A 130,182-nucleotide genomic window follows, 5' to 3' on the forward strand; every position below is an offset into this window, starting at 1 on the left:
ACTTTCTCCTCCAATTCTACCTTAGACGATTCCGGTGCTGTTCCTCCATCACTTCCCCCTCTGACTTCCTCATGGCTGACATTAAAATTTCTTCAGTTGATGTATTTTCTGCCATCACTGGCCTCAGTACTAACAAGGCATATGGGCCTGATGGGGTCCCTCCTGTTGTTCTCAAGAACTGTGCTTCTGTGCTTACACCCTGCCTAGGCAAACTCTTTCGTCTTTGTCTGTCAACTTGTACCTTTCCTTCTTGCTGAAGTTTGCTCTCATTCAGCCAGTCCCAAAGAAGGGTGACCACTCCCAACCCTCCAACTATCGTCCAATTGCTTTAACGTCCTGTATTTCAAAAGTTTTCGAGTCAATTCTTAATAGAAAATTTTAAGGCATCTTTCCTATCACAACCTTCTTTCCGATCGTCAGTACGGGTTCCGTCAGGGATGCTCCACTGGCGATCTTCTCACCTACCTTTCAGACTCCTGGTCATCCTCCTTTTCGGGACTTTGGCGAAAGCTTTGCCATTGCACTTGACATCTCAAAGGCTTTCGATCGAGTCTGGCATAAATCTTTAATTTCCAAACTGCCCTCCTACGGTTTCTATCCTTCTATCTGTGCCTTCATCGCTAGCTTCCTTTCTGGTCGTTCTATAGCCGCTGTTGTAGACGGCCATCGTTCTTCTCCTAGATCTATCAACAGTGGTGTTCCTCAGGGCTCTGTCCTATCACCAACTCTCTTCCTTTTATTCATCAATGATCTTCTAAGCTGTACATCTAACCATATCCACTCATACGCTGATGACTCCACCCTTCACCTTTCCATTCGGTTCCCGCAACGCCCATCTCAACAGTTACTTCAACAAACAAGGGATGAGGCTATGGCACACCTAATGTCTGACTTGGCTCGTATCTCTGACTGGGGTAAAAATAATATGGTTGTTTTTAATGCATCTAAGACTCAGTTCTTACACCTATCAACCCGACAAAATCTTCCACAGGTATACCCACTAATGTTTAATAATATTCAGCTTAATCCTGCATCATCCTTGAACATGCTTGGGGTTTCATTTACTCGGGACTTATCTTGGAAAGATCATATTACATCTCTTGTAAAATCTGCTTCCAAGAGATTGGGTGTGCTAAGCCGACTCCGCTCTTTCTTTACCTGCGCAATTGTTGACTCTATACGGGGGTTTTATCCGCCCCTGTGTGGAGTACAACTCTCATGTGTGGGGTGGCTCCCCACATACAGCTCTTCTCAATAGGGTGGAGTCAAAGGCTTTTCGTCTCATTAACTCTCCTCCTCTTACTGACTCCCTTCAACCTCTGTCTCTTCGCCGCACTGTTGCATCTTTATCTCTTTTCTATCGCTACTTTAATGGTCACTGCTCCTCTGAACTGTCTGCTTGCATTCCTCCACCTCTACGACGGGCGCGTAGCACCCGTCTGGCAGCAAACTCTCATCCTTTTTCTGTCCAACTCTCTAATGCAAGAGTTAACCGTTACTCCCAGTCTTTCATTTATGCAACAGGTCAGCTCTGGAACTGTCTCCCTCTGGCTGTATTTCCTGCTGCCTATGATCTCCAGTCTTTCAAACGCAGTGTGTCCAGGCATCTCAAAATGATCGGATCTTGAATTTGGCTCTATATTGTATTTTGTTTTTCTCATGAGGGAACTGTTACTGCGGGCTCATGGCCTTTGGTTCCTTCTTCCTCGCATAATAAAAAAAAAAAAAAAAAAGATAGATAGCTTCCTCATGACCAGTGTCATATCAAAGACAATACCTCCTTTCCATTGCACTTCTTCGTGACCAGCATCATATTAAAGACAATACTACTGCTCTACCTCCTTTCCATAGCACTTCTTCATGACCAGCATCATATTAAAGACAATAGGCCTACTACTACTCCTCCTCTATCTCATTTCTAAAGCACTTCTTCACATCCAGCATCAAATTTTAGTGTCAATCACTTGTTACAGCTTGCACACACACACACACACACACACACACACACACACATATATATATATATATATATATATATATATATATATATATATATATATATATATTTATATATATATATGTGTGTGTGTGTGTGTGTGTGTGTGTATGTATAAGAGTGAGAGAGAGAGAGAGAGAGAGAGAGAGAGAGAGAGAGAGAGAGAGCAATTTATGCATCATATTCTTCATTCGTTCTCACTCTGACTTGGCTAAAGTTACCATCTCTCCATCTTGAATCATACGTTGTAACAACAGAGGAACACAACAGTACTGAGCTAGTCACGAAGAAGTGCCATGGAAAGGGTGTTAAGACGTAACATTGTAACCTGCAAAAGGACGAAAATCTGTGCCAAGTTAACGTAAAAAGAGCAGTGTCAATCGCGGTACGGCTCATAGTTCGTTCACGTAACTCATTTATATATATATGTATATATATATATATATATATATATATATATATATATATGTATCCCATTGGAGCCCAGTGTCCTGAATATTGGACAGAACTGGGATTTTTCAAGTCTGTATAAAGTAGGGAACCCCCGGGTAGGGACCTATGAGCTTCGCGACTATGAGCCGATAGGCGGAGGGCGGTACGCTCGGTACCCACCCAGTGCCATGCCCTGGCCAGCGCCCCTGGGATCCAATGGATATATATATATATATATATATATATATATATATATATATATATATATATATATATATATATATATATATATATATATATATATATATATATATATATATATATATATATATATATATATATATATATATATAATTTCACGTGGCTCAGAGGCCGAACAAGAACATACTGCGGCACTACATCCCTCCATAGCACTTCTTCGTGATTAACATTATATTCCTTTGTTAACCTCGATACAACTCGTCTATGGGTCGTTCATCTAATTCATTTGTTTTTTTGTTTTTTTTCAGTTTATTTCAGTAGTTCAGTGGCAGAAACAATACTAAATCGATTCATCTTTTCCATAACACTTCTTCGTGACTAGCATTATATTCTCGTATTAATCTCTTAGTACAACTCAGTATTCAAGATGGAAATACGGAAATTTTAGGCCAAGTTAGAGTAAAAAGAGTATTGACCTTCTTCTAACTGGCCTTGAAGATTTCGTGACACCTTTTCCTCAGCAATTTATTCTCTACAGCAATATTAAAAAGATATTGATAATACACAAGCGAATGTTAGGATGTAATATAGGTAAAACAAATCGCCAAAGAAGAGGAGCTTCGAAGCCTCTTAAGCCACCTATACATTGTTCATTTTAACTAGGCGTAAAATTATCATCTCTCCATCTTGAAGGCCGAGATGTAGAAACAGACTGACACTAAAATGTGGTGCTACTCATCAAAATGTAATATTGTCTTTTTTCCCCAATGTCCTACGTGAAATAAGCTGCAAAATGACGAAAATGTGGGTCAAGTTGAGGTGAGAAAGGTCAGTGTTCGAAAAAGGCCAATATATTTAGGAGGGGGTCACCACTTTTCAACAGTACCGAGGCTTTCCATGCAGGGGAGGGGGGTGGTGGCGGGGGAGGCAAGCGATTCCTGGTGCTGTAAGCCCCCCTTCTATCCGGTAATTATTTTTGAAATCACGCTAACTTGTGGCATTTTCAAGTGGGTAGTATATCACAGCATTGTTCAAAGGTTCAGGATGCGTTATTTCCAAAATAATGCCCATGGTTTTTATACATCTCACTAGATATGTTTCGTGTGTGTCATCTTTGAGCTTTTCTAATTCCCCAGCTATAATAAAGTCGGCTGTATTTCTAAATTTTATTACAAATGATATACAAAAAATAATAACGTGCATCAAATCGGAACTTTTTAAGTGTTTCCATAACATAAAATCGCACCACAAAACGAAACTAGGGTATCTAAAAATAATCGTATTAAAAGTTTTGGGACAATATTATGAATTTAGTGACTTGAGTTTTTCACATTTTGATGAACAGTATTAATGGATTGCGAGTGAACTCTTGTCTCCTGACTTTGAAGATAATAAAGGTTACGTTTTTATTCACTTTCTGAATTATGATACATGTAAATAAGTATACCCCTTATAACAATAATGAACACATCTTATTTAAGGGGGTCTTTTATGACACACGGTGGGTCCATCTGCATTGTGTATACCGATGGGGCATCATTGTATTTGAGGCGGTCAACCATGAACACTGAGAAGGATATACCTAAACTGTAGTGCAATGGAAAGAATGCAGAACAGGAGTATTGTGTTCGCCTTTTCTGGCACTGAGCTACGGGTTGCAACAGGAAGAACTTATCCACCAGGACCTGGAGCGGTGGCGTCTTCGTCGTGGGTCTACCCCCCAGAGACTGTCGAAGAGAAGAGGAGGACAGCATGGGGGCCAAACCACCGCAAACCCCCCCGGCCCCTCACGGGGCCCGAGTACTTGGGAGTGGCTTCGATCGCCAGGGCAAGTACCACATCTCCCAACACAACACATACAACAACACCGTTTTATCTACACCGAGAAATGACTCCCCGGCTGTCATTTCTCGACGACTTCTTCTAGCTGGGGACGTTGAGAGCAATCCAGGACCCACCAACAAATGCATATGTCCAGCATGTTCAAAACCTATCACGTAGAGCCGACAGACAAAGGGTTCACTTTAGTGCAATTCCTGCAAGAACTGGACCCATTACACCTGCACAACACTTGCATCCAGAAAACATTACACAAACACCTGGACCTGCTCCTTATGCTCCTTCCCCCCACTCACTAACCCCCCCACCAATCCTACTCCTACTTCCTTCATACCTCCACAGCCAATACCACCGATCCTTCCCACACCATCCAGTCCCCCAGCTCCTCCCATTCCAACCCATCCTAATCCACCTCAACCCTTACCTCCATCACAACCTCCTCCTACCCCTTCCCCTCCACCCACACCACCTCCCCCCCCGTGCTGCAGCAACCAACACACATCGCTCACACAACATAAACATCCTTCAGTTAAGCATAGATGGCATAAACACAAAACAAGAACTCACACGAATCATCAAACAACAGAACATACACATTGCCATCTTACAAGAAACAAAACTACACAGAGCACAGAAAACACAGACACTTCATAACTTCACCACCATTCGACATGACCGGGCCGACGGCGGTGGCGGTGGACTCATCACCCTGGTACACAAATCCATCAACTTTGCAGATACCAGTGCACACACAAAGTCACTTCTTCCTCCACATGACACCACAACAGAAATACAATCAATCAATCAATCATTTCCTGTGGCACCCTCGGGGATGCATAGGGCCTCGATGAACTCACACCACCACATCCTATCTTGTGCTAACTCCTCAAGATCTCCCCAACACTCATCTCCAGCTTCCCGTCTCATTGTCCTCACCCACGTCTCTTTTGGCCTTCCTCTACCTCTCCTACCAAGTGCCACCCACCCTGGTGTACCTCGTACTATTCCCTGTCTCCTGTACACATGTCCTAGCCACTTCCATCGTGAGAATCTAACATATTCATCGATCGGCTGCACTCCCGTTATTTCTCTAATTCTACTATTTGTTATCCTTTCCCACCACTTAACTCCTAATATTCTTCTAACCGCTTTATTTTCAAACACCAAGAAATTATTTTCCATAGTCACTGTGCTGTACCAAGACTCGTGTCCATAAATTAAGATACTCCTAACCATTACCTTATAAAGTTTGATTTTTGTATGCACAGAGAAATTGTTATTATTCCAAATATTTTTAAGCATTCCCATTGCCTGATTAGCCTTCTTTAACCTTTCCTCGAATTCAAAGTTCAAAGAACCATCCTTGGCTAAATAAGTACCTAAATATTTAAACATATCAACTTGCTTTACAACCATACCTCCAATTACACATTCCTGTGCATTTTCCATATTCATATTGATTATTTCAGTTTTTCCACAATTAATAACCAAACCCACCTTGCGACCTTCACTCACCAAACAGTCCAACACTCTCTGCATCTCTTCTGGCCCATCACAAATCAAAACTATATCATCTGCATAATCTAAATCCAAAAGTTTCCTGTTCTCTCCCCAAAGTATACCTGCACCGGTTTCTGTTCCAACGCGTTTCATAATGTAATCAATGACCAATATAAATAGTAAAGGCGATAGAACACCACCTTGAATTACTCCGGACTTGACTTCAAACGAATCACTCAGACAACCATCAACCATCACTTTACAAAATGTATCCTCATGCATGTTCATAATGACCCTCACAAACTCCTCTGGTATTCCATAATGTCTCATGATCTTCCCCATAGTCTCTCTCGAAACACTATCAAAAGCCTTTTCAAAATCAACAAAACAAAGACTTAACGGTACTCTCATTTCATTAACTTGCTGCATCAAATGCCTAACTATAAAGATCTGATCATTGCAACCACGTCCCTTTCTAAAACCAGCCTGTTCATCCCTCAGAATACCCTCAACCACCGGCTCCAACCTATTTAACAACACTCTACTGAAAACTTTCAAAGCTATCGGTGACAAAGAGATTCCCCTCCAGTTACCACATTCACTCAGGTCTCCCTTTTTCGGAACTTTAACAATTACACCATTCTTCCAAACTGATGGTAGTAACCCCGTCACCCATATCTTATTGAATAGCTTGGTCAAGATCATTATTAATCTATCCCCCTCCACTTTAAACATTTCCGGAAATAAACCATCCTCCCCTGGTGCCTTATTATTCTTTAACTGTTTTACTGCTTTCTCCACTTCTGCAAGCCTCAACTCTCCTGTTTCTATATTTAAATCTTCCTGAGCAGACGGTATATCCTCTTCTGGTGGTATTGGTCTATTAAGAACTGTCTCAAAATGCTCTTTCCATCTATTTTTAATATCTCCATCTTTGGTCAATAAATTTCCTTCCCTGTCTCTAACTGGTATTTCCTTGCGTTTACCTGCATTACAACTCAGTTCTCTAATCGATTCATATGCTATTCTTTGACTCTGTCCATCATTTTTGTTTATTAAGATTTCAGTCTCTGCAACCTTTTCATCCACACATCTTCTTTTATCTCTCCTAGCTAACCTTCTTACTTCTGAATTCAAACTCCAGTACGCAGCTCTTGCTAATTCAATCTCTCGTTCATCAACGCATTGCATCTCACTCCTCAATTTAGCCTCACCTCTCTTTTTTATCATATCCCACGTTTCCTCTGATATCCATTTCTTTCTCCTGAATCTATGTCTCCTTCCAATCGTACATTCAGCAGTCTCATGCAAAACTTTGTTCACATCCTCCCACATCTCATCTACACTTCTCTCCCCCTCTTCCAACGTTTCCAACACCAAAAACCTATTTCTGCATTCTAATCTGAATTCCTCCTTTTCAAACACCAAGAAATTATTTTCCATAGTCACTGTGCTGTACAAATCACACATAACAATCGCTAACACATACATTCCCCCCCAATCGTCCCTCACAGTACCACACAATTACTCTCCACAGATACACCATATCACTAATATACCCAACATCATCCTGGGTGGTGATTTCAACGTCAAGTCGTCGGGCTGGCATGTCAACAACCCTGACAAAGACAGAGGGCTTGTACTACAATCCCAGACAGATCATCTTTTCATACTGAACAATCTAGATCAACTTATCCATATCCCATACCAAGCCCTCTTCCTCCCATCATCCCCAGAAATCACCTTCTGCTCCCCAAACCTCGCCCCCACTACATGTTGGAGAGTGGTCAAAGCCCTAGTTTCTGATCACCTTCCAACCATCATCACTACCAAAACCAGAATCACCCCAGCTGGCCACAAACACACATACACTACTGTAATTATAAGAGAGTCAACTGGGAGGCCTTTGTAACTGAAACAGAACAACATTTCGAAACACTAAACAGTACACCCATCACAAACATCAACACCTCTGTGCACACTTTCAATACAATTATACAAAACGCAGACAAAAGACACATCCCTAGAGGCAACAGAAAGAAACACAACCCCAGCTTCACAACAGAAATTCAAGGCCTCATCAGACAACGGGACACACTGCGACACTCTCCAACACCCCATACACAAGACACCGTACAACAAATACAAGAACTCAACACTCAAATAAACAATAAAATATCAGAACAGCAAACACTAAACTGGAAAAATTACCTCCAAACACTTGACCACAAAACAAACATCAGCAGACTCTACAAAACACTAAACAGCATCACACTTTCCGACAGCAACATCACACAATCACACGCTGCCATCACAACAACAGACACCCCTCAAACAACAACAAACAAACACTCTCGTCAATCACCTTTCACAAGTCAGCCACCTAAACCCCCATCCCGAAGACCGACGTATCATCCGACGTAAAAGACAGTTCCTCACAGACCCAGACTACGCACATTTCACTCACAACCAGACGAAGCACATCATTAACAACCTTAAGCACTCATCTGCCTGTGGACCAGACAACATAAGCAACATTCACCTTAAACACCTTGGACCACAAGGCATACAAGCACTCACCAACATATCAACCTACAGCTACTCACACAACATAATACCGAACATCTGGAAGCATGGCATTATCATCACTATCCCGAAACCCAACAAAGACCCCACGTTACACTCCTCACACCGCCCCATCACACTCCCCTGCACCCCCTCTAAAGTCACTGAACGACTGGTACTACAACTAGTCACACCTCACATTCCCCGAGCCCAATCACAACATGGCTTTAGGCCACTACACTCCACAAACACCCTTCTTACAGACCTTACACAGAGAGTTTTCTATGGCATGAATTCAGCTAGGCCACCACACTGAACACTCCTAATCGCACTAGACATCAGCAAAGCTTTTGATGCCATCCCCCGCCACAACCTCACAAACAAAATACTCAACACAAACATGCACAATAACACAAAAAGATGGCCGGCAAACTACTTAGCAGGCAGATGTGCACACGTAACATTTGCCGGTCAGTCTTCTAACATCAGAAACTTCACAAACGGCGTCCCCCAAGGATCTGCTTTGTCCCCTACGCTGTTACACTGTTTAACCTATACATGCACAACATACCTACACCCCACACACCACAGATACACATAGCGTCCTATGCAAATGATATAACGCTTACATGTACGCACCAAACTGCAAACACAGCTGCACACATCATCCAACCTTACCTCAACACACTACTCGAATGGTTCACGACAATCAGGCTCAAAATAGCCCCAGCCAAATCTACAGTGACCCTTCTCACAAACTGGACAGCAGAACACAGTCACATCCCACACCTCACCATAAACAACACTCCCCTACCACACACACACACACACACACACACACACACACACACACACACACACACACACACACACACACACACACACACACACACACACGCACGCACGCACACAAAATCCTTGGTGTAACATACAATACATCAATGTCATTTAAACAACACATCACAAACATTAAAAATAAAATAACACCAATATTCAATGCCTTTAGGTCACTTGCCCATACAACATTCGGACACAACAAAGAAACCACCACCACAGTATACAAACAATGCATACGTTCAGTGATGAATTATACAAGCCCTGCCTGGACTCCTAACCTCACCAAAACACACTACAACACTCTACAGACCATACAGAACATGGCCCTAAAAATAATCACAGGCTGCACAGCTACTACACCCACAGACCACCTACATCAAGAAACCAAAGTCCTCAAAGTCAAGGATCACCTAGACATGAGAGGCACCCAGTTTCTTGCTGCAGCCTCCACAAACCCACAACATCCACTATACTACATGGCAGCCCATCCACCCACACCAAGCAACGTCAAAACAACACGCAGCACACGATACCATACACAAATACTGTCATCTCTACCCCTTTCTTCCACCTCAGATCAGCTTCCAGAAGCATATCCACACTCAGATCACTCGCCGCTCCATTCAGTCACTTAGAGACAACACACAGCTGCATGCACGGCCTCCTGACATCCACCCTTCTGAATCCTATCTCCCTCGTGAGGACAGGGTCCACCTGGCCAGGCTGAGACGTGGGCACCATCCAGCCCTCTTAAGCTACCAGAAGAGGTTGGATGACTCCGTCGCTGATGCCTGTCCAGGATGCAACACAGCACCCCATACTATGCAGCACATTATGGAAAACTGCATTACACACAATCACCTACGCCAACAACACAACATACACTCTTTGAGAGCTCTGTGGGAAAGCCACAGGCCATGGCCTTCCTAAGGGACTCGGGGCTGCTCGGCCAGACTGCCTAGGGAACAACTACTACTACTACTACTTATCCGCCAAGTTAAAATGGACGAACTGTATTTTCGGCATTTATTTGCTTGCCCATGCTAGTCTAGGCTCTCTTCACTTCAACTTGGCTCAAATTTCGTTCTTTTGCTGCTTATTTCACGTAACTCAGTGCTGGAAAAAAGACTGTCATGGCTCTACATCTCTTCCGTACCCCTTTTTCGCTATTAGCCTTATATTCTGGTGTTAATCTATTGCTATTACTCAGCGTTTGAGGGAGACAGCAATTTTAGGCCAAGCTGGTGTAAAAAGGGTGTAGTGATTAGCATGAGACATCCGGAGCGACGGACGAGCGTAAGATCAATCCCCCAGAGTTTTTTCTTTCTTTCTTTCTTTTTCAGGGCATCGAGGTAAACAGCATGGTCACCTTTCCGTAAATGTTCTGGACTATGACAACCTAGACTCTCGCCCCTACACGTGAATGGGGTTGTATGGTACTGGCTATTATTCGACACATTTTTATCTCCCAAATTCCTCCATCTCCGTGGCCATGTCCTACGAGAGATAGCGCCCCGTGGCTACAAGAAGGCGGTATAAATGACGTAACTGTATTGAAAAGGTTATGACAGGACAAAGGCTATTGTTCTCACTCCCCCGTGTGTGTGTGTGTGTGTGTGTGTGTGTGTGTGTGTGTGTGTAACAGTGGGGAAATGAAAGGAATATTGAACTTGACGGTCGGTGCCTGAAAATGTCGTTGTCCTGAAAGTGATTCCCGGGTGTGACTGAAACTGACTGTTTGAGTGGCTAGGGGCAGTGACTGAATACTGACTGTGAGTGAATAAAAGTGGCTGGGGGACTATTAAAATAAATCTTGATATCTGAAAGTGATTTGCTTACAGGTGTGACGAGAGTGACTGTGGTATCGGTGAAAGTTTCGGGGTGTGACTGAATATGACTGAATGTGACAAAGTGACTGTTTGACCGTGACTGTGACTGTGAAAATGACTGCGACAATGAGTATGGGTTTATGACTATGAAGGTGACTGCGGCCATGACTGAAAGAGACCTCCCCTGTGAAAATAACCGTGAGTGTGACTGCGAAAGTGACAAGGTATGATGATGAAATGAACTGAGTGTGACCGAACGTAACTGTGAATTTAACTGGGTGTGACTGTAGATGTGATTGAAAGTGGCTGTGAATATAACTAAAAGTAGCTGTGGGTGTGGTTGTGAAAGTGAATGGGTGTGACTGAGAGACTATACTGCATAGGTGTTCTTACCAGACTGCATGACTATGCGTGCTTGCCATGTCAAAGTGTGTGTGTGTGTGTGTGTGTGTGTGTGTGTGTGTGTGTCTTTTTTTGGAAGCGTTTCTGTAGCGTTTGAAAATGACTGATTGTGGGTGCTGGAATATGTTTTTAGGCTGCATGGTTAGGGGGGGTCTGGGGGCCCCGACCTTCTCCTCCAGTTAGACTCGTACTTACCCTCATACTGGCCCCCCTTTTGAAGTTTCTGATTATTATATTTGGACAATGTGTAGAATTGTCCTCTCAATATATATATATATATATATATATATATATATATATATATATATATATATATATATATATATATATATATATATATATATATATATGGAGCCTCTGTTTTACAGTGGTAGAGTGTGCGTTTTCGTACATGGGAGAACAAGGGTTCGCGCCCCACCAGGGTAATAAACTATGGGAGTGTTCACCCAGCCACGTACTGCTTCGGCGGACATAAGGAGTGCTGTGGTGGAACCAGGATCGCATACTATAAAGTATGCTTGTATCCAATCGGCTTGTGCAGGCCGATTACACTTGGTTCACAGACTACACACACATCCAAAGCCACTCCAACATTACGGTCACACTTACAAGCACTTCTAGTTCTCACCCTACGAACAATCTCTACTAGACACCTAAGTCACATGGTAGGGATACATAGGCTGAATCGTCCCCACTTCGGTCGGGATAGTCTGGTCCTGCAGTGGATACTCAAATAGCTGATGATGATGATGATGATGATACAGTACTGTATATACATATTCCTATTGCCAGACGTCTTAATCCCATAAGGGGTGGCCACAAACAAATAGCCTCCATGTCGCCCTGTCCCCCTCCATATCACTGCCCTGTTCCAAGCTCACACCCCCCTCTCTCATATACCTCTCCACTCCATCCCTCCATCTCATCCTTGGCCTCCCCCTTCCTATTCCCCCTTCCACCTCACTCACATACACTTCCCTCGTCAGTCTTTCACTCTCCATCCGCTCCATATGGCCAAACCACCTTAATGTATTTCTCCTAACGCTTCTGATCACATCCTCATCCACACCACAACGCTCCTTTATATCTTCATTTGTCATCCTGTCTCTCCATGTAACTCCACAGGCTCCTCTTAAATAACTCATTTCCACTGCTCTCACTCTTGACTGCTGTCCCTCTAACAAGGTCCAAGCTTCACTTCCATACGTTAGAGATGGTATCACAATACTGTTATGTAGTAACTTTTTCACTTCCATGCTCACTTCCCTGTTTCTTATCACTGCTTTTAAAGAACCAGCAACCTTTCTTCCTTGTTGTACCCTTTCAAGCACTTCACCCTCTAAACTTCCATCTCTACTCATCACACTACCCGAGTACTTAAACGCACTCACATTTTCCATTTCCTCCTCATCCAGCCTCACTGTACATTCAGTCTCCATTTCTCTCGCAAATCATAAATTTACTCTTCCCTACATTCACCTTCAGATTCCATTTCTTACACACTCTCCCAAACTCATCCACCAAGCCTTGCAGCTCCCCTTCGTCTTCACTTAACAATACAGCATCTGCAAAACAACAGTACAGGGAGTTTCCAAACACTGCCCCCTTTCATTAGGGCCGCTCCAACATCCACTGCCCTACCATGTATCTCATTTATAACCCCATCCATACACAGACTGAACAACCATGGAGACATGACACATCCCTTTTTCAGTCCAACCTTCAAATAGAAAAAATCACTCATTTCACTATCCACACGCACTGCAGCCTTAACACCCTCATATATACTCTTCACGGCATTCAACATCTTCCCATCTACTCCATATATATACATATATACATACAAATGTACACATATACATGTTTGCATATACCTGTCTGGGCCTTCCCCCACGCCGCTGGGTGTACGTACATGATAAAGGCGTAAAGCAACTGGGTGTAAATGTGTTCTTTTGTACATGAGATATAGGCTACTTAGCACTCCGTTGGACAAGTAAGTTAATTCTGATTTTCGAAAACTAGGAATACGCAAGTCACGGCGTTTCAAATATCCCGCCAGAATCATGCCGTAGAGCCTTCATCAGCGGAACGCCGAGATTTCAAGAGGACCGAACTCGTCTCACTTTGTTTGTGACCGAGGGAGTGGAGTGGGGCGAATCATCCTGCCAGCTGCAGTTAAAGTGCCTAGTGCGTTCGCGTGACATACCACAAAGGAAATATTTACTCATGTTAAGGCAGATACTCAAACGCCAGTATGATCCAGTCAATAACAACGTCTTCTTCCCCTTGGCTAAAGGTGAGTGCTTGGCTTAGGGTATAGAAGCCATAAATAGATCAACTCCATCGACCTTCCAAGTTCCAGGCCAGTTTGGTTTTGTGCATATCCTTATTGGATGACAAGTTCTTCGTGCTACTGGTTACTTGTAGGTATTTTTATGAATCATATGTAATCATGAAAAATACTGAAAAAAAAGTAATGAAGCATCTCATCCAGTTTATTAAATACCGTACATCGCTTAGACATCATTAAAGAGTAGGTATGCTGTGGCTGACACAGATTGAAACGTGGACAAACCATTAAGTACTCCTCCTTGATGTGGTAGTATTGTCATTTATTGCGGTCAAGTCCGTCCGATATTCCAGCCTTTTCCAAGACAAGCCCCTCAAATTAGGGGGGAGGAGTGTCTTCCCTATGACGTTTCCTTTAAAAATGTGTCTTAGGTTAGGGATTAAGTTTGATTATGTTAGGTTAGGGTAATTTAATTTAAAAAACGGTTTTTAAAATGAAATTGGCCTCAAAATCATTCGAAATATGGGTAAATCCTCCCCATAGTAAAAAAAAATATTTAGGATGTATTTTGGTCAGTTTTGAGGATTTTATTTCATATTTCATTTCAGCCCCAAATATGGGTTAGGGATCATTTGCGGTGGAAATTAATCTCTAAATCATTTGAAATAAGGGTGAATCCTACCCCTAGTGAAAGAAGAAACTTAAAATACCCAGGCCATAACAAATAAAAAAAATTCCCTTTACTGTATATATTATTTTGGCCCATGCCAGGTGATTGGACTTGGCCTTGAGACTTTTGTTTAAAAGAATTTTATATGTAAAATATACCAGTATATATGTTGAATCAGCTTTCATTATGGGTAAAAATTGGTAAATTTTTGGAATTACACGCAACTAACTGACACTGAAATTAATATGCACATTGCTGAATTTAAACGATTCTAAGCACTTACTCTTTTATAAGCATTTGTTGCAAATGCTTTTCTTTGTACATAAGGAGATGAGGAGGGGGAGTCTGTAGCTACTATCTCCATCTTTTATTGCATCTGACCTGCCCTAACCTAACTATCTATCTGTCTATTGCCAGATACCTTAATCCCGTACGGGGTGGCCACAAACAAATCGCCTCCATGCTGCCCTGTTCCCCCACCATTTCACTGCCCTGCTCCCACCTCACACCCCCCTCTCTCATATACCTCTCCACTCCATCCCTCCATCTCATCCTCAGCCTCCCCCTCCCTCTCTCCCCCTCCACCTCACTCACATACACTCTCCTCATCAGTCTCTCAATCTACATCCTCTCCACATGGCCAAACCACCTCAGTGTGTTCCTCCTAATGCTTCCTATCACATCCACATCCACATCACAGTGCTCATTTATATCCTCATTTGTCAGCCTGTCTCTCCATGTGACTCCACAGGCTCCTCTTAAATAACTCATTTCCACTGCTCTCACTTTTGACTTGTATCCTTCCAACAATGTCCAAACTTCACTTCCATAAGTTAGAGTTGGTATCACAATACTGTCATGTAGTAACTTTTTCACTTCCATGCTCACTTCCCTGTTTCTTATCACTGCTTTCAAGGAACCAGCAACCTTACTTCCTTGCTGTACCCTTTCAAGCACCTCACCCTCCAAACTTCCATCCTTACTCATCACACTCTCCAAGTACTTAAATGTACTCACATTTTCCATTACCTCATCATCCATCCTCACTGTACATTCACTGACTTCACCTATCTCAAAGACCATCACTTTACTCTTCCCTACACTCACCCTTAGATTCCATTTCTTGCACACACTCCCAAACTCATCCACTAAGCCTTACAGCTCCCCTTCGTCTTCACTTAACAACACAGTATCATCTGCAAACAACAGTACAGGGGGTTTCCAAACACTACCCTCTCTCACTAGGGCCAGTCCAACATCCACTGCCCTACCTTGTATCTCTTTTATTATCCCATCCATGTACAGATTGAACAACCATGGAGAAATGACACATCCCTGTTTCAACCCAACCTTCAAAGAGAAAAATTCACTCAGTTCACCATCCACACACACTGCAGCCTTAGCACCCTCATACATACTCTTCACAGCATTCAACAACTTCCCATCTACTCCATATATTCTTAATACTTTCAACAATCCTTGTCTATTCACCCTGTCATATGCTTTCTCCAAATCCATGAAGGCCTCATACAACTTCTTTTCCTTCTCTAGAAACTTTTCCACTAAAGATCTAATAATGAATATCTGATCTTCACAACCTCTTCCCTTCCTAAAGCCTCCCTGTTCTTCTCCAACTAATTTATCTGTTATTTCCCTAACTCTGTCAATAAGTATCCTATCATACACTATTCCTATTATACTAAGAAGACAAATGCCCCTATGATTACCACACACTTCTTTTTCCCCTTTTCCTTTGTACAGGGGAATAATTATACCTGACTTCTAATCCTCCGGGACTCTACCTTCCTCCCAGGCCAATCTGCACATCTTCCACATCCATTCTACTACTATCTCTCCCCCATGCTTCAGCATTTCACCACACACTCCATCAATTCCTGGGGCTTTCCCCAATTTGACTTTCTTCATTTCTTCCACAACTTCTATCCTACTGATTTCTTCCTGTCTTCTCACATCCCTCCTTCTCCCAGCCACTTATACCCGCATTACTTTCATTCTCTATGTTCAACAATTTCTTAAAGTGTTCTCTGCATCTGCTCACTTTTTCTCCCTTCTCCACTAGTAATCTACCATTTTTATCTTTCACTCCCTTACTAACTTCACTATCACCCTGTCTTACTGTCTTCACCTCTTTCCAGAACATTTTCTTACAGTCCCTCCACTTTACACTCAAATTCCTCACCCACTGTCTTCTTACTCTCTCTTACTAATCTTTTCATATCTGTCTTCTTGTCTACATATATCATTCTCTTCCGCCTCTCAAGTTTCCAAGCTCCTATTTCTCATCCGTTCATTGTATGCTTTCTTCTTTTGTGCAACAGCCTGTCTCACCTCTTCATTCCACCATGCTGTTCCCTGCACCCCCTTCCGTCTTCTGTTCACCCCACACACCACATCACATGCTCCACATATTTCTTCTGTGAATATCTTGCACACACCTTCCACATCCCCCATCAGCTCCAATTCATATTTTCCCAATTGTTCCTCCACTTCTCACTTATATTCTGCCTTTTTCTCATCCTCTTGTAACCTTTCCACTCTCCTTGCAACTACTTCCTCCCATCCTTCCCCTCTTGTATTTCTCCATCTTACTTGGATCTTGATTCTGGCCATCACCAAGTAGTGGTCAGAAAGTCCACTCCCCCAACCTCTATAAGCTCTTGCATTCATTACACATCTTCGCATCCTTTCATCCACACACATAATCAGTCATTGCCTTCCTTTCATTCAGTTCACCACCCACCCTTCTCATCACTCGCCATGTATATCTGTGGATCATTTTGTGCCTGAAGAGGGTATTGGCTATCACCAACCCCCTCCCAGCACAAATGTCCACTAACGCACTGCCATTCTCATCTATCTCAGCAGGCACACCCCACTCACCAACTATTCCATCCACCTTCACATTGCTTACTTTACCATTCATATCACTGATCAAAAACACTCTCTCATTCCTTCCAAAGTTTTCCTTGCATACTTCCACATTTGTCCAGAACTCTTCTCTCACTCTGCTCGCACGATCTTGCATTGGCGCATACACTCACACAATCGCCCACATTTGTATTCCAACTTTCAGTTTTACCCACACAATCCTTGAACCAACTGATCCATACTCTCTTATGTTCTTCTTCCATCTTTTACTCACAACAATACACACTCCTCCTTTTGCCCACTCATTCTCACCTACTCCTGCACATATACCCCATCCATACTCCCATTCTCTCACACTCTCTCCTCTCCATTTAGTTTCAGTTACTCCACATACATCCACTTTCGCAACCACAAGCATCTGGACAATCTCTCTTTCTTTCATCTCATCATTCACACCCCTTACATTCCGTGTCGTGATCCGTACCATGTCCTTTGTGCGGTCCTTGGTTGTCATCTTTCGGTCAGTCCTTGTCCGAGGCTTCTTGTTCGACTTTTTAGTTAGCTGTTTTCCGGGGAGGGGCACTAACCCTCCGCCAACCATTTTAGCCGCCTCATACAACAAGCAGGGATACTGGGGGAGTATTCTTGAAAATCCCGCCATTCCTACTCCTTAGCCACTTAGTGCTAAAAAGTGCATTTGCGACAGATGTATTTAGGAGAAAAATTGATTAAAATTGCATGAAGAACCTTTGTTCACATGGATACTGTGGTATTCAAGCCCCTGTACACAGCCCTAGTGAGACCAATTTTAGAGTATGCCAATCAAATCTGTTGCCCACACTTGGTAAAGAACATTGAAGCAGTGGAGAACGTGCATTGTAGGGCCACCAAGCGTGTCCCCCAGATTAAAGACCTTTCATATGAGGAAAAGGCTCTGGAATTTCGATTACCAACCTTAGCATACAGAAGATCAAGGGGAGACCAGATAGAGACATACAAAATCATATCTGGCAAATATGACCAGGCTTGCACCGCAGCTCTGTACCAGATGAGAGAAGGCAACTCTGCCCAAGGAAGTAAGAAAAAAATATTCAAGACCAGAACAGATCTGAACCTCAGGAAATACTCATTGTCAAACAGAGTGATTGACAACTGGATCAGCATGCCAGAATGGGTACCATAATAGAGGCCAAGACATTAGAAATATTTGAGGCAATTCTAGACAGGTTTTGGAAAGACCAAAAGCAGAGATTTGCTTACAGGGCACAAATTTCCACCACATGAAGCCACTTAGTGATGGCCAAGGTAGAGCTGCAAAAGAAAGTGGTTGAGGAGACGAAGGGGAAGACAGGAAGAAGCAGCTCCTGTGAGAAGAGTGGAGAAATTGCAAGATAGTGAGAAAAGGACAGAGTATAAGAACATAGTGGAAGAAAGATTGGGAAGGTATGAGCTAGAGCAGATGGAAGGGGTGGAAGACATATGTAAGATATTCACGGAAGAGATAAGCGCAGCGTGTGAGGCGGTTTGTGGAGTGAGGAGGAGATGCAAGGGTGTGCAAGGGACAGCATGGTGGAATGATGAGGTGAAACGAGCTGTGGAACAAAAGAAGAAGGCATATGGTGAATGGTTGGCGAGTAGAGGTAGGGGAGAAGATGAGAGAGAGAAGAGAGAGGTATATGTGAGCAGGAGAAGGGAGGTTAAGAGACTGGTGAAGGAGAGTAAGAAGAAAGTGGATGAAGAGTTTGGGAGGAATCTGAGTGTGAAATGGAGGGAGAGTAAGAAATTGTTTTGGAAGGAGGTAAAGAAAGTAAGGCAGTGTGAAAGGGGAAATAGTAGGGGAGTGAAAGATAGGAATAATAGATTGTTGGTGCAGAAGAGAGAGAAATTGAGGAGTTGGAAGGAGCACTTTGAGGATTTGTTGAATGTAGAGAGTGAGAACAGTGTGAGTATAAGTGGTTGGGGAATGGCTGGGAGAAGAAGAGATGAGAGGAGGGAGGAAGAGATCAGTAGGGCGGAAGTAGTGGAAGCGATGAAGAAGATTAAGCTGGGAAAGGCCCCAGGAATTGATGGAGTGTGTGGTGAAATGCTTAGGTATGGGGGTGAGATTGTTGTGGAGTGGATATGGAAGTTGTGTAGATTGGCTTGGGAAGAGGGAAGGGTTCCAGAAGACTGGAAATCAGGTATAATTGTTCCTCTGTACAAAGGAAAAGGGGAGAGAGAAGTATGTGGTAACCATAGGGGTATTTGCCTTCTTAGTGTGACTGGTAAAATATATGGTAGAATACTCAATGATAGGGTTAGGCATATGACAGAGGAGCTAGTTGGAGAAGAACAAGGGGGATTTAGGAAGGGAAAAGGGTGTGTAGATCAGATATTTGTTCTAAGATGTTTAGTGGAGAAGTATCTAGAGAAGGGAAGGAAAGTGTATGCTGCCTTCATGGACTTGGAGAAAGCTTATGACAGAATAGATAGGCAAGGTATGTGGAAGGTATTGAGAATATATGGAGTGGAGGGGAAATTGTTGAGTGCTGTGAAGAGTATGTACGAGGGAGCTAGGGCTACGGTGCGAGTGGATGGTGAGCTGAGTGAGTTCTTTGATCTCAATGTGGGACTGAAACAGGGGTGTGTGATGTCTCCATGGCTGTTTAATATATATATGGATGGGGTTGTAAAGGAGGTGCAGGGTAGGGCAGTGGATGTGGGGGTGGCCCTAATGAATGAGGGTGAGATTTGGAAGCTTCCGGTGTTGCTGTTTGCTGATGATACAGTATTGTTGAGTGAAGATGAATGGGAGTTGCAAGGTTTGGCGAATGAATTTGGGACAGTGTGTAGGAGGAGGAGGCTGAAAGTTAATGTAAACAAAAGTAAAGTTATGGTGTTTGAGAGGAATGAAGTCACAGAGTGTGCAGTGAGATTGGATGGTGAGGATATGGAGAATGTGAGTGCATTCAAGTACTTGGGTAGTGTGATGAGTAAGGATGGAACTTTGGGGGATGAAGTACGTGAAAGGGTACAGCAGGGAAGAAAGGTTGTTGGTACACTGAAAGCAGTGATGAGAAATAGGGAGGTGAGTATGGAAGTTAAGAAGTCACTGCATGATGGTATTGTGATCCCTACCCTGATGTATGGAAGCGAGGCGTGGACCTTGCAAGAGGGGAACAAGTCAAGAATGAGAGCAGTGGAAATGAGTTACTTGAGAGGAGCATGTGGAGTGACGTGGAGGGACTGGTTGACGAATGAAGAAGTGAAGGAACGTTGTGGGGTAGATGTGGATGTGGTTGAAAAGATTAGGAGAAATACACTGAGGTGGTTTGGACATGTGGAGAGAATGGAGAATGAAAGACTGACTAAGAGGGTGTATGTAGGTGAGGTGGAGGGAGGGAGAGGGAGAGGTAGACCGAGGATGAGGTGGAGGGATGGAGTTGAGAGGTATATGAGGGAGGGGGGGGTGAGTTGGGGGGAGGGGAGTCAAATGGTGGGTGACAGAGTGACTTGGAGGCGTTTTGTCTGCGGCCACCCTTTGCGGGATTAGGGCGTCGGGCTATAGATAGATAGATAGATGAAGCCACTGTCCAAGTAGAAACGGGGCTAATGAGCTGGAGTCACAGGTGTAACGGCCTCTTGCAGAACATCATCAGTGTGCATAAACGAAATGACAAACACATTAATTTCATTCTCCTTTAGTTGGGTGTAATTCCAAAATAACACACACACACACAAATTTTATTAGAATATTTGTGTTACTGTATTTAGCTGGTGACTCAGTTTTCATTCCAAAGAATAAGACAGGTTATGGTACCATATATTGTATTAGAATGTAGGTGGTGGCAACCATCATCCGCTTCCGTGATGTAGTGCTGCCTACAACTTGCTTTACCCTTTATCATTCTTTTTCTTTGTCTGCCATTCTCTGCTCCAATTGCTCTCATCTTTCATGTCACTTTATTACTCTTCATTCCTCCTCAGGTGGCTTTACATTGAGTGACAAGGGAAATGGTTTCGTGTAAGTCAGGAAACCATTTATGACTCTGGATGGTAACCATAAAATCAACCCGCACATGTTCCTTACTTGTCAGGAAGTGGGTTGGCAGAGGGTTAGTGCCCCTCCCTGTAAAACAACTAACTCAAAGTCAAGCAGTCACCTGTTATGGTATTATGGCATCTGACTCTAGAGATAGATAGATAGAATTTTGATATTGTAGTTGATTCGGTTTCCATTCTGTAAAAGAATGAAAGGTAAGATTATACAGTATTGCCATTACATTTGACCTCGAGGAATAATTGGGGAATTTTTGCTGATTGGTTCAGTCCCTCAGTTCATTGATGTCCCTAGGTTTTTGTGGTGTTTTTTCATGTGTTAAGATAGATTTTGTTTTTCATTTGTGTCAGAAATCCCATGTTTTGCTGCCATTTTTGCCCACTCTTCCTACACCACGGGGGACCTGTGAGAATCCATTGTTTTGGGTGGGGGAACATGTTGAAGCAAGAAATTTGTGCCATTTATGAATGCCAAAATCAGTGGAAGCACATAAAACACCAGCAGAACCCCCCCCCCCACGGGTGCAAGTTAAGTGCTCAATTAATGCTGACCATGTGGTGAAAGTCAAGTACTGTGCTAAATATACTGACAATGTGGTGAAAGTCAGAGACTGTACTAAATAAATGCTGACCTTGTGGTGAGAGTCAGGTACTAAATGAAATCCTAAGGTGAAGATTTTCACCATTTGAGTGCCAAAATCAGTGGAAGCACAGAAAACTACATTAGAAAAACTCAGGGTTCCTAACTGGGGTGACCCTCGGCCCTTACCTAATCATGTGGGTAAAAGTCAAATACAGTATACTAAATAAAAGCCTAAAACGAAGAGCTTTTAGCATTTATGAATGCCAAAATCAGTGGAATGATTGAAATACTGTACCCAATTTAGCCTAATCCAGAAAAACTTGAAATACTGGCCGAGATTCTTAACTGGGGCGACTGCCCCTGCGAACTTCCCATTAACATTAACCATAATGACCGCACATGGGCTAACCCCGAACTGTCCATCGGTTAGTTTCAAGTTGGGTGGGTGGGTCAAAGGCCATCTTTGGTTAATTTAAAGTGTGCTCCACATGAGGGGATAACCCCAGGTTGGCTCAGCATCTGTCATATCAGGTCGGGTTGAGTATATTGAGGAAAGCCACCAGGTGGCAGCAGCATCGGAGCACATAATTTTCAAGCTGTCACAGGGTGAAGTTAGGGAAAATTACTTACGTAATGAAATTGAAACTACCATAAGAACACATTTGTTATGGAAATACCAAAGAGAAGATACCCCTCCCCCCCACCCTGCGAGTGGACAATAGAACGCAATGAAATATGCACCGGGGCTTCTGTACTGATAGGATAGTTTCTTTTTAGCCCAGACATGGCTCAGATTGCTATTACTGTACTAACAGATTAATTTATTTACCAGCATTTGTATGAAGAGTCCAGGCACAGTAATTGTTTTGTTGAATTAACTAGCTATATTGGTGGTAGATGGGGGCACTCACCATCCACTCACTTGATGTAGTGCTGCTTTTAGTGTCTGCCCTTTCTTTCTTCCTTCCTTTCTCTCCTGTCTTTTTTTCCATCATTCTTTCCTCTTCCTTCTGCCTACAGGTGACTGTACACTCCCTCATCTCTCTTTCTTTCCTTCATTCTTTCCTCTTCCTTCTGCCTATGGGTGATTGTACACTGAGTGACAAGCCAAATGGTTTCCTGTACACCAGGAAACCATTTACTACACTGGGTGGTAACCATATAACCAAATTTTGGTGCCTGGTAGTTTAGTGGTTAATTGAGGCACTTCAGTCAGATTGTGCCCATGCAGGGTTATATCCACGGGGTGGTTGGGGTTTACTGCTCATGTAATGCCACTCAGGGATGAGTGAGGCTGGTCACTCTCATCTTAAATGTCGGGACCAACTTGCTTAGCCCTGGGCTCCTCATGGGGTGACATAGGATTGGATGATGGGTGGATGGATGGATGTGCTGATAGTAAAATGTGAATGGCAGACCATAGCTGAGTTTGGATAGGATGTCATTAAGGTGAGCTATTCTGTTTTTGCCTTGGAAAAGAGGCATGCTTTGGCATCAGGCATCAGATAAACTAATGTCTCTTGTTTTCTTGTGCAGGAAGTGAGTGTTTGCTGCAGCGAATGGCCCTCCTTCAGGCCATGGAGGTTCATCGAGGCTGCGTCAACACTGTGGTCTGGGATGCTCCTGGCAATCTTCTCCTGTCGGGTTCTGATGACCAGCAGCTTGTTATATGGTAGGTGTAAATCATGTTACAGTAGGCTAAGTGGCTCTGGAAATTAAAGTTCAGTACAGTAAAATGGATCTTTAAATAAACTGTTTATACATTGACTGATCAATTTACATATTACAGTACAGGGTGGTTTCGTTCTCACGGTGAAATTACCGGTAATTTAGTGTGAGGAATCGTGGTTATTTTGTTTCTGCTAGTGTATGAATGAAAATTGTTGCTAAAGGCATTCAAGGAAGGAGTCAATGGTGTGATGTTGTTGATGATGACAAAGGTAAGATTGCACGAAGTGGATGAATGGGAATTTGTAGGATACTGGTATATAAAGTACCGTAAGATGTGAGTGCTGTACTTTTAAATGGAGAAAAAGGGAAGTTGTTAATCGATGAATGATGACTGATTGATAGGATTTAATGACTCTGAATGTTTCAGCTCAAGATGCATGTACAGTTTAGGCTGCAAAGTCAAATTAGCGTTGATCATTGTACAGTATATGCAGCTTGTGATAACTATCTACCCTATCTATAGCCAGATGCCACAATCCCTTAAGGGGTGGCCATTTGACCCTTGAGTTGGGTGTTTTACAGGGAGGGGCACTTACCCATAACCAACCCACTTGTTGACCCATAGGGAATACATATGGGTTGGCTATATGGTTACCAGCCAACATTGTAAATGGTTTCCTGGCTGACAGGAAACCGTTGGGCATGTCACTTAGTGTAAAGCTACCTGAAAAGGAAAGAAGAGTAATAAAAAGTGAGAGGTGAAAGAAGTAGGCAGCACTATACCAAGTGAGTGGATGATGGATACCTCCACCAATCAGTGATGCATGCAATAGAAAATTATTTTTGGAACCAGCTGGTTAGAATGGTAACACACCATTGAGGTACAAATTGTTTGTGATGGGTGATCAGAATTGAAGAGTTGAGTTGAACCCTATTTTATGATATCATTTTGGTGTGCTAAGGGAAAACAATCAATGGATGGCAGCTAAAGGACATGTCTGGAAATTTAAGAATAGGCCATGTTATTCTTATTTTAAATGCAGAGAAATACTGTACAAAAATATATATGGTACCGGTATGGTGAGACTAGCGAAAATGGTGAGAAAAGCCTGATTAACCACATGCTTGTAGAGAGAAGGATGCATGGGAGTGTTAATGGCATGAGAGTCATGAGATAAAGGTGTGAAGATTTGCCTGATCATACTCAGATAGAATTCAATCTGACATTGATGAGAGCATGCAAATTTAATACACAGAGTGAAAGAGTTAAATGGAAACATTTGAGAAACAAAGCATTAACTTATGATCATAGACAAAATGTAGTGAAGGGTATAAGAGCCAGTGAATTGGTTTGAAGGTAGAAAATATGCAGAGTCTATACAGAGAGACTTTGTTAGGAATACTAAAGCTGTGCATGGTGCCGTATTAGAAAGGAACAGTTTGTTGGGATATGGAGGTTGAAAGAGTGATGGAAGAAAAGACAAAGAAATGGTTGGTATGGATACAAGAAAGGAGTTTATGTGAAAGGGAAGAGGCATTTGCAATATGGAGAGTGAGACTTATATAAAATTTAGGAAAGAAAATGCCACTAAGGTATGAGTGAGGCTGGTCACTCTCATCTTAAATGTCAGGACCAACTTGCCTAGCCCCGAGCTCCTACTCTTCTCACGGGGCAACGTAGGATTGGATAATGGATGGATGGATGAAAAATTAAATTACCGTATATATTTTGGAAGAAATATGATTTATGTACAGTAATACCTTAATAGGCATTGATAAACATCTGTCTAGACAAGTTTTGAGCTTGCTGAAAGGAGGAGTGAGGATGGCTAGAGTGGGAGGGTCACAGGTGTGAATGTGGTGGGAAGAGTACCCAGAGTCAGACCCAGGGTAAGGGATTGAGCAGGGAAAAGGGCATACTGTAAAACATAACATGTTGCTAGATGCCATTGGGTGAAAGGACCTACACGTGATAGCATAGTCAGTGGTCTCTAACATCTAAGCATAAGCTTTTCTAAACCATCTGGATTTGGCATGACTGCATCTAAATTAGGAGTCAGAACATAAGGGTTCGGTGTGCATGTAACCCCATTTACTTCTACATCATAAGATATTTTTCTGTGTATTTTTAATATGTTTTTGTATGTCAGTTGGAATTAGATTTGTCATTACATGCCATTTTCTTTCAGTGATCCTTGGGAGCGAATGACAAAAACACGCATCCACACTGCACACCGGGCAAATATTTTCAGTGCAAAGTTTATGCCTCACACAGCTAATCGCAAGATCATCTCGTGTTCTGGGGATGGCATTGTTATTTATACAGGTCTGTATGATTTGATGATTTTATTTATGCGTCATGTTTACAAAACAAATGAATGATTTGTACGAGGATTTTATTTAGTAGTGTATTAAAGTTTGATTTAATACATATCATAGTCATAAATAAAAGTACATAAAGTTTTTATCTAGTTGTTCATCAAGAATACTGTTTATATAATGCTGTCAGGGATGCAGTTATTGCACTGATCTTTCAGTGCAACACTCATAATGATATTATATATATCATTTGTACATACATAAATTACTCTACATCTTTTGTATCCATCTCTGTGTCATGTTTTTGCCATCTTCAGATGTTGAGAGACAAGAAGAGACATATGACTGTAAATTCACATGCCATGCCAGCACATGCTATGATATTATTACTATGCCGGATGATGCCCACACCTTTCTAACATGCGGAGAGGATGACACTGTTCGCTGGTTTGATCTTCGCATCAAACAACAGTGTTCTGTGCGTGATTGCCAAGAGGTAAGTCTGGTTTACTTTTAATATCTTTTTCATGACTGAGTGCTGGCAGAATGCAGTATAGTTCTGTATGATCCAGTATATGATATGATTCAGGTATTTGTAACACTTTGCTGTATTTTTTGCAACTGTGTTTGCTAGGTATCGATATTATTTTGAAAAATGGGAAAATATGTAAGTAAATGAAGTGTAATACAGCATTTCCTTGTATTTTGACGCATTTTACTTCGACGCCTCGTTTTTCGCGCTAGAAATAGTTCATGAGTTGTTTCACACTTCGCTAGTTTCCCCGCACTTTGACGCTCCCAGCCGGCAGCCGACTTTCAGCAGACGACGCGTACCAATGCTCAGTTTAAGCACCATCCATTTTTCTATGCAACGGTATTCCATGATCTTTATACAGCAGCTCCAGCAGGGCAGTAGACACACGTGAGTTTGTTATTGTTTATGATCATAATGTACAATCTTCAGTCGTGTCGTGCTACTGTTTTTTAATGAAGCATTGTTACATGTTTCTTGTAACACGATTTACTTTTGTTTTGATGGAAAAATACATGAAATGGATGTAAAATAAAGCTTATCAATATTCAAGGAAGGAAAGAATAATAACCGTCCCAAAACCAAGATGGTAGACTCAGCCCCCAATTTTTTATTCTGTTTGACTTTATCACAGCCTCTCTTCCTTGTAGCAGTGAGTAAAATAGTGTTGTTATAATTTCTCCCTTCCTTTTAGTGACACAGAGGGCACATAAAATGAACGGGGTTTAGTTGACCGACTTTGATATCGAAAATTAAATGATCTAGTGAAAAGTGGCAGTTTTTCCTTGATTAGTGACATCGAGAACTAGCCCATCCACCCTCAACACACCTTCACCTGCCATTCAAGCCAGTCTTCACTTTATTTCTGGTAAGGATTTTTGGTGTTGCAGCTCATTATAACAGTTTTAATGTCTTTTCATGTACAGTACATGTTTATTGTATTATGCTGTTTTAGCACTAGTAAACACTCTTCATTTAATTTTGGGTAGGGCCTATTTGGTGTTATAGTACTTTATGATAGGGTAGGTACATGTCCCACCGGAACGATCCTTTATTTTTCCCGTTGATTCTTAACTTCACTCTACGACGTTTCACGGTTTGCGAGGTTTTGGCGGAACATCCAAACAGCGAAAAACGAGGAAATACTGTACTCATCAGATGCTACAAATGTTTGAATGGTATGCAGTATTGGATATTTATTATTCATATTAAGTTTAGTAATTATTCCAGGGGCTTCAATCTTGAATAAACTAGAAAGCACACAGAGAGCACATACCTCTGCCAATGCCATTGCCATTAGCAAGGGTCCGGATCTGGATCCATGGATATATGATCTGGATCTGCCCCCAAATTTAATCAGTTCTTTTTGACCCATGGCCCACCCCTCCACAAAATTTTCATTGAAATTCGTTGAGAACTTTTGGAGATTTAGTGCAAGATACTGTGGATCCGGATTGACCCCAAAATTTAATCACCACTTCCTTGTCCCATGGCCCACCCTTCCACAAAATTTTATTGAAATTCATTGAGAACTTTTGGAGATATCGTCTGGACAAACAGACAGACAGACAAACATGGATGTCTACATAATCTCCTCCAGCTTCATTGGCAGAGGTTATGCATGTGTGGCCCATTTCATTAGGCATAATGTTAGTTAGTTATCTCACTATCATGATTTTTCTTTTCCTTTCTGGAATCTGCCTTACCCCTCCTGTGAGTGGAAAATAGAAGCAGGATGATCATGGTAATGATAATTGCAGTACAGTAATTCTGTGTAACATGAGTTTAATATCAGCTGTGTGACATGTAGGTTGTGGAAAGGTTATACACAGTATAACCCAAAATTTCAAGTATCTGGCCAGGGAACTAAGAGATTTTGAAAGCATAAAATAATTTAAGGGATGCATGGGGTGAGCAGTATAGGCTCTGATTCCCTTTTATTTTTGAGTTGTGCATTTTAGGAAGCTGTGATATCCAAGGAGGAACAGGTTTATTCCAAGTGTGTAATGGTGTGGTAATCGTATTACATCTTTACTACCATGTATCATATTTATGTTGTATTATATACTGTAGTTCTGTACTTGATATATGCTATGCCGTCCTTTAGTATTAGTCTTATATTAAAGTTTCATACAAGTAATGGGCATTATTTTTGGACCTCAGGGATAAGGGACTGATCAGGGAGGCTGCCAGAGATCAAGCAGCATGGAGAGCTGCCATTAGGTGACCAAGACTGATGCAATCAAGCATGTTGGGAGCCTTTATGAACTGATACAGAAAAATACGATTTTCCATATTACATACTATGAGCCACTCTTCTGCAACTGTTATGATGACTGATATTGTTTCGTATTTGTTTTCATGAAGGATGTACTGTTGAACATGGGTCGTGCTGTGACAGCAGTGGCAGTGAACCCTGTTACGCCATACCACCTTGCTGTAGCCACTCAGGACTCCACCATCAGAATATATGACCGCCGAACTCTTGGCACTCGTGCTACAGGTACCTGTTTTTTTTTCAGACAGCATTTTTTTTTTTTTTTTCTCCAAGATTATGAAACAGTCCCCCTAACCTTTTTTGTTTTGTGTTTTTATTCCCCCCTCCCCCCAGGTGTGAAGACATCTGTAGTACTCTATACCAATATCTGATCTCTCACTTGCTGGTAGTGACACCTGTCAAGGGAAAGTATCCCTACACAAACAATACAATCATACCTAACATTCACATCTTTCCCTAGTGAGGCAGTTGCCCACATGCAGGTACTAGATCCCAACACACTGTGTACAGTATACAGTGGAATCTCCTAAATCATGGTCTTATGAGACTGGGCACTTGCTACGATTTGAGAATTCCGCAAGTTAGAAATAACCTATCTTATGGGGAAACTTACTTATGAGTTTGTCATCTTGGAAAAGTTGCCCCCCCTCACCCCCAGACCTACATCAAACTGGTCACCAGTTAACACTAACAACCTGGAGAAGAAATCAGTAAAGCATATTTAATGGAAATGAACAATATTGTAAGATTCTTACCTGACTCTGACTGATGACATTGCTTGACTGGAAGAGGGAGGGGTGGAGGTGTTCCAAGGTTTGAAGCAGACTATGGCGTCTGAGCACGAGGCAAGCTTCTGCCTCATGCTGCCACCTCTGTGCTGCTTCCTCTGGAAGTTCAGTGTGGAGGCAACAGAAGCAGTGTCGTCGTCGTAATTTGTTGATCTTTATGTGTTGAACTTAATTCTTTACCCAACTGGTGCAGCCTTTCCATATTTTCTGTTGAAATGAGTCTTTTATAGGTTACTTATTATTCCGGGAATGTCACAGCTACTGGGCATTAGATTAACTTAGCTCTGAAAGCCGTAAATGAGGATTTAGGATGCATGATACACTGATGCATCCAGTCTGAGCAGTGGTTGGTAAACAACGCAGCCAGTTGGAGAGATTGTTCGTAAACACTGCCAATGGTGCCCTTGCATCTTCCTTGAATACCCCAGTTTTGCTTTTTCCACACACTTCTTGCAGTCACATTTCAACAGTTATATATCTGTGTTACATATGTACCAGAATTACTTAACTTGAGATCGTGAGTTTGTTATTATATAGGTGGAATTGCCGTGCCAGTCTAGTGAAGAATTATTTAGTGTGACTCATTCTTTACCAGGTGAGCATGATCTTTCTCTCTTTTCTATTGAAATGAGTCTTTCACAGGTTACTTTTTATTATTGCTGGATTACCACAGCTACTTTGCATTTTTATAAATATACCTCTGAAAGCCATAAATGAGGATTTAGATTGCATGATACACTGATGCATTGAGTCGGCGCCGTGGTTGGTAAACAACTGATATTGCAAACTGTTGTGTGATGTTGCCGCGTATTATGAAACCACTGTTTAAAATGGACAATTTAGGAGATTCCACAGTGCTTTACTGTACTGTGCCAGTAGGGCAGTCCCACAGAAGCAGTTGCTTACCTGTAGTTTATGGGTCTGCTCAGTCAGACAGGCCAGGATTAAGCAACAACAAAGCAGCAACCTGACATTCATATAATTATTTCCTACCAAAGGGAAATGCTAGGCTGTGGCAAAACGTACAGATAAAACACTAAAAAGTAAATCTTGTGATACAGTGAAAGTCCTCTCATTCAGCATCTTTGGGACTAAGCAGGTACTGAAAGGGCAGAAACTGCTGAATGACCAGGAAAACCTGCCAAAAAGTTTCTAGCAATCATGGTTGGTCACTCCAGTACAATCATAGTGTCTAGCAAGTATTATTGGTCAACCCTAAGCGCTAAATACTGTACTTCATAAGCAACTTATATTTAATGTATGATATTTAATGATACAGTACACATGAACTTACCTTATCCTAGGTTTATTTACCTATGTACACTGTAAAATAGCACGACAAAGTTTCCAAACTTTCAAAAGGTCGCACTCACAAAGCCAAACACTCACGAGTCTTGATGGCCGAAGTTGCATGCAGTGTTGGGAAACAGAAATCTTCAAAAGCGCTGAGCTCAACTTTAAAACGCCTTAAGCTGTAGGTGAACTGTTCAAATTTTCACGCTGACATGGACTTCAGAACACGCTAGATATAGAAGAAAATCTAATATTTGTTGGCACTAAATTATTTTGAAGTGCCAGATTATTGTGAAAAGCACTAGATCTAGCACCAACAGCACCAAATTGGTAACTATGGGCGCACGGGTACTATTGGCGAGCTGGCGACCCTGTTGCGGGTTCTGATCGGCTCAACATATGTGCTGGAAGAACAAAGAACTTTCATAATGGGACTGTTTATGAAAACTGCTGAAAGACCGGAAATACCATAAGACCAGATGCTGAATGAGAGAACTTTTACTGTACTCAGAACAAAGTTAGTACTGTATTTCCTTTGAAAAAGCCATATAATACCTGTAATGATACTTTTCCATATGGCACAGAATTTATGTTCATGTATAGCTGAGGTGACAGCTTCATTCTGAAAAAATAAATCTATCTATCTATTGCCAGACGCCTCAATCCCATTTGGGGTGGCCACAAACAAATCGCCTCCAAGTCGCCCTGTCCCCCGCCATTTCACTGCCCTGCACCCAACTCACACACCCCTCTCTCATATACCTCTCCACCCCATCCCTCCATCTCATCCTCGGCCTCCCCCTCCCTCTTCCCCCCTCCACCTCACTCACATACACTCTCTTCGTCAGTCTTTCACCCTCCATCCTCTCCACATGGCCAAACCACCTCAGTGTGTTCCTCATAACGCTTCCTATCACATCCACATCAACACCACAACGCTCCTTTATATCCCCATTCGTCAGCCTGTCTCTCCACATGACTCCACAGGCTCCTCTTAAATAACTCATTTCCACTGCTTTCACTCTTGACTTGTGTCCTTTCAATAATGTCCAAGCTTCACTTCCGTACGTTAGAGTTGGTATCACAATACTGTCATGTAGTAACTTTTTCACTTCCATGCTCACTTCCCTGTTTCTTATCACTGCTTTCAAGGAACCAGCAACCTTTCTTCCCTGCTGTACTCTTTCAAGCACTTCACTCTCCAAACCTCCATCCTTACTCATCACACTACCCAAGTACTTAAACGTACTCACATTTTCCAATTCCTCACCATCCAACCTCGCTGTACATTCACTAACTTCACCTCTCTCAAAGACCATCACTTTACTCTTCCCTACATTCACCTTTAGATTCCGTTTCTTACACACATTCTCAAACTCATCCACCAAGCCTTGCAGCTCCCCTTCGTCTTCACTCAACAACACAGTATCATCTGCAAACAACAGTACAGGGAGTTTCCAAACACTATCCTCTCTCACCAGGGCCACTCCAACATCCACTACCCTACCTTGTACCTCTTTTATTACTCCATCCATGTACAGATTGAACAACCATGGAGACATGACACATCCCTGTTTCAACCCAACTTTCAAAGAGAAAAATTCACTTAGTTCACCATCCACACGCACTGCAGCCTTCGCACCATCGTACATACTCTTCACAGCATTCAACAACTTCCCATCTACTCCATATATTCTTAACACTTTCCACAATCCTTGTCTATCCACCCTGTCATATGCTTTCTCCAAATCCATGAAAGCTGCATACAACTTCTTTCCCTTCTCTAGAAACTTTTCCACTAAAGATCTAAGAATGAATATCTGATCTACACAACCTCTTCCCTTCCTAAAGCCTCCCTGTTCTTCTCCAACTAATTTCTCTGTTCTTTCTCTAACTCTGTCTATAAGTATCCTACCATACACTTTTCCTATTATACTAAGAAGACAAATGCCTCTATGATTACCACACACTTCTTTTTCCCCTTTTCCTTTGTACAAGGGGATAATTCGTCGGCGTTTTCACAAACTGGCGAATCTGTAGTTTTCCCTTTTCTAGAAAACTGCTTGTAAAAATTTCCATTTTTTTCAGATCAGCTCTCTGCTTTATTTTTTACAATACTCAGAAAATATTTTGTGTTTTGAAATTTCAGATAATGATATGTATTTGGGCTTTGCCATTCTTTAGTTTAGTCTTTCTAACATGGAGAAAATGCAACTGAAATATATTTGTCGGTTTGTGGAAACATGCAACATGAATAAGGTAAAGATTCGACGCTAATTTGTCAGTTTGTGGAAACATATTTATTCAACTCAGACAAAATTCGCCACTTCAGTGTACAAATTACATAGTAATAGGTCTAAATAAATGCATAAAATAAAACTATACAATTACTATATGCAGCAAATACTAGTATTTATAACAATCAAAATAAAATCACATGCTTTACATTAGTGTGATTTTTTTTTTTTTTTATTCACTATGGTAAAAACTAGGTACTTCATTTCATATGAAAATTGTCTGATGAAATAACATACAAAACATACAGCAGTTTATAATCTCTTATTTTCTCAGTTCAGCATGGCATTATTGCTACTAGTGTGGAAGATTCTGATAAAAAGAAACATGATTTTCATTGCAAATCACTGGAGCTGGGCCATTGCATAAGCTAATAAGATCTTTGTGTTTAGAATTTGACAACTTTGGAAGCGTGCCACAGGTCCTGGACTGGTTGGAAGGCTCACAGTAGAGTTGCATCTGGCGCCATGGAGAGACATAGTTAGAAAATTTTCTTCACAATGAGAGGTTTTGTAGAACAGTTTCTGGCCTTTGCTTTTGTCTGTATGAAGTTGCATGACCTTAGTCCAGTCTACTGATGCACTCTCATCGGATTCTCGGATACGAAGGATTCTAAGCTCTTGCGAATACTGCTTCCAGTCTTTTATCATTGATGATTGTACTTCAGTAACCTTATACGGAACTTTTCTAGCAAGTCGGATTATCATAGCCAACTGAGTTGGGACGAAAACGTCTCCTGCTCTTTTTACAGCCCTTTCAATGGTACTGTGTATCGAGTCCCCTTCACTCTGTCCATGATTTGTTTCATTAAAGCATAAGGTGATCCGCTGGATGGAAACTGAGCATTTTAGAAAATAAATAAACATGGCTGGAAGGATGGAATTTTTATTTTGACCTCCACAGCCGTCACAAAAAAATGTAACTTCAACTATACTTTTTTTTTTCAGCATCCACCAAAAAATCATACACACATGATGCTATCTCATTTGCCCCACGACTGGCAACTGCTTCATGCCAAAAGTAACAAGAACCGTCACCATTTCCTAGATTGTAGACAGTGAAATTATAGCATGACAGCTTTCGCCTATAAAACAGTTCACATCGTTTAGATATAGGCAAATAATGCACTTGTTGCAAATCAAATGTTGCTGCAAGAAATTTCTCATCCACTTTTGCTCTCTCTTTCATTTTACTTTAATTTCTCTGACCGTCTCCTTCTCAAGAACATGTTTTTCAAAACGTCCTTTTACTGCTTCTTGATCATCTTTATTCCCATTCCAAAAAGTGTCACAGATTCCACAAAGGTCCTTTTTGGGAATATGGAATTTTAGATTAAGTCCACTGAATATTTTCCTGTAAAAAGAGAAGCTAACTTGATCCTCAGAATGTTCATTATTATACAGTTTGTGCACTGTACTTATTGTTAGGCCAGGGAATAAGTACTCCTTAGAAGTGCTTTGCCGACAGTAATGAGACTCCATTCGAGGAAATCGATTAATATGGCCTGTCACTTTTTTCCTCAACCTTTCATCCCTCTCCTTTAGTTTTGGTCATCTTCCTCTTCGACCTTCTTTTTGTAATGATCCAGTTGATGATAATTTTTCCATTGTGGTCCTGATTTGCCTATCATTAATGTTAAGAGTGTTGACAAACATTATTCTGCACACTTTGACTTTTCTACAATCAGCAATTGGCAGGAAATATGCAAAGGTTCTACTTTTTCTGCTTTCTTTTCCCAGGCATGCGTATTTTGGGTCCTTCACTTCAATGGTCCTACTTATCCACTCCCTTTGACTCTCAACATTTCCCATGTCATAAAAGCTGTTCAGAATTATTTTTCTCTGTTCTTCAGTTACTTTATCACAAAACAGTCCTCTACTACTGCACTTGTTTTTAGGGCAACGATTTTTCAATATTCGCCTTGCAGGCATCTCCTTACCACTTTGTATACTGATGTACGCTTCCCCACTGTTGCGATTTCTCTTGCAAATTTTCCTGATTTTCTCTTTTTCTGACACCTTTCTAACTTTATCTGGAGATTGTTTAGGCAATCCTTCAACAACAAAGTGTTCTGGTTGTGTCACATATTTTGCGAATGGGTTACACATCTTTTCATTGTGAGTATCTGGTGCGATATTTTCTGCAGGATTACATGCTGTTAAACTGTGATTTTCACAAGAATCCTCTCAGAAGTGATTATAGCACAAAAGACGTTGACATTCTTGTTTGGTGCAAGCTGCAAATATCTCTGACTTACAGATTGTATGTCCACAAACAGTAGCTCTTACAAGTTCATCATCAATAATTAAGTCATCATCAGGCATATACAAACGGTCATTGACAGAATCGCACTCAGACATTGTTGAGTCATCGGAAGTGCTTAGGTGAGAAATGTCACTGCTTTGCTCTTTTCTTAGGGAAGATACTGATCCATGTCCATCCTCTCCACTTTTAATATTCTTTTCATTCATGTTACTCGGGTCGCTTTTTTTCAGGAATTCTGTTAATGGAATGTCATCATCACTTCCCTCATAGGTACGTTTTACTTCAAACTGTATGACGACTCCACTCCACCACTTGCCGTGGGGTTGCCACAACATTTTAACTTTTCTGCCATTTCTCAACTTTTTCCCAGGAGGTAGTCTCAAGTCACGCAATGGAACAACATTCTCGGTGTTGTCTTCATCCCATCGAACCAGGACATCGACGTTTTTAACCATCTGAAAGAGAAAATTAACTGGATATGTGACCTCTAATTGTTGTTGGACTTGTATAGGCTATTGTGAAAGACACCAGGTTCCAGGCCTGGCAACTCTCCAACGAGGACCTCAGGGCTGGAGACAGCGTGTCAGTGCAGCTATGCACCAAAGCGGCGTGAACCTCCATTGAATGAATGCTATAGTAACGATATGCAAAGCAATAATGATGCAGATTTGTAATGTTTAATACTACTTTATCAATCAGCTCACCTTCTGGAATGAGAGTTTGTGGTTGGAAAACACTGCAGTAGCCGTCCTAACAGCTGATGTGGTGGTGGTAAACACCAGTCTAGTGAAGGTTCTAAGTGTGACTCCTGACGACTCTCGCATTTATAAACATTTCAAAATCTTATAAAGCAATGGTTCATTGGCACGAAAGATGGTAGAAGGTTCGAAAGCTTTATTCTAATGGGTGAACAAGGAAGTGAACTTTCATGTCTTGCCTTCCGTGTGTAGACTTTGAATGTTAACATGATTATTCTACTGTTTGTGAAAACAGAAATCATGAGTGTAAACACAGCTTTGTTTTTGCAAACCGACAAATCCAATATTCGTCGATTTGTGAAAACAGCAATGTTACATAAGAGTAATATTCGACACTACCACATGTCTCAATCCCGGAAAGTGTTTCACTTACGTAGTTCAAACTTAAACTGGTAAAACACTTGGTTGTCGTTAATGTCCAGGTGGTATTATCTCAATCAGACCAAATTTTCATATTCGCCGGTTTGTGAAAACACCGACGAATTATACCTGACTTCCAATCCTCTGGGACTCTACCTTCCTCCCAGGCCAATCTGCACATCTTCCACATCCATTCTACTACTATCTCTTCCCCATGCTTCAGCATTTCACCACACACTCCATCAATTCCTGGGGCTTTCCCCGATTTAACTTTCTTCATAGCTTCCACAATTTATTTATAAATAAATAAATAAATAAACAAAAAATTAAAAAAGTTCATCAGAGAAAAATGAGGCGGACAAAAACCAAGTCATACTGTACTGATTTGGATATGGTAGCACAGTCGGTAGAGCGGTGGCCTGCAGTCCGGCTGGACCCAGGTTCAAATCCCCGCTGGGGCAGGGAACAGTTTAAGAATTTGAATTTAATAAAAACAGGCTTTACTGATCTACCAGAAGACCTGCCGACATGTCATAAAAATACCCCCGCTAATACCAATACACCAGTCCTGTATGAGACAGCCCTAGCATGTATTCAATATGAATGGTGGGTGTTAGTGTCAAAGTGGTGACATGTAGATGTGTATGGTATGTAGGAGGACTACTGGGCCTTGGGAGCAGGCTGTGATGCCTATGCCCAGAGTCGGACACATAAAAAAAAAAAAAAAAAAAAAAAAATGGCAGGGATACATGGCGTACTTCGTTAATCTGATGCTCTCCCTTTATATCATTGTCTGTTGCAGATCTGTATCCTCATTGGGTAGTAAAGCTACCCTTTATTTTGGTATTATGGTATTACACTTTTATAATTTCCTGCTGTGTACATGCTTGGGATGGTAAAGTTAAAACTAAGAAGTCAAGATTGAGTTTGAAAGCTGAATATGTAACTTTTCTTGTATATATCATTTTATCCATTATAACATTTTGCATCTTTTTACACTGAGTTCTTTCATTATCATTATTCAGTATATGAGGAATATTCTTTGTCACCATAAAGATTATTATTGCTGACACTTTAAAGAAATACTGTATTGTATTAAATTTGCATTCACACAAATAAGATAATTGCTGTAATTTGTCGTCCACTTGAGTATGGTTATCAGTCACTTGAAAATTGCTTACTTTAATGCATGTTACGGTATTTACTTTTACCAGACTGAATCTCACTGCAGTGCTCTACTTACTCCTGCCAATCCCCAACCACAGATTCTTACTTGGAGCATTCTGACCGTGCACTTTTGATGCGTCTCAAGCCAGACAAGATGGAGGGGAAGAACCACCGTGTCACCAGCTTGCGTTACAGCCACACCGGGCAAGAAGTATTGGCCAGCTACTCATCCGATTTTCTGTATCTCTTTGACACCCAGGTACACACACTGCAAAATGTAGCTGCAGCATGTGTTTCATAGAGACTACATTATTTTAGCAGTATTACTTAAATTCACCTTTATTTCATTCATATCTATGTTTGGTAAGCCATTTAACCCTTCCTTGGCCCTGAGTCCAGAATTTTATGTGCGCCCCTGGCTGATGTTGGGGCCATTTTCTGAAGTTTCGAAAATTGATTTTCTTTTCCCCCTTGCCATATCGAAGAGGAAGTTCCGTTGTACCTGGCAGTGCAAATTTCTGCTTCCTAAACCCATCCTGTGGTGTGCAATGAAACATGGAAGTTGCATAAATTTAGGCGGCTGATACGTTGGGTCTGGTTAGTACTTGGATGGGTGACCACCTGGGAACACCAGATGCTGTTGGCATCCCTACGTGTCAAGTGGGGTTGGTGGAGGATTAGTGCCCCTCCCTGTAAAACAATTAACTCTAAGCCATTGGCCACCCCGTCTGGGATACATGGCGTCTGGCAATGAATGAATGAATGAATGATACAAGTCATCCATAGGTATTGCAGTGATGCAACATCACATTTTTTTTTAAACCAGAAAACATTGTCAGTGGTGCTGAAAAGGTGTGAATTAACTATATATGTGTATTTTGAAGTTTTACAGTACATAATACGTGAGGTTTGAATGTAAAAAATTATAAATTTATTTTGCATTTTTTTGTGTTTACAGTCATCCATTAACATCAACATTTTTAACATACATGGTTTTAAATATCCGCGGGTGGATATAACAGACGGTTTTAAATATCCACAAGTGGATACAGTACTGGGGTCGGATTCACTGAAGCATTTTATCTCATTGCACTCTGCTGACACTGTTCACTGCATATGGCTGTTTTAGTGATGACATTATCCAGTGAATCAAATATAACACTCTTCCTGTTGGTCACTTCATTTATTAATGCCATTAATTCATCAGGGGAAAAGTTGAGACGGGCTAGGAGTATTTCTTTTCTTCCATGTTCTCCTTTGCAATCTTGGCGGCAAAGGGCTTTGTTGTGTTTACCAGCTGATACAAGGGTAAAGCTCCATGATTGGTTGGTCATACCAAAGCTTTGTGTGTAAGAGCCTCCATCATTGGCTAATCAGAAATCAGCTGGTAATGGCTGAAATACCTGATGATCCTCCTCCCATCGCTGAGAGTAGGTAAAGTGAAAATTTTAACTTTTTATTGCTTTTCTTGCCCTTATTACTGTATTGTTTGTAAAGACATTTTGGTCCCAATTAAAGCTCCTATATGTTGGATGTGCGAGTGAGCACTATTTGATATCGCACTAATTGATACGCATAACTTACTGTATGGTGAAAAATTCATTTGGTGGATGAGTGACTCCAACTTTAGGGGTTAAACTTTTAAACACTGACAATTACCCTAGTACTTTACTAAGTACTGTAATAGTATACATACACACGCGCACACATATACATACCCTTGATGAGCTGGTCTAAACTGGTTTGCTCCCCCCCCCACCTCTCCCTCTCTCTCTCTCTCTCTCTCATAAATAATACGAAGCAATACGCACCCAAATCGCACTGAAATCACACTGGAGTGGCTGAAGGTGTTATTTTATATTATAATGTGAAATAGTGGAAGCACTGAAGAAGATCAAGATGGGAAAGGCCCCAGGAATTGATGGAGTGTGTGGTGAAATTCTGAGGTATGGGGGTGAGATTGTAGTGGAGTGGATATGGAAGTTATGTAGATTGGCTTGGGAAGAGGGAAGGGTTCCGGAGGACTGGAAATCAGGTATAATTGTTCCATTATACAAAGGAAAAGGGTAGAGAGAAGTATGTGGTAACCCTAGGGGTATTTGCCTACTTAGTGTGACTGGAAAAATATATGGTAGAATACTCATTGATAGGGTTAGGCATATAACAGAGGAGCTAGTTGGAGAAGAAAATGGGGGATTTAGGAAGGGAAAAGGGTGTGTAGATCAGATATCTTTTCTAAGATGTTTAGTGGAGAAGTATCTAGAGAAGGGAAAGAAAGTGTATGGTGCCTTCATGGACGTGGAGAAAGCTTATGACAGAATAGATAGACAAGGTATGTGGAAGGTACTGAGAATATATGAAGTGGAGGGGAAATTGTTGAGTGCTGTGAAGAGTACGTACGAAGGAGCTAGGGCTATGGTGTGAGTGGATTGTGAGCTGAGTGAGTTCTTTGATCTCAGTGTGGGACTGAAACAGGGTTGTGTGATGTCTCCATGACTGTTTAATATATACATGGATGGGGTTGTAAAGGAGGTGCAAGGTAGGGCAGTGGATGTTGGGCTGGCTCTAATGAATAAGGGTGGGATTTGGAAGCTTCCGGTGTTGTTGTTTGCTGATGATACAGTAATGTTGAGTGAAGATGAATGGGAGTTGCAAGGTTTGGTGAATGAATTTGGGACAGTGTGTAGGAAGAGGAATCTGAAAGTTAATGTAAACAATAGTAGAGTTATGGTGTTTGAGAGGGATGAAGTCACAAAATCACGATGAGGTTGGATGGCAAGGATATGGAGAATGTGAGTGCATTCAAGTACTTGGGTAGTGTGATGAGTAAGGATGGAGCCATGGGGGATGAAGTGCGTGAAAGGGTACAGCAGTGAAGGAAGGTTGTTGGTTCACTGAAAGCAGTGATGAGACATAGGGAGGTGAGTATGGAAGTTAAGAAATCACTGCATGATAGTATTGTGATCCCTACCCTGACGTATGGAAGTGAGGCATGGACCTTGCAAGAGGGGAACAAGTCAAGAGTGAAAGCAGTGGAAATGAGCTACTTGACAGGAGCATGTGGAGTGGCATGGAGGGACAGGTTGACGAATGAAGAAGTGAAAGAACGTTGTGGGGTGTATGTGGATGTGGTTGAGAAGATTAGGAGAAATACACTGAGGTGGTTTAGACATGTGGAGAGAATGGAGAATGAAAGACTGACTAAGAGGGTGTATGTAGGTGAGGTGGAGGGAGGGAGAGGGAGAGGAAGACCGAGGATGAGGTGGAGGAATGGAGTTGAGAGGTATATGAGGGAGGGGGGAGTGAGCTGGGGGGAGGGTAGTCAAATGGTGGGTGACAGAGCAACTTGGAGGCATTTTGTCTGCAGCCACCCTTTGCGGGATTAGGGCGTTGGGCTATAGATAGATAGTGAATTACTATGATAAAATACAAGTGATTCAGTGATGTTTTTGTGATACTCAGAGAAGTCATGATGCTAAGCGCATTAGCTAGCGAACATTTTTGTGGTTGCAAACTGTGCAGCAATGCTATGAAATGACTCATGACGTTATATCAATAAGCTTTATAAAAGTAAGTGGTAATAAAAGTCATTCATGAAGTTTGATGAAGTTTGTAATGCTTTTCCTCACATCGTTACTGTTTTGCTAAAGTCTAACGTAAACACTGGAATATCGTAACAGAATCATAGGAGACTGGCTAGAAGTGTTTTATTTGTATTATTATTGCAGTTACCTGTACTGTGAGCAGCGTGGTGGTAACCCTACTTTGTATGGAAAAAATCTTGTTTGGTGGAAATTTCCACCTCCCTGGACTATTTCCTGCTTCAGAGAGTCAAAACACATCTTGTATTCTCTCAAATCGTTCTCCATGCTTGGAGTGCCTACGGACATGCAGTTTATTGCAAATGATAGTAGAAAGATTGACGTTTGTCTGACAAAAATTTTAGCTCTGAAGATTAACGATAAGTGGGTTAAAACACGAGTTGAAAACACAATTTTTTTTTCCTATTCCTCCACAATGAGCACAGTTGGTACATTGTCAGCTGCTGCAGCCAAGGGGTTAAGGAGGGTCCAGGGGTGTTTTTAAGGGGGGCAGCAGATATCCGTGGATTTTTAACACACGGGTGTCTCCGTTATCTAACCCCTGTGAATGTTAAGGGAGCACTGTATTGTGTTTATGGTAGTATTGACTTATTTTTTTAGTCTGGGTGGTGGAGTTTGTTGGAATAGGGAGGCGAGAGTGTCTGTTTTCAGACCTAAATGAGATAACATCATTCCTTGAGTGTAAGCCTGGACAGTGAGGGTTGAAATGCGAGATGACCTGCCATTTGCACCTCGCACGAGCTGATTAGCAGGAAGGAAAGGGAGGCCTTTCCATCCATGAAAGCATCACGTGAACACAGAAAACTTTCCTGTTATGCTTGTAAAAGGCAACGAATATGTAAAATGATTCAAAACAGTGCAACAAACCTGAGCAAATAGGTAATGATACCAAACATATATTAATTTTTCTTTTATGTTCATATCCTTTTTTGTTTATGCCTGTGTTTTTGTATAATTGTAAAAAGGGTGTTTGTGTGTGTTTCGCAAGGGAGGAGAAAGATGATATTTTCAGTGTGGGTTGAGATAATGGATGTAACTGTGTGTGTTTAGGCAAGGCCACGAGCGAAAAAATCGTACATCCACTTGTCAGAGGAGCAGGTGGTGAACTGACAAATGAGTTGTGAGAGCACGAAGAGAAAGTCAGTCACATGTCCCAGATGTTCACTTTCTGAAAGTTTTCACAGTTTTCTACAAGTTCCACTGCATTGAATGATCCAAACCAGTACAGCAAACCTGAGCAAATAGGTAAAGATACCAAGATAAAAATGTATTTTTCTGTTATTATCATGTCTTCTTTGTTTGTGCCTGTATTTATTCATAATCATAAACAGGGTGGTTGTGTGGTTGTGTATGTTTCGCAAAAGAGGGCAAAGATTATATTTTCTGTCTTGGTTGAGATAATGGGTGTAGCTGTTCTTGTTTAAGCATGGGCACAAGTGAAAAAATAAAAAATCTACTCATCACAGCAACAGGCTCTGAACTGCTTGATGGGGTGTATGGGAGTGTAGTGTAGGTCAGTCTGAAGACGTTCAGAATGTTCGTTCACTTCCCAAAAATTTTTGCCATTTTTATAGGCCACACTCAAACGACATCTGCAATTGTTTATCAGCTAAACGTCATTCGACGCCAGTGGCCACAGAGGGGTTAATAATGGAACATAAAAATACGTATTAGAATATTACTGTACACCCATACCCTGTTATCCGGTGCATCGATAACTGGCGCTTCGCTATACTGAACACAAGAAATAGGGGAATATTCCCACAATCCGAACAGTTTGAATGTCTGTCGTCTTGCTAGCCCAACACCCCACCTTCCCAGCCCAACACCCGCCTCTCCAGTATGACACCTTGCATCCCCCTAGGTTTGAAACAATGCTTTCCTGGTCCTCCCTCCATCGTCTCTCTTCTCCCCTTCCCCATCCCTTCTGTCCCCCTCCTGTCCCTCCTTCATCCCCCACCACACTCAGGGGCACGTGTCCCTCCGTCCCCCTGCCTTCCCTCATCCCCGGTTGTCTTCCTCTCCATCCCCCCCACCCTCCCCCATCCCCACTTGTCTTCCGTGTGTGTGTGTGTATGTGTGTGTGTGTGTGTGAGTTAGTGAATGAGTGAGTGAATGAGTGAGAAAGTGAGTAAGTGAATGAGAGTGAGTGGGTGATTGGGACTAGTGGGAGGGGATAGCAGTTTTTGGTTTTCTTGCCTCCTCTGTGCCTCCACTCTCCCCCACCCCCACTTGTCTCCCTCCCCCACCCTTACTTTTCTCCCTCCCCTTCCCCCTGCCCTCTTTCACTGTAAGATGGAGCTCTTGCTGGTTGTGTATCATTAACCCCTTTACTAATGTCAGAAATGCCATACAAACGGGTGACTTTAAAAAAGAATGGAAGGTGTGCTTCCCACAGGAGCATTAATACATGTTATATACCGGTCATGTTTGTAGTACATGTTTCAATCTATGTGGCATCTTTTGCCACCCACAATTGCTTGGGACTGGGAGAATGTACTGCATTTTCACTTGTGCATTAAGTCAACAGAGTGAGCTAGTTGAGGAAAATTTGATATTCTATTCAATCTGTGCAGGTGTCACTGCAATTAATCTAGGATTACTCTTTATTCCCCAGAACTACAAGGAGGTGTCTCTGAAGACCTCAGTAGACAGTGATGCGGAGACTAACTCAGGTCCAACTCTTAAACGCCTACGTCTACGTGGGGATTGGTCAGATACTGGGCCGCAAGCTTTGCCTGAGAGTGAGATGCGAAATCAGGCTGGGGGTAATACTCAAGGCAATTGTTTAGTTTTGATGTTCATATATGCAGTGCTTGATAGTTTAGTTTAAGGCGCCAGTCAGGGTGAAGAGAAGGTTGATTGTGCATCAGAGTGAGGCTCTTCAGTTGTATAGAGGCAACAGGAGTACAGACTGGTCACCTACTTTTAAATTATTTGGATTATGGTAGTGTAGTCTCAGGGTCCCAACACGTCCCAAGAGACAAAATGGGTCTGGCTCCTATTGTTTTATTCCTGTCTACTAGGTAGCTGGGAATAAAACAAATTACCCATCAGGGAATGTTTACCTTAGCCAGAATTTATTTGGATGAGGTGTTGTAAATCATTTGATGAAAGTATAGTTGTTCAGGATACAGGGTGAACAACAGTAGAAGACATAGTTTATTTGCGTTACAGGGGTTGGCACCAGCAAGGGCATGCGGCCAGAAAACTTTGCCCCCGCTACCTAGTGGCGGACTTCTGGGGGGAGGCATGACAGGGGTTCCGCCGGCATAGATCATGGGTCCAGGGCGAGATGGGGCTCGGGCCTGTGCTAGAGGGTACAGGACATTGCGGTTCCCAGGCTGCCGCTTCCGCCCAATAGAGAGGGGCCCGAACCTGGGAGTAGCACCCCAGGAGGCTGCCCTATCAGTGGGTGTATAATGGCGGGATAGTTGCAGTGCCAAGGCGTGCTTGGAGGGTGTCCCTGCAGCTGTCCTAGCAGGGTGCCCCAAGGCCACTACCACAGCCACTGGTAAGCTGGTGGGCTAGGGGTCCCAGATCCATTGCCTGGACCTGGGACTGTGCAGTGAGTGGGGCCTGTGGTATGTCTATCCCCCTTTATTAATCCTGACTCTGACAGAACACAAGAATAAGTTTCAAAGCAAGTCTGAGGACAGTAAATCACGCAGGGGGATGAGGGTGGGTTCATGGAATGTGGGAAGTTTGAGGGGAAGAGCGGGGTAAGTTGTTAAGGCATTCAGTAGGAGGTGGGTGGATGTGGTGTGTTTGCAGGAAGTCCGGTACAGGGGTGGATCAGCCAGAAAGATTGTTGGGAAGGACTGTTACTATAAGTTGTTTTGGCAGGGGGGGACAGACGGATATGGGGGTGTTGGTGTGATGGTTGCGGAGAAATGGGTGGAATATGTTGTGAATGTTATAAGAGTAAGCGATAGGATATTGGTAGTGAAAATTCTGTTCAGTAGAAAGATAGCTGCAGTTATATCAGCATATGCTTCACAGGCAGGATTGGATGAAGCAGAGAAATATAGATTTTGGGATGAATTCATACATGCAGTAGGTGGTATGCGGGATGATAAGATGGTGATTTTGGGAGAGGACTTAATGGTCATGTAGGTGAAGCAGCACAAGGTTATGAAGGAGTACATGGGGGAAGTGTGTATGGTATAAGGAATGCGGAAGGGGAAAGAATACTCGAGTTTGGGGAGGCAATGGACATGATTGTGTGCAACACATATTTTAGGAAAAGAGAGAGTGGTTAATTACGTATGAGTCGTGGAGAAATAGCAGTCAGATAGATTATTTTCTGGTTAGGAGGGCTGATGGGAGGTTAGTGAGGGATGTTAAAGTTATAGGAAGTGAGGAGTGTGTGTAGCAGCACAAACTATTGATTTGTGATAGGGTGCTTAAAGGACGAGTGATGAAAAAGAGGACTTATGTACCTAGGAGGAAAGTATGGAAGCTGAAAAACCAAGTAGTAGGGATGCCTTCTGTAGCGAGATGAGGCGAGTGGTGGCTGAACAGGGAGCTGTAGACAGAGGTGTTAATGAACAGTACAGAGCCCTCAAGAACAATCTCTTGAGACTTACTGATGTAACATACAGTTGGACAAGAGGACCACCAAGACATAAAGTAACTTGGTGGTGGGATGAGGGTGTAGAAGCTGCAGTTAAGGAGAAAAGAAGGCTCTTCCGGGAATGGAAGAAGGGTGGTAGCAAGGAGGAATACTTGGCTGCCAAGAGTAGGGCTAGAAGAGAGGTATGCAGGGCGAGGTCTGAGTCACAGAGACTTTTACTTGATAACCTAAATCATGGGGAGAGGAAAAATATGATATTTAAGGTGGCAAATCAGATGAAGAGGGATAATCGGGATATTATTGGTGAGCAGTGTGTGAAGAATGATGAAGGAAGGGTAGTGGTGAACAGTGAGGATATTAAAGATGCATGGAGAGAGCATTATAGCCGGTTGTTGAATGAGGAGTTTGACTTGGACAGGGAAGGTTTGGAGCCAGCAGGTCCAGTGTCTGGCCCTTGGCCTTTAATTGATGCTGCTACTGTGAGTGAGGCAATAGGCAGGAAGGTGGGGAAGGCAGCAGGTGTGTCTGGGTTGACTGCCGAAATGTTGAAGGCCTCAGGAGATATAGGGGTGAGGTTAGTCACTGACCTGATAAATATGATTATTTATGAGTGTGTTGTCCCAGATGATTGGCTGAAGAGTGTAATTGTAAATGTGTATAAAGGGAAGGATGATGCCCTGGAAAAAGGAAATTATAGAGGTATGAAGCTTTTAGATCAGATAATGAAGGTAATGGAGAGAGTTTTAGAAGGTATGATTAGAAAAAGAGTGAACATTGATGAGATGCAGTTTGGGTTTATGCCAGATAGGGGGACCACTGATGCCATATTCATTGTTTGACAGCTTCAGGAAAAATATATTGATAGAAGAAGGGATCTGTATTTTGTTTTTGTTGATTTGGAAAAGGCCTTTGACAGAGTCCCTAGAGAGGTGGTGAAGTGGGCAATGAGAAAGCTTGGCTTGGAGGAGTGGCTGGTTAGGGTGGTTATGGCTATGCATGTGGATGCTCACACCCAGGTAAGAGTGAATGGAGATTTGAGTGATGAGTTTTCCGTGAATGTTGGTGTGCATCAGGGGTCAGTTTTGAGCCCCATGTTGTTTATCATGGTACTTGAAGCCCTCTCACGTGACTTTAGAAACGGTGATTTGGTGTTGATTGCAGAGAACGAAAGGGAGGCGAAGGAAAGGTTTAGGAAGTGGTTAGATGGTATGGGGCACAAGGGCTTAAGGGTAAATGCAGATAAAACAAAAGTGATGATATCTAGGGTTGGTGGCGGTACTGTCAAAGACGAGGGAGAGTGGCCATGTGCAGTTTGCCACAAGGGCGTGGGAAGTAATTCTGTCTTGTGCGATGTTTGTGATAAATGGATGCACAAGAGATGTAGTGGTATCAGAGGTAGACTGTGAGATAATGCTGAATTTATGTGTGCAGTGTGTTGGGGAGAACAGGTGGAGATTGTCAGGCGTGAAAGGATTGAACTTGCTGGTGAATAGTTTTGTTATTTGGGAGACATGTGTGCTGGAGGTGGGGCTGGAGCTAGCTCTGTGGCTAGGGTGAGAAGTGGTTGGAAGAAGTTCAGGTAGCTCTTGCCTCTTCTGACATTGAGAGGACTCTCCCTACCTGCTAAGAGGTCTTTGTATGCAGCATGTGTTAGGAGTGTAATGCTGTATGGTAGTGAGACCTGGGCAGTAAAGGAGGAGGATATTCACCGGCTCAGACGTACAGAAATGACAATGATTAGGTGGATGTTTTGTGCGTCCCTGCGTGCAAGGTCCGGGGAGGCTGGATTTACGATGGAAGAGTTGAGAGGTAGGATGAGACTGGAGTGTATTGGTGTTGTGATGAGGAGAGGTAGATTGAGATGATCTGGACATGTGGAGAGGATGGGGGATGATAATTGGGTGAGGAAGGTGATAAGTGTTAATATTGGAGGTGGGGTTATGAGAGGTAGACCGAGAAAGACATGGGACGAGGTCATGAAGTGTGACCTCAAGGTTAAGGGACTGAACAGGGAGGCTGCAATGGATCGTGCAGTGTGGAAAGCCGCCATTAGGTGACCAAGGCCGACGCATGCAAGCATGTTGGAGCCTTTAAAAATGAAATGAAAAAAAAAAAAAAAAAAAAAATGACATTTGGTAGCAAGATATATATATAGGTGCAGCCAGTAGATACTGTGATTGTAAGAGAGGATAATATATGGTGTGGATCATTATGGAATTAAAGCTGTCAAAGCTGTCAGAGTATAAAGCAGCCTTATTATCATTTTGGTGAAAAATGTAAATACTGTAATACAAGTAAATGCCAAGAGAATAACAGCATCAGGCCTTATTGTTGTCGTTGCCATATGTGTGCCTGTAATATAAACACACGGAAACATTGTCTCATCATTTTTATCTTTCAGAGTTGCTGTTTATCATAGGTACTACATTTTCTTGTACAGATGTAGGTCAGGCAAGGCCAACCCTTCATGCCACACTGATGCAACGTATGACAGATGTATTGTCCCGGATGCTGAATGACCCCAGCACCAGAGCTTCCGTCCAGCGCTCTTCCTCAGAGTCACAGTCACCACAGCCACAGTCACGCCCCACTCCGGACCTAGCAGACAGAGACAGTGGTGCACAAGCCTCAGTTAGTGACACTCAACCAGACAGTAGTACCCAGCCAGACAGCAGCACCCAGCAGCCCATTTCTACTTCACTGGCACCAGAAGCACCTGACACATCAGCTGATGAGGGCCTGGAGATGGATTCTCAGCCACTTTCATCTGCAGATGAAGATCCTAGTACAAACAGAGAAGCAGAAGTGGATGTAGAACCAGTGATGTCTGATCAAGTGGAATCTCAGTTATCACAAGCAGATGCATGTAAAGACAGTGAAGAAAGTCATGAAAATGAACCATCTATAGGAGACTCAGAGATAGGGATGTCAGGAGGAGAGTGTGAGAGAGAAGAACCTAGAGAAAATGAAAGAGATTCATCTTTAGAACCTGAAGGTTATTTGTGTATAGAACCTGAGAGGGACATATCTGTAGAAGAAAGAGCTGAAAGTGATCCATGTATTGAAGAAGAAGCCGAGAGTTTAGCTGACCACCGTGACACTAGAGATCCTAGCATTGAAGGACTACAGAATAGAATAACTTCACTGCGTCAGGGTTTTGTTGAGAAGTAAGTCCTGGTTTTAATAGTACTGTGATTGCTTTACAGTATATGTTGGTCATAACATAATGGAATTTCATTTCAGGCTGTACACAAGTCAGTTTATCAAGTTTGCATCCAGGTAAGAGAATATAGGGTAATGTAAAAGGAATAGACATGTGTTAATGAAGCTTTGTTTCCTGAGCCAGACACCAGGTGGAGCCATCTGTCAACCTGTCTTACTCTGGACGTGGTGCAGCAAGTGGGGTGATCAGCCTTGGGGTAGGCGATGAGGTTGCCCGAGACTACAGCGACCCTACCCCTCAGCCAGCCCCAGACTCAGACCATACCCCAACCCAGCTTGGAGAACCTGATGGCATGTTACAGTCCCACCAGACCCCTGGTCCTTCTTTCTCAGAGGACCCTCAGAGTTCCCCAGCCCCGTTTAGCCGCTTTCCAGGCTCCAAACCCCCACCCCTCACCACTTCCACTTCCAGCCCTGCCATCTGCGACATGGAGGTGAGGCCGTCATCCTCCACTGAGACAGGGCGAAGTGGATCAGGGCAAGACAACATTGGACCAGGCACCCACGGTACCAGGGCCACTGAGCTCAATCTGGGACCTGCCTTGGGTAATGTATTGGACTAGTTAGTCCCTTCTTAGTGATGACATTATTTTCTTTATTGTAGTTCCCTGTGGACACTTTTCCTTAACTCAGGAAGGATCTCTAATAGTGAGAGGGTTAATGAAGGCTACATATAATTCCTCCAGTTAAAACATCTCTCCTAAGCTGAAAAAAATCATCTGGTAGTGGCAAAAAAGGAAAAGAAAATTATGTCATCATAGTGAAGAAATCAGTGATTATGCATTTGCTGTTTATCAGACATCATATAGACTCAGTAGTTTATTTCGTGATTATTTCTTCAGCTGACAGATTGTACTGTGTGTTTATATGTTTAAAACCTGAATTTGCAAGCATCTCACATTTGCAGATTTTGGAGATGATGACAGTGATGACGAATCAACAAGTGCCAGGTAAGGCTATAAAACTTTCATGAATCAGAAGGTTGTTAAATAGGACAGTGGTGTATAGTGTTTGTGTATCTATCTATCTATCTATTGCCAGACGCCTCAATCCCGTTTGGGGTGGCCACAAACAAATCGCCTCCAAGTCGCCCTGTCCCCCGCCATTTCACTCCCCTGCTCCCAACTCACACCCCCCTCTCTCATATACCTCTCCACCCCATCTCTCCATCTCATCCTCGGCCTCCCCCTCCCTCTTTCCCCCTCCACCTCACTCACATACACTCTCTTCGTCAGTCTTTCACCCTCCATCCTCTCCACATGGCCAAACCACCTGTGTGTTCCTCATAACGCTTCCTATCACATCCACATCAACACCACAACGCTCCTTTATATCCTCATTCGTCAGCCTGTCTCTCCATGTGACTCCACAGGCTCCTCTTAAATAACTCATTTCCACAGCTCTCACTCTTGACTTGTGTCCTTCCAACAACGTCAACGCTTCACTTCCGTACGTTAGAGTTGGTATCACAATACTGTCATGTAGTAACTTTTTCACTTCCATGCTCACTTCCCTGTTTCTTATCACTGCTTTCAAAGAACCAGCAACCTTTCTTCCCTGCTGTACCCTTTCAAGCACTTCACCCTCCAAACCTCCATCCTTACTCATCACACTACCCAAATACTTAAACGTACTCACATTTTCCAATTCCTCACCATCCAACCTCGCTGTACATTCACTGACTTCACCTCTCTCAAAGACCATCACTTTACTCTTCCCTACATTCACCTTTAGATTCCGTTTCCTACACACTCTCTCAAACTCATCCACCAAGCCTTGCAGCTCTCCTTCGTCTTCACTCAACAACATGGTATCATCTGCAAACAACAGTACAGGGAGTTTCCAAACACTATCCTCTCTCACCAGGGCCACTCCAACATCCGCTACCCTACCTTGTACCTCTTTTATTACCCCATCCATGTACAGATTGAACAACCATGGAGACATGACACATCCCTGTTTCAACCCAACTTTCAAAGAGAAAAATTCACTTAGTTCACCATCCACACGCACTGCAGCTTTCGCACCATCGTACATACTCTTCACAGCATTCAACAACTTCCCATCTATTCCATATATTCTTAACACTTTCCACAATCCTAGTCTATCCACCCTGTCATATGCTTTCTCCAAATCCATGAAAGCCGCATACAACTTCTTTCCCTTCTCTAGAAACTTTTCCACTAAAGATCTGAGAATGAATATCTGATCTACACAACCTCTTCCCTTCCTAAAGCCTCCCTGTTCTTCTCCAACTAATTTCTCTGTTCTTTCTCTAACTGTCAATAAGTATCCTACCATACACTTTTCCTATTATACTAAGAAGACAAATGCCCCTATGATTACCACACACTTCTTTTTCCCCTTTTCCTTTGTACAAGGGAATAATTATACCTGCCTTCCAATCCTCCGGGACTCTACCTTCCTCCCAGGCCAATCTGCACATCTTCCACATCCATTCTACTACTATCTCTCCCCCATGCTTCAACATTTCACCACACACTCCATCAATTCCTGGGGCTTTCCCTGATTTAACTTTCTTCATTGCTTCCACAACTTCTATCCTACTGATTTCTTCCTGTCTTCTCACCTCCCTCCTTCTCCCAGCCATTCCCCAGCCACTTATACTTGCATTACTTTCATCCTCCACGTTCAACAATTCCTTAAAGTGTTCTCTCCATCTGCTCACTTTTTCTCCCTTCTCCACTAGTAATCTACCATTTTTATCTTTCACTCCCCTGCTAACTTCACTTCCACCCTGTCTTACTCTTTTCACCTCTTTCCAGAACATTTTCTTACAGTCCCTCCACTTTACACTCAAATTCCTTCCAAATTCTTCATCCACTCTCTTCTTACTCTCTCTTACTAATCTTTTCACCTCTCTCTTCCTTTCTACATATAACTCTCTCTTCCGCCTCTCAACTTCTTCCACGTCCCTATTTCTCATCCATTCATTGTATGCTTTCTTCTTTTGTGCCATAGCCCGTTTCACCTCTTCAGTCCACCACGCTGTTCCTTGCACCCCCCTCCGTCTTCTCTTCCTTCCACACACCACATCACATGCTGCACATGTTTTTTCTGTAAATATTCTACACACACCTTCCACGTCCCCCATCTGCTCCAACTCATATTTGCCCAATCGTTCCTCCACTTCTCTCTTATACTCTGCCTTTTTCTCATCCTCTTGTAACCTTTCCACTCTCCTTGCAACTACTTCTTCCTCTCGTCTTTCCCTTCTTCTATTCCTCCATCTTACTTGAACTTTAACTCTGGCCACCACCAAGTAGTGGTCAGAAAGTCCACTCCCCCAACCTCTATAAACTCTTGCATCCAATATACATCTTCGCATCCTTTCATCCACACACACATAATCAATCATTGCCTTCCTTTCACTCAATTCACCACCCACCCTTCTCATCACTCGCCATGTATACCTGAGGATCATTTTATGCCTGAAGAGGGTATTGGCTATCACCAACCCCCTCCCAGCACAAATGTCCACTAACGCACTCCCATTCTCATCTATCTCAGCAGGCACACCCCACTCACCAACTATTCCATCCACCTTCACATTCCCAACTTTACCATTCATATCACCAATCAAAAACACTCTATCATTCCTTCCAAACTTTTCCATGCATACTTCTACATTTGTCCAGAACTCTTCTCTCACTCTTCTAGCACGATCTTGCGTTGGCGCATACACACACACAATCGCCCACATTTGTATTCCAACTTTCAACTTTACCCACACAATCCTTGATCCAACTGATCCATACTGTCTTATGCTCCTCTTCCATCTTTTACTCACAACTATACACACTCCTTCCTTTGCCCTCTCATTCCCACCTACTCCTGCACATATACCCCATCCGTACTCCCATTCTCTCACACTTTCTCCTCTCCATTTTGTTTCAGTTATTCCACATACATCCACTTTCGCATCCTCAAGCACCTGGACAATCTCTCTCTCTTTCACCTCATCATTTGCTCCTCTTACATTCCACGTTCCAATTGCAATGTCCTTTGTCCAGTCCTTGGTCGTCAACGTTTGGTCAGTCCTTGTCCGAGGCTTATTGTTTGTTTTTTTTTAGTTAGTTGTTTTCCGGGGAGGGGCACTAACCCTCCGCCAACCCTTTTAGTCGCCTTTTACGACAAGCAGGGATACTGGGGGAGTATTCTTGACAGAATAAAATACAAAATTTTACCTTAGTTTTAATTTTTTTTAATTAATTTCTGCTGCTTTAATGATGTAGCTTGAGTATTATGTATGTGTGGCCCATTTCACGGAGTATTATATTGATACTTCAATATTTATGCAATTTTGTGTTTTCTCTGCATCCTACCTCACCCCATTTTAGGTGGAAACAATGGCAGGAATGATGATGCTTGTGGTTTGGTAATGCATTACTGTTTTCATGTATCCAGCTGTCCTCCTGTTGTACTGACATTAATACCCATGGAATCTCAGTCCCACTAACAGCAACAGTTTTATGCTAATAACAAGTTTTCAGATATACTGTAAGTAGGGGGCAGATTAGATGGACGCTTCCATAAGTCAAAAACCCTGTCCTCCTGCTTCTTTCACTCTCTAGCCATTAATCATTTGGTTGCCAGTAGTTCTTCAGCTGAATAGTATTCTTTGATGTTAAACTGCTGTTGCATAAGCCATCCATTAACAGAACAAATGTCAGTGGCTGGACAAAACATTCTAGATAAAGAACACCCTCTTTTTCAGTCAATCCCAGTCATGTTTTCTCTAGCCTGACAGGCCAAATCCAGCAAACAGTACTCAGATGGACACAACTGGCTGAATTCTGTAGAGAAGAATAAGACCACAAAAAATTGTGCCTGATCATAGATAGAGAAGAGAGCGCTTTTGGTAATGGGCACTGTATTGTATTTATCATTCATCATGAAGAGGAAGAAACGGCAGCTAGAACACAAAAAAGGAGGGTATTACAGTCAAGAATAGCTGTGAAATATTGTAGTCTCCAGTGTACCTTTCCAAACCATTAGTACCTTCATTGTGGCTTTCATATAAACAAGCTCATCAGATCACATATTATGACCAATACTGCATCTTAGTATACTGTATTTGAGAGGTATTTTTCATGATGATTATTTTCAGTTTAAATCCTGCTTTATGACTCTTCGCCTTGCTCTATATGTCTGCACAACTCTCAGTAACACCTCTAGTAGTGGGGTCAGCATGCATCATCTCATTCCATGTCTTCCTCGGTTTACCTCATCATCTACAGTTCGGTACCTCAGTACTACCACACCTCACCCAACTCCCATGGTCCGTCCTCTGAGTATGTTTAAACCATCTCATTATCTTCCTTTCTGTTTCCTTCCTGGAGCTTTCCACTTGCAGCCATCATCTCAGTTCTTCTGAGGATATTCAGTTATCCAGCTTTGCTTCACATATGTCAGATCATTCTACTTCCATATCATTCTAGTTTAAATCCTCTATCCTCTCTTCTTTTACATCAGTTGTTTCACTGTTATTTTATGTGTCACTCTGACACAACTACCAGACACTTTCCCTTTTGTGGACAGTATGAACACCCATGGTGTCAGGATGGATAATAAGAATCATATGTTTTTGCTAGGACCACAAGCTTACCCAGTAGACTACATGCTAAAGCTGTCCTCCTGCATCTCACCATCTTCCTTTCGAGAACTAGGAGGGGACTTGAGGGGTGTTTGTATTTTATAACCAAGAAGCAGAACAACCCTCTTGCATCTGGCACCAGTGAAGGTGTCCCACTCTAGCACAAAGTGAACTCAAATAAGAAAATTACAGGAAGCTGACAATTATCCATTGTAATGCAACCAAGCCCTATGCCGAGTAACATGAAACGCCAAATATTGCATGTCAAGCTCAACACATGCAGCTTTGAGCTGGATGTTGTGATTCTGTCCATCTCAACCCTCTATCCTAAAAACTTTACCATGAGTAAAAGGTGAAAACTAAGCATATAAAAGCAATACAGTAATGATACAGTACAGTAATGCAGTACTGTGCAGAGTGTGCAGTACTATTGTACGTACTCACCAAGTGTTGGCCTCATTGGGGAAAAACAGCACTTGGGGCTTTACTCATAAACAGTACAGTACAGTGCAGTACACAATACAGCTCTGGGGCAGTTTAGCAATCACAGTAGAGCACTAGGACAGGAGCACTTACAGGCCATTATCTTTGCAATACAATACAGTACAGTAGCTCGAACATAGGATGCCACAGAATTGTCTGTGCACCAGGGTTTTGTGACTGCATGGTCAGAAGAGTGGAGCACACAGGCATGTCTTGACTCTGTGACATCCATGGGCAAGAATGAGGGCACAGCAGTATTCTTGGTGCACTGGATGAGCCACGCCCAAGATGAGTTCTGATTGTCTGTCATGTAGTGGGCATTTTCATGGGTTCCTGAGTTCTGGGATTTCCCCCTGGCACCAGTAGGTTACTGCTTATGAGCTGGTTGAGACACCTCAGCGCCAGGTATCGTACTGGACCACCAGTTACATCCTGTTTTGGCACTGGATGTTGCATAATTTAGCCAGATATTGCTTTAATCGAGCCATGACAGCTGCGTCGGATATTGCGATGATGGATAATTAAGAGCTTGCTGTATATCAGATATAGTAGATCCTCATTTTGCATGGGTTATGTTTACGCAGTACATATTTTACATGGCACAATCAGCCTCTACCCCAACTCATTTTACAAGGCAACAGCACATTTTGCACAGCAAAATAGCCGATCAGCACTCAGTTCTTCTGTACCAACATTAAAAATACCTCCTTTGACAAATCTTGGGAGTGACTTTTAGGGTTTTGAGACTAGCCTTAGCCCTTAAGGGGTTAGAGGTTAATTAAAATTCCACTTACTGGTTAATAATAATTCTACTCATTGGCCACTTATTACCATTATATTCCTGTTCATTCACTGTTTCTAATGGCAAATGACATGTGTTTGGGGGGGGGTAATTTTTCAAGAAGGCCAAAAAGGGGGACTTTGGGGATGTTTGTAAATTTTATTAGACACATTAACCAAAAAATATTGTTTTTTATGGAACAGTGTGTACAGTTTGCTTTGTGTGGTAATTTCTCATTATACTTTGCAAAATGAGGGTGTACTGTACTATATAGGAAACAGTAGTAAAAAAAAGTTATGGGAAAGGGTGGAGTTTTGTGTAGGCTGTCATCATCATCATCATCCGATCCTTTGTTGCCCCATGAGGAGCATAGGAGCCCGGGGCTGGGCAAGTTGGTCCTGACATTTAAGATGAGTGACCAGCCTCACACATCCCTGAGTAGCATTATGTGAGCAGTAAACCCCAACCACCCCTTGAAAATAAACCTACACAGGCTCAGTCCGGTTGGAGTGCCTTAATTACCCAGTAAATCACCGGGTGCTATAATTTGGTTATATGGTTACCACCCAGTGTAGTAAATGGTTTCCTGCTCAGTGCAAATTAAACTGGGAGTGATACAGTACTGTACAACTTTGGCAGTACAGGGCAGTGCATTTGCTTCACAAATGTGCTACCTTTGGTACTTGTTCTGTGTGCTAGGGGCCTTTATCCAGAATAAATGGATGAATGAATGATTTGTATTGTCATGATTGCATGAGCCTGATTTGTGTATTCAGTTTTCATATATAAAAAAATTTTGAGTGTTGTTTTAGAATACCAAGGTGTAGAGAAGGGCTTAATCAAGATAGCTGAAACTCTGACTGCTAGGAATTCTCTCAGGTGAACACAATTGTGCAATGTTTACATAGAAATGAAAGCATAGCTGCAAAAGAGTGAGTCATACCTTTTCAGCCATATTGTATATGATTCACCATTACTCCAGTGTTCATTGTAACTGAAAAGACATAAATAACTGCATACTAATCACACAAGTAAATATTTGCAGACTTTGGTGTCAGTTCTAGTCTATCTATCTATTGCCAGACACCTTAATCCCATACGGGGTGGCCACAAACAAATCACCTCCACGTCGTCCTGTCACCCGCCATTTCACTGCCCTGTTCCCAACTCACACCCTCCTCTCTCATATTCCTTTCCACTCCATCCCCCCATCTTATCCTTGGCCTCCTCTTCCCTCTCTTCCCCTCCACATCACTCACCTACACTCTTCTTGTCAGTCTCTCACTCTCCATCCTCTCCACATGGCCAAACCACCTCAGTGTGTTTCTCCTAATGCTTCCTGTCACATCCACATCCACCCCACAACGCTCCTTTACATCCTCATTTGTCAATCTGTATCTCCGTGTGACTGCTCAAGCTTCTCTCAAATAACTCATTTCATGCTTTCACTCTTGACGTGTGCCCCTCCAACAATGTCCAAGCTTCATTTTGTCCAGAATTCATCATATTGTTGTATGTGTTAAAGACTTAGTATGTAGATACTATATTTGTAGACCCAAAAGTAAATGGATAACAAGTTGCCATAATTAGTTTTATTTACACTGCTATTATACTGTGTTAGGATTGGTTAGCTTGAAGCAGTGAGTATACACTGTACAGATGTTCTGTAATGAAAAATATTTTTCCTTGTTGTATTGATCACATTGTCACTTTGTTTGTAGGACTGCAAGTGCTCGCATGGCAAGTGCCATTGAGCGTGCAGTGCAGCGAGCAAGAGGAGAGCGAGCCCCGGGAGTAGGAGGTCAAGCTGAGGCCATGGTTCCTCAGGCTTCTGTCAAACAGTGCTACAAGGGACACCGCAATGCAAGGTTACTACACCAGCTCCTTCTTCTACATATTGTTCTAGTACATTAATGTATTGTACATTAAAAAAAAATCATATAACCTGTAATTTGAATATCCATAAAACTTAACTGAGAGCAGTTGCATATCCTGCTTTATTTATTCACTGCATGGGTCAATTTTCTACATTCCTGGTAACATCACTGTGCATTATCTCCAACCCTATATTGGATGTTATAAATTCCAGGAATCTAAATTCATCAGAACAGTTTTATGTACAAAAATAGACATCTTTTATGCCTGTTGCAGCCATGTTCTTTAAAGTAACTTAGCACTAGTCATGTAAGCAGTAATATACAGGTTGTTTTTATCATCTGTAGATTGTAGAGTACAGTATTAGAATTTCAGTGCATTTTTTTTTTCTGCATATGTGATGATTAATTTACTGTACTGTATATGCCGGTAGATGTGAATAATAGTTTGCATAACGTTTCCTTGTATCTATGTGGTCTTTTAGACATCTAAAAGTTTTGCATAAAAAAAATAAGTTTCCTTGATGCATTAAAAATTCTTCATCCTCCATAGGACTATGATCAAAGAAGCATGCTTCTGGGGTGACTCTCATGTGATGTCCGGGTCAGACTGTGGCCGTGTGTTTGCGTGGGAGCGAACAACTGGACGGCTAGTGATGCTGTGGGAGGCTGACCGCCATGTGGTCAACTGCCTTCAACCACACCCTACCCTTCCTGTCCTCGCCACTTCGGGGATAGATTATGATGTGAAACTCTGGGCACCCACATGTGAAGAACCATATTTTGACCAGGAGAAAGCCAGGGAGGTGGGTGGCAGTAGTACAAGAATATGGATTGTATGAAAATACAGTAGTAACAACCAATCACCTATTACCACTTGAGAGGTATAGAGACTCAATGCTAGGCTACTGTAGTGCAGAATTTTTTAAGGGTGGAAGAGTGGTAGGTGGGAGTGCCCATCATTCATTCACTTGATGTAGTGCTAACCCCCCCCCTCCCTCTCTCTCATGGGTGGGTGGGTGTATATATATATATATATATATATATATATATATATATATATATATATATATACCGGCATATACAGTAGAACCCCGGAATTCGTACACAATTCGTTCCTGGAGGCTGTACAAGTTGCGAATTGTTCGAAAACCGCATCATTTTTTTCCATGAGAAACAATGTATTTTGCATTAATCCATACATAAAACATTTAAAATAAAGAACTATACCCTGTAGATGATATAAATGATAATTTTACTGCATCTTACATGTACTGAGGAGAGCTGATGGCTTAAGTGGATGGATGTGGAGAGGAGGAGGAGGAGGGGTGTTAGTTTTTGGAAGGGGAGTCACCTTCCATGAAAACTGTAGGTAACTGCCCTTCTGGTGTTTCTCTCTCTTCTCTGTCTTTTTGGATGAGGAGGTGCTTGGGGCTGGGGAGATGCTTGGGTTCCACTTTCAAACTTTGCAAAGAGTTCGTTTTTCAGCTCAATTGTTGTTCTTGCTTTTCTTTTAGCTCCAGCCGACTCACTAATCTTCTTAGGGCCCATGATTATGTACAATTTTCTAACAAAAATACATAATTTATCACAAAGTTTAATGGAGCCTGTATGACTGATGCATAGCTGGTGGAAGACAAAGCAGGACTGGGGACCACATGGCACCCACGATGCCACATCTCTTAGTGCGAATAGCAGGTTGCCATATGAAAACTGGAGCGATTTTTGGATGAAAAAGCTGTACAAAAACCGAGTTGTACAAGTAGAGAGGCATACAAATTCCGGGGTTCTACTATATTTATATAGTATATATATATATATATATATATATATATATATATATATGTATATATATATATATATATATATATATATGTATATATATATATATATATATATATATATATATATATATATATATGTATATATATATATATATATATATATATATGTATATATATATATATATATATATATATATATATATATATATATATATACACACACACACACAGTAATCCCTCCAATATCCGACGTAATAGAGCCATAGGCAGGTCCAGATAGTGGTCCTGTTCGGATATTGGGCCCCAGCTTCTGAACTTGTACTTATGGACCCTAACTCAGAAAAACACCCATACAACTCCCTCTGGACATACATAGCACCTATTTAAGACCCAAATCACACCAATAAGGGATATAAAAGACTGAAATAAATGCAAAAGAAGCATAAAATGAGGTTTTTGAGGTAGGTTCATACAATATTCAACATTCTGGGTACTTACAAGTCCCTGGCTCCTGGACTGGTAGTTATGGACCCTAACCTAGCCTGACTCAGAAAAACACCTCCCTACTGCACATGCATAGCACCTAAGACACAGCATATTCACACCAATAAGGGACATAAAAGAGTGAAATGAGGTGTTTGAGGTAAGTATAGTATGGAAAATACAGTAGAGTACAGTATGAAACATTCTGCCTACTTACAGCAAGTCCATGGCCATCTCGATGAATAACCGCCTCCTCTCAGACTGTGACAGTAAGAAGGATTTCCTGAAGCACTTGCAGTACACTGTTCTTGAAATCTTGCACTGAAGTTAGTCATTTGCACTCAGAAGTCCATTCTCTTCACAGTGTTCACTCTTGTCTAACTTATGGTCCATTGTAACTTAATAAGTGTTGCACTCTGCACTTTAAGTCTTTCCACTGTTATAACCATTTTCTAAAGCAAAAACACACAAGTCTATTTATGTTAAATTTAGTCCAAAAATTGTTTGTCTTTTCACTCACAACTGTAAATCCTTAACACAATGCACTGTTTTTTTCACTGCACAACACTGTAAATTCCTGTGTGGTCTAGTGGAGAAGTTCTTGGCGTCTATTCACTGTCAGAGTCCGAGAGTATCGCTGGCAGGTGACCTAGGGGTGCGTCGCTGGGTCGTGGTGATGGCGTACCCACTGCAGACAACTCTGAAGACAGATGCAAACTCACATCGAGCTGTGACTCCACCGTGGCTGATGTGCTGGGCTGTGGCTTGGAGCATGATGGCCTGTCTTGGGGAGGCAACGGAGTGGAGCCAGGGCTGGGCACAGCAGGGGTCACGGGCCTGAAAAAACTGTCAGTCGTCGATTGACGCAAGGAACGACGATTCTGACGATTAATGATGCGCTGCCTGAAAGCATGCACTTCCTCCACAAGTCTCAAGGGCCCCATCTCCCTGTCGTAGTCCGGGTGTTCCAGGTAGTCCAGAACGAACTCTAGGTGTTCCCGGAGTGCACTCAGCTTGGGGATGGCTGGAGTTGTGTCATGCTGAGAGGAGTCCGCATCATCGTCGCCGTCCTCGTCGGAATCTTCAAGTTGGGTACTGACACCTGCAACTGAAGATGCGATCTCAATATCGGACAGGGTCTGATACACAGGATCGCCCTCGTCGTCATCCAGCCACTCACGCACGTCGTCCACATCAACATCGTCGCCATGCGTACATAGATGTTCATGGAAGTCATCCACGTCAAAACCTAGGAAATCGTACTCCACATCCGTTCCGAGAAGCAGACGAGACCAACCATTTTCTAGAGTCTTGACAGGGATTTCCTTCCATGCACTGGCCCAGTTGTAGATTGCAGACTTGATGTTGTAGTGGCGAAGGTTTTCCAAAGTCCGCTGGCCTCGCGTGTCCCATCCCTCCCTGCGCTCGTCCTCGTCCTCGAGAACAACCATCACCTTGTCCAGGAACTTCCTTCGGTACAGCCTCTTCATTGCCACGATCACTCCTTGGTCCATTGGTTGGATGAGAGCAGTCGTATTAGGTGGCAGAAACATGCACCTAATGCACCCATTCTCAGCTACCAAGTCCTTGTCGCGCATGTGGGCAGGCGCATTGTCGAGGAGAAGGAGGGCCTTTACCTGGTCGCGTGGGATTCCCAGTTTCTCCGTCTGGTAATGTACGACCTCCTTGACGAAATGGCGGTGGAACCAGTCTTTGAAGAACTGGGCTGTAAACCATTCCTTCAAAGAATGGTACCAGACGACAGGAAGGACATCCATCACCCCACGAAGACACCGAGGCTGCTTTGCGCGGCCAACAATGACGGGCTTAAGCCGGTGCATGCCGTTAGCATTGGCACAACACAAAGCAGATATCCGTTGCTTGGAGAGCTTGCGGCCAGGTACACGCTTCTCCGTCTCCTCGGCTAGAGTGTTCATTGGCAAAGAGCGATAGAATAAACCAGTTTCTTCAGCATTGTATATTTGACCAAGAGTGAGGCCCTCCCTGTCGATCAAGCCCTTCACCTTGTGCCGAAACTCGTCAACTCCATCCTCGTTAGTGTCCAAAGCTTCGCCATGAGCTGTACAGTTGGTAATGCCATGCCGTAACTTGAACGTGAAGAGCCAACCCTCAGATGCCTTGAAGTCTAGGGCGTTGTGAAGCCTGGCAAACTTCTCAGCAGCAGCCTTCAGCTCTGTACCACGTACCATCACACCAGCAGCACGTTGCTGTCGATACCAAATCAACGTGGAGCGGTCGACTTCAGCAAACTTGGGAGTAAACATCACCTTCCTCTCCACGTTGCGTTTGCTTCTCGACGAGAAGTCAGCCGTGTACTGCATGAGTTTGTCTCAGGATCTCTTAATATCAAACAAAGTAGATCGGGCCAGGTTGAACTCGCGGAGGATGTGGGAAGAAGACCACCCTGCATCTACTTTCTCCAATATCTCCCGTTTCTTCTCCAGAGTCAACACCACTCTCTTCCTCTTCTCAGGTGGCGGGGCCATCATCACACACATGAAGGAGAGGCATGAGAGCAGCAGGAGTGCCTGCAGCAGGTAAGGCACCACCACAAAAGCGAGCACGTGGGCAGCCATGACGACGAGCATTCACTCGCGACGAGAGACAGGCGGAAAGTGGGGAGGATGCAGGGGCGCTCTAGCGGACGTCAGAGGAATGACGCGCCACAACAAAGCTGTCCCGCGCCCCGCGCACCAAGTTCAAATTACAGGCGGGAAATCCCCCCCCCCCGGACCATTTTGGGAATATTGGATCCCGGGACGATTATGTCCAGTTAGTGGGGATGTTCGGTTATTGGGCGTTCGGATATTAGAGGGATTACTGTATATATATATATATATAGGTAAGTGGGGGCGCTCACCATCCACTCACTCGATGTAGTGCTGCTTTGGGTGTCTGCCCTTTCCTTCTTTCCTTCCATCCTTCCTCTTGTCTTCCTTTCCTTCATTCATTCCTCTTCCCTTTGCCTGTGGGTGACTCTACACTGAGTAACAAGCCAAATGGTTTCCTGTATGCCAGGAAACCATTTATGGTACTATGCTGGGTGGTAACCATATAACCAAATTATGGCACCTGGTGGTTTAGTGGGTAATTAAGACACTCCAATCAGATTAAGTATGTGGAGGTTTATATCCCAAGGGTGGTTGGGGTTTATTGCTCACATAATGCCACTAGTGGTAGATGGTGGCGACCATCATCCACTCACTTGATGTAGTGCTGCCTACTTCTTCTTTAGCCTTTGTCATTCATTTTCTGTGCCTGCCCTCCTCTCTTCCTGTTTCTCCCATCTTTCCTGTCACTTCTTATTGTTTTTCTTTCCTTTATATGTGGCTTTACATTGAGTGACAAACCAAATGGTTTCCTGTAAGCCAAGAAACCATTTACAACGCTGGGTGGCAACCATATAACCAAACTATACGTGCTCCCTACGTATCAGCAAGTGGGTTGGTGGAGGGTTAGTGCCCCTCCCTGTAAAATAAATAACTCAAAGTCAAACGGCCACCCCTTACGGGATTATGGCGTCTGGCAGTAGATAGATAGATAGATAGATAGATACAGTAATGCCACTCAGAGATGAATGAGGCTGTTCACTCTCATCTTAAATGTCAGGACCAGCATACCTAGCTCTGGGCTTATACGCTTCTCATGGGGCAACATAGGATTAGATGAGGTATGTATGTATTAGTTACGTTGATGTTGTTGAAAGGAAAAGACCATATTTATATGGGAGATATGCTTGTCTTATATTGAATTGATCTGTGATAGTTTGTTTTTATTTAAGGTATTATCACTTGGTATCTTCATCCCATCCTGACAGATCACCCAGCGCAATGAAGCTCTGTTGGAAGAGACACGAGACACCATCACTGTTCCAGCCACCTTCATGATTCGCATGTTGGCATCACTTAATCAAATCAGGCGAGGAAGTGAGTTGTCCATTGTTGTTTGTGGTTAAGAAAAAGAGAAGAGAGAGAGAGAATTATTTATTGTTAGAGAGCTTTCAGTACTTTAATTGCTATGTTGTTCTTTGGCTCCATGCTCATTTGGACCTGGTGGACTGCAGGCTGAAATTCCCCTACTTCTGCAGTCCACCAGCCTCCTTTGTTGAGATAGGGAGAGTTAAATTTGCTTTAACTTTTCCAGAGAGAATGGGACTGATTGTTGATTCTTTTTTCTAATTCCAGTAAAAATGTTAAAGGACAATACAAATTTCATAATGTTTAGAAGGTATGAGGTGGTAGATGGGAGCACCCACCCTCCACTCACTCAGTTTAGTGTTGCCCTCAGATGATTCTATACTTACTGACAAGCCACAGTGTTTCCTGTGTCATCATGTTTATATCATGGCTCCATTACTGTTTTGTTATCTATAAGTGTCATCATCATGATCATCATCCAATCCTGTGTTGCCCTATGAAAAGTGTAGGAGCCTGGGGTTAGGCAAGGTGGTCCTGACATTTAAGATGAGAGTGACCAGCCTCACTCATCCCCGAACGGCATTACGTGAGCAGTAAACTGCAACTACTCTATGGATATAACCAGCCCAGGCTCAGTCCGATTGGAGCACTTTAATCAGCTAGTAAACCACGAGGTGCCATAATTTGGTTATATGGTTACCACCCAGCATAGTTAATGGTGTCCCGCTGTATAGGAAACAGAGGTGAAAATTTTCAGTTTTTTTTTATCTTCCTTTTTCAGTGCACTAGTGTTGTGGATAATCTGACTCTAATCTCTTGCCTGAATATGACTGTAATTTGTTTTCTTCATTTGAATGTAGTCTGTTGCCTGAACCCCTAAAGACCTACAGCAGTCAGATGACTTGTGAAAACACCGCATAAAGTCCTATGGCTGTCGATGGTACAGAGACTACCAAAAACTGGTGGTAGATGGCACCACGTCTTTTATGACATATATGGGACCTGGCCAATGGGAACTAAGAGACCAGGTAGTGGAAAGCATGATCTGGCCCCCTCCCCAGGCTATCTCTCCACCTCCGTTTACCCCATTGGATCCTACCCTCTGTGTCCCCTCCCACCTAAACTACCCTCCATACCCCCTCTAGACAGTGTTGGTTGTGTGTGGCTGACATATTCCCTCCCTTTCCCCTCCCTCCTGATGTCCCCCCACACTCCCTCCACCTCCCTGTTCCTAATTATTTCTCAAGGATGTCCTATTCTCACTTGTAGTGAGTGACTTTTTTTTTTTTTTTTTTTTTTTTTTTGTACAGTAACCATTAGACATATGAGGGTGAAATCTACATTTTCAGGTGTGTAAAAGCAAGCTCTTCAAGTCTATAAGATCAAAATTATTTTGGTGCAGTTTTTTTTCTCTCTCTCTATACATAAGGGGTAACAACTTTTATTTCTGACATTCTTTGACGATCAATATTGCAGTAACCGTAAGTCATGTGAGAGTGAATACATACATTTTCAGGTGTGTAAATTCAAGCTCTTGAAACCTGTAAGAAAAAGTTTTACCTAGGTGTTGGTTCAAAAATTGGACCCATTTTGTGGATCTGAGGATAGGGGGGCTGGGAGATTTGCAGTCTTTAAGGGTTAATCTGACTAATTTGTTGCCTTAATCTAATCTGTTGTAATCTGACTAATCTGGTGCCTTAGTCTGACTTTACTGTTACTTAATCTAGCCCATTGCTAATATGTTGCCTTATTCTGTCTGATCTTGTACTCTGATCTAAATTTAGTCTTTTGCCATAATCTGACTCTAACCTGTTGCTTTAATATGGCTTAATCTCATACCAAAATGTAACTTTTCTGAGTTGCCTCTTGTAGTGTAACCACATCTGTATGATGACATGTTGTATATTTTATTCTTGTGATGGCCAGAATATTTTATTCATGGTAGGTGAAGTGTTTTGTATTGAAAAGGTTAGAAGCAATAGCCATTAACTCTGTCTTAACAGTGACATCCTTTTAAATTTCTCGTTAATGCCTGACCACAGTATTCAGCGTAGGAGGACATGGGATATCTTTTACCATGTACTTAACTATAAACTTTTCCTTTTAGTACATAAATGTATATATTAAGCAGTCATATGGACACCATACACTCAAACATTAGTACAGAACCTCTCACTCACCATGAACTTTTAGGATATCTTGTTGGTGGACATCTGTCTATCAGTTGCAAGATGCCTTAATCTCGTAAGGGAGTGGCCTCAAACAGATCGCCTCCACATCACCCTGTCTTCTGCCATTTGGCTGCCCTTTCTCCAACTCATACCCCTTCTCTCATATATCTCTCCACCCCATTCCTCCATCCCATCTTTGGTTTTCCCCTCCTCTTCTGCCTCTCCCTCTTACTTATATATGTTCTTCAAGTCAGTCACTCATGACATGTTCATTTTTAATAGTGTTAGCCATAAATGAAGATCAGTGTTTTGAATGTCACTGATGAGTGGCAAACTATTTACAGCATCATTTGCCGAGCGCTGGAGGAACAGACGTCAGGCCCGAAGACAAGGGGAGGATGATGAGCCAGGGAGCAGTGCTGATTGAGTGCTGACTGGACCTTGAATAGTCACCTTCATAAAATGGTAACAGTGTTATGAGATAGGAAAGAGAGTGTTGGTGCAATATGAAATGTTAAAAGAGCATCGCAGTCATAATTTTAAATCCTAGTACTTGGTAAAAAATTTTCCATTTCATTACTCACTTAAATAATTATATATTATATTAATTGTGTGGAATCCTTTCCGACTGAAGTTATTCCTGAACTGAGTAATAAACTTTCATTCACATTTTACCACTGTCCCCAAATTTGGCTGTTATAACCTTCTGTAGGACTTGTTTATTGTAAATTAAGAGGACTACCTGTTGTAGACTGACTTATGTTTTCAGATTATTTGAATTGACTTAATGTTTGTTTGTTATGCAGTGATTATTATACAAGTATTATAATTTTGCCAATTAGCTTGTTATTGTTATTATTGTACTTTTGTATGATTCATGTTAGTGCTGCCTCACCATACCTAGTCAAGTCAAGATACTGTAGTTTCTTTACCATGGATTGTTGTATATAGTTGTTACGGTATATTTTTTAGGCAAAGTCATTGCTTTAGTGTGAAAGCTGAATATGTATATAAAAATGATTTTGTCTAGATTTGCAAATCATAAGCATGCAATATATTTATTCTTTGTTTTGTTTTAAGTATATCATCGGCATTTTTCATTACGTTGTTTATGATAATTTATGCATTTTACCATATGCATTGTTGGGATTAGCAAGGAAGAACAGTTGTTAATGACTTTTATATCATTGCAGTTTCGTGTAACTGCTTCCCTAAATTTGGATACAGTGTCAGGCAGTAGATAGTTGGATAGATATAGTATCCATGAGAATGTTATTTCCATCATAGTGTACAGTATTACAGACAAGCAAGAATTTCAGCTCTCATTAAATAAAGCATTGTCTCAGCAATCTAACTGATCTCTTTTGGTAAATAGCAAGCAAGATTAGGTCTGTGTTGTATCCTGAGTTACCTGACACATAATCTGATACTAAGAATCTCAATCTGTGTGTAATGAAAGAAAGTGTGTAAAAATGAATGTAATATAATACTGGTGAAAATCTTAGCAAATGCATCAGTACTGTATAAAGTAGTGCACTGAAGCATTCACATTGCCAGGTGTACTGCCTCCCCTTCACCATTTTGTTGCCTTACTGGGAAGTCTGAAGCTGTGGTTTGTTTTGGATTGTAGACATCATAATATGATATGTACAGTAGTTATTACTGATGGATTCCTCCTCGAGTACAATACATGGTGTCTCTTAACTCAGAGCACATATTTACACCTTGGGGAAAGAAATTCACAAATGGAAGGTCTCAGGTGATATTATGAACTGCAGTATACATTATTTGCAGTCATGTTGGTGTTGCTGTGTTGATTCTCAAGCTGCTTAGTCCAAAGAAGAAACTTGTATATTTCCTTGCTGTAGAATAACCTATTTCCTGATAAAAGTACAGTCCTGGCATTGTACTTCTAAACAGTGTATAAGAATAATGAAAGAATTATTATTTTTTTGTTATTATTGGCTTAATATGTTTTTGTTGGCTTTGTTGCTCTGCAGTACTGTGTGAATATGCTTTTTTCATGGGAGGATACTGCATTATAGTGTTGTATGCATCTGTGTCTAGTTACTGCTGTAAGTGTGAGGAAGAGTACAAGATAATGCCAAAGCTCCACTGATAGGTTCCTGAATGTATGATCTCTGTTATCTTCATTTGGACTTAAATTAATAGAAGTGAATTAAGCTAAAAAGCTGCTTTGCATCTCTCTTGCATTTATTACAGAAAAATGCCACTCCCTGGGAAATTAGTTGATTATGTCTGGCTTGGCTAATTGTTTCTGTGGTATGCAGTACCAACTGTATTGTGTCAGTGTAGTTAATTATGCATTTATTTGTGTTGAAGTTTATTTAAGAGAAAATTTTCCACCAGGTACAGCACTTTATGAACTTTTTATTTATTTATCTTATTTTTTCTTACAAATCATAAAATGTATCTTTTAACAATATTATTTTGTTATACTTTTTCTGATATGTGGTAGTTCTATTTTGATTGTAAATTGTATTCATAATCCTGTACCATGATTATCCACTGAGTTTTGTAGAGGCAATTGCCCATACCTTGTGGCAGCTATTGTATCAATACTGTGAACTTATAAAACTTGACTCTGTACCTAGTACTGTGTCTGTATAGTACAGTATTGTACTGCAGTTTAGTATCATACTAAAAAAAAATAAAACATTGCTGCTCAAACTGTATGCAATTGTGTGTGTAGAAATATGTAAATTTAATGGAAGCTTGTGAAGAGTGAAAGAAAAAGTTTCCTTTTACAGTCATTTCATTAACTTTTTTTTTTTCCCCTGGACTTCTGTTTGGGTACTAACAAGGCAAGAAATTTCAAAGTAACTCAACCTTGGATATACTGTACCAAAAGTGCTTTATCTTTCTATTCATATACGTATATAGATGGTTTCCTGTACGCCAGGAAACCATTTACAGTGCTATGCTGGGTGGTAACCACATAACCAAATTATGGCACCTGGTGGTTTAGTGGGTAATTAAGGTGCTCCAATCGGATTGAGTCTGTGGAGGGTTATATCCAAGGGGTGGATGCAGTTTGTTGCTCATGTAATGCCACTCAGGGATGAGTGAGGCAGGTCACTCTCATCTTAACTGTCAGGACCAGTTTGCCTGGCCCCGGGCTCCTATGCTCCTCATGGGGCGGCATAGGATTGGATGATGGATGGATGGATGGAGATTATATATACACTGTATACAGTAGAAGTCCTATTTTTTGGCATCTATGGGACCAGGCAAGTGCCGAAATATCAAAATTGCCGAATTATCAAAAACCCTACCCACTCAGTACCTTATATGTTTCGGTGAACACTATCATCACTACTCATATCATTACAAATATGTTTGGAGAGAGTACTGTATACTGTTTGTTACTGTACAATACTGTAATGAATACAGTACTATACATGAATATGAAAAATAAAGAAATTAGTGAACATACTGTATATAAATGTAATGATACAGTAGGCCTACAAGTTCACATGCACTTACCTAAACTTATAGTAGGTTCCTTATTTACAATAGTACAATAGAAGGGGTTGATTGGAGTCTGCTACTGCTGGAAGAAATCCCCAGCAGTAGAGGGGACGAAAAAAATTGGAAAATCTGCCGAACGATCAGAGATTTTCGTAAATGAGACTATTTCTCAAAACTGCCGAAATGTCAGATTTGCCGGGGAATTGGATGCCGAAGAATTGGACTTTTATATATATATATATGGAACCTCTGTGGTACAATGGTAAAGTGTGTGTTTTCGTAAACTGAAGAACGAGGGTTCATGCCCTGCCAGGGTAATAAACTTTGGGAGCGTTCTTCTGGCCACTAACTGCTTTGGCGGACGTCAGGGGTGCTGTGGTTGAACCAGTGTCGCATATTATAAAGTATGCTTGCACCCAGTTGACTTGCGCGGGCCGATTACACTTGGTTCACAAACTGCACACACATCCAAAGCCACTCCAACTCAACAGTTATACTTACAAGCACTTCTCACCTTACATACAATCTCTACTAGACAGCCTAGGCCACTTGGTAGAGATATATTGGCTGTATCGTCCCCACTTCGGTAGGGATAGGCCGGTCTTGCAGTGAACACTCAAACGGCTGATGACGATATAATATATATTGTACTGTTTATAAAGGCTCAAACATGTTTGCATGCAATGGCCTTGGTCACTTAACCCCCTAGGGGCCAGGAATGTTTTGGGTGTAGTCGCCTCATCCTTATGACCATACTATATTTCCCAAAATAGCCTTTTTTCAAACCTTCATATCTGGGAAAGTATAGCAGTTAGGGAAAGAAACTAAAGACCATATTACTCAACAACTCTTCTTCTTGCGAGTGAAAACATCCCCAGGTCTGCAGGTGGTCATGTTGATGAGTAAGGACGTGAAGAATATGAGTAACTGAGTAACTTTTGGTGCTTGAAGCAGGATGTATTCGTGCATGTTCGAATGGCCATGACTTTGGCTTTACTCTCAATGTGATAACTTCTGCACTAGTAGCTAAGCTAGACACAATGGCGTCCAAGGCACGCCCTACGGCACTATCACTGAACCCTTTCCTAGTATCCTTGGAATGAGGCTTGGCAGAGGTGGATGAGGCAAGGGGTCCTTGTGAGGTGGGAACGGAATTGGACGAAGTTTCAGAAGAGATCGTCCTACACCTGGCAAAGTCACAGAGATGACTGAGGTACACTTGCATCAGGTGACAGGAATCTTTCTACCCTTTGGTGCCGAGATCAAAAGGCAGCCATTTCAAATTGTGGTGAGAATACATTTGCTGCTCCCGTCACCCAGTAGTTCTCTGTCCACCCCTTTTATGGTGGCTATACCCATCCCCCGGTGGGTAGGGGGTTAATGGAGGCTCTCCACATTGCTCATATCTCTGACAGCCTCCCTATGCAGTCCCTTATCCCTGAGGTCACACTCTCAGACCTTGTTCCAGGTCCCTTTCAGTTTGGCTCTCACAACCCTATCCTTAGCAGTCATACTTCTCGCCTTCCATGCCCAATTGTCATTCTTTGTCCTCTCAACATGCCCAAACCATCTCAGTCTACCCCTCCTTATCACAAGACCAATTCCCTCCAGTCCTCGTCAGTCATAATCCTAGCCCCTTCAGGCTCCACATTCAAGGATGCACTACACATCCTTGTAATCAGTGTCACTTCTGTACGTTTGAGTCTAAGAATATCCTCTTGCTTTATTGCCCAGATCTCACTACCATACAGCATTACAGTCCTAACACACGCCACATACAAAGATTCCTTGACATGGGGACAGCCTTCTCAATGTCAGGAAAGGCAACAGCTCCCTGACCTTTCTCCAACCTCTCCTTACCCTAGCCACAAAGTTAGCTCAAGCCCCACCTCCAGCACATAACATGTCTCCCAAATAACAGACCTCTCACACTTACAAGAGACACACCGGCAAGATCAGTTCTTCCCTCCTGAAAATCTCTCCATGCTCTCCCCGACACACCGCATACATGAAATCATCATTTTGCAGTTATCTCAAATACCTCTACACCTCTTATGCTCCTATTTATCACAAATACTGCACAAGGTGGAGTTGCATCCCACACCCTTGTGGCAAAGTGCACATGACCACACTCCCTCTGCTCTGACATCAGGTTTGTATATATATATATATATATATATATATATATATATATATATGTATATATACAGTATACAGTAAACCCTCAAAGATCCGGACTAATTGGGGCTATAACCCTGTCTGGATCTTGAAAAATCCAGATCTTCCAGAAATTATATAAATTTGCTCATATGAAAGAAAACTTAAGATGGTTTCAGTATAACTTAATGCAAAATAAAAACAAACAGTTATTTTTTATATTCACCTTGCCAAAGTGTCACTTTCTGTTGTTCATCCTCGGGTTCTAGTGAGGATGCATCTGACTTGGAAACTGGGACCTGCACTTTCACTTCCACTTCCACCTGCCTTGGCAGCAAAACCACGAAGCTTGGCTTTGTTTCTCTTTATGTCGCTGATTGTTTGTTTTGCAACACCATATTCCTCACTTAACCGAGACACTGGTACACCTTTTTCTAATTTTTCTAGTAATTCATGTTTTTCACCTATGGTTAGCACCGTATGTTTGCGCTTTGGAGCCATGGTGGAAGAGTAAAGAAAGAAAACTGTGCTTTCACTCGGTCAATGTGTTCCCGCGACTCACACTCAGTCAACCAGCTCATTGTCCCCTCAAGGCCGCATTCCCCCCCCCCCTCCATTCACATGTGCGCGCCTCACAAAAGGATACGGGAGAACCGATAAAATTTAAATTTAATTTAATACAGTATAAAATTAATAGGATAGTATAATAATGTGTTCAAATATTTTTTTTCGTAAATTTTAATTAATAAATTGTGTATCTTGTAGCCTATGTTTTAAATTGAAAATTTGCCAAGAAATGGTCCGGATCTTCACAAAATCCGGATCTTTGAGGGTTTACTGTGTGTGACTGGTAAAATATATGGTAGAATACTCATTGATAGGGTTAGGCATATGACAGAGGAGCTAGTTGGAGAAGAACAAGGGGGATTTAGGAAGGGAAAAGGGTGTGTAGATCAGATATTTGTTCTAAGATGTTTAGTGGAGAAGTATCTAGAGAAGGGAAGGAAAGTGTACGCTGCCTTCATGGACTTGGAGAAAGCTTATGACAGAATAGATAGGAAAGGTATGTGGAAGGTATTAAGAATATATGGAGTGGAGGGGAAATTGTTGAGTGCTGTGAAGAGTATGTACGAGGGAGCTAGGGCTACGGTGCGAGTGGATGGTGAGCTGAGTGAGTTCTTTGATCTCAATGTGGGACTGAAACAGGGGTGTGTGATGTCTCCATGGCTGTTTAATATATATATGGATGGGGTCGTAAAGGAGGTACAAGGTAGGGCAGTGGATGTGGGGGTGGCCCTAATGAATGAGGGTGAGATTTGGAAGCTTCCGGTGTTGCTGTTTGCTGATGATACAGTATTGTTGAGTGAAGATGAATGGGAGTTGCAAGGTTTGGTGAATGAATTTGGGACAGTGTGTAGGAGGAGGAAGCTGAAAGTTAATGTAAACAAAAGTAAAGTTATGGTGTTTGAGAGGAATGAAGTCACAGAGTGTGCAGTGAGGTTGGATGGTGAGGATATGGAGAATGTGAGTGCATTCAAGTACTTGGGTAGTGTGATGAGTAAGGATGGAACTTTGGGGGATGAAGTACGTGAAAGGGTACAGCAGGGAAGGAAGGTTGTTGGCACACTGAAAGCAGTGATGAGAAATAGGGAGGTGAGTATGGAAGTTAAGAAGTCACTGCATGATGGTATTGTGATCCCTACCCTGACGTATGGAAGCGAGGCGTGGACCTTGCAAGAGGGGAACAAGTCAAGAGTGAGAGCAGTGGAAATGAGTTACTTGAGAGGAGCATGTGGAGTGACACGGAGGGACAGGCTGACGAATGAAGAAGTGAAGGAACGTTGTGGGGTAGATGTGGATGTGGTTGAAAAGATTAGGAGAAATACACTGAGGTGGTTTGGACATGTGGAGAGGATGGAGAATGAAAGACTGACTAAGAGGGTGTATGTAGGTGAGGTGGAGGGAGGGAGAGGGAGGGGTAGACCGAGGATGAGGTGGAGGGATGGAGTTGAGAGGTATATGAGGGAGGGGGGGGTGAGTTGGGGGGAGGGAAGTCAAATGGTGGGTGACAGAGTGACTTGGAGGCGTTTTGTCTGCGGCCACCCTTTGCGGGATTAGGGCGTCGGGCTATAGATAGATAGATAGATAGATATATATATATATATATAAGTTTGAAAAGAACAGGGAGGTTTTAGGGAGGGAAGAGGTTGAGTAGATCACATATTCATTCTCAGATCTTTAGTGGAAAAAATTTCTAGAGAAGGGAAAGAAGCTGTATGTGGCCTTCATGGATTTGGAGAAAGCATATGACAGGATGGATAGACAAGGACTGTGGAAAGTATTATGAATGTATGGAGTAGATGAGAAGTTGTTGAATGCTGCGAAGAGTATGTATGAGGGTGCTAAGGCTGCAGTGCATGTGGATAGTGAAATGAGTGAATTTTTCTATCTGAATGTTAGATTGAAACAGGGATCTGTCATGTCTCGATGGTTGTTCAGTTTGTATATGGACGGAGTTATAAAAGAGATACAAGGTAGGGCAGTGGATGTTGGAGCGGCCCTAATGAGAGAGGGCAGTGTTTGGAAACTCCCTGTACTGTTGTTTGCAGATGATGCTGTGTTGTTAAGTGAAGATGAAGGGGAGATGCAAGGCTTGGTGGATAAGTTTGGGCGAGTGAGTAAGAAATGGAATCTAAAGGTGAATTTAGGGAAGAGTAAATTTACGGTCTTCAAGAGAAATGAAGTCAGTGAATGTACAGTGAGGTGGAATGGAAAATGTGAGTGTGTTTAAGTACTTGGGTTGTGTGATGAGTAAGGATGGAAGCTGAGAGGGCGAAGTGCTTGAAAGGGTACAAGGAAAAATGGTTGCTGGTTCCTTGAATGCAGTGGTAAGAAACAGGGAAGCGAGCATGGAAATGAAAAAGTTACTGGATGACAGTACCGTCATACCAACTCTAACTTATGGAAGTGAAACTTGGACCTTGTTGGAGGGACAGACGTCAAGAGTGAGAGTAGTGGAAATGAGTTATTTGAGAGGCGTGTGGAGTCACATGGAGAGACAGACTGACAAATAAGGAAGTGAAGGAGCGTTGTGGTGTGGATGTGGATGTGATAGGAAGCATTAGGAGAAACACACTGAGGTGGTTTGACCATGTGGAGGGGATGGAGAGTTTTACAGGGCGACATGGAGGCGATTTGTTTGTGGCCACCCTTTGTGGGTTTGGGGCGTCTGGTAGTAGATAGATAGATAGACTGTAGCTTCACATGTATATGGTATATACATATATACATACTGTATATACATACAAATATACAATAATCCCTCATCATATCAAACTAACTGGGGAAAGACTGGTTCAATAACCTGAAAGTTCAATTAATCTGAGGTGGAAATTCAGACACATGATGGACAGTAAATGATTACAGTATCATATTCTAATATTATTTTATACTAGAATTTTGCCTTTTTGCAGCTTTCGGTCCTACTTACACCCATCCACACATCTCGCACTCACATACAAAAAGTAAAATATTCTAAATGCTTACAGTTCTTGGGGTGGACAAAAATAAAATATTCCATAAACATGCACACAGTCAGGGCCAGGGTGAAGCTGCCAGACTGTCACCTTTGTATTATGTAAAACATAGCTCATCGCCTGCTTTCAGTTCCACTCATATCCATATACGCATTTCTCTCTCACTTTTAATAATCAACAAAATATTGTTAGTGCCTGTAGCTCCTTCTGTGGAAAAGTGTTTACATAAATATGCATGCAGATGTGTGCCACCAGGCAATCTTCTGTGTGCTGCAGCACATAGCCAGTTACTTGCTTTCGCCCCTACTTATATCCATCTACACATCTTACCCTCACCTTTAATGAATAACAAAATATTCTTATTGACTGTAGCTTCTTCTGTAGAAAATAATAAAACATTTACATAAACATGCAAATACAGTAGATGGTGCTAGGCTGATGCCACCAGGCTGTCTCCTTTGTGTTATGCAAATTAGGTAGCTGCTCGTCTACTTTCGTTTCTGCTTATATCCATCTTCCTTGGCAACTGTGTTGTGAGTCACCCAGTGCATTGCCAGTGGTTCAGAAGGGCAACATGATGTGCCCCATTTATCAACCCTAGTTCGATAGAAGAGAAAAAAGTTCAGTGGGCCCAGAGGCGTTTGATAAATCCAATATATCACGGTTCAATAAAGCAAGGGTTTACTTTATGTGTGTGTGTATAAACTATATCTATATATATAAACATATACACACACGCGTGCATTGTATCAAGCGCAGTGAAATCCAGTTATCAAAAATCTGCTGCATCAGAATCTGATTAACTAGAATGCTCATATGATATAACCGACATTGTGTTTCTACTTGTAGGTCCAAACTGTGATTCATGTCCATAACTCTGAGGTCATACTCAAGTGTCCTCATCCTAGGTCTTTTTCGGCCTACCTTTCACTACCCTACCCCCAACATTAACACTTCTCACTTTCTGCATCCAAATATCATCCCCCATCCTCTCCACATGCCCAAACCACCTCAATCTACCTCTTCTCATCACAACACCAATACACTCCAGTCCCATCCTACCTCTCAACTCTTCCATCGGAAACCTATCCCCCTCAGGCCTTGCACTCAAGTATGCATTGCACATCCACCTAAGTATTGCCATTTCTGTATGTTTGAGCCTGTGAAAATCCTCTTCCTACCATACAGCATTACAGTCCTAACACGTCGCATACAAAGATCCCTTAGCATGGAGGGAGAGCCCTCTCAACGTCAGGAGAGGTAACAGCTCCCTGAACTTCTTCCAACTCCTCCTCACTCTAGCCAAAGAGCTAGCTCCTGCCCTGTCTCCAGCACATAATATGTTTCCCAAACAACAAAACTCTTCCACATGCTCAAGAGACTTACCAGCAAGTTCAATCCTTTCATGCCTGGCAATATCCACATGCTCTCCCTGACACACTGCACATATGAAATCAGCATTATCTCACAGTCTACCTCTAATACTACAACATCTCCTATGCACCCACATATCACAAGCACTGCAAAAGATGGAATTACTTCCCATGCCCTTGTGACAAATTGCACATGGCTACTCTCCCTCTTCTTTGACAGTACCACCCCCAACCCTACATACAAACCCTGAAACCAGTTTCTTATAATGCCACATCCAAAATTCATTCACTGTTATCATCATCCTAACCTTGTTTTTCTTCACATAAAGTGTGGAGATCTAGAACATGGTCCTTTATTTTCTGTGGGACATAAACCAATGGCAGAAGTTTCAAGTATAATCTACATTTTCTCATGTCACAGGAGCAATAATCTGTGTCATGTGATTAAGGTAGCTGTGCTGCACTTATGCCAAAATTAGGATGGAATACTGCATTTACAAACTCACTTTTCCATCCCCTTTTATTTATCTTTTTATCCACGTATCCATCATCAGTCCTGTGTTGCCCAATTAGGAGCACAGGGGCCCAGAGCCAGGCTACTCAGTCCAGATGTAAAGGCAAAGGAACTAGTTACCTACCCAGGAGCAGTTCTGTGAGAGTAATAAACTCCAACCTTCCCTAGGACTTGAACCCTAGTGGGCGACATCCTGTTGAAGCACCTTAAGGTCACACCCACATTGAAAGGGGGTAGGTGTGGGCATATGCAAGTGCTGTTTACTTTTTAAATTATTTTTTCCAATCCACTTCCAGTGCACTGTAATAAATGTACTGTATTGTCGTACAGTAGTGCTTGGTTATTGTTTTTGTTGAATAACCTTGGACTTTCAGGCCAAGTAAACCCATCAACCTCGGGCAAGCAATCGCCCCTGCAGAGCCGTCCCATGCAGTGGACTCTGCTTGGAATGGGATGCATACCAAGTAGAGGATGTGAGTGAAGCATCAGCCATGAGTTACACATTATCCATTTTCTGTTACTGTCAGCATGGTTTGAAGTGAGATTAGTTGACTGTCCCTTCTTGCCTGGATCCACATGGGATTATGTTCTTACTTGCATCTGCCTACTGCTAGTGTGACCACATGTATGGATTATAGTAATGTAAAACTTCCTGCCTGCAGTCTGTGTATCTGTGGCCTAATTTCCAAGATCATCAGGTATCCATTTGTTGTTTTTCTGTTTTGTTGTTTTTTTAAATTTATGAATGACATTTTTGGTAGTAGGTGGGGGCACTCACCATCCACTCACTCAATGCAGTGCTGCTTTGGGTGTTTGCCCATTCCTCTCTTCCTTCCTTCCTCTTCCATCTTTCTCTTCTTCATTCATTCCTCTTCCTTCTGCCTTGGGTGACTTTGCATTCCCCCTTCTGTCTTTCTTTCCTTCATTCTATCCTCTTTCTTCTGCCTATAGGTGACTCTACACTGAGTGACAAGCCAAATGGTTTCCTGTACACCAGGAAACCATTTACTATGTTAGGTGGTAACCATATAACCAAATTATGGCACGTAGTGGTTTAGTGGGTAAGTAAGGCGCCCCAATTGGACTGAGCCTGTGTAGGTTAATATCCAAGTGGTGGTTAGGGTCTATTGCTCACATATTGCCACTCAGGGATGAGTGAGGCTGGTCACTCTCATCTCAAGTGTCAGGACCAATTTGCCTAGCCCCAGGCTGTTATGCTCCTCGTGGGGCAATATAGGATTGGATGATGGATGGACATTTTTGCAAGGTATGTGTCTATGATTTGAGCTGGAACCCATCAGGTGATAGAGTGGGCTTCTTCCACTCTACCAGATCTGGTTCATTGCTTGATGGGCAAGGGTAAAAATCCTGGGAGATAATTTATATTTTGAGACAATTGTACACATGTATGTTCCCCAGGATGGTAAGATAATGTTTGTGCTAAATTCAAACCTAGGCTTTCTGCTGGCTAGGTTTGCTGTGAGTACTACGTACTTAAAACTCCCAGGCTCCTTTGGCTCACTCTGAGCTGAATAAAATATTCTGGTATTACAGTACTTAGAATAGAAGTCTAGTGCTATCCCAGCCCACGAGAAGGTTAGTGGTACCATTATCAATACTGTCAGACTTGTTTGACTTATTCTCGACTTGAGAAAAAAATTTTGGTGTGCGGGCGCTCACCATCCACTCACTCGATGTAGTGCTGCTTTGGGTGTCTGCCCTCTCGTTTCTTCTATCCCTCCTCTTCTGTCTTTCTTTCCTTCATTCTTTCCTCTTTCTTCTGCCTACAGGTGCCTTTACATTCCCTCTTCTGTCTTTCTTTCCTTCAGTCTTTCCTCTTCCTGCTGGCTATGGGTGACTCTACACTGAGTGACAAGCCAAATGGTTTCCTGTACACTAGGAAACCATTTGCCAAGCTGGGTGGTAACCATATAACCAAATTATGGTGCCTGGTGGTTTAGTGGGTAATTAAGGTGCTCCAATTGGATTGAGCCTGTGTAGGTTTATATCCAAGGGATGGTTGGGGTTTATCGCTCATGTAATGCCACTCAGGGATGAGTGAGGCAGGTCACTCTCATCTTAAATGTCAGGACCAACTTGCCTAGCCCCGGGTTCCTATGCTCCTCTATGGGGTGACATAGGATTGGATGATGGATGGATGGGTGAACAAGGGTTTTTATACTAGAAATGTCTCAGATTTGAGAGGATTAATCTGTTTATGCATAGGGTTCAGTGAACATCACATCCCTCCATTGTTGGAGTAAACTTCACAACACTTTACTCTACCTGTCCCTGACTTTACAACAGTTTATAAAAGATTCCTGGAACATGTACAGGAAAAGTCCTCCAATCCGACCACCAATAATCTGAATATCCCAATACTCTAAATGTTTCAAGGTGAAATTTTTAAAATTTTTCTGGCCTTTATCTGAGGATTTCTTTGGCTTGGACCTGCTCTTGAAAATGGAGATTCCTGCCTGCAACTATTCAGCTACACTGCTGTGCATTTCCAGTGAGTAAAACAATAACCCACATCATTTTAAGTGCTTATTTAATGATCATTTACATATTTCTAATGTTGTCAAAGGTCCCTCCCAATAGTCCAAAAAAACAATAGTCCAAAAGACCCTTGGTCCCCTGCCATTCGGATTACAGGACTTTTACTGTAGATGAACATCATTTTCATTTTTCCCCAGTTTCAAGGAAGGACTTCTATCACCACCATCATTATCATTATGATCTTTTTTCCCACCTGAGGATGGGATGAGGTAGGATTCAGAAAACAAGGAAATAAATAACAAAAGAGGGAGAACTATGTTCAGTGAAATGGACCAAACACTCGTTCTCACATTATTCAAGCCCTTAGAATCCTTGCTCCATATTATTTTTATTTATTTTCTCTAGATATGAGCTTCACTCACATTCAGGTATACATTAAATCAGTCATCCTTATGTCCTCCTGGATTCCTCAGCCCAGAATACTGTGTTTTCACATGTGAACTTGCTTCATTATTACATTCATCCTTCCAGTAATTGTCATATCCTGAGATAGGAGAGAATGATTTCTGTCTGCCTATAGGTATTCCCAGTTCAGCATATAATATGACTAACGGTAAATATGCTGGAGTGGGGGTCTGATAACCTCCCATCTTCATAATGGCACAGTGATGAAATAACCCTATAGTTCAGTACCGTATTATACTTGTGTTAGCAGCAGCCTTGTACCTACCGAGGCATAGCAGGGGGAAGACTGTACCTAAGTCTTTCCTCGTAGATTCATACTGTATTTCCAATGAGATCGGAGAGCCTTACTGTACAGTAGATTTCCATACCCCAGATGAATGTGGAAAACTGAGTTGGGATGATGGTGGGTTATTGGATAAGCATCTCTTTCTGGAAGGGAAAGAGCCTTTCATTATTCTAACATTGTGTTGGTATCGGCAACTCATACATTTTTCACAACCAGTATTTTATACACTGGTTTTCACAATGTTAACAAGAATTGCTTGAAAGGTTAAATATTAACCCTTTAAGGTCACATGATATTTACGAATGTTGCTTTGGCTATCACCAGATGATACTGTATTTTGGCAAGAACTCATGCTGTGGCCTCAAAGGGTTAAACCCTCTCTTTAATATTTTCAGATAGATTGTAACATGAATGTATTTTGTTCTGGCTGCTGCCAGGCTTTTAATGTGCATAGGAGTGACCCCTGGGCCTCAAAAGATTAGTTTGCAGTATTTGTTTGATGTAAATTTTATAAGGAACTGCCAGTATACAGTCCTATGTACAGTGGAAATTAATGATCCATTGCTGGCAATACATAGTTCCCAGAGGATTGGGTAGGTGTATGCCACTACAGGTTCTGTCCATCCATCCATCCATTGCCAGACGCCATGTATCCCAAACGGGGTGGTCAAGGGCTTAGAGTTAATTGTTTTACAGGGAGGGGCACTAATCCTCCACCAACACCACTTGACACGTAGGGATGCCAACAGCATCTGGTGTTCCCAGGCGGTCACCCATCCAAGTACTAACCAGACCCAACGTTGCTTAACTTCGCTGATCGGACGGGAAGCGGTGTACTCAACGTGGCATGGCCGTTGTGCATTAGGAAATCCCAGTGCAGTTTTTCGTGTATCAGGAACACCTGTATTCTGATGAAACAGTATCAGTGGCAACAGCCAATCGCATGGTGCCTCTTGAAGGAATAGGGACCTGAGGCTAGGCTTATATGTTCTACAACATTAGGGGTCAGTGACTAATGTATGCTGCAAGTAGCATTCCATGATTGAAAAACCTCCATTCACTGTCAGGAGTTTTGAACGTATGCACTTGGACTGATTCCTCGAATTAATATTGTCTTCATTGTCATCATTCCCAGCACCTTCTGACAGAATAGCTGTGAAAGAACAGTTTGCAAGCTACTTTGTCTTCATAATGTTTCAAGATGTTATTAATGAGGGATTAAAGTGTACAGTACACTTGTTTTAGGACCTGAATGTTATTTAGGGTGTTGCAGTGCATGTTGAGAAAGTGCTACCGTAACAAATCTTGCATTCACGTGAGACCTTTCTGTAGTCTAACCTACAAATATGGAGGAGTGCATATTCCTTCTATGAAGTACTGTACCTTCAAAGACATTATTTGCTTTGAAATTTCAAGGAATCAGTGGATGCATACCACAAACAGTTTTTCTTTCAAATATGTCTGGTAATGCTAGATGGTTCACACCTTTCTTTAACATGTAAACATCTATCATCTTTTAGCAGAGTTGGCATTAACACATCAACTATTGATCACAAACTTGCTGTAATGCAGACCTTGACTGTAGACTGAGATGAAACTAACTGCATACAGTAAACAACAAAGTAAACATAATTTGAATTAATGGATAATGTACTGTACTGTACTCAGGAAAACTTACAAATACTACCTAATTGTGTAAGAGTTGATAAACACTTATCGCTTATTGACATTACATCTTTGGAAGGGCCCACATTCATCACTGCTTGTGTTTATTTTGTATAATTTATTCTTTGTAACAAAACTTTTCACAGACAAAAAATGATGTCACCAGCCTGACAAGACAGTCATTGCCTCATTTATTATGGTTCAGAACATGCATATGGTCACCGCCGGATTAAGGGGGGGACCCAAGGGGCCCGGGCCCTGGGCCATCCACCAAGAGGGGGCCTCCCACCAGAGCAACTTGTGTTCATTTCATTTCGTGTTTATGCATTACATATTACAGCATTGGATGAATAGTCCCCGTTCAGTATTTCCTAACTAAAAGTGTCCTATTTATATATTAGGATTTAGGTTACCAGTCTGTGGTGTATGCCATTGGGGGAGTTGGAAAGGGGGCCTCCCTTCCAAGCGGGCCCCGGGCCTCCCACATGCTTAATCCAGCCGTGCATATGGTTTAAGCAGAGTAACTTTCATTGTACTGTTTTTATACAGAGTATTGAATTTGTTACTGAACAGTATAGTTGTTTGCACTAGCACTACATAATGGTCATTAAAAGAACCAAGAAATACTCTAGTAATAGGAAAATAACTAAGCCTGGAGCCAATATACCAGTTACATGTTTTTAGTAGACATTGTTTTATTTTGTTTTTCAAGTTAAGCAACATTAAGCTAATACAGAGCCAAGAATTGCTGGTACAATAGAGCATCTCAAACAGAAAATGTACTCATCATTGCAGATTACTGTACAGTAATTGCATTTCAGCTTCAGACAAGCAGTATTTTTTTTTTTTTCTTCTACAGTATTTAGACAAATTATAATCTGCAAAATGCACTGATGCCTGATGCATTATAATACTCTGGTAACTTTTCTTGAATTTATGATCATTGTTCTTGATATTTGGATGCCATGTAATATGTATCATATGTAATTTTGAAAACATTGTACAATAAAATAGTTAAACAGTTTTGTGTAGTGTGAAAACCTAATAGGCTACTGTGTTAAGTATGCTGTAAGTATAATCATGTGAACTTAGTAATGGCCATGGTTTTACAACCAGTATATGCCAGAATTTTAGTTTTAATTACATTAATGAAGTGAATTATCAGATTTGTCACAGCCTGAAGCTCATTAAATTGGGGACATGTTTAAATTAGCCCTAGATTTACCAACAGTTGTGTTTTTTGTATCTGGGATAATTTGGCTCATAGGAAAACCTTGGCTACAGATATAGAGTAAAAATCAGACTATGCATTATGTTTGAGTTATTAAAAAAAAAAAAAAAATAGTATGACAGCAATAGTATTAGCTTACCACACATGACTATATCATTAAGAATATAGAATAAGTGCTTTGGAAAGAATCCAGTTTAACCTATAATTTTATTACCAGAAAAGTAAAACATTACTCTGGAAGTGCAATATATTATGTTGTATTAGCTTACACCATATTCTGGCAAACAAAAAATGGAAACTTACCACATGTCAGTAGGGAAAGCTATTTGTGTATTTACAAAGCCCTGCCACATATTAAAAACTTGCAAAACCTGATATTCAGCTCTACATATTTGCCAATACCATTATACCAGTGTACTGTACCATTGCTGTGTTGAGAATACTGAATATAGTAAACTGGGGCCATTTGACTCATTTAATCCTCATAGTCTCACAGGTACCCAGAAATTTATTCAGTGCTGAACGTAGTGTAGTCTACATACAACCTGAGTACACAGTGAAACAAAAATGAATTTAAAAAAAAAAAAAGTTTAAGCAGAGATGTTTTTACTGTGGTCATAATTAACCCAAAAAATAATGTGACATTACCGTCTTGGCAGTTAAGCACGTTATTTCATAAGAATATATTTTCTAAACAGAGTTGATGTTACAGACGAGATCAATGCATTCACACAATGAACTTGAAGTCGTCCTTCAAAATTCCCGCCATTTCAATGCTGGGAGAAATACAAATGAAACTAGGTAAATCTTCATAAATTGTTCGGAAACCCTGTATTTCAATGACAGCATAAAAACTGACATATTATTTGGATGTTGTGTGTTGTATATGGAGTGGACTATATACTGAAATGCGTGTAGGTGTTGGGTGTGGGAGCCGCAAGTTTGATGTTTTTGTCGTTGTTGGAACATAACTCTGAGCTGCAGCACTTTCGCCGCGGCGGCGTTATCCGGAAAATATTTCACAAAAATGGCTGCGGGATTACCTCGAAGAATAATTAAGGTATGCTGGTGAAGAGTATCATTCACGTGAGTTGCCATTGCAGGTGCTAATGTCACTCTTACCTAATGGAAATCGTGAAATACAGGCCAAATCCCGGATATGCATGGTGGTGGCAGCCAATCTGCTGTGTGTCAGGAATGAGTCCCGACCACTAACTACTTCAAGAAAACCATTGACATCACAGTAAAATGATACAAAGTGTCAGTGATGAACACAGCTGCATTATTTTTCCCCAGTCAAAACCATACTTCTCTAGGAATATCAGAATTTGAAGTGTGGCCCCGTTAAATTGCACCATGATGAACCTTGAAGTGTGCCTCACCCAATTTTATTTCCTGGCTTTGATGTTCTCATTTGTTTCTTGTGTGTGAGAGCTGTAATGCAGGTGGTAGTACGGTCTCTATGTGGCATGCATTTCCAAAGCATAAAGATGGTCCTATATGAATATGGTCAGTCATGGTTATTACACTTTGGTAAATACATAGTAGACTAAACAATATCTTGCTCTGTGTTACTGTATTTTGGTTGAATTTGGTTTTAAGCATGGGTGAAATGTTTGGTCAGTTTGTGGTTTTGTGTAACTGAAGTTTGGGGATTTCTTGTTGCCTGTCAATAAATCTCGTTTTGTAAGACTGTAGTTCCAGTGCATACAAATGAATAATAACAAATAGTGGAAAGGTGCAGTGGTAAAATTCCAGTTTATGAGCATTGTCAGAAGGAGCTCATCAGTTGAGTTTACATTGTTTCTTGGGTATTTCATGTATTTTTACTTTTTCTTTTGTAGCTGTTTGACAGCCGTTTCCTGTCAGTGCAGTTTTCTCAACATCACTGATCAGATGATCTAATGAAGGAGCGGAGCATGTTTTATTGATGACGGAGAAGCACTGAAACTTACCTGGAAATCTAAACTTATTATGTTAGGTTTGGTCAGAGCAAGTTAGGTTTTAATAGATTGGGTTTCTGCATGATTGTTATTTACCGTACAATAACATTTGACTCGATCCTAGAGAAATTGAAGGAGATTATGTGCTATTTACAGAGATGAAAATAAAATATGAGTTCCCTGCTTATATATAGAACGAGGTATGTTTTTTGTTGTCTGTCATAATGCCAGGTGAAATTAATATCTTTCCCTTAACTGTCCATAGTAAATAAAAATGCAGCTATTGTAGAAAAATTGGGTAATCCTTAAGGAGACAGGACAACCTTATTTTTTTTTATTTTTTTTATTATTTTTTTTTTTTTTTTACAATGGCTGTTCATGGGATTCTTTGAGTATTTTCAGATTGCATTTTCAAATCCTTAATGGTGTGGAAAGCAGACAGATACTATCTTAGAATGCCTTATTTTTTAACTAAAGTACCCTTATCAGTGCCCATTTATCCAAACCTAACCTAAATTTTTGTAACAACCCAATCTTATTTATCAATCTATCTATCTGTCTATTGCCAGATGCCATAATCCTGTAAGGGGTGACCATTTGACTTTGAGTTATTTGTTTCATGGGGAGGGGCACTAAACCTCCACCAACCCACTTGTTGACACGTAGGTAGCATGTTTGGTTTGGTTATATGGTTACCACCCAGCATTGTAAATGGTTTCTTGGCTTACAGGAAACCATTTGGCTTGTCACTCAATATAAAGCCACCTATAAAGGAAAGAAAAGCAATGAGAAGTGACAGGAAAGATGAGAGAAATAGGAAGAGAGGAGAGCAGGCACAGAAGAAGAATGATAAAGGTTAAGGAAGAAGTAGGTAGCACTACATCAAGTGAGTGGATGATGGTCGCTACCACCTACCACTAATCTTACTTATCCTACTCTTATTTTATGCTGACGTAACAAAACATATCTTAACTGGTCTTTAATGTACCGGTAATCATATTTTCCTTGTTTAAGTGAAAGGGAAGGGGAACTGCAGGTCAGAGTTTGGGAGTATAAGAAACTGAATCTAAAGGCAAATATAGGGAAGAGTAAGGTAATGGTCTTCGATAGAAATGAAGTCGCTGAATGTACAGTGAAGTTGGAAGATGAGGAAATGGAAAATGGGAGTCCTTTTAAGTATTTGGGTAGTATGACAAGTAAGGTTGGAAGTTTGGAGGATGAAGCGCTTGAAAGGATACTGTACAACAAGGGAGTTGCTGGTTCTCTGAAGGCAGTGATAAGAAATAGGGAAATGAGGATGGAAGTAAAAAAGTCGCTACATGATAGTACTCTATTGTGATACAAAATCAAACATATGGAAGTGAAGCTTGGACCTTGCTGGTAGGACGCACGTCTAGAGTGAGAGCAGTGGAAATTAGTTATTAGAGAGGAGCTTGTTGAGTTACATGGGGACACAGACTGGCAAATTAGGAAGTGAAGGAGTGTTGTGGTGTGGATGTTGATGTGATAGAAAGTGTTAGGAGAAATACATTGAGGTGGTTTGGCCATATGGAGAGGATGGAGAGTGAGAGACTGATGAGGAGAGTGTATGTGAGTGAGGTGGAGAGGGCGAGAGGGAGGGGGAGGCCAAGGGTGAGATGGAGAGATGGAGTGGAGAGCTGTATGAGAGAGGGAGATGTGAGCTTGGGGGCGGGCAGTGAAATGGCGGGGGACGGGGCAACATGGCGATGATTTGTTTGTGGCCACCCCTTGCGGAACTAAACCGTCTTGCAATAGATAGACAGATGTTGTAGATTTTCCTTGTTACTGATGGAGCCTCTTCATACCTGAAGATACACATCTGTACTTCTTTACAAAGTCACTGAATCAGTTCAAAGGTAGATAAGAATTTTTGTTAGTTTTTAAGAGGTTGTCCAATGTCTCCTTAAGGATTACCGAAAATTGGTAAGACAGTACGGTAACCATCGCCGGGCTGGTCACTGCGCTAAACAATACACAATCATTGTTTATAGGAAAAGATGGAAATAGTATTACAGTGTGACTTACTATATATGACCATCAGTCTTTTGTTATTCTGCCATTGGCTTACAGTACAATTATTATTGGACAGCATGCTGTCACACAGTTCTGCAAAATTCACTTTTACAGTCTCATTTAGTCATGTAACGACTGACTGTTCCTCCAGTTTTCATGCAGTTTCACAGTTGTCCTTCATGAACCAGAGCCACCACAACACTTCCTTCATCCAGAACTTACTACATCCCACTGTTAGCAGGAGGAGATACTGTAAAAGTTGGAAAAAACAAGGCTGATTGCAGCAAAAAGAATAGGGTGCTACAGTGCTGGCTCATGTGACTGTCTGGTTGGTATTACAGTAATCTGTCATTTTGAAACTGAAGTGCAATCCTTTGGCTGAAGAGCTACCAGAGATACAAGGACTTTCATACCCATACTTATGTGAACAGGAGGAGTTCTGGTACTCAAATATTTTTGTTTTATGTTGTGATTGACGACTTGTTTTTGCCAGCCATGTGCAGGAGACAAAAGTACCAGAAATCCATAATACTAGAAATACACCATTTTGCACACTTGAAGAATACCCATAGACTGACCAAGGAAGATGTTGGATGAAGTCCTACATTGAGACCTCTGAAGTAGGGGATTGAATAGGAATCAAGGTGGCAACTCATGGAGAACTCGCATTAGGTGAAAAGACCTGCACATTGTGGCATTATCGGTGGTCTTTAAATGTAAACATAAATGAAAGAATGCAGGGGGGAGGCAGTGGCTGTTGGAGGTGGTCTGTGTTCTAGTGGACCCAGGTTTGAACCCCAGCTAGGGGAGGGAACAGTTCAAAGAATTTGAATTTGGTAAAAGTAAACTTTACTGACCTACCAATGCCTTTTGACATGTAAAAACACTCCCGCTGCTACCAGTGCACCAGTTCTGTATGAGAGCCATAGCGTGATGGACAGTGGGTATCAGTGCTGAAGTGATGGCTTGCAGAGGTGCATGGTATGTAGGACTGCTGGTTCCCAGGGAATGGGCTGTTAGATCCCATCCCCAGAATAAATGCATTAATCAGGGCTCTTGCTAACTGCCGATGGCTGCGAGCCATTTGGCTCCTAAGATTTTAGATTTACGAGCCAAATAAATTTTTAGTAGACAAACTGACTACGAGCCGAAATATTTTACGAGCAGTAGGTATATTTATTTACACATTGTGATGATTAGACTCATATAATGAGGTTTTAAACATTCACAATGGCGACAAGGAAAGACTTAATCATCGATCACAACGTACTTTTTTTGTTCATTTATGTGAGATTTACTTATTTTGTAGTTTACTGGGTTTTGAAATGGATGTATTTTCTCCTCGCCAAAAGGCGACTTGCATGTAAAATTTGTTCACTGAAGGGAAGAAATAATAGCATTTGCGAGCTGTATGTCGCCAAACAAGAGCCATGTTAATAGAGAGAGAGTGCTGTGTAGGAGGGTAGTGAGGGAAGAGGACAGTGATTCTTTGGTTATAGAAGTTTTCCTTATCACTGCTAGATCAAAATCTGCACTCCTGTCATCATCATGCAGTTTTTGACCAAAAAACTCAGCGCCTGAGCTTTCTGCTGACAGTGGTGGTGCAAAATCTGTGGTTTCTTATGACCTTGAGGAATTCAAAGATGAGGACCTACTTGAATTCATCCCAGGAGGTGGAGACCACGAACTATTCATCCCCTAGTCTCAGAACTCCATACCTCAAGCCTGTCTCTGGTCTCGATAGGGGTATATGTTTTTTCCTCATGTGCCCTTTTCATCATTTTTTATTAAGCATACCATGCCTTTGTGTGTTTCTAATACCATAACAGTATGTAGCTTATGTATTTAGTGAGTCTAAATTGTTGTAAAGGGAAAATTTGGGTTCACAAGGAGGGTGTCCAGTACCCATTAGGATAAATCCCAAAGGGTCTGTGCTTTTGTTTTCATGCAGTAAGCATGGTTCCAGTTATGCACAGTAACCAAGGAACCATTGTTACTCTACTGTAGCTATATGAAGAAGGCGTGAGAAAGGTTATGCTGTGCTGCATAGGCTCCTAACACCCCTAGTACCTGTAGGTACATCAGTAGTATTGTATTTGCAGAGAAATAATTTGGGTGAACATAATTAATAAATGTGCTGGTATCCACAGGGAAGAAGGAAACACAAACTCTCTCAGGCACTTGTATTTATACACCCCTAAAGATGTGAATGTTGGTGCATGGAAGTGCTTGGGATATTATGTATATCCTTATTCCATGTGGATATCAGCATTACTGTGTGTTTGTGAACACTGTATATATATATATATATATATATATATATATATATATATATATATATACAGTATATATATACAGTATATATATTGTTTCGTTTTATTTTTAAAGGCTCCAACATGCTTGCATGCGTCGGCCTTGGTCACCTAATGGCGGCTCTCCATGCTGCACGATCCATTGCAGCCTCCCTGTTCAATCCCTTAACCCTGAGGTCACACATAATGACCTCGTCCCATGTCTTTCTCGGTCTACCCCTCGTAACCCCACCCCCAATATTAACACTTCTCACCTTCCTCACCCACTTATCATCCCCCATCCTCTCCACATGTCCAAACCATCTCAATCTGCCTCTCCTCATCACAACACCAATACACTCCAGTCCCATCCTACCTCTCAACTCTTCCATCTTGAACCCAGCCCCCCCAGACCTTGGACGCTGGGACACACTACACATCCACCTAATCATTGTCATTTCTGTACGTCTGAGCCGGCGCATATCCTCCTCCTTCACTGCCCAGGTCTCACTACCATACAGCATTACACTCCTAACACATGCTGCATACAAAGACCCCTTAGCACGAAGGGAGAGTCCTCTCAATGTTAGGAGAGGCAAGGGTTCCCTTAACTTCTTCCAACCACTTCTCACCCTAGCCACAGAGCTAGCTCCAGCCCCACCTCCAGCACACAACATGTCTCCCATATAACATATATATATATACATTTATTTATTTCAGACACCTTAATCCCATAAGGAATGGCCACAAACATATTGCCTCTATATTGGCCTGTCCCCTGCCATTTCATTGCCCTGCTCCCAGCTCATACCACCCACTCTCATATACCTCTCCACTCCATCCCCCCATCTCATCCTTGGCCTCCTCCTCCACCTCACTCACACTCTCCTCATTAGTCTCTCACTCTGCATCCTCTGCACATGACCAAACTACCTCAATGTACGGTATTTCTCCTAATGCTTTCTATTGCATCCACATCCTCACTACAGTGCTCCTTCACTTCCTTATTTGTCAGTCTGTATCTCCATGCAACTCCACATGCTCCTCTCAGATACAGAAACTAATTTCTGCTGCTCTTGCTGGACTTGTCTCCTTTCAACAAGGTCCAAGTTTCGCTTCCATACATTAGAGTTGGTACCACAATACTGTCATGCAGTGACTTTTTTGCTTCCATGCTCACTTCCCTGATTCTTATCACTGCTTTCAAGGAACCAGCAACCTTTCTTCCTTGCAATGTGGTACCTTTTCAAGCACTTCACCCTCCAAACATCCATCCTTACTCATCACACTATCGAAGTACTTAGTGCACTCACATTTTCCATTTTCCCATCATCCAAGCTCACTGTACATCCAGTGACCTCATTTCTCTTGAAGACCATAACATTACTCTTCCCTACATTCACCTTTAGATTCTGTTTATTACACACTCTTCCAAACTCCTTCACCAAGCCTTGCCGTTCCCCTTCATCTTCACATAATGATACAGTACCATCTGCAAACAACGGTATAGGGGGTTACCAAATGCTGCCATCTCTCATTAGGGCCTCTTCATTCTTCAGTGTCATACCTTGTATTTCATTTAAAACCCCATCCATATACAAATTGAACAACCATGGAGGCATGCCACATCCCTGTTACAATCCAGCATTCAGATAGAATAATTCATTCAGTTCTCTATTCACATGCACAGCAGCTTAGCCCCTTCATACTGTACATACTCTTCATGGCACTGAGTAACTGCCCATCTACTCTATATATTCTTAATATTTTCCACATTCCTTGTCTGTCTATCCTTCTTGTAGAAACTTCGTAGCTTCTTGTAGTGTGATTTGTAGATCAGTTATACATATACAGTATTAGACTCGTGGACAAGTGGTTGTTATACGTGAGTAGTTTTGTTAGTAGGTAATCTTCGTTCCCTTTTATCATGCAATGACAGGAGAGGTAAAGATTAGTATGGGGCTATTTTTATTTGTCTTGGAAATATTAACAAAGTCTCTCACACACGAGTGAAGTATAAAGTAGAGTCCCGCTAGCTACCTCTCTGTCTCGCTCTATCTTTCTCTGCCTCCTCTCTCGAGCCTGTTGCTAGTCTCCTTCTCTTTCACTCTCTTTGTACAGCCTTTCGCTACGATTGCCACCCCCCTTCTTATCTCTGATTCCTACATCTCATTTAGCAGGGGTTGTGTCACTTGGGCTATACTGTTGTTGAAATGTTCTAGAAGCCTGACACCCTGTCATATGCCTTTCTCCAAATCCATGAAACCTCTTCCCTTCCTAAAACTTCCCTCTTCTTCTCCAACTGATTCCTCTGTTATTTCCCCTAACTCTGTCAATAAGTATCCTACCATATACTTTTCTTATTATCCCAAGAAGACTAATGCCGTTTTGATTACCACGCACTTTTTCCCTTTTCCTTTGTACAGGGAAATAATTATACCTGACTTCCAATCCTCCGGGACTCTGCTTTCCTCCCAGGCCAATCTGCATATCTTCCATATCCATTCTACTACTATCTTTTCCCCATGCATCAGCATTTCACCACACACTCCGACAATTCCTGGGGCATTCCCAATGTTGACTTTCTTCATTGCTTCCACTACCTACATCCTACTGATTTCTTCCTCTCATCTCAGCTCACTCCTTCTCCCAGCCATTCCTCAGCCACTTATACTTGCATTACTTTCATTCTCTATGTTTAACAGTTCCATAAAATATTCTCTCCATCTGCTCACTTTTTCTCCCTTCTCATTTATCAGTCTACCATTTTTATCTTTCACTTCCCAGCTAGCTTTTTTATCACCCTGTCTAACTGTCTTTACCTCTTCCTAGAACATTTTCTTACATTCCCTCCACTTTACACTCAAATTCCTTCCAATTTCCTTATCCACTCTCTTACTCTCTCATCAATCTTTTCACCACGCTCTTCTTCTATAAATCTCTCTCTCTCTCTCTCTTTCTCGTCTCGACTTCCCCCACGCTCCTGCTTCCCATTCACTTGCTAGAAGCTTTCTTCTTTTGTGCCACAGCTTGTCTCACCTCTTCATTCCACCTTGCTGTTTCTTTCACCTCCTGTTGTCTTCTCTTCACCCCACATACCACCTCACATGCTGCACAGATTTCTTCTGTGAATGTCTTGCACACATCTTCCACCTCCCTAATCTGCTCCAAGTCATACCTACCCAGTTGCTCTTCCACATCCCTCTTATATTATGTCTTTTTTCCATCCTCTTGCAATCTTTCTACCCTCCTTGTATAAACAACTTCCTCCAGTCCTTCACTCCCTTTATGCCTCCATTGATTCCTCCATTGCATTTGAGTAACTTTCGCCACCTCCATGTGGTGGTCAGAAAGTCCACTCCCCCAACCTCTGCTTGCTCCTGTATCCATTACACATCTTCTCATTCTGTCATCCACACACACATAATCAGTCATTCCCTTCCATTCATTCAGTTCACTACCCACCTTTTTCATCACACGCCACATATACCTGTGGATTATTTTGAGCTTAAAGAGGGTATTGGCTATCACTAACCCCCTCCCTGCACAAATGTGCATTAGAACATTGCCATTCTCCTCGACTTCGGCAGGCACACCCCACTCACCAGCTACTCCATCCACCTTCCTTTTCCCTACTTTTCCATTCATATCTCCAATAAAAAACACTCTAATTCCTTTCAGACTTTACCATGCATGCTCCCACATTTGCCCAGTACTCTTCTTTCACTCTAGTTGCACGATCTTGCATTGGTGCATACACAGTCACCAACATTTGTTGTCGTACTTTCAGTCTTACCACACGATCTTTGAGCTAACTGATCCTTACTCTTTTGTATTCCCCTTCCATCTCTTGCACACAGCAATTCATACTCATTCTTTTGCCCTGTCATTCTCACCTACTCCTGTGCATATACCCCACCCATACTCCCAATCTCTCCCACTCTCACCTTGCCATTTAGTCTCAGTTATTCCACATATGTCCTCTTTTGCACCCACAAGCACTTGGACAATCTCTCTCTCTTTCACCTCATCATATTCACCCCCTACATTCCGTGTCACAATCTGTACCATGTTCTTTGGTCCTTAGTCATCACCTGTTGGTCAGTCCTGGTCCAAGGCCTCTTGTTTGTATTTTTTAGTCAGTTTTCCGGGAAGGGGCACTAACCCTTTGCCAACCCACTTGTCACATAGGGAACACTTGTTGGTTGGTTACAAGGCTACCACCCAGTGTTGTAAATAATTTCCTGGTTAACAGGAAATCATTTGGCTTGCCATTCAGTGTAGAGCTACCCTAAAATAGAGTACCGCAACACTAAGTGGGCGGATGGTGGGTGCCCCCCACCTACCACTTTTATATATATATATATATATATATATATATATATATATATATGCACCAACAAAGCTCAAGACCCAGATGGAATTCTTCCAATTGTTTTGAAAAGTGTTCCCCTAAACTTGCCTCTGTTCTAGTTAAATTTTTCAGACTATGCATACCAGAACGTACTTCTTCATTCCCTAATTCATAGAAAGCAGCCAACATCTACCCAATTCCATAGAAAAGAATTTCCTCTGACCCCTCTGATTACAGACCAATAGCTGTCACATCTTCTCTTGGTAAAGTATTTGAAATTTTAATTAATAAGCACATAGTTAAACATCTTCAATCCAACAACTTAATTAGTGATAGGCAATATGATTTTTGCCATGAAAGTTCCACCATTGACATACTCAGTCTCTGACTCATGCCATCCATCAGTCAATTGACCAACATGGAGAAACTCATGCAGTAGCCCTTGATATTTCTAAATCTTTCGAAAGAGTGTGGCACCGTTCCTTGCTGTCCAAACGCCCTTGCTATGGACTAACGTCTTTTGTTCCTCTCTTTTCCTCATAAATCAGCAACAGAAAAATAAGAGTAAAAGTAGATGATGTATATTCCAATATCCACTCAATTAATGTCGGCGTGCCACAGGGATCAGTTCTGGTGCCAACCCTGTTCCTGGTTCATGTTAATGATCTCTTATCTGTCACCCACAGTCCCATCCATTCATATGCAGATGACTGAACACTTCACAGTTCATTCACACTCAAACACCCATTTACAAAGTCTATGTCTTTAACTTTCAACTCAGTACAGCCATCTCCATAAATCAAGACTTATCTAAGATCAGTGAATGGGGACAAAACAACCTTTCCTCATTTAATGCTAGTAAAACAATACTGTATATACAATTAACTAATAGACAGATATTGCTGGATTCGTATATTCAATGCTACTAATATTCCAATCTCCAGAAGTATTGAAATTCTCGGTGTCTCACTTAACAGTGCCCTCAGCTGGACCTTTCATGTCAGATCACTTGCTAAAACCACCTCAAAAGAAACTTAGATTATCGTACAGAGTCCGTAACTTCTTCACTGGCAAGCAATTAGCTATAGTTTATGAGTCATGTATGCTCAGCTTGAATATTGCTCACCTTTGTGGATTGGATGTGGAGAGGTTGCACTAAAACAACTAGACAAAATTTAGAACAATGCTGTTGGAATTATTAATGACTCTGCTATTATAAATGAACTACCTCCCCTATAAGTAAGAAGGATTGTTGCCTCCCTTGCTTTATTTTACAGATATTTTTATGGCCAATGCTCAGACGAAGTTGCATCCATTGTGCTACCTCTCCATGCCTTCCCTCATGCTACACGGGCTCCTGTAGCGCTCATGACTGGAACGTCACACAGCCATATTACAGAACTTCTGGCAATCAGAATTCTTTTATTTCCCGAACTGCATCTCTCTGGAACTCGCTTCCCCAGAGATGTTTCCCCCCCAAACTTCAATTTACAGCTGTTCAAGTCCACAGGTGTTCCCACTAATGTTTAATAATATTCAGCTTAATCCTGCATCATCCTTGAACATGCTTGGGGTTTCATTCACTTAGGACTTATCTTGGAAAGATCATATTACATCTCTTGTAAAATCTGCTTTCAAGAGAATAGGTGTGCTAAGCCGTCTTCATTCCTTCTATACCCCTGCACAATTGTTGACTCTATACATGGGCTTTATCCACCCCTGTGTAGAGTACAACTCTCATGTGTGGGGAATCTCCCCACATACACTGTACATCTCTTCTCAATAGGGTGGAGTCAAAGGCTTTTCGTCTCATTAACTCTCCTCCTCATACTGACTCCCTTCAACCTCTGTCTCTTCGCTGCACTGTTGCATTTTTCTCTCTTTTCTGTTGTAACTTCAATGGTCGCTGCTTCTCTGAACTGTCTGCTTGCATTCCTCCGCCTCTATGATGGGCACGTAGCACCCATCTAGCAGCAAACTCTCATCCCTTTTCTGTCCAACTCCCTAATGCAAGAGTTAACCGTTACTCCCAGTCCTTCATTTATGCAACAGGTCCGCTCTAGAACTGTCTCCCTCTGTCTGTATTTCCTGCTAGCTGTGATCTCCAGTCTTTCAAACGCAGTGTATCTAGGCATCTCGAAATGATCGGATCTTGAATTTGGCTCACTCATGTATTTTTTTTTCTCTCTCTCTCTCTCTCTCTTGGAAGGAACAGTTATTGCGGGCTCATGGCCTTTGGTTCCTTCTTCGTAGCATTAAAAAAGAAAAAAAATTATGAATGGAGGATGCCAGTAATCTGGTGTATGGATTATTATTACTTTTTTTTTAATTACTGTAATTTGTTTTTCCTTCCTCTGTTCTGTTACCTAATATATATATATATATATATGTGTGTGTGTGTGGTAGGTGGGGGCACTCACCATCCACTCACTCGATGTAGTGCTGCTCTCAGGTGTCTGCCCTTTCCTCTCTATCCTTCATTCCTTCGTTTCTCTTCTGTCTTTCTTTCCTTCATTCTTTCCTTGTCCTTCTGCTTACGGGTGACTTTACACTTCCTCTTCTGTCTTTCTTTCCTTCATTCTTTCCTCTTCCTTCAGCCTGTGGATGACTCTACACTGAGTGACAAGCCAAATGGTTTCCTGTACACCAGGAAAGCATTTACTATGCTATATATATATATATATGTTTGTGGTAGGTGGGGGCGCTCACCATCCACTCACTCGATGTAGTGCTGCTCTCGGGTGTCTGCCCTTTCCTCTCCATCCTTCATTCCTTCGTTTCTCTTCAGTCTTTCTTTCCTTCATTCTTTCCTTGTCCTTCTGCCTACGGGTGACTTTACAGTCCCTCTTCTGTCTTTCTTTTCTTCATTCTTTCCTCTTCCCTCAGCCTGTGGATGACTCTACACTGAGTGACAAGCCAAATGGTTTCCTGTGCACCAGGAAAGCATTTACTATGCTGGATTGTAACCATGTAACCAGATTTTGGCACATGGTGGTTTTAGTGGGTAATTATTGCACTCCAATTGGATTGAGCCGGTGAAGGCTTATATCCAAGGGGTGGTTGGGGTTGATTGCTAATGAAATACCACTCAGGGATGAGTGAGGCTGGTCACTATCGTCTTAAATGTTGGGACCAACTGCCTAGCCCCGGGCTCCTACGCTCCTCATGGGGCAGTGTAGGATTGGGTGATGGATGGATGGTTGGATATATATATATATATACAGTATACACCAGTATATATTAATTCAGTATTGTACACATATTGGCAGCTTTTATTGTGAATAAGCCTAAGGTCAGATAGTTTAGCTAAGGGATACCCCTTTTACCCTGTGACAGTTAAAGGAATTAAAACAGTGCATATTTAATCATAATAGGGAAGAGATAAGGTTAAAATAAGGAAAAGTCATATGCCTAATTGTTATTCATAATGAGATCGGTTGAAAGAAAGAAAAAAATCATTTTCCTAATTAGTTGTCATGATAAGATAGGTTGAAGGAAAGGCAACAGTGTAGGTACATGGAGTGAAGGAAGTGGAAAGGAATGTTTGTCACTTCTTATCTCCCTTATCTCATACACTGGCCCTGTGACTTCCAGTTTACATGTTGTAAAGGCATACATTTTTCTCCCTTCTCTTAGTTGCTGTAGCTTAAATATCACTGCTGTAGTCCCTTTCTGTCTCCTAACTTCAAATGCATGTGCCTTTTCACAGTTAATGTTTCAGTCATTATTTTAAGGATTACTGTGGCATCCTTATGACTACCGGTGCCAGTAGGCCTGTGCTTTCCTTAAAATGTTTTTGTCTTATGCAACTGTTTCACTATATGGGGCTAATTAATTCTGTATCATTATCATCATTTCTTTCCTCTTCTAATGTGGTAGGTGGGAGCACCCACCATCCATTTGCTTGATACAGGATGGCTGTCAGGTAACTGGGTTTACTGTAACCCAGGAAACATTTTTATTATGCTGGTTGGTAACCATGTAACCAGGTGACACCGGGTGATCTAGTGGATTAAGGCATTCCAACTGAATGTGATCCACAAGTGTTTACATCTTTTAATGAAAAAGATGTTGATTATGAAAAGTACATCAGTTACAATTAGTTTTTGTTAGTAACACCTTGGTGGTCATCACACTAGCTACAAGCACCCACTGGAACGTATGTCACTCTCATGGTTTTTACAGTGTTACGTGTGGCTGATGAGATTACTTACATTCTCATGTATTATTCAGAGCATATATTATTCACTATTGTTGTTAACATCGTTCTTAGCACGTTTGTGAATAGAGATGAGTTTTATGAATATCCAAACAGTGCAAGAGCAGCTGGCCTGGCTGCATGTTATTGCTTGTTGAAGAGGTATATCGTGAGGTGAGGTTTAACGGTAGGAGTTTCTAGCACAGACTGAGATGTAATTTTGAGCCTTTCCGATGTTTAAGGTAAAATGCACACATCCGTTTCTGTAACTTTCCATAGACATATTATTGCCGATAGAGCTTCCTTTTCGTGTCTGCTCATGTTAGTTTCGACCTTGTTAATGAGTTTCTCTTACTCCTTTCATGCTTCTGTGAGCTTGTATATAAAGGCTGGACTGTCCATTACCAAGTTGACTTAGCGGCTGAAGTAAGACCAGTGTAGGTGTGCTCTGATCAGGGACATTTTGTATATATGGTAGTAGTATATCTGCCACATGAGTTAATGTTTATCAGTTAAGAGTGTCAGCACATGATCTACAGACTAGGTTGTACTTATTGCAATTATTTATAAGAACTGCTAATTTAGAGTCATTCCAATTGCTCTTGCTAATGTCACCTATTTTACTCAAGTGTCAAGAGTCTGTATCTTTAATTTTATTGTCTTTATATCACCTCCAGTGGTTTTACAACCAAGGGGCTAGCTTCAGTGTGTTGGTTTACCTTTATGATTGACGTTTGGAAGTTTAGGATAATTTCTGCAGGTCTTTGCTTGACAATCTTGTCCGAGCCTGTATGATTTTTGTTCCCTTTGTGGCTTTAAGTGAGTGCTAAGTAAACTATAAGTATTTTTAATTGCCTATTTCATTCCCCCCCCCCTTTTATTTGCCTATTTCATTCCCCCCATTGCCTGTGGAGTCACATGGAGAGACAGACTGACAAATGAGATTGTGAAGGAGCATTGTGGTGTGGATATGGATGTGATATGAAGCATTAGGAGTAACACACTGAGGTGGTTTGGCCATGTGGAGAGGATGGAGAGTGAGAGACTGATGAGGAGAGTGTATGTGAGTGAGGTGGAGGGGGAGAGATGGAGGGGAAGGCCAAGGATGAGATGGAGGGATGGAGTGGAGAGGTATATGAGAGAGGGGGGGGTGAATTGGGAGCAGGGCAGTGAAATGGCAGGGCACAGGGTGACGTGGAGGCGATTTGTTTGTGGCCACCCCGTGTAAGGGATTCAGGCGTCTGGCAATAGATAGATAGATTCCCCCCATTTTTGTAATTGCTATTTGTTTTATACTTTATTACCATTCCCCTCCTTTTGAGCTTATGACTTAGTGTGGCTAGCCACCACTTTGTACTAAAAAGTTCCCATTGTGCACTTTGACTTAATCTTCAGGCAGTCAGTTAGACCTTCAGCCCCACCTCATCATAACAACAGTTTTATTGCACTCAAGTCAGTTGTGTATGGGGATTGTGGAGGATGTGAAAGAGCCACAAGTGTCACTTTGGATGTTCAGTATGTGTGTGTTGTAGTTGTCAAGATGTTGAAAGTATGGACAGTAGGTAGCTGTATGAACTGAAATAGAGTTAGAAAGTACCATATTGAAACTAACGACTTATCTTTTGGCTGGTGCAGATTTACTGGAAGAAAGTGTAAATTATCTGCAAAAGGAGGTAATTGAGTTTGAAAGGGTATGCATGTTGCATATGGAGGAAATTAGAAGTGAATGCAAATGTACATGTAATTGTAGTGTGTGGGTTTTGTTATTTTGGGAGGTGCTGAGGTGATGCTGAAGCTAGCTTGATAGCAAGGGTAAGGTTGGAAGAAGTTTAGGAACATTTTGCCTTTCCTGATATTGAGAGGACTCCCCTTTTGTGCTGAAGAGTCTTTGTTTGCAGCATGTGCTAGGAGTGTTATGTTGTATGGTAGGGTGCTAGGAAGTAAAGTATGGGTTGTTTGTAGGCTCAGCTGTACGGTGATGATGATCAGATGAATGAGTAGTGCATCCTTGAATGACAGACTTGGGGGGGGGGTGATTAGAATTAGGAATGAGGGATTGGACTGTATTAGTGACATGTTGAGAAGGGGTAGATCGAGATGGTTTAGGCATGTGGAGAAGATGAAGGATGGCACCTGGGTGTAGAAGGTGAGAGGTATGAATGTTGAGGGTACAGTTGTGAGAGGGAGACTAAAAAATTCCTGGAATGAGGTCATACAGGGTGACCTCAGAGATGAGAGACTGAATAGAGAAACTGCTAGAGTTCAGGCAGCATTTATAGACTGCCATCAGGTAACCAACGCTGACACATGAAGGCATGTTGGAGCCTTTATAAATGAAAGAAGAGAGTATGAGTGTAGATTTTAGTATGGTATGCATTAAAGTGAGTATAGGGTCATTCCATGCAAATGTCAGCCCTTAGTATCAGTCTCAGAATTGATAAAAAATATATGAATTACATATCATTTTAAAGCTTAACCCTTTAACCGCGGGTATTGTTTTGGCCTGACTGTCCTCTCCCGCGGGGGTTTCAGCCAAATGTAAACAAACCTTTAAACCTTAATAACTCTGCCACAGAATAAAGCTAGAGAAAAAGAAAAAAATAAGGTACCATTAGAAAGTACTAACCTTCAGCTTTCCATTGATGTAGGTTTCATGACTTTGTTGACTTTCACAGGACGGGCAGTGCCGTTAGAAGTGAGGGGTGTAAAATCACTATTTTTCGCTCACACACCATTACCTTCGCTCATACACCATTACCAAATGCCAACCTCATTCTGATAATAATACTATAAACATATATGAACACTGCACATATGATAAACACCCACTCTGTGTTCACTGAGGCAGGTAAAAGGCACTGTAATTACCCGCACTTCACTGCCACATCAGCGGTGTTGTAATCACTATTTTTCGCTCACACACCATTACCAAATGCCAACCTCATTCTGATAATAATACTATAAACATATATGAACACTGCACATACGATAAACACCCACTCTGTGTTCACTGAGGCAGGTAAAAGGCACTGTAATTGCCTGCACTTCACTGCCATATCAGCTGTGTTGTAATCACTATTTTTTGCTCACACACCATCACCAAATGCCAACCTCATTCTGACAATAATACTATAAACATATACGAACACTGCACATACGATAAACACCCACTATGTGTTCACTAAGGCAGGTAAAAGGCACTGTAATTGCCTGCACTTCACTATCACATCAGCATTGTTGTCACTCACACAGCTGGACAGATACTGATGCGTGTTTGGTCCGGGGTGGGGTGGGGGGCCCAGGGGGTGGGAGGTGGGGCCCCAGGGGGGGGAAGAGGGAGGTGAGGGTCAGCTGGAGTGAAAGAACTTAATAGCTACTCTCCCTTGAAACAATTGGCACACGGAAAAAACGCGGGGTATTCAAAATATTCACAAACATTCGAGAATGACACCCGCGGTTTGGTCCAGTTTTTGCAACGTCATTCTGGAATGACACCCGCGGTTAAAGGGTTAAACATTGAATTTTATGAATGTGAACAGAAAAAGTTTCTAAACTGTTACTAAGAGTGAGGCATTAAAAAAATGCCATACTGTGTCACTTGAGAAAAAGTAATGCCGAAATTAACAATTTTCTTATCATCATTGACCCTAGTATGTATTTGTTAGGAATGCTGTCATTGGCTTTTATTGAAATAGCATCTGTTTGAGTTGTAAGTGTCACTACAATTGTTTACATGTACAAGTATTTTGCAGTTAGACTGTGGCATGACCTTGAAGTGGAAGAACATCAGGAGTACATGTGACTTTTTTTTTTTTTTTTTTTTTTTTTTTTTTTACACAGCTCATGAATTGGATGACTTTATATTATAAATAGGCATCCTATTACCTTACTAATGTAGCCCTGTGATATCTTGTAAAACTTTGGTAAGCCATATGCTCCTTCACACACGTTATGTGCATAGCGTGAGGAACCAAACGTTACTGGAAAAAGATGTAATGTTTCTCACACACAGCTTTAAACAAGAAATCACTGCAGTTAAATGAATTTAGGGAGACATGGGTGGGTAAGGTGGGAGGGCTGGATGGGTTGATATTATGGATGGCACTGTTGGGTGAGCAGGGTGGGTGGCATTCGTGGGTGGGGAGGGTGGGTGACAGTGGTTGGTAGGCAAGATGGGTCAGCGGAATGTGTGGGTCACCAGGGTGTGTGGTGACACGCCGGGTCACCAGGGTGGCTGAGAAGATTGTGTGGCCAGGGTGCTCTACGTTGGTTGGGTGGGAGGGTGGGTTCAGGGTGGGTAGGTGAGTGGGTACATGTGTTGGGATGCATTGTTGGATGAGCTTGGTGGGTGGGATTCGAGGGTGGGCAGGGTGGATAGCTGAGATCGATGTGTTTGTTGGGTCACACAGGTGGCTGGGAAGGGTGAGTGTTGGATGGGTTGAGTGAGCAGGAGGATGGGTGGATATTTGGCTCCCCACATGACAAGGCAAGAGTAGGACGTTTAGGGCTAATAGTCATATAACTTGTCACTTATTTAGATTTTATTGTGTCATTAAGAACAGCTGGGTCATTCTATTGAAATCTGATAAAACCTTGATATAATTACTTCTCAGTAAACTGAAGGTGGATGTACAGTATATGGTAATAATACACCTAATAGTAGAATAAATTATACAGATACAGTATTACATGCAGCAACGTGAGAGAGAGGGGGCGAAGCTTCAGATCTCTGATCCATATGCCTAACAAATTGATGGTTTTGTGGGGTGTATGTGTGCGATTAGCCAGCCCTCTGGTGGCAAACTACTGTGTCCCTTTATTAGTGTACGTAACTACTGGTTCTTTACACAACCAAGAAGTTGTCTAAACATGATGAACTGCAGCCATTGAATCAGTGCCTGAAGAGAGCATCATCAAAGTTAATTATTTTAGAAAGAGGGACATCAACAGAGTGGGTCACGCTCAGTTTCATTTACCTGACAACCCAGAGATGAGATTGCAGAGGACATAGTGATGCAGGTTTTGCCAACTCTTCAGGTATCAAGAGTGGTATGTACATTCAAAGGGGTGACTTTTCCCTCCCCAATCAACCAGTCTTTGTTGATGCCACTTGAATATGTTTACGTCACTTAAACAAGAAGTGTCGTCTGATAAGTTCATTCATTCATTCATCATCTAATCCACTGTTGCCCCATGAGGAGCATAGGAGCCCAGGGCTAGGCAAGTTGGTCCCAACATTTAAGATGAGAGTGACCAGCCTCACTCATTCCTGAGTGGCATTACGTGAGCATTTAACCCCAACCATCCCTTGGATATAAACCTGCACCAGCTTAATCCGATTGCAGTGCTTTAATTGTCCACTAAACCACCAGGTGCCATAATTTGGTTATATGGTAACCACCCAGCATGGTAAATGGTTTCCTGGTGTACAGGAGACCATTTGGCATGTCACTCAGTGTAGAGTCACCCGTAGACTGAGGGAAGAGGAAAGAATGAAGGAAAGAAAGACAGAAGAGGAAGGATGCAAAAAAGGAAGAGAGGAAAGGGCAGGCATCCGAGAGCAGCACTACATCGAATGGGTGGATGGTGAGCATCCCCACCAACCACTTTCTGGTTGGTTAATTATGTGAATTTCACATCAGTACATTTTTTGTTTTTGTTTGTGATACTTACAATTACTGTAATCGCAATATGAGTTGATTGTAAAATCATATTCTAGTAAAAATTGCACAAGTAATGTTTCCCACTTTTCCGGTAATGTGTCTGACAGTCACGTTTTCCTTAACAGCACAACAATTATTAGAAATAATAAAATTTGCTGGGTATGGTTATGATCCTCATCTATTGACATACTGTATTATTTATATGAAGCACTCCTTGATTGAACCAGTCAGATCACAGTCTTACTAAAAATACTTATACAGACCACAAGAGAGGGTAGCATCGTGGTAACGTTACCCATGCAGCGTTTGAAAATCTGTACAGGTATACTGTAACATCCAAATTAAAACATGTAAACAATCTGACTGTGGTAAGATGCGTGAAGTGCTGGTAATACAGCTTTCAAAATCCATTTGTTTATATTGCATGCTTTTGCAAATATAACTGAGAGTAGTTCAATAACTTGTCTCCGAATGTAACATTCCTCATGATGGAATGACCCTATACATGTGGAAGGTGAGGTGAAGTTAATAGTTCTAGATTGTGTGTGTGTGTGTGTGTGTGTGTGTGTGTGTGTGTGTGTGTGTGTGTGTTTAATCATGGCAAAATGGAATGCAAGATGAGATAGAGAAAACTTATGGGAAAACAATTACAGTATTAGAGAACTTATTGTTATGCTGTAGAGTAGGATGGTTAGTTTGGAGGGTAGAAAGACTGTTCGTCAAATATTTCTTCTTTTGAAACTCATGGAAATGTAACCTGGGTACTGAATGGTAAAATAGTTTGTTAGTTACTGGCTGTAGAAATTACAATAGCTAGCCTACTTTTATCAGTACACCTGCATGCGTAAGGAAGTTAGTGACATATATATATATATATATATATATATATATATATATATATATATATATATTTATATACAGTATATGAGAACATCAGTTTGCATGTTGATATAAATGTATAGTATACACATAAATCACAGTTTGTGATAATATAACAGGGTTAGCCATATACAATACTGTAATTTTATTGTGATATATCAAAATTTTTCATTCTCTACATATCTGGCAAATGCCATGTACTGTATCGTGTTAGTTGTAGACAGCACAGTGTTGTACAATAGGAATTGTCTCTCTCTCTCTCTCTCTCTCTCATGAAAAAGAGATTCCTGTTCCATTGTTTGACAGAGCCATCTGTACTGTACTGCAGCGCCATACCACATCAGTTTTACTGTATGAGTATTTGTGTGTGTGTGTGTGTGTGTGTGAATTTGGATTGGAGAAAAATTAACTACCCTGTGGTGAACAGACAAAGATAAGCAGCTTGCTACAGTGGCTTCATATACTGATATTTTATTAATACAGTACTAGCACTGTAGTAGCTGTGTCTGGTGGTTTAGTGGTCTGAGGCAATTGCTGGATTAAAAGTCATGTGTTTTTTATCCTTAGAAACAGCTGGAAGTTTTTCATTTTTGTAGTTCCCAAGACTGATGACCTCCTGAATGTTCTAGACCAAACCCTTGCATCTTGCAAGGGGGTAATATGAGACTAGCTACTCTCACTTTCTTTACCAGTAGTACTGCCTAACAATAGATGGTAATGATATTGCTATTACAGGAAACTCAGCGGCTGATGGCCGAACCTGTTCCTGGCATCTCAGCTGTCCCAGACGAAACAAATGCTCGATACTTTCATGTTGTTGTAGCAGGTATGTGTGCCAGTAATCAATGAGGGTGTTATTTTAAGGATTTCATACACTAATTTTTACTTCTTGTTGATATACAGTACAGTGTGTCATCTTAGCTGTAAACATGCCAGGATTGGGGGGAGGGGGAACTCAGATGATTTATGACAAGACAGTGATTCAAGTCATTTCATAAATATCAAATTGTCATAAATTTGTGAAGACACAAATGAATGAAGATATGAATCAAATACAGTACCTTATACCAGTACTTGAAAAACCATGAGATTTTGCCAGTGCATAAAGCTCTGTTGCAAGTTCCTTGCCACAATTCTGTGCAATGTTAATTTCAGGTAAGGATAGGTAAATCAAAAATTAATGAATTTGCTTCGATAAGGAAAAAAAAAAATCACTGCAGTTCAACACGAAAAAAATTAAATGCTAATTACATTCTGAAGGCTGTTGCTGCAGAGGTAAAATGAAATTAGATATTATTCTTGGTATGATGGGCAATAATCATGTAAATGAGTACTTTTTTTTCTGTAAGGAAGAAGAAACCAATGGCTAGAAACTGGTAAGATTGTTCCCTGGGGGGGGGGGGAGTCAGATTCAAGATCCATTTATTTCAAGATGCCTGGACACATTGTGTTTAAAGGATGAGGTCATAGGCAGAGGGAAATACAAGCAGAGGAAGACAGTTCAGTAGTTGAACTGTTGCATACATGAAGGACTGGGAACAATAGTTATCTTTTGCATGTACATTAGTACTGTCAGATATGTCTTGATTTAGGGAATTCTTCCCATCAATTTTTAAAAACTAAAACTCTCTCAGTATGATGATGTACTTTGCACTTCATTTGTGGTACCTGCAAATGATTGTATTCAGCTTAGGGGAGAGTTCTGGTTGTTAAAAGGGTTGTTGAAGGCCATATCTAACCACCTCAGTTCCAAAAGAATCTCCCAGGTTGAATAAAATTGTCAAGAGATAGCAATGATGTATGGTATCACAAAATGTGTATTAGTGGCTGATAATCCTGAATATCTTAAGGAACAAGAAATAAACAAAAAGTTTGTGGTACTGCAGTTTTTCAAGTTAATTTTCGATAATTTAACTACTTAACGCAAAGAAAGTTTTCATTCAATGACTGTAAAACTGTAATTGTTATTTATGTTTGTGTTAGAATGAACCCATTATTTCATTAAAAACTTTGTGCATGTGTGTGTGCGCACACGCACGTATGCTCCCCCACCTCCCAAATAAATATTTATTTGTCTACAGCCAGACACCTCAATCCCATAAGGGATGGCCACAAAGAAATCACCCCCATGTTGCCCTGTCCCCTGCCATTTTGCTGCTCTCCCCAAGAAATACTGTAAATATAAAACTTGCTTGTGAGTTATGCATTTTTGACATTGACGCTTAAGATACATTTCATGTGTCAGAAGTTGTTAATTTAAATCTTATTTTAAAGTGCTCTTTTAAATCACCTGATTTTAATCATACCAACCCTGAAACATACCAACAGAACTCATTAATAATTTAGTAGCTTTTAACCCCTCATGCATGGCATGCTTTTCCAGTTTACATATTATTGTTTGGCTGTGAAAAATGAGTTAAACTAATTTCCTGTGATTTATGTGACCTGTACAAGATTTTTATTAATTTGATTTTATGAAAATTCCTGCACTAATTATGTCAGAAAGATAAAGAAATTTTAAGTATTTTCAGGCATCAGGTTTCTAATTTGCTTAATCTTCATAGCATTTTCACTGCAGGTAGATCTTGATATCACTCAAAAGATAACTGTTGTATGAATACAAACGTAACTGACATTGTCCATTACGGGCCATGAAGTTCTGATGCTGTCAGTGTACCTAAAAGAATAAGTTTACATGCTATACATTTAAATGGTATAATGGTTATGCTGTAACTCACTGAGGTGGTTTGGCCATGTGGAGAGGATGGAGGGTGAAAGACTGACGAAGAGAGTGTATGTAAGTGAGGTGGAGGGGGGAAGAGGGAGGGGGAGGCCGAGGATGAGATGGAGGGATGGGATGGAGAGGTATATGAGAGAGGGGTGTGTGAGTTGGGAGCAGGGCGGTGAAATTGCGGGGTACAGGGCGACGTGGAGGCGTTTTGTTTGTGGCCACCCCAAACAGGATTAAGGCATCTGGCAATAGATAGATAGTAACTCAGTTAAATTTAAACCAATTGGATTTGCCTGCTGTACTTGGGGGGGGAGAGAAAAAAAAAAATGTATGGGAGATTTTATGTGGCTGGTGATGCAGGGATTTTTAAAAGGTTGTTTATGGCCAATTTTACAGGGCTTATCATTGATAGATCTCATTCCTGCCATTATTTTTTTACAGAGTTATGTATTTACTGTGTGTGTGTGTGTGTGATAAAACCTGTACAGTATTATAATTGGGCACCCACTATTATTTATATACCCTAAATCATATTATAATGGATATAGAATAATACCTCACATAGCTGCAGAAGAAATCAAAAGCTTTATGATAGTATATAGGTTACAAAAGTGGTTAAGGGATATACCAGTGCAGTACGATGTTACAGTTATGTAGTATTATATTCTGTTTTCCTCCACCAGACTTATTCAACCTAAGAAGAGATTCCTAGGAATGAAGATACAAACAGCATTATCCATCAGTCTTTTCAGTATAGTAATCTTTTTTTAGATAATCCTCAGACAAACCCCTTACAGGGTAAAAACATCAGGCTGTAGATAGGTACTGTACATGGATAGATATCTTCAGATGAGTTGATTAATCATAGGGGCCCATTGTACCAAAGGGGTTAAGCACCTCATCAGTCAGGTAACAAGTTTTATTGATATATTCTTGCTTCCTCCAGATGATTTTATTCAGCTTTTGATAGGTCTCTAGTGAAGGTGTCATTGAAGGCTGTATCTAACCTATAGTTTGGAAAGTGTTTCCAAAATTGAACAAAGTACTGTAGCTTGATAAATGTAAAAATAAAACAAAAAATATGTAATCATACTGAATGGATTAAAATGAGGGCAGTTGCATTGGCAGAGCAAACTTGTTTGGCAGTACCCAGACATGATTTGAAAGGATTTACTGTTAAGGAGTTTATTGGAGATTTCTAATATTTTAAGCCAATGAGTATGAATGGTGCCTTCTAAGCTATGTAGGATAATCTAGAGTTAACCTGGAGAGAGAATAAAAAGTTCTTATTCAAGTGGTTAATTACTTGCAATTTGACTGGGGAAAGCAGTGAACACAGTTTTAGTGAATTTCATGTTTTCAGACATTCACTGCAACATAAAGTATATTTTTGATATTTTGACCATATGATCAGTAGACCATTCTTGTGTCTAACTTGAGTTGTGCCTCATCTGATACTGCAGATGTGGCCCAAGAATTTGCTGCCTCTAATGAAAAATATTTTTCATTTATATTTACTATTAAAGTATATGGAAGACAAAAATATCAGATGTTGTATCTGTGAGGTGGATGTATAAGTATGGGCAGGCTGGTAAGCAGACAAGTTTGAACATACATGCATACATACATATAGGCTACACATTTACACATAAATGCAGGTTAAAATGCAATAAGAATCTTTCATATTTCTAGGTCCAGAGGGCTCTCCATTTGAAGGTGGTGTGTTTAAATTAGAACTCTTTCTGCCAGAAGAGTATCCAATGAGTGCTCCTAAAGTCAGGTAAGTCAGTCCTAAATTTGTCTGCATTCCCTTCCTTAATTTGAGGTAAATGGAAAGTTATTTGATACATTACCTTTATATTTGATACATTACCTTTACCCATGAATTGTCTTGTAGCTTCATTTGAGTTTGATCAACAGTGGAAGAATAACAAGTGTATTGTGATTTTTACATTCATGTTGAAATTTTACTTTATAAATGATCAGGCCAGTTATGATTGCCTCTCACTAACAAGCAATTAGAAATGTATGGTGATAGGCTAAGTGCTTTTAACAGGCTTCCATATTATTCTGTGTGGTGTGTTGTATAATACTGTACAACTCGGGTTTAGATACAAGTTGAAGTATTTCATTACAACAGATATTGATGAATGAATATAGTCCCTGTTAGTCCATTCTGTTCTAACTTGCTATTTTGGATGTGTCCAAGAAACAGTCTTCTTGAAATTAATGATAATTCACATTCCTTGTATGGGGGAGCTAGTGTTGAATTGTAACCAAAATCAGAAAAACTACAGTAAACCCTTAGTATATCAGACTAATTCCAGGAATGGCTGACAATGTAACCATTGTTCATTTGGGAGGATCAACATTCTCAGTTTCTACCTATTGATTACCAGACACCGTAATCCCATAAGGGATGGCCACAAACAAATTGCCTTCATGTCACCCTATCTCCCACGATTTTGCTGTCCTGCTCCCAGCTCACACCCCCCTCTCTCATATACCTCTGCACTCCATCCCTTCATTTTGTCCTTGGCCTTCCCCTCCCTCTCCTCCCCTCCATCTCACTTATATACACTCTCGTCAGTCTCTCGCTCTCCATCCTCTCCACGTGGCCAAACCACCCGTGTGTGTTTCTCCAAACACTTCCTATCACATCACATTCTCATTTTCAATTTATAATAAATATTGTCCAGTGAATAACTAACAGAATTATCTGTTTTAATGTGGAATGGTCAGTTTTGTTTGGATCAATACTTTGTGCCTTGATACAGTGTAGGTGAATATTTTCAGTTGGTATCGTAATAAACAACAGAAAAAAAAAAAAAATGCCATTCACATTATTGGTTCTGGCAGCTGCATCCCTTTGGTAAATTTACCTTTTGTCTTTGGGTGGGAAAGGAGGTCCGGATGATGTGATTAATGTATTTGAAGACATTCGGTAGGTGCAGAGTCAGTATAACTGAAATTATTTATCAAGGTTCAATTTACCAAGGGTTTTCTGTATACTGTATTTTGTAGGTGGGGGCACTCACCATCCACTCACTCAGTGTAGTGCTGCTCTCAAATGCCTGCCCTTTCCACTCTTCCTTCCTTCTTTCCTTCCTTCCTCTTATGTTCTTTCCTTCATTCTTTCTTCTTCTTTCTGTCTACTGGAGACTCTACACTGAGTGACAAGCCAAATGGTATCCTCAACACCAGGAAACCATTTACCACGCTCGCTGATAACCATAGAACCAAACCATGGCACCTGGTGGTTTTGTGGGTAATTAAGGCGCTCCAACTGGATTGAGCCTGTGTAGGTTTATATTCAAGAGGTGGTTGGGGTTTATTGCTCATGTAATACCACTGAGGGATGAGTGAGGTTGGTCACTCTCATCTTAAATGTCAGGACCGGCTTGCCTAGACCCGGGCTCCTGCACTCCATGGGGCAGCACAGGATTAGATGATGATGATGATGATTTACTGTATTTGCATACTCTGCTCACAAAGGCATTTTATTCATTTAATGTGGAATAAAACTTCCAAACATTGATTGTTCTGCAACCACAGCTGGTTTGACTGCATTTAGTACAACCAGCATCTTGTCATTGATACTGCTTAACATCACTATGAGACATTTCTTAGGCTGAATTAAATTGCTTAGTAGTTGCAAGAAAATATAGCAGCATTATTGGACACTGAGTTGATTTTCCTGAATGCATACTGTAATAGTTTGTTGCCATTTGGTTTGCCACTTAGGTTGTTATATGGAATGTCATCTTTATCATTCAGCTAATGCAGGTGGAACCTATATGATTTGTAAATGAAGAGAGAGGTAAATCTGCAAAGGAAGTGAAGAGCCAAATATTCCAGAAAGAAAGATGGCTGGTGCTGTGAAAGCTTAGATATAAAGCAGAGGTATAGATGCTGCAAGAAATTACATGGAGGTGTACTGTATTAATGTTCACATTAATGTATGGGTGAGACATTATTATAGTATAAGTATGAACGGTAAAGTGTGTGAGCAGTGGATATTGGACTGCTGTGGAATGTGTGGATTGCAAAGAAATTGAGTTTTGGTCCTTAGGTTTATCTAATGTGAACCCATTGGTGTGCATACTAGAGTTGCCCTTTTGCAGTCCATCAGCCTCCTTTTAGGAGATAAGGGAGTTGAACATTTGTATGGGACAGCACTTCTGCTTGGTTATGTTGGTGCCAATGGAAGGCATCCTTCTCCAGCAGCAATGCATAGACTGGATGGGATAAAATGCATGATCATTTGGAACTGATGTGGATTAAGGATGAATGCTGATAGCTAGATGACAGTGTGCTTAGTATGTTCATATAGAGAGAATGGACGTAGAAAGTGGGTGAAACAGGCATATGCAAGTGAATTTAATGGTGGCAGGAAGCATGACTAGCCAAGGAGGAGGAGGGTGGTTCATCCATCATCCAATCCTACGTTGCCCCAAGAGGAGCGTAGAAGCCCGGGGCTAGGCAGTTGGTCCTGACATTTAAGATGAGAGTGACCAACCTCACTCATCCCTGACTGGCATTATGTGAGCAATAAACCCCAACCATCCCTTGGATATAATTCTTCACCGGCTCAATCTGATTGGAGCACAATAATTACCCACTAAACCACCAGGCGCCAAAATTTGGTTATATGGTTACCACCCAGTGTAGTAAATAGTTTCCTGGTGTACAGGAAACCATTTGGCTTGTCACACAGTGTATAGTCACCCATAGGCAGAAGAAAGAGGAAAGAATGAAGGAATGAAAGACAGAAGAGGGAGTGTAAAGTCACCCGTAGGCAGAAGGATGAGGAAAGAATGAAGGAAAGAAAGATAGAAGAAGGTGGAAGGAAAGACGGATGGAGGAGAGGACAGGGCAGACACCCGAGAGCAGCACTTATGGTCAGTAATTGAGGAAGTGAGGTATGGAAGTTGAAAGGAATTGACAGGATCATAATAGTTGGATAGAGTACATATAGTGAAGTACCTGATGGGGTTGGCATGATAAGCAGTTAAAAAAAAAAAAAAAAAAAAAAAATTGTGGAACCAGTATTCCATGAACCTGAATGATTTTGTGGCTCATTTTAAAGGAACACAATTGATTGTTGTCCCACTTTCATGCTTTCCCATTCCATTTCTGGTTGTTACCTCATCCCATCTTGAAGTGGAAAAAATAGTGTCAGAATGAAGTTGATGTCATAGCATTTGCAGATTCACAGTCTGCTCTGCTGTTTTAATTTTACCCTGTCTTGTTTTTCATATATTGTATCTTCAGCCTTGGCACTTAGTCTTTTTAATTATATCATCTTTAGCTCATCTGTTTGCTATAATTATACTCTGCTAAGGTCAGTCTACTTTTTGATATATTGATAGGCCTCTCACTCCCTTTGTATTGATTGCTTATCCTCCCATCACTGTAATTTATGTCGCTTTTTGTTCATTCTTGTTTTTCCAGCCATACCCTGTGAATCTGGTAATTGAATTTAAAAAAATGCTAAGAAGGGTAATTTTCCACTCTAGCTATCTTGCCTCGGTGCTGTTGTGGGTCCTTCCCCATGTCTCTTCTATGTTGTAAAATAACAACTGTTCCTGGGTTTTATTGTTTTATTAATGTAATTTTCTTCATTCCCCAGGTTCATGACTAAAATTTATCATCCCAACATAGATAAACTAGGAAGAATTTGCCTTGATATTCTCAAAGGTAAGAAGTATACAGCTTTGATGTGCAGTGTGGCATTTGTAGTCCCAGTATGAGTGATAAAGAATTTTGTTGCGGGTATTCATTTGTATTGTTATACAGCTGTGTCTGTCACCGTTTGGTAGATTTCCTTCAGTACTATTAGTGCTGTAGCAGCTCTATAACCCTGGATCATTTCAGTTGTTTAAGTGTTGTGTCGGTTATATGGCACTGTTTGTAATATTTACTGTTTATACTTTTCGAAGGTGAGATAAACCTCATCCAGTGATGTATCATTATTCATTTGCAGGCTTTGCCTACCTCAATTGAAAGCTCTTTATTGATGACACACTTTTGGTTGCAAATGCTGATAAACTTCCATCTTATCCAAAGCTTTTACTGAGTATGATAAATATTTATGCCCACTCTAGTAATGCATATGCAGAAGAAGGATCAGAAGTGCTTGTTTAGAGTTGAGTGAAAAATATTGATCATCATATTATTGTCTAGGCATTTTTGTTTACAGGCTGCTTGTACAGTGGAGCCGGGGCTTTAAAGAATTGAATGATGTGTAAATTATTTCCATAATATGGCAGTTTCACTGAGCATGCTGTTTATCATTCTGTAATTTTCATTCTCATTGTTTCTGGATTTTGCCTCGTCCTATCTTTAGATGGGAATAAGGGTCATGATGGTGATGATGTTGGTACAGTGCTCACTTGCCAGTTGAAATTCCTTTCAGAACTCTGAGATCACCCTCCCACTGAACAACCATCACTTTATTCTTATCTGTATTTACTGTACTTCCATCCATCGTTTGCCCTTAAAGATGGGATCTGTTAGGATTCAAAAACAAAGGAAAAGAAATTGCAAAAGTAGGAGCACTGTTGAAAGCAGGCCCAGTAAAGTGGGCCATGCGCATATTTAGTGCAATGTCACTTTCCCTTCACATCATATAAAGTTCATGGATCTCATCCTTTCATAGATTTCAGTAGAGTTAGGTCATAGATACAGTATAACCTCAGTATAATGGGCTTCAATAGACTGGAATTGAGGAGTTACCGGACTAAATTCTTATATATTGGAAAAAGTCCAGTAAAGCCAGAAGCAGTCCGGACTGCCAAACCACATCAGCTATGTTCACCACAATAAAGCAAATAAAAGACATGTTTATCAGTGTACAGTACAGTACAGTATTATTATATACTGTTTATTAAACCTTTTGATTATTGTAGTGAATGTATAATACAGTACAGTACTGCAATGGTAGTGAAAACAGTTTAAAAACCTCTGGTGCGATCAGGACTAATGTCTGATATATCAGAAAAAGTTCGGATTAGCAGGAGGAAGTCCGGATGTTGCATTTATTGTAATTTTGCTTTATTAGGAATGGTTGGGGCCCCAATTAGTCCATTATAGTGAGATTTTACTGGACAGCATTTCATATTTAGGTAAAGTTTGATAGGTTGAATGATAGGTTGGGATATCCACAGATATAATTTGTGTTAGTATAGGCAAGTCCCCAGTGTATGACAGTCTTTATGAAACCCTTGATGATAGTAGTGTGTTTTCCTTGTTTGCCTCACTCCTGAATGCAGTATGCAAGCTAACCACATCTAGCACTTCATTACTAACCCCCGCTATGCAGATTATTTGTAAGGTATTCCCCCCCGAGTCGTCGTATTACAACCCATGGAACTTGTATCTAATATGAGGTATGCAGCTTGGCCGGTGCAAACCTTCATTGTGCCTGATGTGAGGTCTGTACTGTGGCAAAGGTTAAAACTTGTTTATAAATGATAGTCAAAAGTTAGGGGTATATAGAAACCTGAGACTTTTCAGTGTCAGAATATGGCTGTTGGTCCTTTTAAAGATAAGGGCAACATTTTTCCTTATATCCTCTCATTCTTATTGGCACCTTTCCATGCACCGCACATGTGCCACTTTGCACACACCCTACACTAAACAGCCTCTAAAGAATTAGTAGATATGTTGCTGTTTGGTTTCCTGTTTAATCCATTGTACACATAGTCCTCGTTGTCTTTCAGAGATGTTTTCCAAACTATCACAAATCCTTCTAATCATTTAATAATGTAAATTGTAGGAAATGGGCAGATCAGCTGATGAGGAAGCATTGGAGCTTGAATAAGTAGTTTTTCTATGATTACTGTCCACACAAGTAAGAAAAGAATCTAAAGCAACATATAACAGAGACTTCCTCTGTTGTTAGAATAGTATTTATGAATGTGTAGTACAGTATATGACTTAACTGTTTTTCTTATTCCACTTGAGAGATAATGAGGGAAAGGATGTCAAGTATGAGCAAGATATCGCACTTAAAGAGAGCAAGCCAGAAACACAAGATAATGAGGGTCAGGATGTTGAATACGAGTCAGATACACTACTGAAAGTGAGATATCCAGTGACAGATATCACCAATGAACACATAATTACAGCAAGGCTATTGGGGTACAGTAATTCCTTATATAGCACACTTTCATTGAACACAATTTTCACTGTAAAGCTGTTCATTAACACAGGAAAATTTTGTGCATAACACACCATTGTTCATTGCTAGTGGTCATTGTAATGAAGGGTCAGGGTTAAAAATAGCTCTCACAGGCATTTTTCTCAATATATCACATACATCTTTATATTATTTATAGAATTGAATGCACCTGTACCCAGTTACAGCTGATACATATTCATACTTACCTGCAGCCTTAAATTCATTTTTTATTTGTGAGATATTCTTTCTGGAATACCCATATAACCTTCACTTAAGTGGTTTTCATTAACACAAGAGTTTTTAAACACATATCTACAGTGTTAGTGAAGAATTACTCTCCCCATTTTATGAAGTTATTCCTTCAGCATATTGTGTCCTATTGCCAGTTTAAACCATGCTTCAGGATTTCCATCACATGTTTATCATGTATTACCACTTTGTTGGATGATGTATTCTCGATGGTTTGGAATCCAGCTAAATTGGAAATCAAGCATGAAGCATAGTATTGCATACCTTTTCCTGTGACTCAAGCTGTGCCATATGTGTACTGTAACTACTGTATTTGTGCATGGGCTGTGAGATTATCATTGCTGATTTATGTTTATGTTTGTGTGTTTCAGATAAATGGAGTCCAGCACTGCAGATCCGCACAGTATTGCTGTCTATTCAAGCTCTTCTTTCAGCACCTAACCCTGATGACCCGCTAGCTAATGATGTAGCTGAACTTTGGAAGGTAATTAACGTGGAAGAGGGAAGGTGTTGTACGCTGATGACTTGGTGTTGATCATGAAGAATGAGAGAGACAAAGGAACAATTTAGGAAGTGGAGAGATGGAATTCTAGGCCTCTGCACAGCTGAATGAGTGAAGATGCCCACCCAGTGTTTACATTGGCTGTGATTGTTGCCTTGTGTTCTGCTTTGTTCATAAAAGGCCACTGAAGCACCATTGTTTTTGCCAGATAACAGTCCAAGTGCTTAAGTAATATTGCAGTGTGCAATATTAAGTTAAGTGATACCATATCTTTTTGTGTGCATTTGTGTGGAATGGTTGTCCAAGCCCTCCAATTGTCCCCCATCTTGGGGGGGGAGGAGGTGCACAAACACATCCTGCTCCCATGCCAAAAATTAGTTCTCTTCCTCACCTCATTACTCATCAGTGCAGTGACCTAGAGCCGTGTGGATACTTTCATTCACATTAGGAAGAGGTGGTGAGTTAAGTGGTCGTTAATTCGTTTCTCTAATTGCTATAGTCTCCGAAATATTAAGGTTTGAAAACAAGCAATTTTCAGCAGTTTCTGGAAAATTGCCCTTAGTGAGGTGATGACTTCATTAAAAGTGGCCCAGCGTTTGTGGGTTAACCCACTGCATCCTGATAACATATGGATATGTTGCAGCGTTTTGTTACACTCAGTCCAGATAACATATCCATACGTTTTGCAAGTGTGAGGTCTGTCATTTGCACATTTTTCAAATTTCACACGTGATTTTTGGTACGTATATGCGGGACACCCTCTGGGGACACTACCTTACCCTGCATGATCCCCTCCCCCCCATGCCATTGTCTCGGCAACTCACATGTTAGCAGTGACCTGGCCAGTAAAGACATGTCACGCCACGGTATGAAATTCAAGGTGAGTGATTCCCCAATCGATGACGATGTGTGAAACAAAGGTTACATGGTGCCAGAGGAAGAAACAAGCAGAAGTGATTAGGAGGTAACTTCGCCAAGGAAGGTGCAGTATGTTGATGTGTTCAGTGAGTGATACAATGCTTATATCTCCTATATTATCATGTGAAAACCAGTTTATTCTTGTTCTACATATAACTTCGTACCAAGTGAACAACTATCTACCTCTTCTGGGTGGTTTGCAATAGTTACCGCTACCATAGAAAACGCAACATCCGCAGCGTGGTTCCAGAGAACATGGTACCAGGTGTTTAAAGGGTCACCTGTATAGCCCACTTCTAAGCTCAGGTGAGCACTTTTCCTTTGAACTGCCATCGTTTCTCACAAAAAGTGGAGGTTTGAGGGGTGGAGGGGGGGAAGGTTGGGATTGGGGGAGGTCAGTGGTGAGAAATTGGTCGGGATGTGGCAGGTTAAGGATGGTTATTTTGAACTTGGCCCCTACCCCACCTCCCTGTATTGGCAATTCTGCACACACCGTGGACAGCGAACGAGGTTGGAAGAGGATGGCAATAGCGATTCTTATATTTGAAAATGTGTATTCATAGTGTACCGTTTTATACTGGTGTTTAGTTTTGTAGTTTAAATCTCCAAAAATCTGCATATAATGAAGTACATTGAGCTCTGCTACTGTACTCATTTAATTGTGGACTTGAAATACACATGAAACCACTTGAAATTTGGTTATAGATGCTTGTTTTGAACTGAAGAATAAAACATTACGAGGTTTTTATATGTAATTGATAACTGAAAGTTTGACGTAGAACTCTCCATGATATATTAATGTATGAAAGTTATGGTGCCTAATTCTTGTCTCCTCCACAGGTTAATGAGTCCGAGGCCATCCGCATTGCTCGGGAGTGGACGCGTACATACGCTATGGGGAACTAGTGCTTGCCTTTACATATTTTTTTAAATTAAAAGGATATCACTTCTCAGGATCAGCGGCACATTATGTTGACGAATGAGGTCATCATCCCCGCCACACGACTGGAACTGGGTGCCACTACCACACACACCCCCGGCTCCTCCTGGTTCCCGTGCCACGTACAGTATAGTCCCCTAGGCGGGAGTCTTGTTGCCTCACTGTCCTTCACCAATCTTGTGTTGATTGACTTGGCATTAGAGGCATCGCTTCCACCTCTATAGGGTGTTGTATCTGTGCAGCCAGTTTTGGCATGCGGCAAGTGATTTATAACATTGTCATAGCTCACAGATAAGGCAAGATATTTAGCTATGGGCCACAAAAATTTATTTCCCTTGTATATTTGTTCTAGTCTCTCTGTTATTTTTGATATCTTCAGTTATGAAGATAAAGTGGATTTGCCAGCCCCTGGAAAATTCAGTCCATCGTATGAATTTAGCATGATTTTTAAAATCATCATTTGTTCTTTCATTTGTCCCTGTCCTGTTAGTTTCAGTTGTCTTGGGGTCACATATAGAGAAAGTGTTGTTTGGCCCTGTATCTACAGTGCCTTTTTGTCTGTTTATCTATACTACAAAGGCTTGTAAATGTTAAGACTTTAATATTTATGCTTAGTAAAAGCTGAAAAGAAGTCTGAGCAACTGCAGCACAGGGCCAGAGAACATCCCAGCATCACTGACATTAATGGCTGTATTTTTGTGGGTAACATATCTGTTTGTTAATCCAGAATCTACTGTTTATCTGCTTAGTGTGTTTAGAGTATTGAGAGAGTCACCTCATATACAAACTTAAGTACTGTATGTCCCTCAATCATAAACATGGCTCCTTGTACAGTATTCTTCATTAAGGAAGACCGTGACACGTTTGTAGAGACTGGTAGGAAAACTCGAGTCGTTTTCCTTTGTGAAGAGAATTTAAGCTGTAGTTTATTTTGCACTGTATTTCCTCTTGGCACATACATTTTTTTGTTAGTAGAATGTTCTGAGAGGTAATACAGTATTATATCATTAAATACTTGGATTGTATGTACCATTATGCAGTGTGAAGTATTACAAAAGCTAATTAGATCACTTCCATAATTTTTAGATTGTTCCCAGAAGTTATTTGCAGGACAGGAGCAAAGTTTTAGTGTGTGGATTTTGTCATCTGTCAGTCATTTGTAGATGCCGATAAAGGTGCATTATTACTCTTATTATTGTTATTAATAATATACTTAAAATGTGATAATTCCTTAAGCCTGAAACCTGGTTGAGACATACAGTACCTTGTGGTATCTACAGAAATACTGCTTTAGTACCATGTAATCAATGTCCTATGTAAATGACTCATTCCACATAGTGTGTATTATGATATTGATAGGCCTTATGGTGGGAGAGTAAAAATGAATTGCATTGTTTTGTCACCCCATTTCACATAAGCCTGTATTAATGCTTGCAAAGAGAGAAGAAAGTAAAATTGGCAATAATGAAATAATCTCAAATTTTGTATGCTGCTTTAGAGTAAAGAATGCTAAATAATAGCTGTTATTTAAACCTAGAGAGTTGATGATTGCCAGTTTCACCACTAATATCTGACACCATGAATATTGAAAAGTTATCTTCTGGGAAAATATTAAGGGATGTGGAACTCTACCATCTATTTCCGGAGTCTCATATCCTAACACACCAAGAAAATAAAAATGTTCCTTCAATATTAAGCTTTTGATACCTAAGAAATTTTTTTTACTAACTGCACACATGCATTATTATTTTTTCATTACTTAGCACTTCAGATGCAGTGAATTATGGCAACTGCAGCACTGTTTTTGTGTAGTTGCCAGTGAATTTTGGTAGTTCCTGGAGGATAGGAGAGAATGTTGCCTGTGTGGCCCTCATGTGTTGGAAAAAGAGAACTCTTGTTTGGGAGTGGAGGACTGGAAACCCACTCTTTCTTTGTTTGCTGAAGAGATGTAATTTCATCAGCCAGCCTGTGATGCTGCTGCATATGAAAATGGTTTTGTTATTCCCATAGTAGGAGAGGAAGTTATGCCTAAGAATTCTCTCTTTTGATTCATATTTGTGAAAGATCAGAGCCATGCATTGGAATTTGTTACCACATTCATGCATAAGATGAATTTGACTTTTTTGTTGAAATATCTGGAGGAATCAGTTCTCGTGGAAATGAAAAAAAAAAAAAAAAAAAAAATCATAGCTACTTAAGCAAAAAGATGTGCAAGGGTTGGATGGAAGGGTGGGACGTATTGCTACTTCACTTTAAGATATGGGCATTATATGTATAACATTTAGTAACCTGAACTATTAGAGCTCTATGTTTCATATTTTCTTCATCCTAACTCTGTATCACAGTGTGGGAGGAGTGATTAGGATTTAAAAAATAGGAATAGGAGAACACAAGTAGAATAATCTACACTGCCTAGTGGAAAGAACTACACATTCATTATATTATCATTCAGGCCTAAAAAATTCCCATTTTCACCCATTAGGAACATGTCTTCCACACAGTATGTGTTGAATTATTCTTTGTTCACTGGGTGGTAACCACATAATGGCACCTAGTTGTTTAGTGGGTAATTAAGGCACTCCAGTCCAACTGAGCCAGCGCAGGTTTATATGCAAGTGGTGGTTAGGGTTTATTGCTCATGTCATGCCACTCAGGGATGAGTGAGGCTGGTCACTTTCATCTTAAATGTCAGGACCAACTTGCCGTGCCCTGGGCTCTTATCCTGCTCATGGGGGAACACAGGATTACATGATGGATGAATAAAGAAGAAAAGAGAGCACTCCTCTGACTGCTAAGTTTAAAAGTAGATGTATTCTTGTCATAAAGAATTCCATGCATTTTTCATGATCATCATCCTGACTTTTTTTTTTTTTTTTTTTTTTTTTTTTTAAAGACTGGGCGTAGGCTTTGTAGCCTGTTCCCAAGACCCAGCCTCCTACATACCATACACCTCCATCTGCCACCACTTCAGCACTAACATCTCCCATCCATGTTGAGTACATGCTAGTGCTGTCTCATGCAGGACTGGTGTATTGATATTAACTGGGGTATTTTTAAGACATGTAGGCAGGTCTTCTGGTAGATCAGTAAAGTCTGCTGTATGAATTCAGATCCTTAAACTGCTCTCTGCCTCAGCTGGATTTTGAACCTGAGTTCATTAGGACTGCAGGCCATCACTCCACCGATTCAGCCACCACCTCCCCAAGTGAATGAGCCACACTTCCATTCACTTGCCATTCAAGCTCCTAGAATCATGGCTCCACCTGATACGTCAAATAACATTCTGCAGTTAGCTTGACAATTGCCTGTCTGATGTGTGGCCTCTGCCAAGTTGAAAAGGAATGTCAAACCCTGGTCACACACTCCTTTGCAGTAAATTCATCCAGCCAGCTCTATCACTTACCAGCTCCTTAGCTTCATTAGCTCCTATCTCTCTCTCTCTCTCACACTCTCTCTCTCTGTCCAGGCCTAGCACGTCTCCTCCCACCAAATTCACTCAGATATACCCTTTTTACCACTCTGTTCACACCCATTATCTCCACGTGCCTACTCGTGCGCATACCATTTAAGCACTCTCCACAGACTTCCACACTTCCACTTCTTTCACATTTCTCAACAGTCCCATCTCCACCATCCTTGACTTTACATGCCATACCATAGTCTCACACTCATATGTCAAAGTAGATTCTAAATTTTGTCACTGAAACCACTTACTGCTGCCACACTTGAACCTCTCCATGACAAGGTTTTCATAGAATCATCCACTTCCCTTCCCTGTGCCACTCTGCTTTCAACTTTTTTTTAATTTTTTTAATCACTGCACCTAGGTACTTAAACTTTAACCAATTCAAGTTTGTACATTCCATAACATCACACTGGGAATCACCTCTCTCAACAGCCATCACCTACTCTTTTCTACATTTAAGTTCAAGGCATTCCCTGCACATATTTATAAAACCAAATCCTTTTACTTGTATTGTTTTGACATGCATTAACTACCTCAGCTTCTATGTCTTGCTTATTCACATATTCATGTACCATATCCAATCATCACTCTGAACTTTCATGCCTCTGCCCACTCTCAGGCTCACTCACAGTACCATTATCACCACTGTATGGGTACTTGTATTTGTTCTTTATACCATATAATCACACTTTTACCCATGGAGTATGATTAGTAATCATTTTCACATCATCCTACCCCTAATTCCTACTATACCAAAAAATAAATAAATAAATAAAAAACAGGAAGAATACCTGTTTCATAAATATCTTTATCCTCCCCGACCAGTGCAACCCATATGGATGCTATGACCCTTTCAGTCCAGTGAAAGGTTTTGTACCTTATTTAGGCTACATCAGAAAGGTTTTATTCAGTTTAGGATAAGCTTTTCAAACTGAAATGGTTAGATTATTTTTTTCTATATGAGAGACTTTTCTGAAGTCGAATAAAATTATCTGGTAGGGATACAAACAAATTATGAAGGATGTTGCCTGGCTTCAGTGGTTTTACAGTATTTTTACTGCTGATATTCTTGATTCTTCACTTGGTGGCTTCACTGGTTATACAGATATCCCCAAACACTTCTGTTCCCTAAAAGGAAGATGGTAGACTGTGGAAGAACAGCTTCGCCCTATAGTCTACTGGATTTACATCCAAATGAATTTGAGGCCACAACAATACATGCAGTATTGTGGGTAGTACATGCCTTTATGAAATATTGCAGCCCATGCAAGATGCCACTGCACTGAAGGGGTTAGGGATAGTCAACAAAAGTATTGTTAACTATTTGTCCAGTGAAACAACCAGAGCAGGATTTCTCCTTGATTTTGACTTTCAAATGATGACTGGTTACCTACATATAGTCTAGTTAATGCCACATGGTTCCAGAGGAAAAGAGTATAACAAATTGTTAATAATAAGTATACTGTATTCCTAAGCACAAAATACATGTACAATACAGTAATTACACATAGCATGTTTTCACTTATGTTTTTCACTGCATAAAATGTTCAATACAGGAACACATCAGAGCACACCATTGTTTACTACAGTATAAAGCAGGTTAGGATGTGCAGTAAAATGTCGAGATAATACATTTCACATATAACATTGTCTCAGTTTATCATTAATGCACTTTACCTTTAATAAATGCTATGCAGATATACCTGATCACAACAGATACATTTTTGTAATTTTTAATGTTGAATAATCTTTTCAATATTTGTAATAATATTTTAGGTGGGGCGCTCACCATCCACTCACGCAATGTAGTGCTGCTCACGGGTGTCTTCCCCAATCCTCTCCTCCATCCTTCTTTCTTTCCATCCTCTTCTGTCTTTCTTTCCTTCATTCTTTTCTTGTTCTTCTGCTTATGGGTGACTTTACACTCTCTGTTTTGTCTTACTTTCCTTCTTTCCCTCCTCATCCTTCTGCCTGTGGTTGACTACACTGAGTGACAAGCCAAATGGTGTCCTGTACACCAGGAAACCATTTATTATGCTGGGTGGTAACCATATAACGAAATTTTGGTGCCTGGTGGTTAGTGGGTAATTACAGCGCTCCAATCGGATTGAGCCGGTGAAGGTTTAAACCAAGGAGTGGTTGGGGTTTATTGCTCATGTAATGCCACTCAGGGATGAGTGAGGCTTGTCCCTCTCATCTTAAATGTCAGGACCAACTTGCCTAGCCCTGGGCTTCTATGCCTCTCATGAGGCAACATAATATTGGTTGATGGATGGCTGGATGGATGAAAAATATTTTCATGTCATAAAGTAGCCCCACTCCCCCTTTTTTTAGTGGTTTTCACTTGATGATATCACAGTTTCTCAGCGTACATACAAATAACCTTTCATTTCATCAAACCTCACTCTGATCAGTAGGTGAAATGAAATATTCAATAAAACACACACACACACACACACACACACACACACACACACACAACAATAGGTTGTATGCCTGCACTGACAGATACAATCAGATGTTAACATGCTTCTTTTTAATCCTTAAACTTCAGGTACAAGATAATTTTTAGAGCTTAGCTACTGTAGTGCAGAACATTTGTACAGTGCTCACCAGAGAGAAGCCTCTTGAGGTTTTAAAAATTAAAGAAACCTCCATACGGAGGTTGGACGTGGTAAGGCTAAGGCAGTGATTCCCAACCAGGGTTCCATAGACCATCATCAGGGGTTCTGCAAGAAATCATGAAATAAAAACAAAAATAAATAAACTGATACATAGTTCTGATAGATGTATTAGGCTCAAAACCAATAATTTTTCAGTGTTTTTCTCTTAAAATTGTGTATATATATATATATATATATATATATATATATATAGTATATATATATACACACACTGTAGGTAGGGGTTCCCTGGGATATGGAAAATTGTTTCAGGAATTCCTCCAAGGTGTAAAGGTTGAGAATCACTTGGTTAAGGTAGTCCGTGAACTGAAAGGTTAACTAGATCCCAAAGCCAGATAATTAGTTCCCAGTAATAGATGGAAACTGATGATAAAAAGAAGCAGCAATGTTTGAGTCTGCTTAAGCAGTATTGGCTGACTCACTGCATGAGAGTGATGACAGGGATCAGTTACCAAGCTTGTAGCAACAACCACCTCTGTTGCTGTCTTCCAGCATGGATGGTAGGCATCCAGTGACCTTTGAACACAAAGAAGTATGAGTACATAAATATATATGGTACTGAGAAACTGTTGAAACTAGTGTCACAGATCATGTATGTTTAGAAGGAAGCATTTTTAGGAGTGTTACTGACATGAAAGTGGTGAGTAGATGGTGCAAATGTTTGGTCATATGGTTGTGGTACAGAAGGTGAAATTTAGGAAAGTGTGGGGGATAAAGGTGAAAGGAATACTCCAAGTGAGAGATAAAGGTAGAAGTGCTGGGGGGGGGGGGATGAATGTGAATAAAAGGTATTGGAATACGTCAAGTGAGAGATAAAGGTATAAGAGCTGGGGGAGGGGGAAGGAAGATGAATGTGAATAAAAGGTATTGGAATACTCCAAGTGAGAGATGAAGGTAGAAGAGCTGGGGGAAGGGGAAGGAAGATGAATGTGAATAAAAGGTATTGGAAGTATCAGGGTCAAAGAGCTGGGAACCAAAGAATTTGGAAAATTTGTGCAATGCATACAAGATTTTTTTTTTTTTTTTTTTTTTTTCTAAATCTGTGTGGTGTTCCAAGAGCATCAGCTGCTAAGAAGAAACAACTTGGAGCATGTATTCTTAACATAGTGCATCAGTACCCTGAGGGTTCTTGTGGCTATCTAGAGGGGCATCCTGAAAAAAAAAAAAAAAAAAAAATCGGTTTCATGTATGGTAACACTCACTGCCAACAGTGAAAAAAAAAAAAATGTGTATGATTGTTATTTTGTTGAAAACAACAATCCATAGAATTCAGCTGTTTGTTCATACCCATTCTCTTCTCTCTTTTTACAGGAAATTGAAAGTAAAAGGAGTAATAAAATATTAGAGAGAGGTATCAGGTTGATGTGGAGTTGAACCTGGGGATATTAGGGTGACTTGGACTTGAACCAGAAGGTATCAGGGCCAAAAAAGTTTAAGAACCGCTGGCTTAGAGGGATGTGGAGGTTGAAAAAGTAAGAACAGAAAATTGGAATCAATAGTTTGTGTGGATTTTTTATTCTTTTATGCAAGGAAGAAGGAATCAAGGGGCACAAGCCCACAAAACTGACCCCTCTGAGAAAAAAATAAAATAATTTCAGGAGCTGTTCATTCCAAGAAATCTAGACATAGTGCACTTTAATAAAACTGGAGGTCATAGGCAGATGGAAATACAGACAGAGGAAGACAGTTCCAGGGTTGACTTGTTGACCTCATGAAGGAATGGGAGTATCAGTTAATGCTTGCATCAGAGAGTTAGACAGAAAAAGGTTGAGAGTTTGCCACCAGGCAGGTGCTACATGCCTATGCCTGCAGTAATAGAGGAAAGATACAGACAATTCAGAAGAGCAATGACCATTGAAGCAGCAATTAAAAAACAGATAAAGATGCAACAGTACGGCAAAGAGAGAGGATGAGGGGAGTTAGTAAGAGGAGGAGAGTTAATGAGATAGAAATCCTTGGGCTCCACCCTGTTGAGAAGAGCTGTACATGGGGAGTCCCCCACACATGTGAGTTACACTCCACAAGAGTTCTGATTAAAGAAAGCGAATATGTGGAGTGTAAGAATATGTAAAGAAAATAGTAAAGAGAAGGAAAGTGAATGTAAATTATAGAAGGAAATTGAATATAGACTATTCTGAAAGCGGAAACCTGGAAAAAGGAGTGTGGTAAAAGTATAAAAATGTAAAGGATGTGAGTGGGAGAATGCTGACAGCTAAAGAGTAATAGGAGCAGATGAGAGAAAAAAAGAAACACGAATGTTGATAGTTATCTCATTCTTATGCTTTCTCATTCTGTTTCTGGATCCTACCTCACCTCATCTTGAGATGAGATTAATGGCTGGGATGATGATGATAATTAAAAAAAAAATGTGATAGTAAGTACAGTATATTGAACTAATGACTACTGAAAGAAAATATTAAGTCAGTATTTCAAAACCATTCATCATGTGATCAAGATAGCAAGGCACAATGGGAGTAACAAGACATTTTTAGTGGCCATGGAATTTTCTAGTTCTTTCCCTTGCACCCCATCCATGTTTATGAGGGTAGCAGTGACATGGACTGGGTTGTGGTTGCCACTTGGGTACGATGTTGTCAGCCGACTGGTCTTTGATTCAGGTGCCAAACCTTACCCTGGACACTGGATGTTGAGAGATTGTAGAGATGTGGTCAGGTTGAGGGAGGAGGGGGAAGTTGAGAGTGAAGTGCAGTTGGTCAACAAGGGGGCAGGGAGTGTAAGAAGGATAAGGATGTCGACTGGAGAAACTCAAGTCACCAGGGAGGAGGGACTGGGAGAGGTCAGACAGTGGTTAAGTGGCTGCAGTTACAGGAGGATAGTTGCTGATGTGATAGGGAGGGCATAGTGCTCTGCAAGACTGAGGTTGAGATGTGCCTTGTCTGTGCTCATGAACCTCCTGTGGGATTGGTATGAACAACCAGATGTTGCAACAAGTGTCCTGAGAGATGATCAATGTCACATGGCCCACATCAAAGTCAGATGAGCTACAGCCAGGTCTCCTATTGGTTGTGGTACTAGATGACATTCCCCCAGGAACTGTTGATACTGCACTGCATCACACTGTAACCTGGACAATGTGTTGCACCTTTCTGTGGAAAGCGTCCTTGTGACTCTAAACAAAAGTAGAAAGTCTGTGATAATTTTTTTTGCAGTTTTTTTTAGGAAGAGTGAGTAGGTTAATTACGTACAAGTCTGGGGGAAATAGCAGTCAGATATATTTTCTGGTCAGGAAGGCTGATTGGAGGTTAGTGAGGGATGTTAAAGTTGTAGGAAGCGTGGAGTGTGTGCAGCAGCACAAACTATTGATTTGATATGGTGCTTAAAGAACGGGTGAAAACTTATGAAAAAGAGGACTTATATGCCTAGGATGAAAATTTGGAGGCTGGAAAAACAAACAGTAAGGCATGCCTTCTATAGCGAGATATGGAGAGTGGTGGCTGAACAGGGAACCCTAGACAGAGGTGTTAATGAACAGTACAGAGCCCTCAATTAACCTTTTGAGAGATACTGATGTACTATGCGGTTGGACAAGAGGCCCGCCAAGACATAAAGTAACTTGATGGTGGGATATGGGTGTAGAAGCTGCAGTTAAGAAGACAAGAAGGCTTTTCCGGGAATGGAAGAAGGGTGGTTACAAGGAGGAATACTTGGCTGCCAAGCGTAGGGCTAGAAGACAGTTATGCAGGGCGAAGTTTGAGTCACAGAGACTTTTACTTGATAACGTAAATCATGGGGAAAGAAAAAATATGATATTTTCGGTGGCAAATCAGATGAAGAGGGATAATCGGGATATTATAGGTGAGCAGTGTGTGAAGAATGATGAAGGAAGGGTAGTGGTGAACAGTGGGGATATTAAAGATGCATGGAGAGAGCATTATAGCCGGTTGTTGAATGAGGAGTTAGTCTGGGACAGGGAAGGTTTGGAGCCAACAGATCCAGTGTCTGGCCCTTGGCCTTTGATTGACGCTGCTACTGCGAGTGAGGCAATAGGCAGGATGCAGGTGAGGAAGGCAGCAGGTGTGTCTGGGTTGACTGCCGAAATGTTGAAGGCCTCAGGAGATATAGGGGTGAGGTTAGTCACTGACCTGATAAATATGATTATATATGAGTGTGTTGTCTCAGATGATTGGTTGAATAGTGACGTAATTGTAAATGTGTACAAATGGAAGGGTGATGCCCTGGAAAGAGGAAATTATAGAGGTATAAAGCTTTCAGATCAGATAATAAAGGTAATGGAGAGAGTTCTAGAAGGTATGATTAGAGAAAGAGTGAATATTGATGAGATGCAGTTTGGGTTTATGCCAGGTAGGGGACCACTGATGCCATATTCATTGTTCGACAGCTTCAGGAAAAATATATTGGGAAGAAAAGGGATCTGTGTTTTTGTTGATTTGGAAAAGGCCTTTGACAGAGTCCCTAGAGAGGTGGTGAAGTGGGCAATAAGAAAGCTTGGGTTGGAGGTTAGGGTAGTTATGGCCATGTATGTGGGTGCTCGCACTCAGGTAAGAGTGAATGGAGATTTGAGTGATGAGTGTTCCGTGAATGCTGGTGTGCATCAGGGGTCAGTTTTGAGTCCCATGTTGTTTATCATGGTACCTGAAGCCCTCTCACGTGGCTTCAGAAAAAGACTCCCATGGGAGATGTATGCTGATGGTTTGGTGTTGACTGCAGAGAATGAAAGGGAGGCGGAGGAAAGATTTAGGAAGCAGAGAGATGGTATGGGGCACAAGGGCTTAAGGGTAAATGCAGATAAAACAAAAGTGATAATATCTAGGGTTGGTGGCGGTACAGTCAAAGAAGAGGGAGAGTGGCCATATGCAGTTTGCCACAAGGGCGTGGAGTAATTCCATCTTGTGCAGTGTTTGTGATAAATGGGTGCACAAGAGATATGGTGATATTAGAGGTAGACTGCGAGATAATGCTGATTTTATGTGTGCGGCGTGTCGGGGAGAGCAGGTGGAGATTGTCAGGCGTGAGAGGATTGAACTTGCTGGTGAGTCTCTTGAGTGTGTGGAAGTTTTGTTATTTGGGAGACAAGTTATGTGCTGGAGGTGTGGCTGGAGCTCTGTGGCTAGGGTGAGAAGTGGTTGGAAGAAGTTCAGGGAGCTGTTGCCTCACCTGACATTGAGAGGACTCTCCCTACGTGCTAGGGGGTCTTTGTATGCAGCATGTGTTAGGAGTGTGATGCTGTATGGTAGTGAGACCTGGGCAGTAAAGGAAGAGGATATTCGCAGGCTCAAACGCACAGAAATGACCATGAGTGGATGTGCAGTGCATCCCTGCGTGCAAGGCCTGGGGGGGCTGGGTTTACGATGGAAGAGGTGAGAGGTAGGATGGGACTGGAGTGTATCGGTGTTGTGATGAGGAGAGGTAGATTGAGATGGTTTGGGCATGTGGAGAGGATGGGGGATGATAACTGGGTGCAGAAGGTGAGAACTGTTAATATTGGGGATGGGGTTGCGAGAGGTAGACCGAGAAAGACGTGGGACGAGGTCATTAAGTGTGACCTCAAGGTTAATGGACTAAACAGGGAGACTGCCATGGATCGTGCAGCATGAAAAGCCGCCATTAGGTGACCAAG

General features: G+C 41.4%; 2 protein-coding genes and 1 non-coding gene across 4 annotated transcripts; 2 read left to right on the forward strand and 1 right to left on the reverse strand.

The window, feature by feature from the left end:
• The first annotated feature begins 13,780 nt into the window (after positions 1–13,780).
• On the forward strand, positions 13,781–67,037 carry LOC145414564 (DDB1- and CUL4-associated factor 6-like). Its single transcript, XM_080284083.1, has 14 exons — positions 13,781–13,897; positions 23,608–23,743; positions 25,932–26,068; positions 26,379–26,557; positions 28,961–29,096; positions 37,896–38,056; positions 44,017–44,167; positions 48,416–49,142; positions 49,322–49,743; positions 50,105–50,147; positions 57,800–57,946; positions 58,506–58,758; positions 64,058–64,166; positions 66,673–67,037. Exons 1-14 carry the CDS (start codon positions 13,828–13,830, stop codon positions 66,753–66,755), a joined length of 2,754 nt encoding a protein of 917 aa, XP_080140209.1. The 5' UTR covers positions 13,781–13,827; the 3' UTR covers positions 66,756–67,037.
• A 14,353-nt stretch (positions 67,038–81,390) lies between these two features.
• Positions 81,391–81,509, reverse strand: LOC145414800 (5S ribosomal RNA). Its single transcript, XR_013899953.1, has one exon. It is a non-coding gene; the product is annotated as a 5S ribosomal RNA (ribosomal RNA).
• Positions 81,510–84,518: 3,009 nt separating this feature from the next.
• Positions 84,519–120,125, forward strand: LOC145414699 (ubiquitin-conjugating enzyme E2 N). Of its 2 annotated transcripts, XM_080284222.1 has the most exons (7): positions 84,560–84,606; positions 105,644–105,734; positions 106,990–107,083; positions 109,332–109,419; positions 113,272–113,339; positions 116,445–116,557; positions 118,334–120,125. In XM_080284222.1, the coding sequence occupies exons 3-7, from the start codon at positions 107,014–107,016 to the stop codon at positions 118,397–118,399; spliced, it is 405 nt and encodes a 134-aa protein (XP_080140348.1). In that variant the 5' UTR covers positions 84,560–84,606; positions 105,644–105,734; positions 106,990–107,013; the 3' UTR covers positions 118,400–120,125. The 2 variants fall into 2 exon arrangements, with proteins under 2 accessions (XP_080140347.1, XP_080140348.1); XM_080284221.1 differs by lacking the exon at positions 106,990–107,083 and having other exon boundaries at positions 84,519–84,606.
• Positions 120,126–130,182: the final 10,057 nt, after the last annotated feature.

The sequence above is a fragment of the Coenobita brevimanus genome, chromosome 100 (assembly GCF_032717465.1).
Source record: "Coenobita brevimanus isolate Jiangsu-jjx chromosome 100, ASM3271746v2, whole genome shotgun sequence".
NCBI lineage: Eukaryota > Metazoa > Arthropoda > Malacostraca > Decapoda > Coenobitidae > Coenobita > Coenobita brevimanus.

Coding starts and splice junctions, on each gene's coding strand:
- LOC145414699 (XM_080284221.1), top strand. CDS start 84,574: ATGGCTGCGGGATTACCTCGAAGAATAATTAAG. Junction 109,420..113,271: donor ATGAGTGCTCCTAAAGTCAG/GTAAGTCAGTCC, acceptor TTCATTCCCCAG/GTTCATGACTAAAATTTATC. Junction 113,340..116,444: donor TTGCCTTGATATTCTCAAAG/GTAAGAAGTATA, acceptor TGTGTGTTTCAG/ATAAATGGAGTCCAGCACTG.
- LOC145414564 (XM_080284083.1), top strand. CDS start 13,828: ATGTTAAGGCAGATACTCAAACGCCAGTATGATCCAGTCAATAACAAC. Junction 49,744..50,104: donor CAATCTGGGACCTGCCTTGG/GTAATGTATTGG, acceptor TCACATTTGCAG/ATTTTGGAGATGATGACAGT. Junction 50,148..57,799: donor GACGAATCAACAAGTGCCAG/GTAAGGCTATAA, acceptor CTTTGTTTGTAG/GACTGCAAGTGCTCGCATGG.